We start from the raw sequence: 143792 nt of genomic DNA on the forward strand, positions 1-143792 counted from the left end.
GAATAAATTAAATATTTTAGCATAGTTGGTATCTGGGTGCAGCGCTCAGATTAGAGATGCATTCTCGCATTCTTCACTGTAGACAGCTTTTGGTGAAGCCACATTTAAGTAAAGCTGTGAAGATACACAAGTGGAGAATGGGTGCCCCACCTTGTGCTTGGTGAGCATGGAACCCAAGATCAACTTCCTTTGTTTGCATATGTCTCATCATTAGTTCACAGTCACAGGGAAGTTCATCATCCCTGGGTACAGGTGGGCCAGTGAGAGAGTCCTTAGCTGCTCATTTGTCCTTGGAATAACATTTAAGACCTGATGGCTCAGACCTATAAGCTCAGCTAGGCGGCAAGGTAGAAGAATCGAAAGTTCACTGTCTTTGTGGTCATAGGCTACAGAGTGAATTTAAGACCATTCTGGACTGGACAACTTATTGATACATTGTCTGAAAGTGAAAAAATAGTCTGGGGCCGTAGCTCAATAGTGAAGTAACTGATTAACATGCATCAGGCTTTAGAGCGGGGTGGGGTGGGGTGGGGGGTGGGGGTAAGCAGGAGTTGGGGAGATAAAGGAAAAGATACTCAGTCGGGGCATGGTGACATATATCTGCCATTCCACATTTCAAAGACAGGATGGAGGCCAGCTGAAGCTATACAGACAGATCCTTTCTTTAAAATAAAAAGTTACTGGATAGCAGGCTCCCAAGAAGAGACTTGATACCCTCCCTCAGTCACAGTCCTAGGGGAGGGGAAAGTGAGAGGAAGGGAGGAATGGGAGGATACAAGGGATGGGATAACAATTGAGATGTAATACGAATAAATTAATAAAATATTTAAAAAAATAAAAAGTAACTGTAATAAAATAAAGGTACTTTATTCAAGTACTTGGTGCCAGCAGCCATGGATTCATAGTTGAGACGCCACCTCAAAAACATAAACAAAAAACTAAAAACAAATAGGAGTCCATTCTCGACCTTTACTTCAGGTGTATGTTTTGTGCTGTCATACAGCATGTTCTCTCATCATCTTATGCAGATCCACTCTCCAAACGAGCATGCTGATTTCACAGAGCATTTTTATCTGTGCCTGCAGACCTTTAGGCATCGCCACAAAGTTATCAGAATGCTACTGTCTTATTTAGGGTTTTGTTGCTGTAGAGAGACACTATGACCATGGCAACTCTTATAAAGGAAAGCATTTAATTGGGCAGGCTTACAGTTCAGAGGTTTAGTCCATTATTATCATGGCGGGGAGCATGTGGCACACAGGCAGACACGGTGCTGGAGAAGGAGCTGGGAGCTCTACATCTTGATCCACAGGCAGCAGGAGAGAAGACTGAGACACACAGGCCAGACTTGAGTTTCTGAGTTCTCAAAGCTCACCCCAAGTGACCCACTGCCACCAACAAGGCCACACCTACTCCAGCAGGGCCACACCTCCTTCCAATAATGCCCCTCCCTATGGGCCTATAGGGGCCATTTTCATTCAAATCATCATGCTTACTGTGCTGCTAACCTGTGTGTTGAGGTGAGTCCTGAATCCTGTTTTCTTTGCCTCAGTTTCCCTTCTAGCAGTGCTTCTGTTAAAATGAGTGACAACCTAACATGTGAGCAGTACATAAATGATCATATATGTGGTTAGATCATGTGGCCTTCATTCCAGAGTGCAGTGACAAAACACAAACACTAAGCCAGCTGTGTCTGTACACACTGCAGTCCTAGCACTTGGCTGAGGGAGGAGGCAGACCAGCTCCAGGCTAGCGTGGGTTACAAAGTGAGACCCTGCTTCAAAAAAGAAAAAAATAAATTTATCCATATACTTTACCACTTTAAGAAACTAACCACCAATCATTTATTGATATGCTTAAATTGTGTCTTTAAAAAGATAGTTGTCATAGGGGAGCGGAGTAAGGGGAAAATGGGAGGGAGGGAGGAATGGGAGGATACAAGGGATAGGATAACAATTGAGATGTAATATGAATAAATTAATAAAATATGTTAAAAAAGAAAACAAAAACAACAACAACAACAACAAAACCCCAAAACCCCCCCCAAAAAAGATAGTTATCTTAGGTAGGGTTTCCACTGCTATGATAACACATCAAAAGCAGCTTGGGGAGGAGAGGGTTTATTTTATCCCATACTTCCAGTAACATTATCAGTGAAAGAATTCAGGGAGGAAACTCAAGCAGGGCAGGAACCTGGAGGCAGGTATTAACACAGAGGCCATGGAGGAGTGCTGCTTACTGGCTTGCTCATAGGTCAAGCTGGTGGGGGCATTTTCTCAACAGGCTCCCCCTTCCAGAATGACTCTAGCAACTGCCAGGTCTCCATAAAACTAGCCAATCGTATTCAGTTCCAACTTTAAACAACTGTTTATTGTTTACTTTATGTATTTTGTATGTGTGTGAATGCTTGCCTGCACATTATGTATGTAAATGCCTGGTGCCCTTAGTGGCCAGAAGTGAGCATTGGATGTCCAGCAACCGTAGTTACAGATGTTTGTGAGCCACCTTGTGACTGCTAGGAACTGAACCCAAGCCTTCTGCAAGAGCTGCAAACGCTTTTAACCCCTGAGTCTCCTCTCCAAACCCTTTAATCCTGAATTTTAAAAACGTATCTGTAACTGGGCATAGTGGCACACCTTTAATCCCAGCACTCAAGAGGCAGAGACAGTAGGAACTCTGAGTTTGAAGCCAGCCTGGTCTACAGAGCTAGTTCCAGGGCAGCAGGGCTACCCAGATAAACCCTGTCATGAAAAACCTACCTACCTACCTGCCTGCCTGCCTATAATGGGTCTACAGCTTTACTTCCTTAACGTGATAAAACTATCACACACACACACACACACACACACACACACACACACACACACACACGGACACTTTCACACTGCAGTAGCTGTATCATATATCATGCTTTGAAGTAAGACCTTAGTAAAAAGTGTTTCTACTAAAATGAATAGTAAGTTAAGGCTTCTCCTTATCAGTGATACTGTTCAAACTTGATTCAGAAGAAGTAATTAAAAAGAATTCACAGAACAAACTGAGGGGCATCATTAGCGGGGAGGCAAAGATAATATTTTTAATACCTGCAGATATAAGGATTACATAGAAGAAAAAAAAAACCCACAGAAAACATTAAACAAAGCTTTAGAGAAAATCAAAGCAGTGATTAAATAACAATGGTTTTTTCCCAGCAAACACCAGGACAGGAGTCAAGGGGAGGCTGCAGCCCAGTCACTTACTCTACATTTTCAGAAGTGTGTCTCTGTGATGAGCAGTGGGAATGCACTTGAAGCAGGATGGAGTCATTTGCAATAACTTGATTTGCAATAGAAGACATGAACGATACATAAACAGCAAATGACAAATTAGGCAAGGCTTCGTGTAGCGAGAAATGCTGGGAAGGGATTCAGGAGAGTGCTGTGCTGGGGTAAGGGGATTAGGAAGGGCAGGGCAGGCTGGTGGGAGCTCTGATCTAGAGAGCCTGGAATGGCCTCCCTTAGGAGATAGAATTAGTAGAGACTTGAAAAGAAGCCTGTCAAGGAAGAGCCAAGGGCAGGAAGTGAAGATGAAGGGAAGGGAGGGAGGGGTGGGGAGCTGTGTGTGCAAGAGCCTGTGTCCCCAACAGAGCTACGGACTAAGCAGTTTGTCTTTGGGAAGCTGGATTTTATTTTGATGCTCTAGAACATCACTGAGGGACTTTGAAGGAAAATCTAGTATGATATCACAGGCTGTAAGAAAGCTGCTTCTGGCAAGAGATGTGGACAACGGACATTGGGAAGTGGGTGGAAACCAGTCTGTGCCCAAAGTAAAGGAGAGAGCCTAGGGTGACTTAAGGGAAACAGGCATAGGTTCTCTCTGCATTTAGATGCACAATGAAACCAGCAGTTCTTGCTAAGAGAGTGATGTGAGGGATGAGTAGGAGGAGAAATGGGGGTGTAACTCAAAGATCCCATTCACAATAGAAAAACAAACAAAAACCACAAAGTGTCTAAGGATAAATCACACAAGAAATATCCAAAACCTATGTGACAAAAACTCAAAATATTTTCTGAGGGGTTTAAAGAAAAGAAAGAGGGAAAAACAAAAAAGATGTGTTGTGATAGAGACAGACAAATATGGACAGGTCGAAGAAATCCAACCTTGTGGTTTAATTATAACAGAACTTAAAAATGACAAAAAATGTTACCAAAGTTCCTTTCTTTGGGATTAATTTAGGATAATTCTGGCTAAAATGAAGAGAGTCATAGCAGAAAGTAGTCTCTAACAGGTCCTCAAATGTCAATCAAAGCCACAAGAAAGAAAGGTGCAGAAAGTCACTAGTAGGAAGAGATAAACTGAGTAGTCAACAGATCAAGCAGCCAGCCCAGGGAAAGACCCAAACAAAAAATCAAGAGGCAAAATTGTGTTACTATACACATGTTGTGAGACGTGATTGGTTCTTTAACATGTAACCCAGGCTAGAGGAGTGGCTCCAGCAGTTAGGAGTGTTGGCCTCTCTTCCAGAGAGCCGGGGTTCAGCCCCACTGTCAGGCTGCTCACAGCCTCCTGGAGTCCAGGGGATCTGGCACCTTTTTTTTGGCCTCCATAAACATCTGCATAGCACACAAGTGTCATACACACACACACACACACACACACACACACACACACACAAAATAAAAATAAAATAAGTCTTTAAAATAATAATAATAAAATATAACACTACTACCTTAATTTAGAATAAACTCAAATGTATCAAAGGCAAAAGTAAATGAATAGCTTTTTAATCTCAGAGTGAGATGCATAATATAAAAATTAAAAACCATGTGAGAAACTCACATGCAAACTCAAACTATGTAAATATAGAAACCTGTGTGTCCGCCAAGAACAAACGAAGCAAACAAAAACCTCAACATTACAATGTAACTGAATTCATCAGATTCTGGGGTTTTAAATCCCATCTATTTGTTCAAAGTTTCCCAAGGATAACTGCAGCCAAATATCTGAGTGGTTGGATTGCTTCCTTTCAGAAGTTTTGTTTATATCCTGCCCAGCCCCTGAGAATGTGATCATATATGGAAGAGGGTCTTCAAAGATGTGATCAAGTTGAGATTCGGCTGTATTAGATTCAGATGGGCACCAATCCGACAATAAACAGTGTCTTTATCAGAGAAATATTTGGGCAGGGACACACACACACACACATACACACACACACACACACACACACACACACACACACACACATGCATGCACACATGCAAGCACACACACAGAAGGGAGAAGACCATGTATAGAGGATTGTAGAAATCAAAGCAGTGAAGACACAAGGTAAGAAACATCACCAACTACTGGAAGGCAACAAAATAGTAAGAGAATTGAGGAATGAATTCTTCCTTAGAACCTCAAAGGCATGGTTCTACCAGTACCTTGATTTCACATTTCTGTTCTCCAGAACACAAAAAGATGTACTTTTGTTTTTCTGAGCCATCTAATTGGTGGTGATTTCTTATAACAGCATCAAGGAAGCATGCACTGTAATGTCTAATAGGCATGCTGAATTTTATTATGACAAAACTCCTCTTCAGTTACGCACACGTAAGCAAAATTCAACACAACATACATGAGACATTACTATTTGAGTTGGAAATGTCCCACACAAGCTTATATTTTGAGCTCTTATTTCCTGAAACTATTTCAGGATGCTGAAGTAGCCTGGCCTCTTGTTCAACCTTAATCTTGGCTTCCTGGTCCACAGTGCTATAAATAGCCTCTGACACACAATCTTACTACAATGGACAAGAGCCCTCAGTCACGCCTTGCACATCATGTTACTCTGAAAACCTCCAAAGCCATGAGCCCAGAGAAACCATTCCTCCCTTAAGCTGTCATGTCAATAATTTTGTTTACAATGTTACAATAGCAACAACCACAAACAGTTACGGTAGCAAATTCTGGAGAGCGAGAATAGATGGGCTGGTACTTTATCCATGTCTGCATGATGTAACTATTTCACAAACTGCCTATATTATAATAATTATAATAGAAGGAAATTTCCTCCCTCATTTCTCTCTCTCTCTCTCTCTCTCTCTCTCTCCCTCCCTCCCTCTCTCTCCCTCTTTCTCTCTCCCCCTCTCTCTTTGAGATAGGGTTTCTCTGAGTACCCCTGAATATCCTGGAGCTTAGTCTGTAGACCAAGATGTCCTTGAACTCCCAGAGATCTACCTGCCTCTGCCTCCCAAATTCTGGGATAAAAGGCATTTGCTGTCACTGCCAGGATAATAGAGTGCAATTTCAAAGAAACTAATTACATAGAAAGGTCTGGTGTCTGTAATGAGCAGAACTCACACAGTTATTTGTGTAACATGCAGACTTGTTATCATGGGATGAATAAAAAATAACTGGCCAGCTCAAGGCTCCAAGGTCTAGATGACCATTTTCAGATCTGTTCCAGCCACAGTTGGGCCTTGTCTCTGTGATGGTCAATGTTGGTTAAGTATTCTTGGAATTGATTCTAGGTTTTCATATATACACACACACACACACATATATATATATATATATATATATAAAATAAACATGTATGTATGTATGTATGTATGTATGTATGTATGTATGTATGTTAAAGGCATGACTTACAGGCTTTGGTTGGGATGGTTGAACAATGGTTCTCTCCCTTTAGAAAGGTCAAGAACCTGGTAGTTCAGTTCACAAGGCTGGATGTTTTAGCTGTTCTCCAGTCTATGCTGGAATCCCAAAGAAGTAGGTTCTAACACCAGCAAAGTGATGTCTCAGCAGCAGGGTAGATGAACTTGCCATGGAGAGTGAAGGCAAGCAGGCAAAAAGCGAAAGCTTCCTTCTTCTGTGTCCTTTTATGTGGGATGCCCTTAGAAGATGTGGTCAAGATTTAGGGTAGGTAGGTCTTCTAATCTCAAGTGATTTATATTTAGGGTGGATTTTGCCACCTCAAATGATCAAAATCAAGAAAATCCTTTCCAGGTATACCCAGATGCCTGCATCTTAGTTGATTTCAGATGCAGTTAAGTTGAAAAGTAAGGCTAGCCATCGCAATCACACTAACTACTGAGATTAGCACACAATTTAAAGCTTATTAATTGTTTATTTCTATAATTTACCAATTAATACTTTTGGATAATAACCAGAACTATGAAAAGGGAAACCTCCTTAAAAAACTGACCAAAGTATCAAGTAGTAAAACTCAACATAATATCCATAAAGCAACATTATTGTTTAAATCTCGTGTCCTTGTAGGATCCTAGAGTAATGGCTCCACTCTTGACAATTTTCCAGTTAGTTAACACCTGTGTCATGAGCTCAACTGGGAAGGCTGGCCTGAGGACTTCATCACAATCAGGGACTCAGCCTCCCTCCTTCCAGCCTGACTGCCAATCCCCTCTGCATCTCTTCTCTAAACCACAGCATCATAGTCTTCAGAGCTCCAGTTCCTCTCTTATGAGATCTTGGGATGCATAAAGAACAAGTACCAATAGGTCTCACTGCACATTCTACTCTGCCTTTATACTAGGCTTGCTAAGGACATGTGTGCCACATTGCATATCACACCCTGACCTGAATAGGCAGGATCACAAAAGAATAAAAAATGTTTTGTAGTAGCACATGATTCAAAGCCTCAGTCCCACAATTTCAGTATCTGTTGTATATTCCCGTTTTAGAATTACTTCATGTAGATCAATTGGTTATCAGTTGAAGCAGTTCCGTTATATCACCAGTTTTTGTGTAGTGGTTCTTACTATCCATGGTTTTGATTTATTATTGTATAAATGTATTAAGGGGCAAATTCCAGAAATTATTGTTAAGTTTTAACTTGTGCACTGATCTGAAGAGTAGTGCAATGAAACCTTGCGCTTACCCCATCTCACTCAGCCACAAATTATCCTTTTGGTCAGAGTGCTACCCACTACTTAGTTATTTAGTAGCTAACTGGGTTATTAAATCAGCTGTTGAGGTACTGCAGGGTTTGTGTTCTAGGGACCCTACTATGTCACAAGGGAAGTTGTGGAAGGCTATGTCATAATGTCCATCCCATTCACCTTACTGCATCTCATCACCTAGGTATTGTGTCGTCTTACATCATCATCATCATCATCATGATGAAAAAGAATTTGTTGTAGTAAGATATTAGGAGTGGAGTAATGTGTCACTGTTTCCTTTGGATTGAAACTTTTTGTTTGTTTGTTTGTTTTTTTGAGACAGAGTTTCTCTGTGTAGCCTTGGGTGTCCTGGATTCCTTTTGTCAACCAGGCTGGCCTTGAACTCACAGAGATCCTCCTGCCTCTGCCTCTGCCTCCCAGAATTCTGGGATTAAAGGCATATGCTATCATGCCCAGCTGCATTGAAGCGTTCCATCTTGAGGAAAAGAAAAGCTTGTGAGGCTCTTGACTCACAAGAAACTGTCTCTGTCATTTTTAGGTTGTTGTTGTTTTGGAAGCTGCTAACCTGCACTTCTGGTTCACTCAGGTTATTAAGTTTTATTCCTTCTCAAGTCTCTGCTGGGGTTGAAGACCAGATAGTTTAGTCTTACAATTAAGCTTAGTTGTTTAGAGGGTAAGACGTTTTTAGATCTAGATTGATGTTGTAAGTTGATAGAGATGAGATATAATAGATATTGATTTACACTGAGAATTTTAGACTCACCAAGGTAGGAAAGATGTTTTCTTCAGGATTGCCAAATACAAATAGCCAAAAGCACTATAAATGTAACATTTATATAATTCTTGATTGTGTCACCGTTCTTCTTGCTGTATATAGTTTATTTTATTTATGTGTAATAATATAAATATATTTGTGGAAAAAGAAATATAATAAAAAAATAAAAAGAAAAAAAAAACAACGAAAGAAACATGGAAGACTCAGGAAGCACATAAAACAAAGCCCACAAGGTCTCTCCCTAAGGCTGTATATGAAGTAAACAATTGCTCACGTCTATTCAGTGATGTAGCTGTCTGCAAGTCGTACGGCAGAGTCCAGGGATGCAGCTTCACACGTGTCACCCATCCCGGGGTGGTTTTATTTTGTTGGTAATGGAGCTTCTTGCTCACCTATGCTCATGTAAGTAACTATAAAAACACACTGGATCTCTGAACTGGATTTAAATGGAATAGTTTTCTTTGATCTTTTTTCCCTTTCTGTCTGAGATGAATAGAAACAATCTACCTAGGGAGAGCATCAACACATAAAGGGAGGGAAGGGAGGGACGCTCGCCTACGTTTGATTACAGTATGTTGATATATGTGTTCCTTTGTATTGTTAATCATTGTTACTAATCTCTTCCTGAGCCTAGTGTATAGTTAGTTTCATCACAGGTATGTTTATATAGAAAAATAGAACATATTTAGGGTCCAGTGTTATCTTCAGTTTCAGGCATCCATTGTCCTGAGGATAAGGAGCATGTACTATATGTAAAAACAAACCACCATGTCAAGGATCCATAGGGTTTCTATCGCTGTGGTGAAACATCAGCCCAGAAAGCAAATTGGGGAGGAAAGGGTTTATTTGGCTTACACTTCCATCACTAGAGAAAGTCGGGGCAGGAGCTCAAGCAAAGCAGGATCCTGGAGGCAGGAGCTGATGCGGAAGCCATGGAAGGGTGCCGCATATTGGCTTGTTTCCTATGGCTTGCTCAGCCTGTGTGCTTGTTTTTTATTTTTTCTTTTCTTTTCTTTTCTTTTTTGGTTTTCCAAATCAGATTTCTCTGTGTAGGCCTGGTTGTCCTGGACTCACCTTGTAGACCAGGCTGGCCTTGAACTCACAGAGATCTGCCTGCCTCTGCCTCTCCCAAGTTGGGATTACAGGCTAGCACCACCACACATGGCTCAGCCCGCTTTCTTTTAGAACCCAGTACTATCAGCCCAGGAATGTCCCCACTCCCCATGGCCTGAGCCCTCCCCTATTGATTACTAGTTGAGAAAATACCTTACAGCTGGATTTCATGGAGACATTTTCTCAACTGAAAGTCTTTTCTCTCTGATGACTCTAACTTGTGTCAAGTGGACACACAAAATCAGCCAGTACACATGGCTTCTAGAGATTTTTCTTTTTACCTTTTAAAATCTCACACTACACATGGGTTGCCAGTGGTCCTGACAAGAGATGTCTGATTACTACACTTTATAGGTCTGAATGAACTAATGTTGTCTAACTAGATCACCTAACAGGGCCTTTCCTGTACATTCTTAGAGGACTAGGCCAGAGTAACTGACCCTCAACAGCAGTGGGGGAAGGTCAGTCCTTATATGTGCCACTTGGGGCCACCAAAAATATTGATAGTTCAAATTGTTAACAACTTAATGTCCTGAAAGTGGCAGCTTAGTAAAGCATTATAAATGTTACTCTCGGTATTGCTGAGCTCGTTTCTGGAAGCGCATCTGCTTGTCTCCAGCGAGATGGCTTCAAGGTTACTTTGGGGAGTTGGTGCTCTGGTGGCACAGGCCCTGAGGGCCCACGGGCCCCGTGGCACAGCCACGACTCGCTCCATGGCTTCGGGAGGTGGTGTTCTTACAGATGAGGAGCAGGCCACCGGGTTGGAGAGAGAGATCATGATAGCGTCACAGAAGGGACTGGATTCATACAATATGCTACCTCCAAAGGCAGCTTCGGGCACCAAAGAAGACCCGAATCTAGTCCCATCCATCACCAACAAGCGAATAGTGGGCTACATCTGTGAAGAGGACAACTGTACTGTCATCTGGTTTTGGGTGCACAAAGGCGAGAGTCAGCAATGCCCAAACTGTGGAACCCATTACAAGCTGGTACCTCACCAGCTGGCCCACTGAGCCCTGTGTTAACCTTTCAGAATGTCATGGAAAGTTTCTCTCTATAATAAAGACTAGCCATTGCATTGGCTCCTCCCATGAATAAATAAATAAATAAATAAATAAATAAATAAATAAATAAGTGTTACTCTTCCCTGTGGCACCCCACCAGGCCTTATTCTATATATGGTAAAGACTTCTGGAATGTTCCTGACTGTTACAGAAAGCTGAGGCTATACCTGGCTTTAAAGTTGACTCCTTCCTTCGACTTTCAGTCACTCAAACACATCATAGTCTTTCCCTGGGCAAGATGGACCCAGAAACACTGTGAGCATCAGAGCAAAGTCAAAATGCTTGCATCAGCCAGAGCCGGGAAGCTGCCCCCCTTTCCCCCCACCCCCCCACACTCCACAAACAGTTTTCTAGCAGAAAGGTTAAAGGAAGGAGAGGCTGAATGTATTAACTGTCTCCTTGGCCCCGCTGCTGCCTGGCTTCCTTTGGGCTCAGCAGACGATATTAGGCGCCAGACACATATGCATGGTGCCATTTGCGTGTCTGTGTTAAAGTTGACTTAATTAGGAGGGTTTACCTCAAATACACGCTTAAACGGATTCTCCTAGTGGTGTAACATTCTCTCTCGTCTACTGCCTATTGCTTTGCTGAAAAAGAGAAGGCAAATGCAGAAGTGGGCAGCGGGCTCCGAAGCTGTGTTTACACGCATTGATGTGCAGCAGAGAAAGAAAATGGGGCTGGGGTCGAGTGAACTCCTGTAGGATAAATAGAGATAAATAATTCAGATTCTCATTATCATAGAGGCATATAGCTTCAGTGCATGGGAGCATCCTGCACTGTGAGAATTGGTATGCAGAAGGTATTCAGCGTGTAATCTAGCATTAATATTAACATAAATCCAAGGCAGGAATTAGCAATATTTCTAAAGTCTTATAGGATAACTGAATTCACACTATATTGTTTGGCCCTCCTGGGCATTTTAGTAATCGGATAATAGAAATGTTGAAGTAGTTGAGATGTTCTTTATATTGCTCTCTGAAAAGATCTTAACATAATGTCTTTAGTAGACAGTTTTGATAGAATGTGTTGAACAAAAAGAAATACGACTATTTTGGTTATATGGGTATGTTTCATTAGCTCAGCCTGCAGAGATATGACATTACATTCTAAAAAGAATACAATTAATAACAATGAGATTTTTTTTTCTTGAAGAGTGTAGCGGGAGTGGTTGAGCACGATGTCAGGGCAATTAAGCCGAGGCGCTGCATTACCTTTGTCTGAATACCGGCAACATCACCCTGTCTCAATGTGTTGAATGGTTATTTCTTTAGCAGAGAATTTGTAATTTATTTTGATGTTTCCTATAATTCAGACCACTATAATAAAAATAATTTTTTTCAGGTAAGAAAAAAATCTTTAAAAATAACTAGTCAGTAGAAATTAACATTTCTTTCCATTGGCATGGCTTATACTTTTTTTTTTTTTTTAACCCTAGTAGGGAATAGCTGACTGCAAGGAAAATGCACAAATTAACTTCGGGGTATTAAACTGAGTTGAATGATCCTATTGGTAAAGCAAGGAAGTATAGAACAGTCAGGTGTCTGTGGAGCCTGTGCCCTGTGGAAGAGCAATCCAGGGGAAAAGTTATACTTTGAGACGATTAAAACAATCGCCCAGGGTATTATTTTATTCAGTATTAACCTTTATGTTTTATGTTAAATGACAGTGAAGGTTCTGGAACATGGTGACTCCCCAGAGTCTCAGTCGCTGAGATTTAAAAAAAAAAAAAATCTCCGAAGAGGTTTTATTCCATTGTGCAATGCTGAAACTGCTCTTGCATCCCTTTACTGGTCAGTTTTAATAGGCGTAACAAAAGATAAAATGTGTTGAAACATGAAAATTCTGCTTTTTAAAAACAGATGATGAAGAGGATTGTTTAAAATCCCATCTCTACATGCCCAGTCTGTTTTAAGCTTCCAGAGCCATGGTTGTTTGGGCAAGGGGAGACTGTGGGTGATAGGAGTGTGGGTAGAGGAGAGAAAAGGAAACAAACCCATCAGTCATTTCTGCTCACCTAAGTCTACCCTGATGGGCTTTCCATGGTGGACATACAGAGCTGTAAGCAGGTGTCTGGAAATGCCACTATAAATCTAGGCCTTGGGGTATTAATACCCAACTCCATTTCCACTCATGAGTGATGTATTAAAGCGTTGTAGGTAGTAAATTGCTAATCTGAGAGGCTCTAGGTGGTTTCTTACTCACACAGAGACTTAGTTAATGTAATACCTTGATCATCGCTCTGCCCGCCTGTTACTTTCCGTGTTGCTTTCCCTAGCCATCCAAAGGCAATCAGCTCGACTGCCAACTCCCTCTGACTGTAACTGCTGCTTAGTTCTTGCATATATGCAGACGCACACACCTCTTCAGACAATTAAATCACACCAACCTGCTAGGGGACAGGAGGCCTCTGTGTGTTATGTGAGCAGCAACCCTCCCCTGCTAAGTACTATTGACAAATCCATCAAGGGCAGTGATGCATTGGCTTCCACCTTACCTAGAAGGACACTAGGGCACCGGTGACATGCTGTCACCGTGGTAACTGCGGCTGAAGTGAACAGCCTGTTAGGATAGGTGACCTCTGTTGGCAGTGCGCCTAGAGATGTAGCACTCACCGGCTGCCATGTCATGGGGACCCCAAGGAACAGCCCAGTGCCCTCAAATTGATTCATTAGGCCCCAAACGTATCGATCGCTCTAATTTGCAGGAATTTATTATATTGATATTGGACTGATTAACATTTTGTGCCAGACTGGTTCGATATGTGCTTGTAACAGCTTTTAATGATTAATTGACTTTTATGATTCCATCTCAGGGCTGTCAGTGAGCTGTGAACTGTGGGCAGGCTTGTTCCTTGACGGTCTCTCCAGTGGCACAGGGCAGTGATTGAATACCTAGGAAATTAGTGTCCTTGCTGTCTCATTTTATGAAAGATAAATGCTATGACATTTAATGCAGACCTTAATTTAGAACAGAACTAAGCAGATCACTTTGCAATTTAATCATAAACAGGTAAATATCAAAACTTGTTTAGCATTTTACAAGTTAAGCACACGGAAAACGGAGGCAACGCAGAGAAGGCGACAAGGGAGCCGGCAAGAGGTAAAATAAAATAATGTGGGTGGGAACTGCACAGCAATTTAATAATCACGTAATTTATTAAGGGCAACATCGGAGCCCATTTTTCAGCCCAGAATATACTGCTCTCATTCACTTGGTGGCAAGCCCCGGGCGTGCCGCTTGGCACAGGCTGAAAAGTTAGCATTTACCTTCAGGGCTGCAAGCAAATCTGCAATATTGCCTGGTGAATCGAGGAAAATACATTGACTGAATTGCCACAAAAGTAAATAGCAGAAAAAGGGACAGGCTCTAGTTTAATATGTGCCCCTGACATGTAATAAGGGGAATATCACATTCAGCAAGGTTTATGTGTTACCTAAAACAACCATAAACATTATGAAAAGACGGCAGGAGAAATGAGATTTTATTGTGCTCGCTCACAACAGAGAGAGAGGAGGAGGAAGGCTGAGGGGTGCCAACTCGCACCTCTTGCATTCATATTTAAAGCATATTTTCTGCCTTTCATTTTAATTAAAAGACTTAAGTTAGGGGAAAACTGTCTAAACATCATGTCAAATTATTCATGTTTGTACATATAAGGAATGAGATGAAATGGTCCCGTGCAGGCTTCTTCCTTTACTGTTGAATGTTTTTCTTCCTTGCTGTGTGGATCCACCTTTATCTGATGTGAGGAAGTCAGGTGATGCATAATAAGACCATTTGCAGTGTACATAGTCTGTGGTCCTCAGCTAAGCTCTGCTCAGTCTACCGCAGTTTTCTTTGCCCTAGCTCTACCATATGGAAATGGACTGCAAAGTCACCCTGCTCTGCTCCACAGAACACCCCAAACATCTTGTGGCTTCCCCCACTTCCAGGTCTAGGCTGTCTCCCCACCTCACTCACATCCTGGGCTTTTGACCTCCCATCACTTCATATGTTTGGAATGACTACCCCTCCGTGATTCTTTGGCCCAATAGTAAGAAAGAATTAAATGGGCTCCTGGCTGTCTCTGATCCCACACATGCTCCTGCTAATGCAGGTGCATACACACATCAGTCTTTATATATGTATACCTTGAGGTAAGGCATCCCTGTCTGGCCTAGGTTACAGCCCTTGCCTATGGCTGACACCATGGTGCCCTGTTCAGTGCCTGAGACCCAGCTAGGGTGTCTTCTGTGTTGGAACCAGAAAGCAGCAATGCCCCAGTTTAGGTGACTCACAACCCAAACGGCAGAAGGCACTTTCAGCGTGCCTTTCCTTTGACTGGCTTCAGGTCTTCTTCCGTTGGGGCTATTCTTTGCTGAGAGGTCTTCAACAGGCTGAGATGACTTCTTTACGCTGAGTGCACTCTGGCTGTAGAGCATTCATCTGATCCAGCCCGACACAAACTGCCAGTAGACTGTGGAATGACCGCATGGACAGTTTCGAGGGAGCTGCGCTTCCTGAGGAAGGACCTCTTCTCTCCAATGTACCAGCACACTCCATGCCCATGTGCAGAGGGAAGGCATGGGTTGCTTTCCAATTGTTCTTTTAACTGGTGGAAAAGGCCATATTCTTTTGCACCTACCCCTAACAGCCTCGTCATCTGTTCTTCCCCTTTCTTGTTGTGCTCCCAAGAGGTCCTTGTTTCCCACAGGCTGAGTGAACTGGGAGTTTTTGTGTGTGTGTGTGTGTGTGTGTGTGTGTGTGTGTGTGTGTGTGTGTGTGTGTGTATGTGAGATTCCTGTTTATGTCACCAGTGGTTTAAGAGGTGGGACTATCTGGAAGAAGCATGCCACAACCCACGCCATGAGGGAAGGGGTACACAAGAATCCTGAATGGCAGCAAATGAAGGTGGTTCTGGATACAATTTGCATGACTCCTCATGGTGCCAGAAGCACATGGAGTGCGTAGGGAGAGTAAGCAAATGTGTTCTTCATTCTTGGGAAACAGTCTTACTGTACGCTGTGATTCTGGTCCTCCCTCAAGGCAGCTTTTCCTACAGATTCAGGCTGACCTGAGGCTGTGCTGATTCTGTTATGTAGCAGATGTGTGATACACACTCACACAGAGACCTCACAAGTGACCCTGAAGACCTACTGTGTGCCGGTTCTGACAGTTTTCCCCCTTGGGAAGGGCTCATAGTTTTGAGCATCTCATGGCACCACACACTCATCCTCTTCCTCGTGTGGGAACCCAGATCTCTTCACATCATGAGAAATGTATCAGTTTCAGTCCCCAGCATTAGCTTCCCAAGGAGGGTTCCAAGACTTACAGAATACACTCCTGCCTTCCTCTTTCCAATCACTACTCGGATAGCTTTTTATATTTCTTATCTTCTGGTTCTGCAGTCAGTTGTGAGTCATATTATTATCAGGAATTCCATGATAAATTTAATAGTGTGAAAATGTATGGAATCCCCCAAGTAGACAGATGAATTACATTATCTCCTGTTCTGGACCTATTAATCTCCAAAATGCTTATCTTTCAGTAAATATTTCAATTCAGGTAAAGAAAGGTGCAGGAGTAGGAGATGTCTTACTCCAAATTTAGCATCTATGGGAAACAGTCAAAAGCAAAACCAAACAAAATTCAGAGTTTTAAGATTTATCTGTAGGGGCTGGAGAGATGGCTCAGCAGCTAAGAGTATTTGCTGCTCTTTGTAGAGGACCCGGGTTTAATTCCCAGCACCCACATGGTGGCTCACACCACCCATAATGTGATTTCCAGGAAATTTAATACCCTCTTCTCACCAGCTGAGGAAACAAGTATGCATGATGTGGTACACATATATACACCCAGGCAAAACACTCACACATAAAGTAGAAATAAAATGAGGAAATCTAATTTTAGAAAGATTTTTTAAAAACAAGATTTATTTGTGGTCAGGCAGTGGTGGTGGATCTGAGTTCAAGAGCAGCCTAATCTATAGAGTGAATTCTAGGACAGCCAGAGCTACACAGAGAAAGCCTATCTCAAAAACCAAACAAACACAGATTTACTTGTGTGTATGTGAATGTAGCCATATGCATGTATGTGCAGTACCTGAAGAGACCAGAAGAGGGCATCATGTTCCCTGAAGCTGGAGTTACAGGCAGTTGTGAGCCACCTGACATGGGAGATGGGAACTGATCTTGCATCATCTGAAAGAGCATTAAGAGCTCTCAACCACTGAGTGCTGGAAAATAAGTTTTACAATATATATTTATAAAAGTTTATTTTATGTGTACATGTATTTCGCTTTTTGTGCACTATGCGCATGCTTGGTACCTGCGAAGAAGGTGTCAGATCCCTGGAAACTGGAGTTACAGAGGGTTGTGAGGCACCCTGAGGGTGCTGGGAATCAGACTGGGGTCCTCTGCAACAACAAGTGTTCTTAACCACTAAGCTGTCTCTACATCCCCATAAAAATCTTTTTCTCCATAGATTTTATTCATATGATCTAGGTAGGACTACCACGGTATATTTTACTTGTCAATCACAACATACCCAAAAGACATATAATATGTTGCATATACTAGGAATGCTAGCACCAAGTATTTTACATTTCTATATTAACATTGCTGTTAAATGTTGTAATAGTACTTGACAATAACTGCCTTTTATATTGATGGCATAAAGGTTAAAGAAAACCATGATGCTAGTACTCAGAAGCCTGAGGAAGAAGGCTCCAAATGAAAGCCTAGTCTGTACTACATAGTTAGACTATAAAAATGTTTTTGATCACACAAGCCATCATTGATTTGAAGGCTTATTTTGTTTTATTCTATAGTCCTATTGGTATTTCCCTGATCTAAACAGGAAAATACAAGTTGATTCCATGTCTATGCCAGTTACTTTTCATCACTGTGACTTGACAGAACTAACTGAGGGGAGGAGACACTTCTGTTGGCCCAAGGTTACAGAGGGGTTTGGTCCTGGAGGAATGTCTCTGTTCATGGCAGCTAGACTGTATCATGGTGAGCTAGGAAACAGAGAACAGAGAGAGGCCAGGGGGTAATACCTTCAAACACTGTCCCCAGTGACTCTCTGTCCAGATTGGCCCCTCCTCCTGGAGGTTCCATGCCTTCTAGAAATAGCACCACCTGCTGGAAGACGGGTGCTGGAGACGTGAATCTGGTGAGGACATTTCCATTTAAGAAGTGACAGAATTAGTCTTCTTGGGTGACTACCGCAAAGGACCACAGGACCAGGTGGCCTCTGCATAAAAGAATTCATCACACACAGTTCTAGAGGCTGGGAATCTAGCTCAGAGTGTAACACAGGAGCTCTGGGGAGTGCCCTTTGCAGGGCTGCAGCTCTCTTGCCTTTTTGTTTGATTGGATGAGATTCTCCCTGGTTCTCTGGCCTCTTAGGACCACATTAATTCCATCCCTGAAAGGGCACTTAGTCATCTCTCCCAAGCCACACCTCCGAAACTCATCACGCTGGTCTTTAGATCCCAACATATGACGAATCTGGAGGAGGGGTGGACATGAGTAGTCAGTCTATACCATTTAGGGCAATATTTTTTTTCTTGGCTATTTTGGTAGCCACATATGCAGTAGTTTTAAACTTAGCCAAGTTTATCTGTTCTTCTGTCTTCACAAGGCCTCAGAATTGAAGCCTTTATTGGCTTCCATGTTGTGGCCTTTGGGGAAAAAAAATGCTGAGATGTCAGTGCACATTTCCAAATATCTCAGCTTGGTGGGAACACATAGAAAATGTCTCATTTGGAATTACATCTCAGTTCTAACTAAACATTTCAACGGGATGCAGACTAAACAGCAACCTTTGGGGTCATCACTGATGCTCCATTGCTTTCCAGCCCAGGGATTCCTTTGCATGAGACTGAAGGACACCTACCTTACCTGCAATATGTTGTGGCCCAGGCCAGTCCTGCCTGGCTCTGGGTCAGTCCTGTGCCCCGCTGGGAATAAGCAGTGTGCTCTCCAGCCTCTGGAACTGACAGGCACTGGTTCCAGGAACAGCATAGCAGGCTGTGTGGTAGCTACTTCTGCTTGTAGTTCTTCTCCTCCTGATTTAAGTGGGACAGTAAAATGAGGAGCAAAGAGAAGCTCCATCTTGACTCTCTCCCAAGAGCAGCTTTACTAAGATGCATAATTCCTATGTGCCTGTTAGGTTTGGGATACAGTGCTGGGTGGAAGAACTCCTAGGAGTTCCTAGTAGGAATAAAGACTTAGCATGAGCTAGGAGATTGGAGTTTTGCTTCCAACCCTGATTAGCATGCAACCGTGGGGAGTTCGCGCCCAGACATGCGCATTCCCACTATGGCCCCCAGTCCGGTTTACTTCTGTTGCTGGGTTATTGGGTGTCATCAACACTCTGGTGTGATTTTGGATGTGTGAGAGAGAGGGAGGAGAGGGAGAGGGAGGGGAGGAAGAGAGGAAGAATGTCATGCTGCTGTACCTGTGGAGGTCAGAGGACAATCTCAGGGATCATTCCTTACTTGAGACAGGGTCTCTTGTTCACTGCCGTATGTACCCTACATTATTAGCTGGTCCTACAAGCATCTAAAGATTCTCCTGTTGCCATCTCCCAACTTTCCATGGGAAAGCAAGGATTACAGACATGTAGACTACTAAATCCAGCTTTTGTATGGGTCTGGGGATCCAAACTCAGCTTGTCAGGCCTATACCATAAGTGCTCACCCCTGACCATCTCCTAAGTCCCACGCTTGTGTTCTAACAGCAAGATTATATGTAAAAAAGAAATACACAGGGATATTTAGGGAAGTACACTAGCTACTTGTTACTGTGACAAAATTAACTTATGAAATGAAGGGCTTGTTTTGGCTCACAGTACCAGGGTGGTGTCAGTCACAGCAGGAAGTCATGGTACCAGAAGCTGGAGGCAGTGGGTCACTTCATATCTGTCCGGTCAGGAAGCAGAGTCCGATGAATGCTGTGGGTTTCCCTACCTTAAGTTAATCTCATCTATACATGCCCTAACAGATGTGCCTGGAGACTTGTGATTCGAGATCCCACAAAGGTGACAGGCAGCATCAACATTCAAAGGCTCAAAGCTGCCATGATGTGTGAAGTAAGAAAGAGTCCAGGGGAGCCAGTCTGTATGGTGTCCTCACCTCAGGCCTGGCCTAAGGCATCCAGAGAACATTACATTCTACAGAACCCCATGTTAGACTGGGCCACCCGAGAGACACTGAGCACAGAGCCCAACATGAGGCTTCATCCAGGTCCAAGGAGTTAGATATGTAGAGCAACAGGGCATGGGGAGCCATGAGTAATTAAAAAGGGAAGGTAGCCTAGCATCATAATTCAGGCTCTGAGACAGGTGATTTGATGATGGAGTGTTCTGTGTACGATGGCTGACTGGAGGTGATTAAACAAACTGAGAAAAACAGAGTGAATTTTAAGGTATTGGATGTTTTGTCACAGACTGGCTTTGGATAGACAGGGCATTATTTCCAATAATCTCCATCCAAAGTTGCTGGATTCTGGGGGTTGTTGCTCCCACTTCTTTGCACTGTGCCTGCATGTGGAGGTGTATAGTTAAGTAGGGCTAGCGTGACCACTGAACATGGGGCTGAGGGTGGTCAAAAAAACACAGGGACCTTTCCTGCCAGGTTGGATCTAATAGCAAGAATTTGTAAGAGTCATGAGGATAAGAAACATGAGCTGGAAAATGCTGAATCATTGTGGCTGTCTCGGGATGAAGAAGAAGTCCAAGCACAGCATCCCCCCCTATTACTTATTTCTGCTTTTCCCTCAGATGCTACTCTCTGGTCCCCAGTGCCAAGCTCTACTTTATGCTGAGTAGATTCCCAGGGCTAACCACTATCTGTGATGCCTGTGTGTGTGTGTGTGTGTGTGTGTGTGTGTGTGTGTATGTGTGTGTGTGGGTGTGTGTGTTTGTCTCTCTCTCTCTCTCTTCCAGTTATCTGTCTCTATCTTTTTCTGCGTCTGTCTCTGTCTCTCTCACACATGCATGCCCACATGCACATATGCATGCACACACTGTCTACTGTCTTAGTTAGTTTTTATTGTTAACTTGACACAAACTAGGGAGAGGTAGCTGAGAATTCTTTAACTAGATCTGCAGGCAGCAGGAAGAGAGTGTCAAGGAGCCTAGCCAGAGCTTCTGAAACCCCAAAGCCCATCTCCAGTGATAAACTTCCTCCAGCAAGGCCACACCTACTCCAACAAGGCCACGCCTCCTAATAGTGACAGTCCCTAAGTGCCTATAGTGGCCAGTTTTATTTAAAGCACCACACCTAGGAAGAGGGAAGTGCAATTGAAAAATTGCCTTCATAAGGCTGGTCTGTGGCCATGTCTGTGAAGAATTGTTTTGATTGATGACTGATGTTGGTGAGCCCAGCCAACTGTGGATGATACCATCCCTTGGCAGATGGGCCCTAGGCTGGATAAAAAGGCTAAGCATAATTCTTCCATGGTCTCTACTTCAGTTCCTACCTTTAGGTTTCTCTCCTGATTTCCCTCAACAATGGACTCTTTCTTCCCCAGGTTCCTTCTGGATACCTTAGGACATTGCAGATGGCAGGAGTATGGATTACCCATCAAGGACAGCAGGAAGTGTGGATGGAGCCTGTCTGAGTCTACAAGACAAGCTGTGTGCACTACCCATGGCAGAACTGGAGCCCTTTGCAACCTAGGGGTTCATGAATGAATCCTGGCCACTGAACTCTGAGTTACAGGATCTGATTAACTTTGTGGGACTTGGGATGTTGCTTTGATCTTATTGTTTTTATGTCTTGGCTCTTCTCTTTTAAAATAAGAAAATCTCGCACAGACATGGCTGCAGGACAACCTGTCCAAGGCAATGCTTCAACTGAAGTTTCCTGCCCCGCCCCCTGCCCCCCCCTGGTGTCTCTACTTTGCATGAAGTTGACAATAATAAAGGCTAAGCAGGACACACACACACACACACACACACACACACACACACACACACACACACACACGCACATGCACACGCGCACACACACACATGAAATAAAATCACACTAGATCTTTAGATTTAAGCATGGTATCCGTATGGTGGATGCAAAGAAGGACAGATCTGCAGTTATTTATTCAACGCCGGTCATGCCTAACATTTAGTGGCCCACTTTCTGTGTGCCAGATATCATTTTTGTACTATATGTGTTTGGTCTTGCTTAATCATTACAAAGACTTTCACAAAAATTGCTGGGTATTACAAGGACACTGAGGCACAGAGAGGCAGAAGGCCACATAGTTGGTAGACAAATCCCAGATCTCTACTGGTACAGCCAAATGCTGAAGCATACCAGCTGGCCTGCCATCATTCACAGCAAACAACTGACATCGTTAATGTGATAATACCTGAATCTATAGAATTTCACATAATTTAGTGGATACATAGCTGTACCTAGGTAGTTGCTATTACTTAAGCGCTCGCTACATATATTTCCTTTCACACACACTGCATCTTAGCCCTTACCAATCTCAATTATGTCAGTGCAACAACTGTCTTCATTAGAAAACACTTGAGGTCTAGGTGGATAGTTCTAACCCTAGATATTTCTTTTCCTTGGTAGAAGGCCAGCTTTTCCCTCTGCAGAGGACTCAGAGACTGCTCCCTTTCCTCTGTGTGGCTCTGTCACATTACACATGGCTCGACTTTTCTCTTCCATGTAAAGGGCTAATAGGAACAGCTCCCTTCTTGGTGCACTGGAACAGGGATTTTCAAAATAAAATCTAGCTCCCAGGTGAGCAACAGAAGGCATTCGCTGAGGGTGGAGGCATGGGTGGGGCCATTCACAACTGTAGGAGTGCCTTGATCTCTCCTGCGCCAACTGTGCTTATCTTCCTTTTTTAAACAGTATGCAAGGTCCCAAGTACCTCCACTAATTAACTGATGCACCTGAAACTTAAGCTTTATACTCCCTCTATTTTTATGCCATAGATATAAAGATACAGATATATATTCATATATGAATATATATCTATATTCTAGATTCATCATGTGGGAAGAAATGAAATATTTATAATTTTTCTAGTTCCATACATTTTCCTATAGATAGTATCTATCCTTCCTTACTTCCTCTCTTTCTTTCTTTCTTTCTTTCTTTCTTTCTTTCTTTCTTTCTTTTCTTTTCTTTCTTGTTGTTTTTATTTTGTTTGTTTGTTTGTTTTGAGACAGATTTTCTACATATAGCCCTGGCTGAAACTCACTATGTAGACCAGACTGGCTTACAGAGCTCCACCTTCCAAGTGCTGAGATTAAAGGCATGCCACAATGCCTGGCCTTATTTCTTTCTTTTTTATGATTGAATCAAACTTTCTTGAGTATGTGTTCCACACTGTCATTATTCATTCAAATGATGATGTCCTAGCTGATTTGATAACCCATGCCACTTGCATTTAAGAAATGACATTAATGGTGATGGCCAACATCCATATTTTATTTGTATATTCTTCAAGGCAAATAAACCTCTCACAGAAAGCTGTCTTCTCCAGTCTGAATCACTTATTGTTCATCTTCTCAACTTGTTACAGTTTGGACCTCAAATGTCTCCAAAAGCCTCATAGGCTAAAGGCTTACTTGTCAGCTTGTTGTGGTGCTGGGAGATGGTGGAACCTTTGAGAGGTAGAGGCATGTGGGGGGAAGTTAGATCATTGGGGGTGTGCTCTTAAATGGAATATTGAGACATATTTTAGTTTTCTTTCTGTTGATGTTATAAAAGAATAACAACAACAACAACAAAAAATCACGACCCAAAACAACCTGGGAGAGACCACAGAGGAACGCTGCTCACTGGCTTGCTTCCCCTGGCTTGCTCAGTTACATTGTCATACAGTCCATCTGCTCAGGAGTGACAGAGTCCGCAATGGGCTGGGTCCTCCAGCATCAATAGGACATCAAGAAAATTTCCTGCAGACATGTCTACAGGCCAATCAAATAAAAGCAACTCCTCAGTTAAAATAATTTCTTCCGGGCACGTTTGGTTTAAGGGGAGTTGACAAAAGCTAGCTTTCACAGGATTTAGAACACTCTTCTCTCCCTCCGTCTGGCCTTGGTGAGGTAAGAAGCTTGGCTCTGCCATGTGCTCCCTGCCACAGTGTTCTGTCTCAGGACAGAGCCAAGACAGACACGGACGGAATGGAAGCAAGCGGCCATGAGCTGTATAAATCTTTCCTCTGTTAAGTTGCCTGTCTCAAATATTTTGTCACAGTGACAGAAAGCTGATGAACACATAACCTGAAGCATAAATCTCTGAGGTGGAAAGCTTTACAACTGAGATCATTAAAATGACTCGAATTGCTCAGGAGCCACAGCTAATTCGCCACTAAGTAAATGAGTAAGCCTGAGGAAGTCACCTTGAGTCACGGCACAGTTGGATTTTCTTGTTTTGTGTTGAGAAGTCAGGTCTCTTCCTTAGTCTCCCCTCACCCCCAGCTGTGGACTGTCTCCATTATAGAAAACATGACAAAATGCATCACTCTGTCATATGACAAGTGAGGAGTCCGGAGTCCAGTGAAGCCCCTGGCATGGTGGGGCGTCACACCCAGCTTCTCTATCTCAGCTTCTGGGTCAGGGTCACAGTACCGGAGGGTTTGGTGTGAGCACAGGTGTGCCCTTGAGTTGTCTAGTGGAAGAATTTTGCTGTTAATGGTTTTCCTGATGAGTACAGTGAGATTTAGGCTCTGTCAAAATGATGTGTTTCTTCAACCAAAGGCTGGAAACGCAGACGGTTCGTACTGTGTTTTTGTATATTTAGAAACAGCTGTTTGATTGACTGGATTTTTAAAGTTTTCCTGGGAAGGTTTAATGTCAGGAACGCTCAGTGTCAGAATCCTCTGATGGGAGAAAAGATGTATATAAAAGTTGTCCCCCACAACTATTTTGTATTTCATGAAATGACCAAACAGAAAGTATCCAGAAGTCCTGGCTGCTGTCCCCATTCTTGTTCCTGTCCATCTGAACTTCAGAACTCACTTGCCTGTCTTAAGCCCTTCTGTCTGTCACATTTCAGAACCAGCCATCCAGTTTGAGACTTGTTGTTATATATATTTTGAATAAACAAGCCAAGATATTTGGTCAACCTGCTTAAGTCTCTGAGACGCAAAAGACCTTGGAGCTTTGAACATAGTAGATGCCCATTACATGTTTGTTAGATAGATAGCCAATAAGTATTAAATGGTCATCAATGTTTAACAGACTAAAATATTAACATATTATTTATGTTATGTAGTAATAAAGTATTGATATAAATTAATATATAATTGCTAATATAAAGTGTATTAAACTGAACTGAATGCTATCCCTCACAGTAATACATGTGGGCAAGAGAAATGGCTCAAATGCTTTATGAAACCCTGTCTGGAGAGGAGCCAATATTTATTGACTCTGTCATAGATGTTAGGAACAGAGCTGGACGCTGCATAAGTGGTCTCACAGGTTCTACAGCGTGTAGGTGGGGGAAATTAAGGCTGTTGAAGGAACTCCCTCAAGAATGCACCATCAGTAGCCAGAGAGGCTGAAAGTTAACCTGGGCTGCTTTTATTTTAAAGGCCATTCTGCTACCGTGTCTCCTTTTCTGAGCTAGCTCTTCCATGGGTCTCCCCAAAGCATTGCTACCTGCTTGGAAAATTCTACCACTAGACTGATGTGGTTGGAAGAAAACGTGAAAGTGGATGAAGGCTTACCTCTGTGAAGCACCAATGAGTGGTATGAGGACATCTATGACTATTCCATGGCTGTATTTTATCTGTGTGTTGTCTGTCCTCCCAACACAGTGCCAGGGCTCCCGGCTCCCTGCCCACCCCACTGAGTGTCCAAACACAAGCACAAGCGAGAGAGGAAATACTGAAGGAAGGCTTACCTGCTGCGGGCAAGCAGTGTGCCGGAGATGGTGGTCCAAACAGCGCCTCACCACGAGGCAAGCAGTAAGCTTTCACTGTGGAATGCATACCTGCTCAGATAGGAAGGACTATTCCATGCATGGAGAACAGTTAAATTCCCATGCATGCTAGATTTGAGGTCATCTACCACATGGCCAAAAAACAGGACCACAGCACCATTAGGTAGAGAATTTAGTATTAAAATAAGGAAAGTTTATCCTAGGTCATCCCCGAAAAAAGGAGTCAGTGGTTTGAGCTGGATACTGGGAAGACTTCACAGGGCAGGTGGTGGAGGAACTTTATTTGAATCAGACGAGCAAGCACACAAACAGCAAGAACAACAAAACCCAGAAGTTAACACTCATTCACAGCGCAGTAGCTTTTCCCCATGCAAGCGCAAGTCATTGTACCTCAAATGCCTGCCTGCCCAGCAGCTAACATCCTGGAGGCATGGCAAGGCTCAGTTGTGGCATGAGGAGATCCTCATCTCTCAACATAACTGGGCCAAGCACTGAATTACAGCACAGGAGACTCAGGCTACCAAGAAGAGACTTGATACCCTATGAGCATATACAGGGGGAGGAGGTCCCCCTCAGGCACAGTCATAAGTGAGGGGAGTAAGGGGAAAATGGGAGGGAGGGAGGAATGGGAGGGTACAAGGGATAGGATAGCCATTGAGATTGTAATATGAATAAATTAATAAAATTTAAAAAAAGAAGAGAGAAGGACAAGTTAGCAAGCTTGTGCTGGCGCCCAACACATGTGCATTCAGCAACATTCGGGGGGGGGGTGGGCAATGGGACAGCAAATGTTAACTTCCTAAGGATGCTTGTGCTTAACTTTCCTTTGTCATCAGATTCAGGTGTTCCTCAGACAGGGAGCTTTGCCATCAGGGTCTTCAGTCTTGGATATTTTATTGGGGCCATTGAGGGATAGGGATGTTTTGCATGCATGTACGTCCTTGTACCTGCCTGGAGCCAGAAGAGGGTGTTATAGCCCCAGGAACTGAAGTTACAGGTTGTTGTAGCTTAGGAGGGCCCTTTAGGGCCACTCATCAGCACAATACCTTCAGAGCCCTTCACACAATAGGGCAGACACCCAACAGAAGAAGAGGAGGAAAAGCACCTAGGTCAGCTGTCCTCCTCATATCTGCAAAGACCATCAAGGTCCAGTGACTTGCCCTTAGGATTCAGACAAACCACTGAACAGAACTGAGAAATGTTCAAGGAAAGACCGCGAATAACATATTTGCTATATGTTCAACACATGTCAGACCTCTTCCTTAAACCTGATTCAGCAGTATCTGTAACAATCATAGAAATCATTCTGTCTTACAGGCATTAGTCTGGCACTTTCCAGGAGCCTTTCCTCACAGAGCCAGCAGATATGCAATGCTGAAGACTGGTTACTCAGGGGACAACTGAGCTGCAAGGTGCCTCTTTTAGTATGGTTTCCAGGTGGAGAATTCTATACTGTCCTAAAATCATGGCCCTTACCAAAGGTAGAAATCTTTGGGAAAGAGTCCCCCAGACTGCCTACAGAATGTTGGCCAAGGCCTGTGATTTCTCCAGCCTGCAATAGTCTCTTTTAAATACATATAATGTTGACTCTTTGCATGTAAACACGTGAGGGGCAGATTAGATTATGAAAACCATTCGGTAGCTTAGTGTCTGCCTCCTAATGGGCATCCTTGCTACTACCTTAACATCTTTTAATTGTACATATTTTTTATATATGTTGCATTTCAACACATGTATACAATGTGTGATGATTAAATCAGAGTAAATGGCATATTTGTTACCAAAATTTTCTTTACTTATTCTCAGCCAGAGTACCCTACTGGACTATGCAGACTACGAAAAGTTATCTCCCTGTCTGGTTGCACTGCCCTGGTGTTTGTTATTACAGCAGAGGTGAGACTCTCTTTTATTTTTAATCCAGAAAGAGAATCCTTCTTATTTTATGAGAATGGGTATTTTACCTGCATGTATATCTGTGTATAACATACATGCCTGGAGCGCTTGGAGGCCACAAGAGGGTGTTAGGTCCCTTGGAATTGGATTTACAGGTTGTTGTGAGGCACCATGTAGGTGTTGGGAATGGAACCCAGTTGTCTGGAAGAGCAGCCAGTGAGCATTCTTAACTTCTGAGCCATCTCTCCAGCACCCACCCCCACCCCCAGGCTAGACTCTCTGTGACATGTTCCACACTCATCAAATGAAGTAGGGCGGCTGCTGCCGGCTTGTGAGAAAGTGCCTTCAACTTACTTTACAGAAGCCTGATCACATTTGACTGGAGGTGACCGGTGAGAGAAACTGAAAGTGAAGATGTCAGGACTTGGTAGCAGCCGGGATAGTTCCCTCTTTTCCGTGTTTGACTTAGAGGCACTGACTCAATGTGTTTATATGGCGAGAGGGAGGGTGGCACGGTGCAGGAGAACGAAACGGAGAGGAGAGCTCTTAGCCAAGCTCTGCGGGTGTTAAATATAAACCCCGAATCAGTGATTGCCTCTCCTGAGACTGGGAAGGAAATGGGTGGGTGGGTGGGTGGGTGGAGGGTGGGCTAGGAGCTGGTAAAATCAAGCCGGAAACCCGAGCCTTCAGATGACACATCCTGGCAGTTACTCCCTCAAAGCTCCTTCCTTCTCCTGAGGGTGGGACCCGTGTGTATTTTCTCTAGGCCAGATATCAAAACCAAAGCCTGGAAAGCCTTTTTGTTTTTCCTTTCCCATAATCCAGGCCTGTACCTTCCACAATGCAGACATCCTTGACCAACAGTAGGATGTACTTACTGGCTGTGAGGACGCTGCCTTCCAAATCACGCAGAAGAAGGAAAAGGGGATGGCAGAGCTAACCACCAACGGCACATCAGCACATCGCAGCTGCCCTGACCATGGCTGTTGTTAGTCTCTCCTCACAGACAGATTTTACTGATCAAACCTGCAGCAGTTTCTGGATTTCTCCTACCACAGAATTGAATCTACTGGACCTTCTTAACCACCTTAACCCTTCCCAAAATAGTTCAGGCTTATAGGTGTGGCTCTGGGTGGAAAGTTTCCCTCGCGTTCTCAGAGCCTGTGGGCTCCTCCTCTGCAGTACCCATCCATCCCCCAAGTATTTATTATTTGCTTCCTAGCAATCGATATAAAAAAATACTCATTTTTTTTTTCAAACACAAAGGCAGCCTGCAGGAAGAGCAGGGCTTGTGCTTTTTTCAGATAGTGTCTTGGTTAAGTGCAGTTGCCAGGGTGGGTTATATCTGGAGCGGGTGTACTTTGGGATGACAAAAGGTGATAACGCTTCAGAGATGTCCTAGCCCCCTTCCCGCCCTTCTGCAAGTGCCGGCTGTACTCCATTTGCAGCAAGCCTACAAAAGAAAAATTTGTAGATGTTTTTAAATACCTAACTGTTCCTAATTGCTGTTCAGAATAAAGGCTGAACTTCTTAAGTGTTCCTCAAAACCTCCTTTGAACCCTGTTTTTAGTATCTCCATTTAAAACCTGAAAATAAAACACGTTTGCATGTGAATGGGTTGCTGTAAACTTGTGGGGCGTCCTTCCCCCGTGGGGGCTGCACTCTGGGACTCCCAGAATCATGCTGTTTGGCTTCTGCACACTTAGCAGGGACCCAGCACATGCTGGTAATGTCTGAAGCTCTGTTTGGATTATGAACAAATGAGATTTTTCTGGCCCAAACCTCAGGAAGCAAACTGTAAGGTCTGTCTTAAGTTGTAAGCAAAGCAGCACTCGCACCATAACAATATTTGTTAGATATTTGGCTCTGTTGTTCAGCTGAGAACAATCTGCCGTGCAGGTCATTGGACAGACACTTCAATAATGGGGTTTAAGACGAGTCCCTTATGCCAACTTCTCCTTCCTGTTCTAATTAAGGACAGGAAGTCTGCTTTTTCCTGCACCAGCCTGGGATGTGACTCCTATATTTGCCAACCCACGGCACCTGGCAGTTCCATTTTCAATGATACCTACCTACCTTGTTTCCCACTAAAGAATCTACTCTGCCTTTGTCCTTTGCTGGAATTGTATTTTGGAACACTTTCCCCATAGGAGGGAAATCACCAGACTTCTGTGCAATTCATTTGACCTTCCCAGACCCCACTGAGCTGAAAGGCCCCCTTTCAGTGGTACTGAAGTAGAGAGACCTCCTTTTTCCCCCTTTCTCTTCCTCTTCTTTGAGACAGGGTTTCTCTGTACAGCTCTCGATGTCCTGGAACTCGCTTTGTAGACTAGGCTGCCTTGAATTCAGAGAGAACTACCTGATTCTGCCACCTGAGTGCACCAAGGTGCCTGGTGATAGGAGCCCTCTTAAGCTTGGGTCAGACATCACACACTCTGTGGGTTTCTACAGCAGAGCAGACTTTGCCTGACTCAGCTAAGGGATCTGTGTGGAAACTGAGGCTGTGTGTGGCTTCCTGAGAAAACTGCCTTCCCGTAAAGCGCATGAATGACTTTCCTTGAGCTGACTCACAGTCCTTAGCTGCATATAGGAGGGGCTGCAAGTGGTTCCCTGGAGGGACATGTAAGACACGTCACCTTTGAGAACAGAACCAAAGTGGCCTATTTCCTCTTCTGGCAGGTTCTAGGTTTATAAGGCATTCTGGAAGTTTTCATGCCCTCTTCACTGCTGTTGGGTGGGTCCCTCCTCCATCATCCTGTGTTTGGGTCCAGGGGGTTTCTGTCTATAACACCAGGTACTGTGCTTTGATTGCCACCGTTCTACTGTAGCTCTGCTTCTGGTATTCTACCCAGTGGACCCACTCACACCTTTTCTGTTCCCATTCCACATTCCTGATAGATTGTCGTCATCAGCTAAAAGCAACTCCTTGTCATCTGCAGCAATTTCAGAGTTACCTGGGATGAGGGGAGGCTGCAGGGAATGCTCTTCCTACTCCTCCTGTTTCCTGCCCATTCCCAGTTCTCTCCATAAGCTGAACCGTGCTGAGAATGCTTTTTCCCACTACCAGGCTACCAGCTTTACAGAGGACAGGCATCCCTTGTTATCTGCAGGGAGTGTCCTCCAAGACCACTGATGGTAACACGTGTGAGCCCCTTATATAATGTAGTATTTGAAAGGATGGTAGGCGATACTCCTCCATATTTTCATTCTTTTCTAAATTACTTGTAATTGATAACACAATGGGAATGTGTTATCAGTTGTTTGCAGGTCTATGACAAGAGGGAAAAAGTGTGTACATCCGGTACAGGCGTAATTTTTTCAGACATACTCAACAGTTGGTTAAATCTACAAATGGAGAACTCAGAGATATAGAGGGCCAACTATATCTGCTGACTTGTAGCAGAGGTGCTTCCTGAAAACACTCCCTCCTCTCCTGCTCCTCTGTACTCCCAATAGTCAGAGCCACAGTGATAGTCACTCCTGCACGTGTGTGTAATGTGGAGACTGTCTGCTGACGTGATGAGAAGGTTCTGGAAACCCACCACCCAGGATGGAATCACATGTGGTAGCATCTCCAGATGCCAAGAGCAGAGAAACGGACTGAGGATAGGGAGTTGGACACAGCCCAGCTCTGGCGTATAATCCCCTGACCCTCCTTTGCTGGAACCTCACATGGCAGGTCTGCTGGCTTAGTGGGCCTAATGATAGACCAGTGTGAGATCTTGCCCAATTAGATGAAGAAGAAAAAACATAACCATCAGTGTGCAGCTTCTGTTACCCAAAACTAATCCAAAAACAATTTAAACAGTTTCAAAAACCTCCAAGGCAGCTACAGGCCTGAGGAGGGGAGCTGCCAGACAGGAGGTGGGGGTGCTCCCATGATACTGTTTCTGGTGAAGCAATCTTGCTCTTCCAATGGTCCTGAGCACTCGGCGAGAGCCTCTCACTGAGCATAGATCAGCAAATGGGGAGTCTTTTTCTCTAATACTTCTCCTTAATTTATTTCAGGGGTAAAGCCTGCAATTCTCCCCAGGAAAGACCTGTTTTCCCTCAAGGAAGCCGAAGCTCTCAGCTCTCTTTCCTGCCCAGGGCTTGCCTTGCACCTGATGTGAGGACCGCCTTCTCCTAGAACCTAGGTACAGAATTACTCTCAGCTGGGCTATTACCCTCCATAGCAATCGTACAACCTCCCTGTCATTTTCCCTTGCTCTTCTCGCGTACACTTTCTAGTCTTACATGGTCGGGGAAAGTGTCCAGCTTATTCTGTGACATTTTTTCCCTTGAGAAAGTTACATTGAAATCAAAGGAGAAGAAAGGGGTTACATAGGAATGTGCACACACTGTCAGGAGCCCTTGGAACGTGCGTGTTTCTGAACTGAGATTTCAAGCATCATGGTCGCCTGCTGTCAGATGACTGAAGTCATGTTTTACTTCAACCACCACTGGCTGGGGTATTAAACGACATTTTGTTCCAAGGTGTACTTGGTGGAAAGACAGTGTGAGGCTGACGGAAACACGGTGAGAACTTCTAATCAGGAACAACAGTGATTAAGTTAGGTCAGTATTTGAAATGTTAAACTCAGACAAGGCCTGGAAAGCATGCAGAGAAACAGCCTTTCATTTGGAAACAGCAGATTTCTTAGAAACGTATTTTTCTCCCCGGCATACTTAATATGTTCTTTTAGTTTGAAACTGTCAATTAGCCAATAAACAGGACCTCAGCTTGTCCACTGTTTTTCTAATGTGTGTGGACTTTTCTTCCTCTTCAGTTTCCAAAGAAAGAAAGAAGGAAGAGCATTGGGAGATCAAGGGTTGCAGTGACGGACACACTGAGTGTAGGCAGGATCATCCTCCCAAGTGATGTCAGGCCAAACCAAGAGTGACAGGAAAGCACAGAAACTCTTGGGTATCACCTTTATCTTTCCCAACAAATCACCAGGCTTAAAACATTCAGGATTATTTTACTAAATTCAAGAAAACCTTTTTAAAAAATTTTTTTATGAACACACATGATGTTACACCTGAAGAAGGCCAAGGCAGCCAGCTGAAATGCCAGTTTTAAAAGAAAGAAATGTGTATGTGTGCATGTGCAACTATTTTACAAAGAAGATACAGCATAGGTAAGAGAAGGGTGTGTTTGAAATAAACTGTTTCCCTCATTTGAAAATAATCTGAAATCTACGAGAGGTGATGTTTCCACCCTATTAATGAAATGAGTTGCTTTTTGATATACACCTTTGCTTCATTGACCCTTTAGAGAAATTGGGTGACAAACCAAGTCTAATTCAGAGACCTCTGCCTCAGGGGAAAGGGTCGCAGTGCATGAGTTTATATAACAGAATTTTATCCAAACCCTGGCCAGATTAAGCACATCTTAACCCTGTCTGTTAACCTCAGGAGAGGTGACAGGTGCTGACAGGTGCTGCTAGGGGAATGCAGCCAGGAAATCCACGAAGAACTAGGCCAGCAGCACACACAGAGTTTCTCTAAGGGTCAGCACAGGGAATAGAACAAGAGGATTGCTCTCTTTTGTGCTCTGACTCTTATGCCTTGGTACAAAGAAGCAAATAGATCAGAATGATTTTGATGACACAGCCTAAAAAAAAAAAAAAGACTAGATACATGGGACCACTTCCAGGGACACAGACCCCAGCAATGAGTGCAAGTGTCTCAGCCTATCAGTCTGTTGGAAACAGACAGATAGGTGGGTACCAGGCAACAAATCTGGACAGCTGAGGCTTCGAGGATGCCCCTGAAATATAGGGTCTCTCACGGCCACCACCCAACCCAGCCTGGCCAAGTGAGTGTTTGTACAGCGGCCTTCCATGCACAGATCCTGGACACGAAGCCCAAAAGAACTTTCTCCTGCAGTATTGGAGAGGGTGCTTGACGATGGCAGGATGGAGGGGAGTCTGGCACGAGGCATCTTTTCAATTCTCCTGGCTCTGAAGAGAACAGGTGGCCCTAAATCTGTCTTTCTGGGGAGGGGATGAAGGCAAGGGGGAGGATGAATCTGAAAATATAATGTCCTGAAACATAAATCTGAACCACAGAAAGGGGGAGGAATAAACTAGAAGGTAACATTCCCAAAATTCTCCACGGAAATATCACTAAAGTGAGAAGAAACGGCATGTGCTTGGATGAGAAGGGACAGGTATTGGCCTGGAGCCACCCAGAACAGTCACGAAGCACACTCAGAACTGTGTATGTGTGTGTGTGTGGGGGGGTTATTGTTTTGTTTTGTTTTTTTAATTGTGTGATGATTTTGTATTCCATTATATAATAGACCTGTAATTGTTTCCATGCAAATGCAGAGCCTAGTATTCTCAGCCGAGTTCCGTAATGTCCTCCCCAGGAAATCCTGAAGGGAATGAAGCTCAGGGAAGATGCACCAACTTGCTCATGAAACATAGTTTCTTTGCTTTCTTCCTGCCTGACTTCCTTACATACTGGAGCTGAGTGCAACTTTGAACATCATCGTCTTGGTGGCAAAAGAGAAGGGCAGCTGCTTTGAGTCCTGTGTTTCTCAGGTGCTCGCATGGAGGCTGCTCACAACTCCACTTGCAGAAGGTAAAGAAGCCTTAAATATGGGAAAATCTAGCTTCTAGTGATTTCTGTTTGCTTAGCTGAAATATATATATATATATATATATATATATATATCCCAAAACTACTAGAAAAGAAAAATAAAGAGGTGGGCTTGGTGGCACACATCTTTAATCCCAGCACCCAAGAGGTACAGGCAGGTGGGTCTCTGAGTTTGAGGCAAACTTGGTCTACAAAGTGAGTTCCATGACAGCCAGGGCTACACAGGGAAATTCTGTCTCAAAAAAGCCAAAAACAAACAAACAAAAGAAACAAACACCCCCAAACAAACAAACAACAACAAAAGAAAAATAAAATAAAGACAACAAATAGGATACTAAATACAGGAAATATGAAAAGCAAATTTTCTGTCCTCTTCCACAAGCTCTCACCAGAGGTCACTACACTTGATCTGAAGACTGGTGATGTTTGGCAGCCATGACTTTTTGCCTTTTACAGGCTCTGGTCTCTTGGATACCTCAATGGGGCTGGGGCACACACAATGACACACAACTGGTCAGAGGACACGGCTCTGGTCAGAGCCCAGGGTACCTGATGCATTGGCCCCTTTCCACATTCCTGTCTCTCCTCTACACACATCTCTGTTTGTATGTTATATGTATTGTATGCATGTTAGGTGTGTGCATATAGTGTGTAACTGTTCTGTGTATTGTGAGCTGTGTTGAGTGGACTGTGTGCTATATGGGTGCTTCATGCTTTAGCTGTATGTATTTTGGCTATGTATCATGTATTATATATGTTACATGTGTGCCAGCATTGTTAAGGGTGGCTTCTATGTAATTTGTATGCTATTTGTTATGTGTCGGCCATGTGTGTGCTGTATCATTTGAGTATATTTTATTCTGTGTTTTTCTTATGTTATACATGTGTTGTGTGAGTATATAGTATATGTTGTATTATATGTACATAGTATGTGTTATCTGTGTGTTGTATGCATGCCATAGTATGGTGTACCATGTGTGTCATGTGGGCCAGAGGTGTATGTGTCAAGTGTGGTATGTATGATGAGTATAATATTGTGTTTGTACTCATATAATTTTCAAGATATTATATAGTGAATCTTGGGATAGTTCAGGAATTCTCTATTTTTTATGAGAAGATAGTAAAGTCGGGGTGACTGACACATTAAATAATTCCAACTCTTTGTCAAGCTTGCAACATCTATAAACATGGGTTTTCCCAGCCCTGTATTCTACCAAGGCTGAGAGAATATTAAACTCATATAATAAACAGGTATTCTAAGTGTCTGATATCCAGGCTCATTATGAAAACACAATACAGAGTCAAAGTACTGAGCTCCCTTTGTGGATATGCAGGAGGTGGGATTGATTGAGCCCTGCCATTTACCTATGATATATGCAGACAGGCATTGTATCTAGCAACGTCAGTGGTGCACCTTAGGTGTTCCCTGTGTTGCAGTGAAGAAATTGGCAGCAAGGAGAAAAAAAGAAATCCACTTAGCTGGAAATACTCCATCCTCATTTCCAGACCAAGCCCTACAATTGAATTCAACCTCTGAGATTTGAGTAAATTGCATGATTTTGTTTCCACCATGACCTTTGAGGAGGGCTGACGGATGCTGGGTCTGCTAATTCAGCTGGCCTGTCTTCATACCAAGGTGTCCTAAAGTTAGTTCAGCCAGGTGACCAATGAGTAACCAGCCTGTACCTGGTGAATAGTTCCCATTTCCCTGTTCCCAGATGTTTTCCACTGCCTGCTGGGTGGGGACAGAACTGTCATTTTCCACCTGTCTCTCTAGGATGGAAATGTCAGTCTTTCATGGGTAGGACAAGTGTACAACTTGGAAAAGGTTCAGTGACAGCCATGGGCTTGAAGGCTGAGGCCTCCCGGACACTGTAGCTAGAATGGAACGTGGAGTGGAACCTGTAAACATAGGTGGCACTTGTTCCATCTACTGTCAATGCTGTCAATGGACATTTTCACTGCTGGCCGTGCAAACAAGACACCAAAAGGAAGTGTACCGTCCTGGCTGTGGTCCCTGGGTTTATGAGGAAGACATTTTGCAGGGTAACTGTGTGTTAAGGATCCACTTTGGCTGTCTCCTCTGGCAGGGTCAGTTGGAGGGAGACCTAATCACTCAGTGAACAGAGAGATGCTTAGACTTAATAAGCCATTGCAAATGGAAAAAAGTGAGCTCCCACCGACATGACTCTCTCTAGAAACAAATGGCTTGGATCCAAGCACTGCAAAGGGATTTTAGAATGCCGAGAGGTCTCTGGGTCCCAGGGCCTCTAGAAGCGGCTCTTTCTCCTGGAAGCAGCTTTAATACAGGAGCGGAAATGACTCCTGTGAGCTGCCCCAGCCAAGGCTTCCTCTTTTGTTTTGAGTTACAGAGCTCCTGAGGCGAAGCATCATCCTTCTCTGGAGAGCAGACACAGCAATTAAAGAGGAGGGCCAGACAAACGCTCAGAACTGACGTGCTGGGAGCTGCTTCCCCCACCTCCTGTCCCAAGGGTGCTCCCAACCCCCTTCCTTCACCCTGCCACAGAAGCCTCGCCAGCCAGCAAGTGGTGCCCTTGAGCCTGGTGGCAGAAAGAAGCTACTGCCAAGGCTTGCTGCTCTGGATCCTTTCATCTCTGCCCTGTGCCAACCACCCCATGAGGTACAAGAACAGTGTAGTTCCGGAGACCGAGCTGCAACGCAGTCTGGGCGCCCCAGCCGTGACCCTGTCGTCGCAACTGTTTCCACTTCTTACTCTGTTCCCACTCCTGAGTGCTTTTCCTTACATGTGGCAAACAACAACACTAACCTGCCTCCCCAGGCTGTAAAAAGGAATGACTAACATAAAAAAAGGGGAAATAAAAGAATAATAGGGCACTTTGTTGGTATACCTCACAAAAATACTTAAGAGGGCTGGCAAGAGCTTACTACAAGCACAGTCCTGAGGACTGCAGTAAAGGGCTAAAGGGCTCAGAACAGGGAGCCTACCACATAATCCTGCATCGCCTGAATACATAGTTGCCATCTTGCCATTTCTCAGCTCTTTTTTTTTTTTTAAAGGAAAATAGACTTTAAAGATTTCCACCAGGCACCCATATAGCCAAAGTCTGGGCCACTAGCAGCCTCTCTCGTTTTCAATTCGAATACATCAAAGAATCCTGGAAGACAAGGAAGGCCTCTCCCCTAGCTCTCTCTGCCTCTCTACCCAATTCTCTCTACAGAGAGGTCTCATTCTAGGAGCCAAGAAATGAACGGGGCTTACTAATAATAACCCCCACAATCCTCTGGCTTCTGATTGGAACGATGGATCAAAATGTGATCATCAAAAAATATTCATTCTGTTTTCTCCTCCATCTTAATCGATTCTCTTCTTCCTGTTTCTAGACCTGAATTTAAAAGGGTCAGAGACTGGGAATCCTTATCATTATTGAGATATTTCCACTGTTATAACCTATGGATACTTAACATTGCTGGACAGGCTTTTGGTACAGACCTGTAATCCCAGACACTTGAGAGGCTGTGGTAAGATTTGAGGCCAGTCTGAGCAATATAGTAAGAGCCTGCCTTGTGGATAAAGCTCAAGGGTAGTGTTTGCCTAGCATGCATGAGGTCTTGTGTCCATTCCCTTGTACTGGCATATAACTGCCTTGTTGGTGTTATCTTATTTTGTCTCCGGTTTCTTTGTAGATTTGGTTTGGTTTTTATTTGGTTTTATTTTTTGTCATTGGTCCTTTATTTTATTTTACTTTATTTTATTTTTGATGCAGAGTCTCTCTTTATCCTTGGCTGGCTCAGAGTTACAGTGAATTTCCTGTCTCTGCTTCCTGAGTGCTAAGATTAGAGGCATTTGCCACCATGCACAGGATTCATTATACTTTTATATTTACATCCAAAACTGTTTCAAGATGAGCATCGCAGAACTTGGGAGATAAAGATAGGAGGGATGAAAGCTTGACGTCAGAAAAGAAAAGAAAAGTGAGGAAAGGTTTCAGAACTGTTCACAGCTGTTACTTTGTACTAGTTACAGTGGCTACTGTTTGAAAGGGACAGAAACTGGCAAGTGTTGAGGCTATGGAGAGACAGGAATCTCTGTGGACTGTGGGTAAGAATGTAAAATGGCACTGTAGTTGTGGAACAAAGTTCTGAAGAAGGTTACCATAGTACCCAGCAATTCTGAATATAGACCCAAGAGTTAAAAGCAGGAACTGGAGGTATCTGCATACCTATGAGCATAGAATCACCATTCACAGGAGCCGGAAAGTGGAAGGTAAACCAAGATTTCATCAGTAGATGAATAAATACATGAAATGGGTTTTTTCAAGGGAGGAAATTCTGAGACATGCTATATCGTGGGCCAAACCGGGAGACATTACACAAAGTCAAATATTGTATGTTTCTGCTAACAAGAAGGTGGATCTGTAGACCTTGCAGGGGCTGAGTGAAAGGGAATGACAGCGGAATGGGCGTAGACTTTCAAGGTGAGCACTTCTGGAAGTGGGTATTGGTGATGTTGCTCAGCAATGTTAATGTGCAGACTCCAGCTGAACTGCCACACGTACACTTAAAACAACCAAGATGGCAAATGATTACATCACATACATTTTACTACCATGATAGCATTGACCGCCTTTATAACATGCACCAAGGAGAGGAAGCAGATTTTTAAATGACCTTTGTACTTCAGAAAGTGGGAAGAAAGCGTCAGTCCTGCCTATCTCTGCAGCTCAGACCCCAGCTCAAAACCAGCCACACTATCTGTGGCTGCCCACAAGCCCTTTCTTTCTTTCTTTCTTTCTTTCTTTCTTTCTTTCTTTCTTTTTTCCTTTTTGCTAGAGGTGTGGAGATAGGTCCCTATGCAGTTAAACCTCAGGGGTCACAAGTAGCTACTGAGGCTGGAGGGAGGGTTTTGGACCTAACAGTCATGTCTTCTCTCTTTTCTTCCTGACTTTTCAGCTGGCCAAGCCTTTCTCCCATCCGCCTACACAATCTTCAGGATGCTTCCCAGGGTACTCTGTCCTGATGAGGAGGGACCCAGTTTGGACATCCCATGGCTCCCAACATTCATATTGGCTAGGAACCCTCAGGGAGGGATGACTAGGAGACCTGCTCCCTCCAAATAGAAACCTTTACTCCCAGAGGGAAGGCAAGGCCTCCCAAATATCAGGAGGTGAACAAAAGGTCACCTACAAGGGAGAACAAAAACATGGAAGACTCTTGAGGTTCCTACTAACACTAAAAGGGGGTGAGGTGGGTAGAGACTCTGACCAGCCAAACTTAGGAGGAGAAAGAGAAATCCCACTGTGGAGCTGCCCAGGAGCGGCAGAGAGAACTCTGCTCCGATGTTGTGCTTTCAGATGTCGGGCTTGCTGTGCTGTCTGCTTTTTAGTTACCCTTGCTCCTTGTAAACAACACCTAACCTACACTCCTATTAGTAACCATTGGTTCACCAGACTGGACATCGGTCCGGGCAATCCTTACTTTGGTCTGTCCTGAGTACATAGAAGCCTGTTGTATCTCCCCAGAAAGAGCCTGTCACTACACTACCTGGCTGGGGGCAGTGCCCCTTGCCCAGACACTCAAAGGATCTTTCTGACTTGCATCACTTGTGAGACTCCACCAGATGGGCCCCTCTCAAGCCCCAGGGCAGCTCTTCAGGATCCACCGTTCGCCCCAGAGACAGACATCAGCTCTTCTAGACCCTCTGCAAGGTTAAAGCTCTCCGTTGCACACTTTCCTCAATTGCTTGCTATTATCTTTATTCAACCTGCCTCTTCTAACTCCGTCTGCAGAAGCTTAGGCTCGTGGCTTTCCTCTCAGAAAACCAGTGCACCTCATCCGAATTCATGGGACTTTCCATGCCAGGCCAAAAAGAAAGTTCTGAAGACCTCAAATGATACCAGAGTCCTATTTAAGCCAGTGTGTCCCCAGGGAACCCGGTAGGCAATCCAACCAGACAGGAGTGGAGGAGAAGGCCCTAAGCAAGCAGCTCACATCTGTCCCCAGTACTCTAGGACAGTGAGCTTGGGGCCGGGGGTCCAGTCTGGAGTTAGAGAGTGCTAAAGTGTTACGGTGTGGGATTAAGAGAAGGGATGCCAAGGTCTCAGAGTTCGGGTAGAGTTGGGGAAAGGACTCTCTCAAGCCCAGCCTGGGCACCTCACGGGTCCTAACCTCCACCCACTTTCAACTTTTTGCTGCTCCCATTAGATGGCGCTCAAGACTTTCTAACCATTTGTGAAAGTGCTCCTGGCCCGGAACAAAAAGAACCTTAGCAAGTGTGAGCGTGTGGAGTAGGCGTGGGGTGGGGGTGGGGGTGGGGACACCAAGGCGCGGGCGTCGCCTGGCACCACGAGGAGCGAGGAGCGGTCACGGGTCGGCTGGCCCCGGGCCGGGTTGCATCCTAGGCTGGGCCTCTGCAGCAGGCCCAGAACTTTCGCTGCTTCCTCTCCTTTTCCCACCCCTGTTTTCTCCTGGGCTTTGCTGAGGAGTCCGGCAGATGGATTTAGGCCTCTGGAAGGCCGGGGGCAGCTCATCTACGTAAGCTCTCTGTGCTCTGGAAAAAAGAGGCCAGGAATTGAGCAGTGGAGTTGGGGTTCATACCTCACGCGGACCCAGACCAGGTTCTGAGCTCTGCAGCCCCAGCTCTGCACAGCAGCCCAGGCTGTCTATTTCAGAGCTTGGGGCAGGTGCAGGTTTTGTTTTAGCCTCTCCAGTGAAATGGTTTCTCAATGTGAGGTTTCTACGTTTGATGTTAGCCTGTTTCCAGCAATACAGGGCAAACTTTCTCGTCCTCAGGCCGATGACATCCTGGTGAAGTCAAACCACTGTCCTTTAAAAAAATGAAATAGAAGAAAATAATGAAAGCCCCCGGAAACCACTTATTTTCAAATAATTACGTGACGAGTGATCCGAGGGTTAGCTTTCCAAGTTCATCTCTTCACTCACATTCTACAAGAAATGTCTTGACGGTATTCGAGCGGGTGCTCTGGTCTTTCCCTCCCCTGTCTGTCGGAGCGCCCAGGAGCTGTGCAACCGGCCACCCCTAGGACTAGCGGGAGCAGACACCTTCCTTTGTGAGTCTCCTTAGCTGGGAACTTTCCCGCGCGGTGGGTTCCCTTTAAGATAGTAGCGATTGCTATGAATATTTAATGCAGAGCTAAAGCCCGTCGGGCCGAGGGGGAGACCGTCCCGGTGCTCTGCCGCCGGGCGTGCACTGCTAGCTCGTCCCTCCAATGCTGGATGACGAAGATGAGAGTTTGCTGGAGGAAAAGCTCAGCAGAGAAAAAGCCTGGGAGTAAGGGACCCGCTAGAGTCCAGCAGGCTGGTCCGGGTCATTTCCATAAGAAAGCTGCAACCCAGCTGGAGGCTGCGATTCTCTGGGGCCTCCCTGCCCCCACGGCCGGTGCCTGCTCGACGAGGGTTCCTCAAGGAGCATAGATCTAGGCGAGCGCTGAGGTGTAGGCTGGTGTTGGTGAGATGTGGCTTTCAAGACCTGTTTCCAGCTGGATGGAGTGGACCGACCGTGCGGGGTGAGTCCAGGGCGCGGTGGAGCCAGCAAGGGACGAGGAGAGCGTGGGGAAGCTAGCCCGCACTGGACACCCTGGATTAAGGGAGTCCTGCGAAATACTCTGAAGTGCGGTGTAGGAGAGAGTACTGGGGAAAAGCCCTGGAACCCAAGTTGCCTGCCCGGTCCTTTTTTTTTTTTAATCCCCAGAGCTTTCTCTTCCAGAGGATGACCCTCTTCCAGCGAAGCGGTGGAAAGTGAACTTGGTCAGACACTTGATCTCACTAGCGAGGCTGTTCTTTCTCTGTTTACACTGAGTTTCTTCTCTGCTTTCAGCGCGCACGATAGCCACGCGCCTTCAGTTCTATCAACACACACACACACACACACACACACACACACACACACACGCATTTTATGACCTCATCTAGAGAAATTAAAAGCTAGATCTGTAATGTTTATTCTTGGTGTACAAAAAAGCAGAGGAGTTAATGTGTGAGACAGATGTCTACCCTTTGCCTTCTGCTGGAAAAAGTTGCCTGAAAATGACAAGCTTCCCTTTACCAGTTCTGAACCACCTGTATTTTGCCACAAAACTAAATTGGGTCACAATAAAACACCAGCTACTTGGAACAATGAAATACCAATTCTTATAGTCACTTATGACTGTAGTTGAGAACTTCAACCTTAGTCAATATAATCAAGTTACTTTTGAAATCTGCTGCCTACGATTTTTACAACATCCCTGCCAACACACCCACCCCTATCCCCAGGAAGTAGGAAGACTAGAGATGTTGTTTCAAGGAGTTTTGTCTGTATTCCTGGTCAATGTTGAATTTGTTTCTTGATTTCTGATTCTGTCAAGGTTTGCAGAGGGTAACTGATACAGGCCCGACTTGGTCTGGAAGTGGAGTTGAGACAAGGTGAGGGGACACCCTTTTCCAGTATTCTGGTAATGGTTAAAAATCCAAGAATATTTAAAAGAACACGTTGTTTTGACTTCTACTGCAGGTGGAGTGTTGGCTACTGGGGAGAACGTGAGGAGAACAAAGAGTGAGAGGGGCTGAAACTAAACAACGGCAAAAGAAAAAAAGAAAAAAAGAATTGGCGCTATGTTTTAAGTGTTCTTTTTGCTCGTGGGTTGAAATGCATTGGTGAGTCATACATAAGCAGTGTGACTGTCTGAAGGGGAAAAGAATCAGAGGAGTTTATCAGTTTCAAGGCTAAGCTGGGCCTGCTTCCTCCAGGAGGCCATCTGCCACATTTCTCTGTCTCTTTGCCAGCCTCTTCTCATCCCCAAGTGGAAATCCATGTTTGTTGTGGGTGTGGGGAGGCAAGGAGCAAAGGAGCAAATTAAGTAGCTGCTCAAGTCCACAATAAGCAAAAGGGGAGCAACTTACAAGGTCTCTTCTACCTCTAGGAAGGAGGCAAACTGAACAGTCCAGCAGTTGGACGGGGGTAATTTGTTATGTCACCGCTATTCATAGTCTCCCTGTCCTGGTTTTCTAGAGCACCTGAGAGTTCAAGGCAATGAGACTGAAATCTGTCTTGCTGGAGACATCTGCCCAACACCTCAGCTCATGCATCTGCTTTTGATGTACCTGCCAGGCTTGTAGGGACATAGATGTCTAGGCCGTGTGGTCCACACTTGACCAGCTTGGGATTAGCAGGTCCTCTGCTCAGCATCACTAAAGCTTTTGATTATTTCAGAGCACTGGGTGGCCTCTTCCCTTATGAGAAGCCCAGGGACCTCCTCCCCTCTTCTATTATGTCAGAGTTAATTGCCCTGCAGTGGGGTGTCTCTCATGGTGGGATGTCACATCAGGAAAAGACAGTGTCCTCCCCAGGCAAGAGGATGACATGGACTTTTCTTTCTCTTTGATATCCAAAGGGCCCTGAAACCGAAACTTCCTTTTAATGGGATGGTGCTCAGGCAATTTCTTGTCGCTGTTTCCGTAGGAACAACCCCTCCCCTCCCCCCCTAGCCTAGGCTGTTGGTAGGTGTGAGGACCTGAAAGTAAAACTTACGTTGCTTGCAGTGGGCAGTGGGCAGCTCACCCCTGTGGCATATCTTAATCGGAGAGCTTCCAGGTCAGCAACAAATGTTCTCTGTTCTAAGTACCCCGAGAACAAATTCCCCGTTGATGCCATGAAAGGGTGAACTAGAAGCCAAGGCAGGACTCCTCGCAGCTCTTGAGCTCCCCTATCAAGCCCATGGTGGGGTAGGGAAGGGCTTGGGAACAGATAGGAAAAAACCAATCACTTGCTCTCTCGGAAACAGGGTAGCTTCAGACAAACCAGAAACCAGGAGTATCCTGAGGACTGGAAGAGGGAGTGATGGTCTGATGGTCCTGAAGTGTAATCCACTTGTTCTGAGAGTTCTAGGATTCCACAGTAAAAGATGACTAGAGATCTCCCAATATGACCAGGAAAATGGCCCCTATCCCAAAGAGGTTCACAGCATTGGCGTCTGAAAGGGTCTGCCTCTCATGACACCTGGTGTGAGAACCTGGGTTTTTTTTTTTTCAATTTCTAATTTGATTTGTAAATAGACAGTAAGGAGGAAGCATCTGTCTTTCTGATTAGGTCTCTTTACGGATAGAAAACTTACCCACTGCTAGGGCATCCTTGCCATCCTCGCAGGTGGTCCTTAAGCTAGGGGGCAGACTGACCTGACCCAGCAACCTAAATATATGGAAATGAGTGTTTTCTAAGAAAACTTTCTACAGCTTTAAAGATTTCCCTAGCTAGAGCCCATCTATTTCTTATCAGGGTGTCCTGTAGACAACAAAAGTCAACTTCACCTTTTCTTTTTCTGGCATGAGGTTGCATTTGGGGGAGGGGGTCATATTTGATGTTGGTTGCAGCTAGTTCCTCTGACCCTGTACCTGGCTCTTTGCATGGAACTGCTGTTGGAAACTATGCATGCAAGATCTATACATTTCCCCCTGCTATCCTTTTTGACTAGAAAAATTGACAAGACATGGAGGTATTAAGTTGTATAAACTACATTGCACTGATCATCCAAAATGCATCTCATTTGCATTTGGATAGAGCCAAGGGTGGGATGCTATGTCACTCACTGCCTCCTAAAATCTCACCAAGCCTGTCTGACTGGCAGAAATTTCTAGAAGATTCTGCTGAGGCCATTCCTGAAGTAGCCTAGAGCAATCCAAGCCTGTGAGGAGAAGAGAAAGAGAGTGAGAAGTCTGGAGGGCTACTGTTGGGAATGGGGGCGAGTCCTCTCTGCACCTTAGAGGAGCTGGGAGAGTCAGCTGGACAAGAGGTCTGTGGCAGTCTACCTGGGCTTCTGTTTGGGTTGAATTAGGAAACAGAACACCTTGTAGTGGTGCAGGGTGATACCTAAGGAGTGATATCTGTGGAGTTTTTGTGCCTGCCCCTGGCCTTGAACTTTTGCTCTGAGCTTTGTATTATCTGCTTGCTGTTCACTGAGCTTCCCTCTGTAATTCCCAAAGGAATGCTTTTTACCACTGACTTGGAGGGGAGTATGGGAGCTGTGCCTGGAACTTACCCTGCCCTGTGGAGATGTACAGCTATAGTCTTCAGGGTGGTTTGTTCTTACTGTTTCTCTCTCCTTGTCTCTCACCTGCCCCTTGTAGATTTCAACCCTGCCAGTCTCTCAATGCTAAAGCAATGGGCAAGTAATGAGACTAATGGCTTGGAAATGCCTACTTAGTCTCCGTGGGTTTTACAGAGGGGTATCTTTTCCACAGCAGCCTGCTCTTTCCTTACAAAGGCCATGCTGACTCGGACACCCATCTGACCTAAGGCACCTTCTCCATCTGTGAGCCCTTCTTCCTCTTCCTCATCAGGAAGGCCTGCTTCTCCAAGTCAGACTGCAACGCTCAACTTCATGGAGCCAAACAAGGACAAGTCATGTTTCTCAGCAGGGCCTAGGCCTTGCTGAGCTACTGGGAGATCAGCTAGAAGTTAAGTCCCTAAGGACCCAGGCACAATCATGCACCCAAGCCCCTAGAGGCTGGTGGGATAGCAGGGCACTAGGCTAAGGCCCTGGGCAGCCAGCCACAAACGATTTACATCTTTCCCTCTTAGAGCAATCAATCTCTTTTATATCCTGGGAATTGGAGACACATCTACTAGGTGTGTGGATTTTTGTTTGCTTGCTTGTTTTCTGTTTTTTAAAGAGTCTTGATATAGGTTTGCAGGAAGCCTTTATTAGAGCAAACATTCAGCCTTCCCTCTTCACTGCCTTTCCCCACTCTTGGAGAGGAGAAACTGCCTGGGGCCCACTGCTCTACTACATATATCTTCCTCCCAAATGCTTGCTCTGTACTTTAAACTCTCTCCCCCAGGTCTGGCCACACGAACACATTTCACATGGCCTTTAGGGTCAGGCAGTCCATGCCTATCCCTAAAAGTAGGCATTCTGAAAGTGATCTCCTGAAGCTGCTGCACATTATGGCATAGTAGCCTGGTCAAGGAGCAAGCTTTGCTAGCATGGCAGGGGCAACTGAGATGGACTCACAGGGTACAAAAGGGAGGAAGATACTTGACCTCCCCTGGTAAGGATCATGACAGAAAACTGGCTGAAGATGCCAAGCTTGGTACTTCCTGGCTTGCACTTTCCACATGACAGCTAGGTTGTGGGGTTTGTAGGTACAATCGCTTTTCATTCAGTCCCCATGTTAAGTGCAAATTCTTAGCAAAGGGACAGCTTTGAGCAGGATCCTGAAGGCTGCTCTGGCACACAGAGTATAGAAAAACATACATACTGGCTTGCATGCACAGTGTTTTATATAGCCACCCTATGCTTCAACCCCTTCCTGGTTCACTTGTCTTCCTGTCTATTTCCAGGCCTTTCTACCTGCACCCATAGCCACTTGGAGAAAACCAAGTGTGTGTTCCTCTTCTTTCATATGGTCTATCTGTAAGGTAAGACATTTGCATTGGGATCTCTCAAGTTCCTATTTATTTATTTTTGTCCCCGGTCAGCTATCTTAGTTTTCTGGCAAGAGTCTAGAGAAACAAATAGAGTGGAGGCTTCAGTTCTCTAGGGACTTTTGTTTCCCTCTGATGCCCCAGCTCACACTTAGAACAAAGGGTTGAGGTAAGTGACTTCTATTTGGTCTCCTGGCCCCATACAACTCCCCCCTCTCCCCTGCAGGCTTCCACTTTGAGACCCTGAGGAAAGCCTGGTTTGGAGTTGGGGTCGCGGCCACGTGTAACTACTGCTGACCTTGCCAGCCCCTCCTCCTTGAGAAGCAGAAATCCCATTTCAGATACTAGCTGCTCCCGTGTCTTTGGGTTACCGGCACGTACATACCCCCAACACTGCATGGCTGAGGCTGATAGCTTCACGCACCTCTGTTAAAAAGCAGCGAGGACAAGGTCTGGTGATTCCTCTCAGAGGTAAAGCACTTAAAGGAAACCGCCCGCACCTCAAAGCTGGCTCCTGTGCTTGCCGCAGAAAACAAAAAAATACACGGGGCAGCTATTAAATAGCTCCTGCAAGAGGTTAAAAGATCTTACTCTTGGGGTTAAGAAATTTTAAAAGCCCTTTCGGGTAGAAATCTTCAGGGGATACAACATAGAAATTAGACTTACTGGTGCAATTTTAAATTTTGAAAGATCTCTCACATTAAAACTATTCACTGAAAATGGTCTTTAGATGCTATTTTGTTTGCCTTTCACCAATGTAAGACTGGAGACTCTCAAGAGCAAGCCATTATGATTTTTATTTTCCTTGTGCTGGTTTTGGGGTGCTGGTCCACTTTCTGATTAGATCTATTGAATTTGTCTTTAACTCTGCAGGTCGGTTTTTAGACTTGAAAATGTAAATGAAAAGTTAACTCCTTCCCTGCCAGCACGTAACAGCAGTTTTTTAAGTAACAGCAGTTTTTTAAAGAGCCTGTCAGCACACAGAGGTGGGCACTGTGTCTGACCTGGGCAGAAAGAGGAGACTTGACACTTTTCATTTCAGTGCTGCCATGGGACCCTTTGGAAGCCAGTATCTATTTTGGTTCAGTGTGCAAAGTTTGAGCTAATGTATGGGCAGGGTGGGGTTGGGGTGGGGGGATTGGGGGTAGGGTGGGGGCTCCTTCTGAAAGTCAGTCCTGGAGGACACAATTCATTCTTTAGCTATTGGAACTGCTTCAGCAAAACGTCTCATCATCATCATCATCATCATCATCATCATCATCATCATCATCATAATAAAGCATGTTTATACTTCCTTCATGTAGTGTCTGATCTGTCCCATCACTTTGTAGCTATGCTATTTGTAACTTGTCTAGTTTTAGGGATGTCAAGAGCCACAGCCACAGTTCTGGTGTGTTCTGTGTCTTATGTCCTAGTCACATGAAGAATTTACACTCTATTCGACTCCCCCACTCAACCATTCTCTCCAGAGGGTGGGGGTCACTGAGAAGAAACTCCAATTCAACAACAACAACAACAACAACAACAATAACAAATTAGTCTGGTGCCTGAAGTAAGTGATACACTCACACCTGCTTTCTGGTCCTTGTAGGAAGGAGGCAGCCCAAGTGGCACATTCCTCAGACAGTGCCCCAAACTCTTGACAACAGTTTTACAGAGGCTACTCCTGCCCTACTCTTGGCTAATTCCAGTTATTTACATTTTCGTTGTATTCCCACGCAAAAGCACATGTACAGAGGGTCATGTTTCCTCACAGTCCCCTCTGGGCCACTCCACTGAAAGCCAACATACAGCCATAGAGTCAATGAAAAGAAAGGCCTCTTTCCACGTATTTTAGGAGGCTATTTCATAGTGTTTAATGTGTCCACAGAAAGAAACTGATCAGGTACTTGCTACTTTTACAAGAAACCGGTAACTGGCCCCTGCTTTTCAAAAAGCCAACAATGTTTCCAAGCAGAGGTAAAAATCAACAAGGTCAGTTAGAGACTTACAGAAAGAATGCAGCTTGTCTGGGGAAAGTGTACCTGCAAATAAATAGCTCCCTGTTATATATATTATTGAAAAGGGGAAAGAGGGGCCCTGTATTGCTCCTGAACCCATGCTAGGAGAGAAGGCATCTCACTTCCCTTTTAGTTCTCTTAAACCGGCTGCATCCAGTCAGTTGTGAGGTTCCCTATTCCTACATATTAGAATGACCTGGGGACATGCCCCGTGTCAAGTTTCCAGTTTGCAAAATTTTAAGGGCTGCGGGGGTAGGGGTGCTGGTGGTGGAGGGCTGGTTCTCTGGTAATGTTACCAGAACCTTTGTATGGTGTGTGTGTGTGTGTGTGTGTGTGTGTGTGTGTGTGTGTGTGTGTAGGGATGTGTCAAATTTACCACTTTAAAAAAACTAAAGCTAAGCTCCTCCACATTTTGTGAGCTTTAGAAGCCAGCATTGGGGCTTCCCTGGTGGGTACACACTAGCCGATTGACATTCTTATCTGCTAAGCGCCTGAGCCAGGAGACTAATGGCATCTGTAAGACTCTGCAAGTCTGGGGCTCCTCAGTGTTGGAGCTGACACCAGGCACTGCAGGTGATTACAGGGGACCTGGCAACAGACTGGCCACTGGGTCCTTGTAGCCCAAGAGAACTCAAGAACACCAAGCTAAGAAAAGCCTGCACCGAGGGACCAGGACAGTCCAAAACTCCCACAAAGCCAGCTCTGACCCCCAGCTGCTCCACAGCCCTAGCTGCCAAGACTTCCATACACTCCCAAACAGTACCACCCGCCTGCACAAGGTCACTCTGCCCCCACTGCTTCACCCTCTGCTTTTGGACTGTTGCGAAAGAAGTCATCTGGAACCGTGGTCTGAACCAAAACATCTCTCTTCATCGTTTGGGAGAGGCACGAAGTTTGCCCCTTAAAAACAATAAATCTCGATGTCTCTCTCACCTCTTTCCCTCCTTCTCTCTTCCTCTCTTCCTCTGTCTCTGTCTCTCTTTCTGGGGTACTCCTTTCCCCTTTCTTCTCTCCCCATGCTCATTTAATAAACATCCACATAATAATAATAAAAAATAACAATAAATCTCAGGCTCTAGTCCAGGCCTGGGCCACAGTCTTTGAAGACCCAGGGGGTCAAGAGTCTTGCTCTGTCTTTACTTTGTTCTAGGGTCCTGACTCCTGGGCTCCTGAGCAGCAGGGAAGAGAATTTCTGGGGGGAAAAAAGCCCTGGTCAGCGAGGTTCTGAATTCAACCTTCTATTTATTCTGTGGTCAGTCCAGTGGAGGCAGATCCCAGAGCAGAAAATTCAAGAACAACAGACATTTCTATTTTACTCTCTACATGCCTGACAAAAAGTGATAGCCAGACCTCCAAACTTAGGTCATCTGAGCCTTCAACAACTCCTCCAATCTCTCAAGGAAACTTCCAGAACTTCTCTCCGGTGCACTCTGTTTCTCATGCTTCCTCCAGCCAGTGGGCTTGTTGATTACTTCCTCAACTGCCACAGTCTCTAAGGTGCCCAAGGCGTGAAGATCTCCACAATAGAAATAATAATAATACCGAATTGGGAAGAACTAGGGAAAAGAGCAGAAATGTTGATGAAAGGGGGGCATTTCAAAAGGCTTCAGTTGACAATTATCAGTAACCCGACAGACAACTCCATTCAAAAGAAAAAGAAAAAGAAAATTTACTACTGTTCTTGAAAGCCGTTATTTTTTACATCGTTTTTTGGAAGATAGATGAACAAAACATCACGTTTCAAGCCATTTTGATCTGTAATTAAATGGCAGGACCGGTTTGTATTCTCCTACGGCTTTTTACAGAAGTTGCAGTGATCCAAAGTCGGGTTGCTGTGTCAGAGTGGCATTTTTATTAATGAGAATACAAAAAAGCTTGCATATTCTTAGCCCGGCTTGAATTTAGTTGCTAAGCAACCGGTGTATGGTAATTCATCCGCGAAATTTAAATCTTTGAGAAAGGATCCTGCGTTTTGCTGAATGGTCTCCACGAGAAAAACAACTTGTGGGACCCGCAGCAGCTGCCACCGCTCAGCTCAGCTACTGGGGCCTTGCTGGGCCAAGCCTGGACCGGGAGGCTGGCAGCCACTGTCATCACCCCACCTCGTGCTCAGCGCCGCTCTCCCTCGGGAAGAGAGGCTGGCATTTGTCTGTTAGCTGCTTTGGCCCCTCCCGCTCACGTCCCGTTCCCTGGAGGTGCTTTTCACCTGAGGCAAGCCCTCACCTTACCAAGTCGCCAGTGTCCCTAGGGCTTTCCAGGCCTGACAAGACTATGATTTTCCCCGTCCCTTACTCTCATGTACACACACACAGACACACACACATACACACACACACACACACACACACACAGAGAGAGAGAGAGAGAGAGAGAGAGAGAGAGAGAGAGAGAGACAGAGAGAGAGAGAGAGACAGAGACAGAGACACAGAGAGAGACAGAGTGAGACAGAGACAGAGAGAGACAGAGACACAAAGGGGAGAGAGAGAGAGAGAGAGAGAGAGAGAGAGAGAGAGAGAGAGAGAGAGAGAGAGGAGAGAAAGGGACTTGACCAGGAGAATGCCTGGTGCCCTCTTCCCAGACCCCTCTGAGGTCACTTCCAGAGCCCACCCTTCCTCGAGGAAAAGCAAAGCGGCTCATCAAGAACGCAGGCCACAGCCCACCAGAAGGCCAGGCCGCCACCACTGGCCGGCAGTGACATCATAGGCTGCTGCTCGCCAAACTCGCGCCCACATTTTAGGATACAGGAACAAACACGGATGTGAAATCAAGAATGAAAGAGGGAGTAATCTAATTAATAGGCCATGAGCCAGGCTAACAAAATCAAAGAATCTGATTACACAAGTACCCCTCTTGCTATCTCCGCCTCCCCCACTCCCTGCTCTTCCAGACTCCTCGCTATTTCCTTTCCTAGGCTGGAAAGTTCAGGAGGTAAACACAGAGCCCTCTGATTTCCTTATTGAAATCAAGATCAAGCCTATCCTGGGGCTCTCGCAGCCCGGAGGTCACATGGGTGACCTTCAGGCCTGGGACGAGGAGCCAGGAGGAATTGAAATGGCCATCCAAGCAAAGCAACTGAAAGCAAAGAGCACTGACTGGTCCAGGGAAGCAGGGGCCCTCAGCTCTCTCACGCACCACTGCTAACAACAACACCTGCACTGATTACTTCTGTCCTCTGCTGCAGCGGGCGGCGGGGCCAGAGAAGGGCTTTCCACTTTCAGTCCTTCTAAAGGGGCCTAAACACTTTTGTCGTTACTGTTAAATCTAGCACTCCCCCTTTCACTCTACCAGTGCTCTAGGTCTCTGAAAGCCTCAAACTCTCAGGGGTCTTCACTTCTTCGCCAGCACAGAACGGCAAGCACACTCATGTATTGGGTTTTGCACTGAAGCGGAGCATCTGCTCTGAGATCCCTACAGCTAGCCTCGTGCATTTCAGGAAAGAACGATATTCTTTAACATCTTTGCATCTTAAGGCGGGGTGGGGTAGGGGGGGTGGGGGGAAGCAGACCCACATCCTGAATGGCTACTTTCAAGCCTGTATCTAGTGCCAACACCTGTTGCGTTTATTTTAGAGTTGATTAATTACCCTGGAAGTTGGGCAAACTAAACTCCATGTGGAGAGAATGTTTCTTCCTTCAATTTAGTTCTGAAAGCTACATATTATTGATGGCTCTTACTCTATTTACATACAAATTGGTGCAAATATGCCCATCTCTTTAAATGCATTTTGTATAGATATATAAAAGTGTCATTTTTGATTTAGCTTGAAGAGGTTGATCATTTATTACAAAAATAAACGAATAAATACAACAATATATTGTTGCTTCCAACAGGATAAATACTTTACAAATATATAATTTAAAAACAAATTTAATTGTTAAAATTATTTAAAATATTACACTTATTGATAAAACTATGAATAGTATATACTGCATTTGATATAAGAACCAATTATTCTCTGAATGTTGAAAACCATACAAAACAGATCATGAGCATGGTAAGGAGCAAACACTGGAGCCACGAGGAAGCAGAGGGAATCTCTGAGATCAATAATGGACAGATCTATTTGAAAAGAGAGAGAAATAATGCTTTGCTAGTGCTAAGGAGGAAAAAATGCAGAGCAGTAACATCAAAGTGACTAATATTTTAAATACACCTTGAATTATTTATTGTACAGACTTGTCAGGGGAAGGTGATTGGGTGAATGAGGTGATCAAGGCTTTGGAGAGTGGCGCAAGAGCCACAGTCTACTGTAAACTATAAACGGACTTAGTTTGAAACTAGCCAAGCTGATGGAACAGAACTTAGTCACTTTCCTTTGGGTTGGAAGGGGAGGTGGGGGTGGACTGAAATGAAGGCGACAAATGGCCAGTTTACAAAGCACAAGATATTTGTGCTGCAAAAGAACACAATGACCAAATTCATTTTAAAACACCTGGTGATATATAACAATATTTTCATTATTTACATGTGTAACAATATGAGCCTTAGCACAAAACCTCTCACTTATATTTTCTCTGTTGTCTTTCAACCATGAATTTCATTTTGTAAATACATTCAAAGGGTTGAGTTTTTTCTTTTTAAAGTGCAAGCATTAGCTTACTTTACAAAACACAAAATGACAAACAAAACTGCCTCGTTTGCTCAGCTTCTTCAATCAAAAGTTACTCTGCTGCCCCCAAATCAGGGCTTCTTCCAAGATAATCAGTAAGGTTTGTTTTTTAAGTAGAAAACAGTGTAAAATCTAATGTTAGCTCTTTTGTCCTCCACTAAATCATGTAACCATATATGCCGGAAATTTTAACTAGACCCATTCCCCGGTTAGTCAAGCACCACTATTCCAGCATAAACAAAACAAAACAAAACAAAACAAAACAAAACAAAACAACCTTCTCTTCTAAAAAAAACCCCAAGAGTCCTCTCACATGCAAGTAGTTTGCATCACTTACAAGCAACCTGCTCCACTCTGAGCTCCAGCCAGGCCTTCTTGGTTTACCCTCAGAGTCTCTCCAACAATGACAACAACAACAAACAACAACAAAGAGGCGATGATGAAGATGATCCTCACTCCACCCTAACTTCAGGCAGTGTGATAACAATCGTAGGAGAAACAGAAAACAGGTACTCGTAGAAAAGTAAAATGTAGTTTCTTATCTTAACCCCCTACTTCTCTGTTTAATAAATATGGCCTTCTTCAGATTTTATAATGCAGACTGATAGTGATTTTTTTTTTAACTACAATTTAGTGTCCAAAATAATGCAACCCAAATACATGACCATCTGGCTGCGCTTTATTTGTGCTATATGGTCTGTCTGGGAGAAATAGTTGTTTCTTCTTTTCCCAGTTTCCCAGGATTTTTTAACCCTTGAATCTATATTATGAGGGAGCTGGTGAAGGTCACTAAATTGAGTAAAAAGTGTGAGATTGGGAGGAAACTCCTTTGTAAAATCATTGCGTTTTTTTCACCTAAGTACTAAAGCAAGCAAGCAAACAAACAAACAAAAACCAACCAACCAAACAAACAAAAATAATCCAATACATAGGGACTCAACCAATCAGAACCTTTCTCCTCTTTAGCACTCACAACCTGAGACATTGCATTTTATTTTTTTGTCATAAATATCGATGCATTAACTTGATAAATGTGAGCACCCTGCAGGGTCTTATCTAAAAAGTGACATAAAAAGCTAAAGTCCTGGGCATAGATAAAGAAGAAGAAGAATCGGGCTTCTAGAGGACCAAAGCACAGAACCAGCAGCCTTGAGTGTGAGCTGGTAACAACAGCACTACAGAGCAAAGCAGGGCTCTGTACCAGCTATTTTTCTTTCATGAAAGGAATAAGAAAGAAATGTAACTATAAGCTTAATAACTGAAATTTAATCACATAGGTATCAATGGAGAACAATTGATATAAAAATACTTCATAGACTTATAAGATATATTTTGCAACTATTGATCTTCACAAAAAAAAGAAAGAAAGAAAGAAAGAAAGAAGGAAAGAAAAGGAAAAAGGAAAAAAGCAAAGCAAAGCAAAGAAACAGGATATACTGGAATACAGAAGACAAAAAGAGAGGCTGACCAAGAGGGGCTGTATTTACCATGACTGACTGGTGGGCATATTTTCACTTATACAATTCAAAACACAGGTACTTTCAACAAATGGCTAGTATTTATAGATCACTCAGTAAAAACACTAGAGACACCCACTGAAGTTGAGGGTAAGGAAAATATTATGAAATTTATGAACCAACAAAGAGTGAATAACCACTATTGCTAAAGCAGGGATCTTTTCAGCAATCTTAGCCTGTTCTGGAGGTTTCAAACATACCTTTGTCTGGGGAAGCTCTGCTCCCTCAATGCTATGACTTAAGGACCTGCATCAGTTAAAAAAATATTTTCTAGAGAACTCTTTTCCTCCCACACAGTGTTTATGCATCAGACACAGACTATTTCATTCTAAGAAATTTATTTTCTCAATCAGCTCTTACGGAATCACTACTCAAATTAAATTACAATCAAATGATCACATCAAAAGATACCCTTATTACCTAACAACTGTCCATATTTTCATTTCATTTTGATTTGTGCTCGTCTGAAAAAAACACGTAATACAAGATCTGGGGAAAAATAAATTACCGTTTTGCAGCAGTTCATAAGTATTCTGAATAAAATATTAAAAGAAGTCATTTAATGAAAATATAAAGCAAATATTTTTAGATCAACAACGGATCTAACGATTCTATATTGCCGTCATTTGAAAAGTCTGTTTATTAAAACCTACCAAAAACACTGCTTGGAAATGGCAGTATTACATAATCATATCCGCAGCACCCATTCAATCAAAGTTGGCAACGGATTGAGGGCAGAAGTCAAGGGAAGTGCGCGGCTGATGCTGTCTTTCCACACCCTTTTATCGGAGTCAGTCCAGAAATAAAAAATAAAAAATGTTAATAAAAAAAATATTAGCGGTGAAATCTTTAGGCATGGTCCACTCCGAGGGAGCGGGAGTTGGCAAAGCACGGGTTCTGTGGCAGTGGCCTGGCCTCTCTGGGCGGTCTCAAAGGCTGGGCCCTAGCCTTCTGGCTGTGCCCTCTCCATTGGCGGGTTGCAGCTGGACCTGCCCTTCACCCTCGCCCAGCCTTGGCTCTTCCGTGATGCTTTTATTTCCCAGGTTACTGTGAGGACGCTTTCTTTTGGCTTTCCTGTTCAGTCTGTGAACTTCAGTACCTGCGAATCTTTCCGCCCAGGCTCTGTTTCTCCTTCCTTCCCATTTCTTAGTTGATTTATTTGTTCCCCAAAGACTTTAATATGGCCAAGAAAAACATTGTCCTGATGCAGTCAGACCTGCACACAACCTGGTGCGTCTTTTTTTTTTTTTCAGGTTGCTCCCAATATGAAAGTTTCCATGGATCTTTTAGGCAGCCCTTTTGGAAGAAGCGGAAGAAAGGGGATGGGGGGGGGGGTTGTCTCTCTCTTGTCTCAAAGGAGAGGACAAGGCAGGTGTTCTCCACCTTTGCCGCGCACGACATCTCGACATCTCGAGGTGGACAGTACCTCAAGTGTGCAGTTAGGTGTGTTAGGCATCTTCACCTTTCTTTCAAAATAGAAACAAACCACCACCACAGTATAAACGAGATGTCCCGGTTGCCCCCTTTTCCTCTTCCGGTTTTGTTTGTTATATATGCATATAAAACAGTCTTGGTATTTATTATGCTTTAATTTTTTTTTTTTGGTCCCTCCTTCCTTGGACTTCAAAAAGAGTCTCATCGGTCGGAGTCTCCCCAGTGGTTCTCCCGCCACCTACGGCCACGGCGCGCCTGTCTTTGGGCGGAGGGGAGGCGGGTCAGACGCCCTGGCCCGAGCCAGGTGCTAGGTCTGGGCGGCGGCAGCGACGGCGGCGGCGACGGCGGCGGGCGGCGGCGGCAGCGGCGGCAGGAGCGGTTTTTGGCGGCGGCTCGGAGACGGCTGCGGCGGCGACCGTGGCGGTGCTGACAGTGGCTGCGGAGGTGGCGGCGGCGGCCCTCTTCGCGCTGCACCCCCTGCATTCACTGCACGCTGGTCTGTAGCCCGTGGTGCGGTGGCGGTGTGTCAGCGCTCACGGTACCCACCTGCGAGTAGACATCGTCCGGCGTCTGCTGCTGGATGCCAGGGGGCGTCATGCGTTTTTCCTTTTGGCGCCGGTTGCAGAACCAGACCCGCACGACCTCCTTTTCCAGCTGCAGGCTGTCGGCCAAGTTAGTGATTTCCTGCGCCGAAGGTTTAGGACACTTGAGGAAGTGGCTCTCGAGCGCTCCTTTGACGCTCACCTCGATGGAGGTCCGCTTCTTGCGCTTGCGGCCCTGTGCAGCGATCTTGTCAATGCTCGTGGGGCTGCCGGTGCTCGAGTCCGCCTCCTCTAGCCACTTGTTCAACAGAGGCTTGAGCTTGCACATGTTCTTGAAACTGAGCTGCAGGGCCTCGAAGCGGCAGATGGTGGTCTGCGAGAACACGTTGCCATAGAGCGTGCCCAGAGCCAGCCCCACGTCGGCCTGGGTGAAGCCCAGCTTGATGCGCCGCTGCTTGAACTGCTTGGCGAACTGCTCTAAGTCGTCAGACGTTGGCGTGTCTTCGTCCGAGTGCGGATCGTGGCTGTTGAGTCCTGGCCCCGCGCCGCCGCCGCCGTGATGAGGGGGTCCCTGTGCGTGGTGCGGGTGCGGCGGGTGCGGGTGCGCGTGGTGGTGATGATGGTGGTGATGCTCCGCCAGCTCGGGCGTGTCCCCGCGCACTAGCCCCGGGTGAACCAGGCTCTGGGCTCCACCGCCTGTACCACCGCCGCCGCCGCCAGGCCCCGGGGGCGCGCTCAGCATGCCGTTCACCGTGAAGCCTCCGGGCTGCGAGTACAGTAGACTCTGCGGCGGCGGCTGTTGGCCGCCCGCCATGGACGGGAGGTGAGCGGCGGCAGCGGCGGCGGCGGCGGCGGCGGCGGCAGCGGCAGCGGCCCCCCAGCCCCCAGGGTGGCCCTGATGCGGGGGCGGCGGCGGTGGCCCGAGGTGCGGCGGTCCGCGGTGGTGCAGCGCGGTGCCGGCGTGCAAGTCTTCTCGTCCAGCGCCTGCCTTCACGTCGGGGCCCTGCGGCGGCGGCGGCGGCGGCTGTGGCGGCTGCTGTGGGCTGCCGGCCATTCCCACCGCGCTGCCCGACCACGGTGAACTGGCTTCTACCGCGGCGGCGGCGGCAGCGGCGGCAGCAGCGGCAGCGTGGGGCAGGGCGGTGACCCACTGGTGCGCGTGGCTCAGCATATGGCCGCCGTTGCTGGCGGCCATGGCCCCCTGCATGAAGTCGCTCTGGACCATCTTGACCGAGGACGGGTCCCCCCTGTAGGCGCCCGAGGTCACGGCGGCGCTCCCGGGCTGCATGCCGCCGCCGCCGCCCCCCGCCCCCCCGCCGCCGCCGCCGCCCCCTCCACCGCCGCCCGCCCCGGCAGCGTCCGAGTGCACAATGGAGCCGGCCGTGAGCAGGCTGTTCCCCGGCAGGTAGGGGTTAGAAGCCGCCGTGGCCATGCCGCTCCGCTCCCGCCACCCCACCGCCGCCACCACCGCCGCCGCCGCAGCAGCAGCCGCGGCCGCCGCCGCCGCCGCCGCCGCCGCGCCCCCCCGCCTCCCGCCTCCTCCCCCCGCTCCTCCTCCCCCGCCCCGGGTGCCCGCCGGCCCCGCCGCCTTCGCCGCCGCCTCCTCCTCCGCCGCCTCCGCCCCCGCCGCCGCCGCCGCCGCCGCCGCCCCGGCCCGGGGCTGCAGCTGCAAGGCCGCTCGGCAGGGCGCGGGGGTCTCTGGCTGGCCTCGGTCAGCAGCAGCAGTCGCCGCAGCAGGAGCAGCGCTCTGGGGAGGGGGGATAGCTTCTCTGGGTGAGCTCCGTGGCCAGCCCCTTCAGGGGGGGTCGTGGTCTCCCTCCTGGCCCGGAGCAATCGGCTGGCTCCTGCAAGGCTCGCCCACTGGGGCGGGGACCAGTACTTCAGGCGCTCTCTTGGGGCGCCGGGGCTCCGCTGTTCCTCCTGTCCTAAGTCGGGTGAAGACTCTGTCCCAGCACAGGGCTCTGTCCACCTGCTAAGAGAAGGTTTCACCAGAGACAACAAAGGATGAAGCGGTTCCTTTCTTCCTTGGCCAAACTGTGTGTGGCCAGCACTCTGGCCGCTCCTTGTTGGTCGGCTCTCTTCTCTTCAGCAACACATTTCACTGTTTCCACTTAGCATAGTAAAACTTTTTCAGGTCCTTACAGGCGTGGTGGTGCTGGCGGCTCGCGTAGGCTGCTGTTCCTCCCCTCCGGTCCTCTCCTTTAAGTTTGGTTCTGTCCTAGGAAAACTTCTTGCGATGGTGCATTTCTCTGAAGTTGCTATTGCTGGAGCTCTTGGGTGTCTCTGAAACAAGAGTCCCTTTTCATTTTTCTCGCAACACTCACAGTCTGGTGCGACATCTTTCCTTTTGGGTAGAAATTAGGAAACAAATATAACAAGGCAAAAATTGAACAAGAAAAAAAATCTCGAATTGCTCTGTTACCTTGTTGCTGACGGTTGGGATTGATGTTTTATTTTTCCCCCGCAGTTGTCTGGAGAAGGAGGAAGAAGAGTGCATTGGTGGAGGTGGAGACGTGTGTGGGCATACAGGGGATCCTTGATACACTACCAACTCCGGTGGGCACGGTGTACCACTCCTGGAGTGCCCGATGGCGGGCGCGGGCGCGGGCACGGGCGCAGGCGTGCCGGGGCAGAGTTGCAGCCGGAGCTAGCTCTGCGCCCCGGTTCTCTTTCTCCCAGTCTCACTTTCCTTCTCTCTCCCTCTCTTGAGCGCCCGCTCTCGCTCTCGCTAGGATCTGACAGTTCGCTCTCCGTCCCTCCCTCTCAGAGCAGGGACTGTCGAATGTTTACCCTCCGCCGCAAGCGCGCACCCACCACCACACTTTCCCAAATACAAGGAAGTCGAGCACCAGAGCCCCCGCTGATTGGCTACCCGCTGGGTGATTGGCAGGCCTGGAATGACTGGCTTAGGACGTACGGCCCCCCTTCCGGCCGTTCCGATTGGTTGCTTTTTAATTTAGGCAGAGCGTCGTAGAAGCTGGAAATCTGTCGTCCCCCCCCATCTCCCTCCCCCGCGCCACTTTCCCCTCCACGCCCCTCCCCCGCATACCCCCCTCGCCTCCCTCCCCTCCACCACATCTTAACTCTTAGTGTCCGGCCCAAATGTCTGCGTTCCCTTGGCGGCTCCCCGCGTTAGCGATTGGTCTGGGGGGTTGGGAGAGAAATGGAAGAGAAAAGGAGGGGGCGGGGGAGAAAGAGGATCAGAAGGAAAATGAAATGGGGAAAAAAATCGTGAAAAATAGCAGTCTACCCAACCCACCTAGACTGCGTTGTGTCGCATCTCCACCCCACGCCAGAGATTTGTAAAGCGCGCGCCACGAACGTACAGTTCAAGCTAATACCTATAGCCAGATGTGTCCCCACTGGTTTCAAAGTTTCCTCTTCCCTTCACGCGCGGTACCCCATCTCCTTCTTGCGAGAGGTGGGGAAGGGAGACTTGCCTCGCCTAGAGCTGCTGTGGCCAAGCTTCTTGGAAATCCGCCACGGCAACTTTGAGCAGCCGCCGCGCGCCGGCGGCGACCCTCTTTGTTTAAGTTCTCGGATGCCATCATCTGGGAAACCTGCAGCCCTGTACCAGCGCAGGGCCCGCGCGTGCGAGACGGACCGCTCGCTGCGACAGCTCGCTCTCCCCCCCCCCCGCCCCCTCCGCTTCTCCCTCCTTTCCTCCCTCCCTCCACCCTCCTCTGGGATTCTTGCAAGTAGCATGCGTGCCCTTGTGAGTTTGGAGGGTGCCGGTCAACGAAGCCACGCGAGGTATTTGAAAGGCAATCAGCCCGACCTTCCCCCTAGATACTTCGTAAGTGTATTCGACCCCAAGGCCTTTAGAATGCTGTGGCAGAGGCAGCTCGCCCGAAGGCCTGGGGTCCGCTAGCCACATTCTCCCCAGGCTCCACTGCTGACTCTCTCTCTCTCTCTCTCTCTCTCTCTCTCTCTCTCTCTCTCTCTCTCTCTCTCTCTCTCTCGTCGGTTTTTTACTTGCTTGCTATTCTTGGGCATGGGGGCGCTTTATTTTCCTCTTTCTTTGGGTCTTAGGTTTGCGAGGTGGATGTGACCGCTGGCGACAAGTGCTTGCTTTCTCAGCCGCAACCCAGCTGAAAGAGTTAAGAGGCCAGGAGGAGGAGTGCGCCTGGTAGGCGGGAGAAGAGGAGGTGGGGTGGTGTGTGTGTGTGTGTGTGTGTGTGTGTGTGTGTTGGGGGGGGGGACGCGGCCAAGCGGAAACGCCGCACAGAGGAACCTCAGCGAACCAAGAAAAAAGAGAAAGTGGCAACGAAAACAAGGGCAAATTAAATCCTCCTTGGGGATTTCCAATGGACTAACCCAATCCGGACATTCAATAAATACACGACTCTTAATAAGTGTGCGTGTGCTTGCACCCCGCACCTCCAGCTGCAGAGCCAGCAGTCCCCAGCCAGAGCAGCAACCGAGAACCTAACTCGGAGCTGGCGCCGGTGTGCTCCGAATATAAAGAACTGGCCTGCCTTCTCCTCCGATGCTTAATTCCTCTAGCGAGCTCACTTAGGTGAACTCGGTTACAGCCTGAGCTCTCCAGCTCAGCAGCAGCCACGCAGCCTCTGCGTGATCTCGAGATTAACTGTAGACACGAAGCATTTATGTAGGATCAGGTCCAGCTCCTGCTTGCTGGGGTGAAAAGATACCATCGTAGGGACAGACCTAAAAGCAGCAGTAACCAAAGCCCCAAACAGAACGGATTCCCCACCCCTTCCAAAAGGTTCCTTTTTATATTTATGTATGCGTATATGTATATATAAAAAATGGAACACAGATTTCATTGAATAAATCTAAGATCTCCAGGTGCAGACGTTTGAATAGTCGGTGCCAGCACCCCGTGTTTTCCTTTCCTGCCGATTTTGCTTGGATCCGGCTCAAAAACCGAAAGAGTCTCGTGGTTTTGTTTACACTGAATGGGGAGGATAGGAACAGAGCCATGGGGCCGCCTTTCATTAATATACAGTGAGGATTTTGTCTAAATTACTGCTATGAGTTTCACAGTACAGGCTTTCAAAAGCCGTCTCAGGTGGCCTGATGAAACAGGATAGCGCCTCTGCAAACAGATCCACTTTCTCTCTTTGCATGGAGGGTGTGCGCGTTCGGGAAGCCCCCCAAACACTGTGCTCCTCAATAACAGAAACGCACTTCTGTTCTCAGGTCTGTCCCCTTCTTCCTCTCCCCCCCCCCTTTCCAAGTACTTAGTTCTCAAACCGCTCCCCAGCTTCCCCACACTCCCGCCCCACCCCGTCCGCCCCCTCCCTCTGCGGAGTGTGATTGTTTTGTCTGGAAAAAAAAATCCAAAGTATATAACAAGGGGAGAACAGTTAGTGCTGATTTTCATTTGCATACATTTTCATATATTTTGGTGAAAATAATAGACTAGTGAGAACTGGGCTTAGAGGAGTCAGTGTAAAGGGAAGGGTAAGGATGCTTCGGCTCTGGAGAGTAGAGAACATGCCTTCTCCTCTACTCCTCCAGGCACCATATTAAAAAACAACAACAACAATCAAAAACCAAAAAAAAAAAAAAAAAAAAAAAAAAAACCAACAACCTTTGATTTAAAAGTCTAACCTTGGGAATTTGCTGGGTAAGTGTTTTTTGTTTTGTTTTGTTTTTTCATTTTCTTTCTCTCTCCTTTTCCTTTCTTCCTGGTGTATTTATTTATTATGTTCTTGTAGGTTTAGAAGCTTTATTTCACTGCTTGGGAGGAGAGGGGAAGGGAAAGTGTGTCGGAGGGAGTGAGTAGAAGAAATCTGACGTTGCTAAAATAATACATAAAAAGGTGGACTGATTCCAAAAGCCCTGAGAGAAAGAGAGAGAGAGAGAGAGAGAGAGAGAGAGAGAGAGAGAGAGAGAGAGAGAGAGAGAATATGAATGAAAAAGCTATTAATTTTAATTGTTGATCACGGGAGGGATAAACCCTAGAAAAGAGGTGCCTACTAAACATGTAGTATATAACTATTTCTTGTTTGGAATTTCCCCCAAAGAATCAAGGCTGAAGAGGGAGAAGCCTGTCACTGGTGGGGGTGACTGAATTGTGAGTCTGCCCAGATTAGGTTGGGGAGCTCTAGGATCTGCGAGAAGTCTGGGGAGGCTGGCAACTGAAGACAGAGGGCTAGAGGTGAGGAGGCAGTGAAGGAGAGGAGGCAGGAAGTGAACATGCCCCTGGTTAAAGCTACAACTGGGGAGCAGGCGGCTTGCTGCAGCTCCTGGCTCAGTAGTGAAAACCCATCAGAAAGGGGGTGATCAATCACAGCTAACCAGGACATCCCTGTTTTCCACTCCCCAAGGACGCTGGAGATTCAGCATTTTCCATGTTTTCTATTTTTGACATTCAGACCTATCTCTCCTAATCATTATCCCGTTTTTGCTTTTTTTAAAAAAAATAAATAATTCTAGGGTGTACTTACTTAAATAAATATGGCCGAAAGAAATAGCTATGCCAAGTCCAGGCCAGTGTGATTATCTTACTTTAGAGAAATAGTCTGGGGGATGATTTTAAAAGCTTCTTTGATTTGATCTTTTGAAGGAAGCCACATTGAGGCGGCGGGTGGGGGGGTGTCAAATGTCTGGAATTATACTGCACTTTTGTATACAGAACACCTTGCAATTTAGAATTGCTAATTTATTTGGAAACAGTTGATGCTAAATCAATGCAGTGGTTTGTAATGAGGGAGGAAGAGGTGTCAGTTAGGGAGGGGCTCAGAATTACCAGGCTTCCTCCCCTTGTTTACAGCCTTGCATCTGACTGGGGTTAACTCCGTGTGCTCCATTGGACCAGATGCCATATAGAGCTGCTCCCTGAAGATCATTTGTTTCCTTGATGGGGAACATTTCTGAGCAGAGCATATTGGTTGCCATAGAGAAAGAAATAAAAGGAAGAACACTAGTCACATTAAGCTATATGTTTGTGCACTGGGCTTTAGATAAAAGGACCTTGATTCAGCCAAAGAGGAGAAGCCAAACTAGAGATTTCTAGGACCACTAAAACTACCTTTATTTTGTTTTGGACTTTTACAGTTGAAACATATAAGCTAATTTTATTGGTTGTTGTTAATTTTATAGGACATGGTTTACTGAACAAAATAAACTTTGCTTAGCAGTTCACTACTGACTAGTCAGTAGGGGGCGCACTGACCCGCTGTAGCAGGAGCTGAGAAAAATGTAGCCAGTTCAAAGGCAAATCCGTCTTTGCAAACTTGCTAGAACTACCACTCTCACCTTTTTGTGCGTGTTCTAGGAAAGGAGGAAAATGATTGCACAACACAGGATTAAAAAACACTAGGACAATGATCTTTCCCCACACTAGGCATGTCTGTAAATGACCAAGGAGGCCAGAGAAGGCCATTCCTCTCTAGGGAAGTGTGGCAAGTTTGCTTTATAAAACAGGGGGTGGGTGGTGGGTGGGGGTAGGGTGGAGAGAGGGAGGGAGGGAGAGAGGGAGGGAGGGAGGGAGGGAGAGAGGGAGGGAGAGAGAGAATCCAGAACAGTTAGAGACTTAACTGTTATGGTTACAGCATAGGTCACTTAAGAAACTATCTTTCAAACTGCTGCTGGTATGACCAGAAATAAAAATGAATTCTGAGGAAATATATGTAAAAATGGTTCCTTCAGCAGGACATAGTCTCAATTTGGGTGTAATTCAGGGTCTTGAGGATGCAGCAGTGGCCTTGTGATCTTTTACTCCCTTTGATATGTAGTAGCTACTTTCATTTTTACTAGCTTTCGAAAGATTTAACAGTTAGCCTTTGCAGAGAAAAAGAAAATACAAGATAGATAGAGGGTGGGGGTATCTGTGGACTTGAACCTTTTTACCAGAGTTACAATAAAGAGTCTTTATTGTTGCACACAGTTTCTGCCTCTAAGGGGTTTGTGTGTATGCCCTGGAGTGCCCTTGTGTGCACGGGCAAACACATACTCGTGCTGCCAATGAAAACTGGCAAAAAATTCAAAAGTTTTGTAGCAAAGTAGAAAACTTCCTAAAACAGTGACAAACAGAGCAGATCCGAAAACAGAACAAATCCTAGCTGTTTTTGAGGACTTAGTCAGTTTCTCTCAAACAATTTTCCCAAGGAGATTTAGAGAGCTACTAAGAAAGACAAGGCATGAGTGACTGAGAGTGTGAAGCTGGCTTCCATGGTGCATCTGAAGGCACCTGTGAATGAACAAGTCACAAAGCCTGACCTTTCCGATAGCTTTGCAACTCCTCTAGAGGTGGGGGTTGTTGCCACTGGCTTCTTTTCAATACTGATCCAAGCCAACTAGGCTATAGCCAGTAAGATTTTCTTTGAAACTAATTTTAGCAGGTCAGTGTTAGATTGAAGTGTGAGTTCATCCAGGTTTGAAAGATTATAGGAATCATATGCACAAGAGAGAAGCCTTCAGATACACTTAAATCATGTGATTTTTTTTTCACGCTGGACCTTTCGCATTTGGAGTCAGGAAATGCACTGTCAGGTTTTTGCTAATAAAACCAAGTGGAGAATTGAGGAAATTGTAATTTGAGCATAAACACTGCTTTCTTTCTCAGCTCTGCATTTTGGACAAAAGATTTCTAGGAGGGACCCACAGACCGGGACAAATCCCAAAGCTTAGCTTGCTTTGCATGCTCAGGGTATTCAGTGTGTATTGATAGGAAAGGGAACTTTTAAAAATTAATCCATATTGCAAAACACTGGTGAAGCCCTTCCTATGCTTTTAGAGCACATTCTACTGGGTTATAGTTTCTTGGGCGCTGTGATTGTCTAAACAGCTGCCTCCTCTTTCTCACAAATGTATTTGAAAGGACAGGGAAGTGGAGGGAACCATCAGGGTTCTTACAGATTTAGATAAGTTGCAGTAAAAGAAACGGAAAATAAGAGTTGTGGGTAAAGCAACAAGTTAATTTGAGGTGAGCTTCCACTTTTCAGGGACCATGTTGGAATTCTGTAACAACTTGGGGGTGGGAATAACCAAGGTGGGTATGGATTTAGATCCAAAATTCTGGGCAAAAGCTACAGACTTAATTGTTGGGGTGGTGAAATTGCGTTTGCCAAATGAGAGAATGTAAAATATTACTTGGATTAAATGTGCACAACACGAAGTGGATATTTTCTCACTTGCTTCCATTGGATAATGATAAGGTGGCCCAGGAAAGCAAGGACATGAAAGCCATTTCTCTTAGCACTTACACATTAAGCCCGTCCGCTTACCCATAGTCTATATTGTGTGGCCTACGTAAATGCAGAGGGCTCTGGCGCAGTAGTGGCTTTTGGTTAGAAAGGAGAGTTCATTGAGTGGACAGTTGTTTCTTGGTATTACTAAGGCTTTGGAGTATGCACCCCATGCTCTTTTGTATCTCTTTGATACTGATTTATCTGATCTGGAGGACGAGAGAAGAACTTAGATTTCTTCAGACTGGTTTGAAGAAGTAACTATGAACTCAAAGAAACTATGATTCTTTACTCTAAAGTAAGTTCCTTTCCCCTTAAACTACAGGGTATTTTTAATTGTGGAAAATGAATCGAGAAGGCACAGTAACTTAGTTGATAATCCTGTGTGTGCTTGTGGAGCGACCCATTTCCAATTGTTTGCTTACTCTAGCTGTGTGCAGGAGCCTGTCAAGTCTGGCAATGCTCTCTTCCAATTGCTGGGGAAACTGCAACTAATGGATTGCTCTTGCCTGCCCTTCACCATCCTTTCCCGTGCTCTGGGTCATCATGGCCTTTTTCAAATTTCACCTCCTAGGACGAGTAACACAGAGCTCAGGTAGACTAGAGGTGGTGGCGAAAATATTCATTGGCAACAAATGTGGATATGTCCTAGCTAGAAAAATATTACAAGGTAAATTTGGTGTGTGTGTGTTATATATATAAAAAACCCAAAGCCCAGAAATATGAACTCAGCTTTACCAGAGGAGTGTCTGGAGTTTGTATTCTTCGCAATGGTCCTAAGAGATTTGAACTGCTCTTTCCTTTAGGTCCTCCCCCACCAATCATTGCCTCTAAGTTTTACAGCATCTTCTCTGGTACAGAACCAATAGTGCTACGGTGAAAAAGAGAGCTGGTGTGGCATCCTGGAGAGCAATTCTTGTACTTTGGTGCCTCTTTTTTTTTCCCTTGACATTTGACCTTAGCTACTGTTGGAGGAGCTGGGTGTAGATCAGGGTATTTCAGGCTGAAGGCTGTTGCTCTTTTCACATCTCTGCCAAATGGTGCTTCTGTGGCTTTTTCCCTCCTGTGATGCTGCGGCTTTTTCCCTGGGGTCCGACCCAACTCAGTGCCTACCAGGGACATCCCTCCTTTATTGGTATTTTCAGGAAACTGTGGCAAGTGTATTCACTGAGAGTTGGTGCTTCTAATATTCCAGTTTGCAGGAGTATAATTTCAGCTACTAAACTACTTGAAGTTTCAGTGATACAATGAAGTGCCCTTGCTCACGCTGGCTTCCTGCATTTCCGACTTATTTCCAAGTTAAAAGTTTTGTGACCACTATTGCATTTAACATTCACTTTTCTGCCTAAATTTCCTGCAAGGCCCCTGGTTAATAAAGCCCGAGGGGAGCATCACCAGCTCACAGTGACACTAAATAAACACTAAGCATTAATTTAGTATTAAACTAGGGCACAAAAATTACCCAGAAGTCAGGGTATGTGCTGTCAAATGTCAAGGACTGTGTCTCCTTTACTTTTGCCGCCCCCAAACCGATCAAGTAAAACTTCGCTTGGAATAAACATCATTACAATCATCCTAAATTTAAAAAGAAGTACGATTTTATTGGTAGGGTCTTGGAAACAATTCCATCCAGTGTTAGAATGCAAGATTAGACCCCCGCCCCCAGAAGGGTCTGCCTCAGAGACCTGGAGCTTCCATTCTCATGTGGAATGGGGCTCCTATTCCACAGGGAAGGGGTCTTCTCTCCTCCCCCGACCCTACCATTTATGTGATTTGTGGGAGCCGACAGGCACATTTGCCGAATTTAGCAGGAATCTGTTCGGCCTCAGGGCTAAGTCTGTCTTTCTTAGAACGCATTCTAAAGGCATTTTATTTTATTTAGAGTGCAGTTTGCATAATAAAATTAAAAGGCTCCCATTACTTCTCCCTTTCCGCCAGCCGAATGCCCAGAAAGGTCTTTTAGAATGTTATTTGAACATAGAGCGTTGTGCAGAAGTCCGGTTAACATTGCGTTTCCATGGAAAAGAGAAGGGGCGAAAGCTAACCCTCAAAGCGAGAAGGGGCCAAGGTAAAAGGAATAAGGTGGAGAATAAAACCTGGGCGACGTGGAGGGCGTGCGCGAGAGAAGAACAAGGCTACTTGAGGTTGCAGGACCAGATAGATAAACGCTGAGTCACCCAACAGGTCTTTGGGTACACAGGAGAGAAACACAGAAGCCCAGAAAAATCTGGGTGCAAACTGCACCCATCGTTGGGGCCTCCTTCCCGCTTGGCCAGAGGAGCACTGCCTTGGAGCTTGGCACAGCCTGCCTGCCTTTGTCACCCGTTCTGAGTGCGGCCGCGAGCTCCCGCGGAGGGCTTTGTTCCCGCGGAGCGGGGCAAGACCCCTTGCACCACTGCCTCCTTGCCTGCCCCTGAGCTGGGGACCGTGGGGGTGGGGAAGGTGCTACAGAAAGGGGACCCGAGAAGCTCCGGTGGGCAGGGCGTTTGAGCCCGGGATTTCGTTTCTTTGCACCTTTCATAATTGAGCTGTTCTCCCCTCGCAGAGGGGGTCTTGGTTGAGCAGGAGGCGAAAGATCAGCAAAGGGGGCGCCCGTTCTCAGCCCAAAGCTGGGCAAAGAACTCTCCGCGCTTCTGTCCACCGATTTGTATGGTATGCATGCATGCATGCATGCAAGGGTGGATGGTTGCATGGTTGGATGAATGAGGAAAACCACTGAATTGGGTCCTTCGGTTGGTTCGTGCTTTTTACTACTGCAGGGCGTCTCAGATTGGTGTAGCTCGTTAGCCTCTAAGACCAGCTCTCCAGATGCTTTGGGGCCGTGGGTAGGCGTCGTGGATATACCCTGGGGTCAAAAAGCTGCATAACCACAGCGCGCGAATCTTTGCTATGGAGGCCTGTGGCGAGGGACAAAAGAAGTAGACGGTGGGAGAGAGCAGAGGACAGGCGTGCACTAGCGTTCTCGCCCTCATTCACACACTGAGGCTCAGGCCCTTCCCCGTGAGCCCTCCCTTCCCCCTCCCGCCTGTGCACCTATGGCTCAACGTTTTGAAAGTTCGCCTTCGCAAAACCCCCCTTTCCTTCCCTCCTTTCTACACCGCTTTTAGCTAGCTGGGTGTGAACGAGTGTCACCCTCTCCCCAGCCATCCCCAAAGGTGTGGGCAGATTGCAAGAGTTGCGCCTCTGTTATTGTTTGTCAAACAGGCCCTTTCTCTTGGGAGAGGGTCGTGGGGCATGAGGCGGATCCTGGGCCAGGATTACATTAATCAAAGCATTATTTCCCCAGAGAAGCCCAGCACAAATGAGAATAAATCCTAATAAAATTGGATCGCAGAAAAACGGAACGCTTTGAGTAATCTGTGCTGCCTGATCAAATTCTCACTTTTATAAAATGGGGCTTCTCTAAAAAATTTCTACACACCTCTGACTTTGGCTTGGATGCTAAGTTTGGGAAAGAGGATGCCAGTTGAACTTCTTCAGTGAGGAGGGGATAGGACCACTCGTGTTTGGAGTATCACAAAACCTGGTCTCAGTTTCTACCGAGAAGACACTTTTCGCCAAGTCGGCTAAGCTCTTACTTGGAGAAGCCCAGGGTCCGATCAAGTCTTAAACGATGTCCTTGTATGGTCCTGAACTTGTTCCTTGGGCAACGCGATCCCCACTTTTCTATGAGATCAAAGTTGCAGGGTGAGCAACACCCCGTGACTGGGGGCACGACGTCTACAGGGCGCCTCCTCTCGCTAGCCTAAAGCCCAGCTTGTTTGTGAGCTTCCCAAGGGAGCCATGAGTCACTTCTCAAGGCCAGTGAAGAGCATGTGCACTATTCAGTGACAGGCAGCGAAGCCACGGGCACAGCTCCTTCACGAGATGTCTAGTACTTTCAGGCCATCCCTAGGAAGCAAGGCTCATACTTCATTCTGTTGTGTTCCCCAAGTGGTAGAAAACTTTTTGGTGCCCTGCATGGCTCTTTGACACAGAAAAGAATCAACTCCCAACCCCAGCAGGCTATCTCCCCTGGCATGCTGCACTCGGACTTCTTCGAGCTAGGGGGTATAGAAAAAAAATAATTGCGGACTGGGATGTCTTATGGCCCTAGACGGTGACTAGTGTGACCATACCATCCCGACCCCACCGGAAAGACCCAGCTATAGATCTCTGGGGATGGCGACCTGACCTGGCGAGCGGCACCGTGAGGGCGCCCTCTGCAGGCGGGCTAAGAGAGGGCCCACGCTTGTGCCCAGCTGCGTGGAGTCCCTCAGGGCCCGCGTGCCAGCCGAGCTTTCCCCATGCACCCGCGCGCACAGGCTCAACCCAGGTGATGCGACCCGGCACTCAATGCCCTCTCCAAGGCGAGTTCCCCGCGGCTGCGGGAAAGAGCTACTAAGGACTTACCAGCCCCTCCCCAGACCCTTGCTCCCTCCCCACCCCCCATGCCGCTGCACGCCCTCCGCTGGGAAGCCCCTGCCGCCACCTGCCGCCGTGCGTCTTCGGCCGCAGCCCACGCGCTCCAGAGCCCTTGTGACTGTCTGTTCCCTTGCAGGGGACTCTGCCGTGCGGGGCAGGGCCATCGCTCCTCGGAGGGGGCACGTCGTCCCAAGGTCTGGCGAGGGACGCTTCTGGGAGCAGTGCGTGCGTGTGAGTGAGGCGCGCGCGCAGGGCAGCTCGGGGCAGGGCAGGGCAGAGCCAGGAAAGGCAAGGCAGGAGGCGCAGCAGGACGCTCCGTGCTAGTCGTTTTCTGCCTGCGTGGGTACCTACAGAGCTGAGCCTAGAGTCCTTGGTCTGCACCAAGCTTGTTCTCTACAGTGCATCTCCCTCTTTCCGTTAGGTCTTCGCTGCAGATCCCCAGAGATTTCTCTTGTGGTTCCGGGCTGTTCTGGACAGCCGGCCTCACGTGAACCAAGGTAACAATACTAGCTGGGGACGTAACAGACAGCATCATAAAGCTTGTTCTTGCTTTATCCTAGGGCCCGCGCACCCAGAAGCTAGCTTTAGGGCTTTTTGGTCTTAAGGATTGTGAAGTTCTGATTTTTGTTTTGTTTTTTGTTTTGTTTTTGTTTTGTCTCCCTCCCCCAGAGGAATAGGGAGGAGGAAGGACCTGGGTTTCAGCCCATAATCGTGGTCTGTTGTGCACCATTTCGACTTCCTGGTTCCTTTCATGGGAAATTTTAGGAGGAAGTACAGACACCTACCTCTTTTCAGTTCTGAAATGATGACTCCCCATTCTTCTAGTCTGTGGTTTCCATAATTTCATACAAAACAAGGCCTGTCAATTATCTCTCCATGGGAAAAAGTGGACGAGATGAAGGAAAGTTAGGACAAAATAAATTCCTCTCTCTTATATCATTAACTAGGAACTCTTTCCCCCTCACTCCTGTGTCCCATTCAGTTTGTTCATTTTGAGAAGGGAGAAGGGAGGCAGAATAGGGACTTTAATAATCACACACTAAAGGGTTTTTCTTCTTCTCTGGGCTGTGCATATAAATGCATTTTTATAACACTAGATTTCTGAAAGAAACTTCATGATCCTTGCTTGCACTTGCCCTCTTCTGCACATTTGCATTCAAGGATTGCTAATTATTAAGAAACACCTTTAGTGTTTTTCACTATGAATAAGATCCCCATTCTCCGTTTTGAGCTGCTGCTGTTAACCATAGAAGTTTGGTCAATTGCATATGGACATGCTCTATGCAAATGCATTCAACTGGGACGTGTATAGACCTCGCTATGTACATAAACATGTATGCTTGTGCATATGTATATTTACATCAATGTAAATATGGTATACATCTATTTCTTGGATCAACTAATATTAAATGATTTTTACATAGTTCTTCCAGACCTCTTGTCCTGGAGAAAGCTTCTGAGTAACTGTGACAGACACTAGCTTACCCCAAGAGGCCATCCTAAGCCAGCATCTTGATACAGTATCAGTCAGTCCTTTTCATGAGATAATTTAGAGACAGACACATTTTAACAAAGCATGTTAATGGTGGGATGTTAGTGTTTCAGTGGATGAGCTTTTGTTTGTGGAATCAAAGTTAAGTTTTTCTTTGAATTATTTATCAGGATCTTTGCCCACAGGCTTTCCTAGGAGAAGGTAGATGTAAAGGGGATGGTTCCACTTTTAATTATTTAAAGCAGATGTTAACATAATATTTTAAAACTGGCCTTTTGGAAAACAGGAAATAATCATGTCTGTCAACACCCACCTTTGGGACTGTGAAAAACAAAACCTAAAATATAACTTAATGACTTTCCTTAAAAAAAAAAAAAGTACTCAGTTAACAGTTAACTAAAATATTGCCTGGCACTCCTTTGAAGCTCCTCCTCCTCCTCCTCTTAAGTATAGTACAGTTTGGTAATATACCCCACATATTTACACATGATGTAAATATACATATGCACAAGGGTAGATGTTTATGTACAGAACATAACAAAATATATACATACCCCAACTGAATATATTTGCATAGAACATGCCCATGTGCAGTATACTGAAGTTCTATGATTAACAATGCATTAAATAGCAGCAACTCCAAACAAGAGGAACTGAATACATGATACTGAAACAATTCAAAATTTCTTTTCAAATGTGAATTGGGCTTCTGGTAGCTGACTCTCCAGAAAAGAATAGACTCATAGTACTATTTTAAGCACAGCCCATTTAAAAGTACTATGTGCTTAAATAATGTGTTTCATGCAAAATAAAAATGGCAGCACACTTTAAAAATGCACATTTAAAATATAAACATTTCCATCTAAAGTGAGATAATTTTTTCTTGTCTTTTCTCATACATTAAATCCTATTGTCTTAGATCAGAAGTTAAATCCTGAAACAATGAAAGAAAGAGCAACAATTTAATTTTATTCTCCTTCTTGGAAAGAAATAATTTTTAAGGTAGCTATTTTTATGGTCCTCACAATCTGTAGGAGAACACTGTTAAAGAAGCAAATCTGAAGCATGTATGTATTTGCCCTTTAGGTAGTTTGCATGGATACGGCTGACATATTACGTACTTGCTTCTTTTAAGTGGTATTTTGAGTCTTCAGATTTTTTGGAAGCTTTTTTTTGTTGTTGTTGTTAAAGATTACCGTCAAAATGGATATATTGACATTCATTGGCAGGAGTCCAAATGCTCATTTGGGTTAAACAAATGTAAAGAAGTGTCGGACCTGAATTTTCTCTTTCCAGGGTATTTGTCCTAGTTGAACAAATTAAAATGATAAAGTTTTGAAGTTTCCTGAAGACTCTGACCAGGAACTTTTTAAATGAATGATTTATTTACATTGCTATTATAAAACAATCTTAAGTTTTCATGTTTATATAAAAGTACATTTGCCTTGCAAGATATATATGTTTGGGATGACATTGATTTCCTAGTTCAATTTATCGCTGCTTATTTGGAAGAGCACTTAAAAGGCTCATGACTCACCAGTGATCTCCAAACACTAGTAACAAACATGTGGAAATAAAATTGATTTAGTCCAGTAATTTTTGAATTATATTTCTTAATGTGTTTCAAAGTTCAGAATTAAAATGGTGGCCATAACACAAGTTAAAATAAAAAAAAAAGGAAAAACAAACATTAAGAAGAAGTAAAAACATTTTCTCTAGTTAGAAGTTTAAGATGGGTTGACTTTTTTTGTTTTTTGAGAAAGTTTTCTATGTGCTGCTGTGGTGTGATCTAAGGACAGGGGGACATGTACTAACTTAAGACAGTGAAATGTTCATTCAAAAATTCATCTGAAGAGTCATTCACCACAACATGGGAAAATAACCTTTTCTGTCAATTTAATTAATGAAATGGGTAAAGAACTAGTTAGGGAAGCTCAAATTACACATGTAGAGAGATTTGTAAGAATAAAGACTTTGGCATTCATGGTCTAAAAGCAGACAGAACCATAATATAGCAAATGAAAAAAAAAACCCAGAATGTAGGCATCCAAGATTCCATTTCATTAAAAAATTTGGCAGTTATAGAAAAGGAGGAAAAATGCTTATTAAATCAGGGTAACTATAAAATGTTGACAGATCTCAAGTTTCATCTCCAACTAGGCTCCTAGAAAACTGCAGGGTGTTGGTGGAATATAAGTTATTATGTCAAACAATTTTTTCATAGAGAATTATCGTCTCAATGCCCTCAAATTTAAGCTCAAATTCATAGACTAATCTCTCTTTCTCTCTCTCCTCCCTCTTGCCCCCTCCCTATCTTCCCTTCCATAGCTCTCTGCTCTGCTTTGCATACCCTGTCTGTAAGCAGTTGGGAGGGAGCCTTAAAACCCGGGGAGGCCTTCAGTCTCCATTCTTCCAGGCCAGTGCAAAGCACTCAGTTATCCTGAGATAGAGCATGGCCTCTCAGAGCTTCTTTTTTCCCTCATCCAAGCGACAGCATCTTTTAAAGTCACAATCAGGCAATGTCTGAAGAAGGCAAAATAATTTGGAGAAATGAGTTACTTATTCACGTAATTCAGGTATTTCTGCCTTCCCTTCATCCCTGCTTCTAGAAGACAGTGAAAATTGTACAATCAAAATTTGGTATTATAGGTAAATTTGGAAGATTTGGACTAAGTCTGTCAGCCATTTTGTGATGCTTCCTTCTAGCAGTGTCAACAGAGGTGGACATACCCCATGCCCAGAGTTGAGATAATTTTGTCTGTGGACATTTACCTCATATTTAAATAAAAGGAATTGAGGGGCCCAATTCACCAAGCTTTACTACAGACACTGGTTGAATTGTTAGTAACTGTTCACTTTCCTACTTTGACTCTAGAGAGCACCAATGCACGAATCACAGCATGTTTTGATAGCAAAGGGCCGAACTGGGACCACTAAAGTTGTTTATCTTAAGCTGTGAGTTGTGCTAGCATTTTACGTGGACCTAGTAAGGCTCTTAGTCTCCTTGGATCATGTGACACATTTGTTGAACAAGGCTTCCAGGCTTTTCTGGGGCAGGGGACAGTGTTCTTTGGCGTATTTAAAGGTGTAGCCCTCTTACTTTATGTAGAGGACAAAGTTGAGAGCAGAAGAAAGGACAGGTTAATTATTGTGGGTGGCAATGGGGCTGGAGACAGTTTGATGTAGTCAGTAGGATAGCATGGCATTGAACAGATATGGGTTTAGCTAAAGAACCTTAGGAGAAATTAATTATGGGCAGTTTTAAAAGTGGTGTCTAGTCACAAATATTGTTAAAGGAAAGGGAGCCTGGGCTTTCTGTTGATAAACTTTGCCTTAGTTCTGAGAAACTGCTGGAGAATCCTGTCCCTTCACTCTAATTAAACAGGCTGAACACTGTTCAGCCACACACCGCACGAACACTGCAAGTGTAAATAAAAATGTGTGCAAGGGAGAAGGAAAACCCGTAGATTTCATTTTTGTTACACTTTTAGGAGAGTGGCGTTGGGAGGACTATGAACTGGTAATACTGTCTATTTATTTATAAAGTTGTTTTTTTTTATTATACTAGCAGACATTGTGTTAACCTGGAAAAAACGGCGACCCTCCTTAGAAAATGTTCATGGTTATTTTAAGTTACATATAAACACAGGGGAAAATGTACTAGATTACGTAACGCCTGTACAGAAATGAAATGTATAGAAAGAGATTAGTAAGTAAGTGTACAGAGGCTCCTGTAATAAGTAGATTTTTCTTAGTCACCTTAGTTTTCATTGAGTTTTCAAAAATGTATGCACTGTGAAGTTGTGATGGGATCAGAGGCTGTTCCTCATCCTAGACCCTTTTCAATAAAGTGATCCACCCACAGAAGACTTAAGTCAAAATAAAATGGCACACGTGCTCTCAGGAATGTCTCTCAGTCTAAGTATTAACAAGGTTTTCTAAAAAACAAAATAAACTGCCCCCCCCAAACCAAAGGGATTTTTGCTTTGCTTTCTCTCATTTCTCATTTGAGAGGTAAGGCTGAGTTCTGCCCATTGGCCGTTGATCTCTGTGGAGAGGTAGCCGTGTAATTTCTTTATCTTTCACCTGCAAATTACACACATTATTTTTCAGCTCAAAATAAGCATTCCCAATGAGTTGCATTCAGTAAATGTCTTTCACAGCATTAGTACAGAACTGAGGTACAAAAGAATATTAATCTAATACATTCCAAAATTCAAATACTTGTGATTAATAAGCATTATTATCTATAAATAAGGCCCTAATGATACTTTGGCAGTGTTGTAAACACAAGAATCAGAGGCAATTATTGTCATTATTGCTCGGCAAGCACTTCCCATGAATACCAAATGGGTATTGCTGTCCAGCTACTTGGCAAGTAAGGTCCCTGTAAAGAAACAGATGTTAGCCAATCAGGACTGGCCACTATCAGCTGCCTTTAGCCTCAGCCTTAAAGAAAGAAATGAAAGGAGAAAGAAAGAGAAAGAAAGAAAGAGAAAGAAGGAAAGAAGGAAGGAAGAAAACCTCAAACTCAGATGTTAAAAACGGTTGTGCTGTGATTTTTTTCAAAACCTCCTTCTATTATAAACAAAAAGGCATCTTGAAGTAATGCTGCTGCTTGTTCTTGACACTGGGGAGCTGAAGACAGCAGCGGCCATTGTGCTAAGTGGCAGCAAAAGTCTCATTTGTGAAGCTCTCAGGCCCTATGTAATGAGGGTTCTTTGAGCAAAATCAATTGTGAACAGGAAGTAAGTTACATCAACTAAAAAATGCATCCAAGAGTATGGCTGGGACCAGGGCTGCACCTTTTCTCCTTCCCCAGGCTACTCAAAGCTGCCTTCTACCAAATACTGTTGAGTAGCTGCAGTTTAACTTAAGTCTCATAGACCTCTCTTCACAGGGTCCTGCCTGTGTATCCACTCTATACCCCAGGCCTTAGACATCAACCAAGGATCAAGGGTATCCATGATCTAATTTTTGCTTCGGTTCAATGACAAAAATAAAATTGACATTTTTTTGTGGACATTAAAGTAAGTTTTGTATACATTTCCCCCATAAAGGATCAGTGCATTAACCATGAGGTATGGCTTATTTGTATTGCTAAATTTTTATCTGAGCCTTATGCTTTAAAAGTGTTATAGTTCTGAGTAGTAGGCCTTGGGAAAGCACTGGATTGATGTCTGAGCATTGCCTTTGGGGTAATTCAGAGAGAGGAAGGACTGGCTGTCCTGGGAGCGGAAAGGTAATGCTGTGAAGAGCAACTTCTTTGCTAACTACTGTTGTTGGCTATCAATTTTAGCATGAGTGTGTTCTTAGGGGAAGGCATATCAACCAGCTGGGTGTGAGATTGTTTAAACTCTTATTCCCAATAGATATCTCTTTAGCATCACTTTAAATTGGGTAGGATTTTCCCTTGCCCTCTGGGAATCAAAAACATGCTAAGGTGATTGTTTTCACAATGAACAGAGAGGGGAGCCGTAGGATCTGTCGACATAGGGGATGCTCATTTGGCTCTGTCTAGAACTGTCCGTGTTGCCCTCAGCCTGTGTTTTGCCAAAGGAGTCAGGTGACTGTGCCCACGAATACATGCTAAAGCAATGTGACAGAGGGCATCTGTGTGGGTCTTCACCTGGGTCCTGTCCCCTTTCCTCTCCCTTCTCTTGCATGTTGAATTCTGCATGGATGGAGGACACATTAACCTGCCAGGATTCAGTATTATGTGCACAAGTTCTTTTAGAGGAGATGAGGAAAGGTGAATTATTCTGAATAAAACCCTCTCATTTCTGAGCAGGGTGACTCCAAGAATTTTTATCACCATAAAGCCAATACCGATGGTGGCATATTATTAAATATTAGGAGATTGTGCTAAGAACTTACAATGAGCCAGATACTGATGCTTGAACCTTATCTGTTCTCCTCATCAGACGCTCTCCAAGGTAGATGTTGTGTTGGGGATCAACAGACTGACAGATGCACCATCTGAGGAACACAGGGCTACACCATCTGGAGGGGGCACGTTATAAAGACATTAGGTTTTGAAATAGTGTCTCGTCTGCTAAAGACAATGTCTTTCAATGCAATGGTTTGCTATTTTCAAAATTCTTGTGTATGTGAGGGTGTATGCAATGTATCTCTGCTTTCTGTTCATCTTGGCATCTTGGAGTTCTCCAGACATTGCCCCTTCAGGACGCTTCTGTGTTAGTTTACAAAAACAGTTGTGTGACATTTGGTGGGTTCAGCTTCCTCACCCCATATCAGAACAAAGGTGACAAATGTTCCTAAGGCCTCGTGACCCTTCATAACTACAATCTCCCTGTATCCCAGTCCTTTGTGATAACGAGAACAGAAGAAGGCTCCCATATTAACTTGGCACAACTCTGCTGTGGATGCTGCATTTACATGGAAGAATGACAATTTAAGCTAAGCATCTTGGCAAGTGCCTGGATGCATCTCGACTCTCTCTTGTGCTCCATGTCTGGACAGAAAAGTATTGGCTTCTGTGTATCCCAGAGCCCTAGGAAAGAAGACCACTTTCTGATGGAAAGCAACATCCTTGACCATGACATTGACTGTTGGTACAGGAGCTTTGACTGTCCTGTGAGGGTTGCCTGGGCAGTGCTGATGGAATACATGGAATACCAGTTTGAGTAGTGAGTGCACACTCCACTTAGGAAGGAGCACTGTCCAACCATTCTAGGAGTAATGGCGTTGCTTGGGAAAGAGTGACAGTGTTTCAGAGCCACCTGGTATCACCCACGGAGGGCAGATTCTGAGCAGGTCTTGCGTGCATTCCCTGTCTGGAGGGCCTCAGGACTGTAAGTTGCTGGCTCAGGCATTGACGTAGAGTGAAAAATTGGTTCCTGGTTTGAGAAAGAAAACAGGTACTTTCATCTGGAGCCAATAGGACATAAGCTCAGTCATGGACCTCTGTGAAGCAAGGGTCCTCTACTCATGGTAACAGGGATATGCCATCTGCAGAAACCTCAATTATAACTTTGTTTTACATGAGATTCTCACTGCTATCACCAGGCCCAGAAGGGCAGGATATTATTTGTGAAGCCCAAACTGAAAAGTTGCTTTGCTTTCAGAGAATGACTCTTAACCTAGTTGGGTCATCATTATTATTTTTTTTTGGTTCATTATTTAATATTCTGTCTCATACCAAGAAAGAATTTGAGGCCATACATGGTGATGAAGAACTGAAGTAGGTGAGAGTTTGTAGCTGTTAATGTGTGGCAATGTGTGAGCTGTTCTTAGAGATGTTTGAGCCATATCATTTTTACTCCCCTCTGCCTCCCTCAAAGGCATGATCATCTGTGATCAGACAGGTGGCCTGAGAGAGAAAAAGGCAGAAATGGCTGTGGATGATGGAGACCTCAGGTGTCTGGTGAGCTTGGTGAGAAACAGACTTCGTGGGAGGGAGGCTTCACTGAGCAGCTCATTTAATGGAGAAGGAGATCAAAGGCTATTTAAACCTTTGGGGAGTGCATAGAGGCTGTCAAGGTGAGTGTACATCATTGGCTGGGGACAAGATGCTTGGAATGCCTTATTTGCATGAAGAATTCCAGGACTTGCTTTCTGGACTTGACCTTCTTAGGAGAGGGGAAGTTTAACCTGGCTGCAACTACATGACCTCCTCCAGTGTAGGCAAAGATGTGGCATGCAGGACTACCTCGGCAGGGACATACAGGCCAGGGGCAGGGAAAATAGTGTTCCTCATATCTGTCACTCTTCAGATGAGATTTCCAGGCCCGGGCATAGCTCTGCCTCACTTCTGCTTCTGCCTGGCTTCTTCAGCTTCTGCAGGACCTGGCCTCACAGAGCTGCAGAGAATGCCCGGAGAACAGGACTTGCTATTTTCTTAACAAAAGGGAAAAAAATTACAATGAGGTACCATTCTTGGTAATTGTCATTTATAAACGGACAAACAGAAACCCAGAACATTTTCAGGATGGTTGCTGTGGGACTTGAAAACATTTAACACACATGCACATGCGTGTGTGCTCTCACACAGGCACACGTGAGCATAACACACAGATATATATTAAAAAATGTCTAGAGGAGAATTTACTGGGTGCCTTTCATAGTCTCAATGAAAAGGCTCATCTCCATTCAGATAAATCTTATATCAGAGAAAGCATTAAAATAGTCTTTGAAAATCATTAATGCCAACCACTGACATTTTAGTTGCTGCACTTACTTCCCATAAGATATTTCAACAGTTTGGAAAACATAGATCGCATTTGTTCCAGAAAAATTGATACGTGATGTGATATAGGCTTTACATCTGTTTTGTTTGTTTCCTTGTGCAGGCTAGAGGCAGGTATAGTGAAGAGCACAGAGATGTTCCTTCCATTCAGGGACTATCGGTCCCTGTGTCCTCTCCCACAGTGCTGTGGGCCCAGCTTTTCTCATCTGGTAAATCTGGGTGTGGGATTGAACTGATTCTGTGTTTGGGATTTTTCTGTCATCTAGAGAATCTATTAATGCAGGCATGACTTTTTATATGTGGTTAGATTTTAACTGATAAAGAACTCATGGATAAAGAATACAGGACATTCGGCTGTGTAGCATAAATCAATAAGTGGAAATGTATCCATCGACAACATTTGTATTTCTCCCTATTACAAAGCGGTGCCATCTCTTTGAATACAATACACTTTTATGCCCCATTAAAGCATGCTTGACATAGCTTTCAACTACTTGCAAATGCTGAGAACTTGAAAAACATAACATTTACAAAAGATACATCTGGTGCATATTTATATGACTTGGAATAAGGAGTCATTTAAATACTGCTGAGCCATCTCCATATTAGGAGAAAAGATATTCCAGGTCCATATGTGAAATCGCTAGTGAAATATGTATAGGTTTCAATTTCTCCTGAACATTTTCTTTTTCTTGACACATGTTAAAAATATGAAAATATTGATTAGGGATTAAATCATCTTTTTGAGTTGTTGGAATTGCTTTCCATCAGAACTTTATAGATCACACCATTAGGATGAGAGTATACACTGCAGAGTTGGTAAGTTTTTAAAAAGAAAGATGCTTCCTCTGGGGCAGAACTTCTTAACTTGGGGGGTTATGAATCTGTAAGTCATTAAGAGATGAGAAACCCCTGAGTTGAAAAAAAAATGTGTGCATGTGTGCTTGTGTGTGCGCGCACATGTGTGGTGTGTGATTTATTCTTTTGCAGAGAATGCCTAACTCCAATCAGTAGCTAGAAGAGGTTCGTGATCCTTTTCTTTTGGAAAAAACTTTGAATGAGGAAAACCCCAGTAATTGGCTTTCCTAAAGTGTAGGTAAGCCCTCTTTGCTTTCTGTGGGCCTCCTTTGTATAAAAAATGGTAGCTTAAGGACCTCAGATGTTCTGTCCAACTTGGAATTCAGTGTTGGAAGGAAGTTTACTCTTTCCTTCCTAAATCCTCTATTGGACACCATCCACTTTTGCTCTGTATGGCTGCATTACTTCCTAGGCTGTACCTGGGAAGCTTCTGTGTGGAACATAGGTGACATGGGTCGGCTGAATAGTGTACAAATAGTACAGAGAGATGTAATTGGGAGAAAGCACACCTGAGACTGTATAGCTCTTCTAGAATCATGTGATACAACGTGTGAGACAGACCACTCCCTTCCAGCTCACACACACACTTTAATTCATGTTACGGGTTTTGTTTTTAGCTGAGAGAAAATCAAACTTAAGGATACTGTGTTCTCTGTCACATAGAACAAATAACAGTGATGTAAATGGAAGATTTCAGATCTCCTTGTCAATTTTCTATCTGTTGTCAGTTTGAATGATTTCTAAACCAGAAGAACGCAGAGGATATGCTTTCCCATCAGTTGTGAGCCTAAGGAATTTGGAGCTGGAGTTCTGAGCCAGGAAATGGTCCTGTTTTGAATTCAGAGGCTCTGAGAGGCTGCGCACAGATGCCAGGCTTTTGATAGATTCTGAAAGATTCCACATGGTATTTCAGCCTCAGAGGTCAGACAGAATTCCTTGGAGGAGACTTGGAGAACAGCAGGAGTGGTCTGGGAGTTTTGTTATTCCTCTGAGAGAGCTTCGGATGCCTCCACAGGCTTTGATGACGTGGTTAGCCAGATGCACTCTTCTCATGAAGAATATTCTTCCAGTGGGCATGGGCAGCCTTAGTCTAGAGGCTATTTCTGCATTTCCACATACTTGGCATGATGCAACTCCAACTTCTACAAGGTTCTGGAAGTTTCTCGTTGTACATTTAGTTATTGTGCTATTATATAGACCAAAATTTTACAGCTAGTGGAACTCCCATTGCGTGTCAGTTCTTGAAAGGTTCCTTTAGATTGTTTTAGAGCACTTATGATGTGTCAAGTCCATGTTTAGGTGTGTGTGTGGACCAGGCCTACATGTGTGCTGTACCCCAGATTCCAACCTCAAAGGCCTGGAGCCTTAACCTTTCCTTTTCTTTTTCCTCTCCCACCCACTTCTGTTTCATATTCCAGACAAATAAAAACTCAGTGTAACAAGGGGTGATGGGTTCCGGGTTTAGACTGTTGGGAAGATGGTTTATCAGGTAGGATAATGTTTCAAAGTGTCTTATAGAGCCAGATATCTAAGATTATGGACTTAATATGAATTCTGGCTTATATGAAAGCCATTGTGATACATATTAACAATCCTTAGAGACCAGACAACCTTGACACTCATTAGCAGTCTATTTATTTATTATAAACTCACATCTCTAATATTTGACAACTTCTCATGACGAATTAAAACACACACACACACACACACACACACACACACACACACACACACACATGGTGCGGGGGGAGAGAATGACTTCAGGATTTAAATATAGAGTAGGGGTATATATAGGTCAATGGTGTTGTCCTTACCTCGTGTATATGAGGTCCTGAGCTGCAGCCCTAGCACCCTCATTCCCCTGAAATTATAAACTAAGTTTTAGCAATCACAGAAACAAAACATCTATCTCGATCTCTCTATCTCCATCTATCTCTATCTATATATTCTATATATATCCATAACCTCAAAGGCTATGATTTTCTTGCCCCTTGAAGCATTGTCAAAGCCAGAAATATACTCTTCCTTCGGCACTTTACTAATCAGCACCTTGCACCGTCTTATCTGGTAGAGTGGTACACCCGACTCTGAGTCTACAGCTGGGCGAGAAGGGCAGAAGTTTCAATTTGGACAATTCTCATGTGATATGACTCAGGGCCTCGAACTTACTATGGAGACCAAGCTGGCCTGAAATTCACAGACATCTCTACATTCCTCTGCCTCCAGAAATCTTGGCCATGATCCACCACGCCCTGCAAAGATCTGTTTTGATTGTTTTCTGTGTGTGTGTGTGTGTGTGTGTGTGTGTGTGTGTGTGTGTGTGTGTGTATGTGTGTGTATGTGTGTATGTGTTTGTGTGTGTGTGTATGTGTTTGTGTGTATGTATGTGTGTGTGTATGTGTGTATGTGTTTGTGTGTGTATGTGTGTGTGTATGTGTGTATGTGTTTGTGTGTGTGTGTATGTGTTTGTGTGTGTGTGTATGTGTGTGTGTGTGTGTGTGTGTGTGTGTGTGTGTGTGTGTGTGTGTGTGTTGGTGGGTGTGAGGGCCATATGCATGTAGATGTTGGGAGACCAGAAAGTGGGCACTGGATTCCCTGGAACTAGAGTTACAAGTAGTTGTGAGCACCAGAATTTGGTTGCTGGGAGCTGGGTGCTAGTCCTCTGGAAGAGATGCTCTAGCTGCTCAGCCACCTCTCCAGCCTGTAGTTAGTCACTTTCAAAGGAGTGGATATTATTCTGCCCATTTTCGATGCTGATTTGTCTCCATTTATGGATTTCTAAACCGTCTGCCCACACTTAGAAGATCTGATTCCTTTTGTTTCTCTGGAGCCTGCTAGGATATAGCTCCATTCCTGGCTAGCCTGCAGACCCCACTGTGGTTTGGGGGTTTGTATTCAGTTTTCTACCTAGGAATATCCATATTTAAAAATCTCTGGGTCTGTCTATTGTTGATAAAATCATCAAAGAAGGCAGAGTGGTATCCGTTTTTGCTAGCTGGTACAGGTTTGTGCTGGCTCCTGCAGAGTCCTGCATCTGTCTCTGCATCCATCTCTGCATCCATTTCTGCATCCATCTCTGCATCTGTCTCTGCATCCGTGCATATGTATAGTTAATACCACTTCAGTATCATAAAGACTTTGGGAGAAGTAACATAAGGGCTGTGAGAAGCTCCTTTGAAAAGCTGCTTTGTAAGTCAAAAGTAGGCACCATTTGCAGTGACAGCATTGCTCGGCAGCTGGAAATCCTGATGCATCTGACAATACGGAAGGTGGTGTGGAGAGAAACCGGAAAGGATGGCCAGTGCACTCTTGTGATGCTTTGGGAAACGCTTCCTGGCCCTTCAGCTGTGTTCCCCACTGCAAATTCCCATTGTTTGATTTTGAAACACCATTCTTTCATCATGTCATGTCCTTCAGATTGGATATTTTTATTATTATTTTTCAGAACTTGGCTGTGGTGCACCAGTTCAGAGAAGCTATATATTTGTGTAAGAGGAAGCAGATCTTTCAATTTTGACATCTAGCCTGGAAAATATTCATGCAGTATTTTCTTATGTCTTATGAAAGATGGGTATTTGATGGATATTTCATTATTTATGTGAATTCCTGAGCAGTTTTGCAAAGTAAATAGGAAACAATTCATCTACAGATGCTGTACCACTGTGTTCGTCAATGAAAATCTGAGTGGAGAGTGGGATATTACTTTCTCACATACTCTGGTGCCTCACCTTTGACCATGTCCCCTGGAGGGGGAGACCTGGTGGCACTCAGAGGAAGGACAGCAGGTTACCAAGAAGAGACTTGATACCCTATGAACATCTACAGGGGAAGGTAATCCCCCTCAGGAACAGTCATAGGGGAGGGGAATAAGGGGAAAATGGGAGGGAGGGAAGAATGGGAGGATACAAGGGATGGGATAACCATTGAGATGTAATAAGAATAAATTAATAAAGGAGGGGAAAAAAAAAAGAAAATCTGAAGACCAGAATTCTAGATGCTTCTTTAGATGATATTTAGAAAGTATTTCTAGGATAATTTCTAACCCAGGATAGTTTCAATATTTTTATTTTTGTGCCTATAAAACATTATTATTGTAACTATAAAGATCTTTCCTTTAAAAAAAACCTACTTATTCTCTCAATATTATTTAAGGTGTGAATTTTCTCTTTGGTGTGCCTTGAACAATCAAGAGTTTGTTGGTGACAATGGTTGCTAAAGGAGACAGGGACATGTTCATTTTTTTTAGAGGTGCAATTCACTACAAGAAAAGGTGTGGACCATGAAATTATCCCTCACGCTTTAGGATTTATGGGTTGGCGAGTATAGGAGTGAATGTTTCTATTGTGGATACAAGTCTGAAGAACAGCCATGCTGCCAATCACTCCCATGAGGAAGGAACGGAAACTCATTAATCCTGAGAAAGGTGCATCGTGCACCACATGCATAAATGGCTGGCCCCCATTGGTTTGAAAAGAGTGATACGGGCTGGAGAGATGGCTCAGAGGTTAAGAGCACCATCTGCTCTTCTGAAGGTCCTGAGTTCAATTCCCAGCAATGACATGGTGGCTTACAACCACTTGTAATGAGATCTGGTGCCTTCTTGTGGTGGGCAGGCACATGTTGGGGCAGAATACTGTATAAATAATAAATAAATCTTTAAAAAAAAAAAAAGAAAGAAAAGAGTGATACATTCAGCCAAAAATCATAGTGAGATGGGGAACCAGTTCATTCAGGAAACAGATTCAGTAGGGCTAAATTTTGACACGAGTCCAGGTTAAGCAGCTGTGTCAAAATTGAAGACTAGTATGAAGAAATTATGGGCACAGCCTCCGTGCCTTTTGCAAAGTCGTGGAGCAGATTGGAGACATCTTTTTTAAGGACCTGAGATGAAATCGAGCTTTAGGGGTAGAAAAAAAATGGAAAGACTTTAATCGAAATCTAGAGGTATACAAAAATATTCCTATTTATTTATTTTGAAATATGATGTTTTGAATAATAAATGCTTTCCTTTCTTTGGATTTTTCTGGGCTTTGAGTACAGCTGACGTGTCTGTCAGCACTATCTCAAATGGTGCAGCCTGTACTGTTCTCCTCTTGCCTCTGAAGCCCATGTCAGGGTGTTTTTCAAGCAGCCAGTACTCCTTTACCTTATGCAGGATTCTTTCTGACTGGTAAAGACCTCTATTCCCCTCCTCCATGGGGTGGGCGGTGGTCTGAATGCAATGTCCTCCACAGTCCGCACATTTGAACATTTGGTCCCCAGTTGGTGGATGTTTGAGGAGGCTTAGGATGTGTATCATTGCTGGAGGAAATGTGTAACTGGAGGGTGGTGGGCTTTGACTTTTACAAGACTTGTGCTCTTTCGAGTTGGCGCTTTCCTTTCTGGTTGTAGTTCATGATATGAACTCTTAGCTCTTCCTGCTGTCACACCTGGTGCCTGATATGTTGATCCATCCTGAACTGCAAACCCTAAACCAACAATCCTTCCTTTTATAGGTTGGTTTTAGCCACGATTTTTAACATAGCAGTAGAAACATAGCTTATACACTTAAAAGCAATCTACTTTTGTCCCTCTTATTACCCTGTTTCTTTTCTTCTCAGTGACTTTGCTGGAATTTCTTCTCTGCCTCATTACTCTATTTCCTTCTCCATATTCCTTAAGCATCTTTTGACTATCCTTCCGCCATGGCCCTCTTGTCTCTTTGTTCTCTTTGCTTTTGTGGATGTAGTATGTTGTTTTCCTTCATAGTGGTTTATTTTAAAAATTCTAATATACTGATAAATTCAATTCTACACACACTGATGGAAAACTACCTTCCATACAGTTTTCATTAACATTCCAATTAGATTCAGCTATAAATGTCTTTCCTGTAGTTGCCTACATGGCCTTCTCTTCTTCATGGTCATAAATAGTCTTTTTCTTCTCCCTTTGCTTATTCAAATTCTACTTTATTTGGCAGACTTTGAGCTCATGCTAAGGGGCTCTAGGATGAAATTTCTGCTCAGCTGATAATGATAGAATGTTTAGTACCTTCTTTGAACAGTATGTTAATGGATGTAGAGGTTTGCATGTAAAGTGTACCTCAGCATCCTTCTGCGTTGAAGACTTAGTCCCAAGCTGATGTTCCTGAAAGGTCACTGAACCATGAGGGGTTTGATCTTATTATGCCGAATGTTATACCAATGGGTGTGGCCTGGTAGGAGGTCACAGAGAAGCATACTTGAAGGATATATCTTGTCTTTGGCAACACACTCTTCTTCCTCTTCCTTATATTCTTCTTGTCTCCAGCCTTGTCCCTGCATCCTGTCTACAAGAGCTAAACAGCTCTGTGGTCTGTTCTGTTCTTTCCTTCCACTGTGATGTTTCTTCCTTGATACAGGCAAAAACAATGGGGCCAACTGAGTATGGACTGAGACCTCTGAAACTGTGATCCAATCAACTGACTGTGGCCTGACACCTCTGGAGCTGTGAATGAAACAACTGACTGTGGACTGAGACTCCTAAAACTGTGAGCCAAACAAATGTTCACGCCATTGTTTACTTTTGGTATTCTGTCATAATGATGAAACTTAAACAAATGACATATCCATGACCATTAAAAAAATCAAGCTTTTCTGGAAGCAGATAGATAGATACTAGTTGCTGCTGTGTGTATGTCTCACCTACAGTTCAGTTTATACAGACTGCTGTATAAATGGTCTGAGTAAACCACTGAATTCCCTGCCTCATTCTGAATTCTCGAACATAATAGAACCCAATCCAAAGGGTTTTTTTCTTCAGGATTTTGTACTGGGAATACATTTTTAAGTGTATATTTCTTCTGTTCTTGCTTAAGTAGAGACTGTACAAGCTAGACACAGCAGAGGCTGGGAATGAAAGAAATAATACCACTTGTAGTGTGTCAAAGCACACACATATCATTCACTTTACTGTGTTTTGACAATGTCCCTGAACACTGCACAGACCTGATGCCTTTTTGTAGGAAGCCAGGACATCTATTTTGGCCATGGCAGCCATGTGATTCATTTGGAAAGGAAAATGATGACCATTAAGAAGCAACTTGGATCTGATAAAAGCAATGGCCACTGAGAGGCCAGTTCCATTGTGGAGAATCAGAGCCAGTTAGCCTTGTAAAGAAGAGGAGGTTTATGCTTATTTCCTGAGTTCAGAGGGAAAAAAACCATTCCCTTTCTCCCCTCCCTGTTGTTTTTGGCAAGACCCAGTAAGTCTCCAACTCACAAATAAGGCCAGGGCCAGGTCTTCAAAGAGCCTCTGTGCTTTGCATGCATTAGGGTTTTCAAACCCAGCTACAGCTCTGGTGAGGTGGAGCTTGTGTGGAGGGGGAGTGGGAGGGCAGGCACAGATGGGCTTTTTTCATTTTTTCTTCTACTGCTCCAGTTCAGATACTGCAAGGTACTAACTTTGATGAGATCTAGTTTTCTGAAAAACAATCTGTTAAAGGTGGCTGACACTTTGAGCAGTGCACGTTTAAGTGAGCAGCTCTGAAAGTGACTGGGAGGGCTGAGCCTGTCTTTTTGCTTTATAGCTTAAAGTCAAGCACAGCTAGAAGAGATTCCTGAATTCAGATAGAATTACTGTGGGGCAGAATGGTTTTTACGTCCCTTACTGGTTGTGATACCAACCACTCACCTTTGTAGGAACATTCGCTCTGAAACAGACCTGCTCTGGAAAGAAATTAAACCCTCAGTAGGATTTGTTTCTTGTGGGGTGGACTGTAGATGTTTTCCTTTCTTTGTGACCACAAGTGACTTTAAACATTCATATATGGGCCACTGGTGTCTGTTTGGATGTGGAAAGCTACCCAAACCCAGTGGTTTAAGATACTAGGGGTTATTTCTCACTCAATCTGTAAGTCTATCATGGATCAGAAAGGTCTGCTTGTTGTCATTTAAGTTTCTGGAGTGCTGGGGACTCCTTCTTCACCTGTTGGTGCTTGCCCCACAGGGAGGAGGATCCTGGTGACTATTGTCCTTGCTCCTGCTGCTGCTGCCCATTGAGGACACCTGCCCCTCCTGCTTGTATTTCCTGAGTCAACATGACCCTCCTAACTTTGAAGCGAATGTAGACATTCTGTAATACAGTGAGCCTAGAAGAAAGAAGAGACACGTAAGTGGACTGTGCCATGACTCTCCCACCCTCCACTAAATATCACTGTCTGTAAGGAGTTTTGTTTATTACCATGATGAATGTGGTAAGTCTGAACTTCAACTCCCCAGACAGTCCTGACGTAGCTAGAAGAGTGTGGTCACATTGTGTACATGAGTCTCCATGAACTGAACTTTTCTCTTTGCAAGCTTACAGTGTAACATCTTCAAGGACTCCTGGTACTTTGAAATTCCTTCAGTAATAATGATTATGATGAAGGCAATAGCTATGAAAAAAAAAAAGAAATAACGCATGAAGAAAGATATGTCTCTGAAGTAGTGGCTTGATTTCTGTTTTGTTTTTATATTCTTTTAAGGATGTCCTTCAAATCATAACCAATCACAACATTATTAGGATTGGAAAGATGGCTCAGAGGTTAAGATCACAAAGTCTTCAGAGGATCCAACCTTGGTTCCCAGCACTCGCACTGAGAGGCTCTCAACTGTCTGTAACACCAACTCTCTTTTCTGGCCTCCCTGGGCATCTATGTTCATATGCAAAGACTCACACAGACATATACACAGACAGACACAGACATACACACAGACACAGACAGATACAGGCACAGACACAGACACAGACATACACACAGATACAGACACAGACACACAGACACAGGCATAGGCACAGACATAGACATAGACACATACACGGACACAGGCACGGACATGGACACGGACACTAACACAGACACAGACATAGATATAGACACACACAGACACAGACATGGACACAGACAAAGATAGACATACACATACACAAACACAAACACGGGCACAGGCACAGGCACAGACACAGGCACAGACAGACACAGGCACAAACACAGACATAAACACAGACATAGGTGCAGACACAGACACAGGCAAAGACACAGACAGACACAGACTTAGACACAGACACAGGCACAGGCACAGACATAAACACAGACACAGACACAGACACAGACATAGGCACAGACACAGACACAGACATAGGCACAGACATAGACATAAACACAGACATAGAGACGCAGACAGACACAGACACAGACATAAACACAGACACAGACATAGAGACGCAGACAGACACAGACATAAACACAGACACAGACATAGAGACGCAGACAGACACAGACACAGACATAAACACAGACATAGACACAGACACAGGCAGAGACACAGGCACAGACATAGACATAGACTCAGACACAGACACAGACAGATACAGAAAGACAGATATAAACTCAGGTAAAGGCACAGGCACAGGCACAGACACAGGCACAGACAGAGAAATACAGACATAGACAAACACAGACACAGACACATTCATGTATCTAAAAGTAAAAAGAAAAACAAACAAAAAACAAAAAAACAAAACAAAACAAAAAAAACCTTAAAACGAAAACAACATAGCTGTGATTACCTTAATATCTGATGGATAAGAATTAAGCCTGAGAAAGCATAGAAGTCCTTAGTTTATCTTTTGGGATTTGAAGGTCATGAATATGTTCACTCCACTAGTGATAAAGTGCTGTTGCCATGACTGCAAACACTACCATACTCACCATGGCCCTTGCCACATATTTACTATCTTCAGTACTGTTACCATCTCCGCCGCCATCACCACCACAAACAACAACACCAGCGCTTCCAACACAATTACCATCACCAACATCACTATTATCCTCACTGCCAGCAGCATCATTACCACAGATTCCAATACAATTACCATAATCAACATTACTACCATCTTCATAACTACCACCACTACCACAATTTTCAGTATTATTACTACCATTACCACCATCACCACCATCACCACCACCACTAATTCCAATACATATAACCATCACCACCATCTCTTCTAACTTGGAGAAAGAAGTCAAGGCTCAAAATGATTCTTTTTTTTTTTAAAGATTTATTTATTTTATTTATTGCGTATGAGTGCTTTATCTGCAGAAGAGGGTATCTGATTACATTATAGATGGTTGTGAGCCACCATGTGGTTGCTGGGAATTGAACTCAGGACCTCTGGAAGAGCAGGCAGCGCTCTGAATCACTGAGCCATCTCTCCAGCCTATCAAAATGATTCTTGATTACTGAAATATGCAGAAAGGAGATGAGTATCTTTGCGACAGTGTGCCACCCTGGCTGCCTTGAACTCTTGGGCTTGTGATTATAGGCATGCACCACCACATTCAATTTCAGTGTAGCACTTCATCTTTCTTGCTCCTATTTCAGTGATGTTGTAGGTCTCCTGTACTGCTGAAGGTGGGTGATTCCCACCTCCCAGTTAGCCCCAGAGATCCAGCTGAGGTAAGGACAGTGACACCTCAACTTTTGCCTGTGGCCCCTGTGGTTTTAACAGCCCATTGCAAGACTCTCAGGCTTTGGTGCCTATAAACATCTTGGCTCACTTGGGGGATGGTAGCAAGTAGATAGATTCTGGCTGAGGGCTAATGCCTAAGAGCTGTCTCCTTCCTCCTTCAAATATAAATAAAATAAATAACTGTTATTAAATTTCCAATCATGTTGAATATTTGCGAACAATCCCATGTATCCACCTTACGTGACACATCTCTTGGGGATTTGACCTCTGAATGTTTTATTTCTTCATGGTCTGATAATCACTAAGTAGAATCCCTCCATCTCTCATCCTTCATCATACAGTATCATCCTTTTTATGAGAAGAAACAAGTATCATAAAGCGAAAGGCAATATGTAGGAACACTACCATGCAGATACATGACAATGGGACACCATTAGGACTCCGCCAAGTTCTTGCCTCCATTTTATCGTGAAATAAAAATAAAACATTGTCTTCTAAGCAAGATGGGGAGCATGCTTACCAAGCCCTTAGAGGGAGCAACAGACAGTGCATTGGTTTGGTATGAAGAAATACAGAGAGGAAATAAAAACTATTTTACTGAACCAGTCACGTCCCTGAAGATTGCAGTGGCTGTGCCCAGGACTGTGAGATGGGTACCACCCAGCAGGTCAGCTTCTGTTTATTTAGCTTCTGACTGTCAGCTTGAACTCAAGTCTTTTAGAATTGTAGCTCACTGAATATGTTAAGAGAGTTTCTTGACTATAAAATGAGGCTGTCTCAGATTGTATTTTCAGATAAAAATGTACTTAGCTTGATTATTTGAATAGGCAGATAATATTTTTATACATTCTTTGGAAATTCCTTCAATCCTTTATGTTGGTTAAGAATTGGGTACGTTATAGAGAGAAAGATCATCTATTTTGGTCATGCTAATTTGGAAAGTTCCACTGTGCTGTTTTAGAATGTATTTCATAAGGAAACATTTTTGTAGGCATTAATTTGGAAATCAGGGCTAGTTATTTTCATTTTAGGTTTCTGCCTCTCAGCTCTGTAAATCAGAGCATTCTATTTAAGCTGGGTTGTGCTCAGTTTAATCGCTAGTATTTTCCTTGTGGATGTAGAACTGTAGTACATATTTAACTTTTGTTGTGGCATTATAAAGCCTGGGATATTTGAAATGCAATGTATTACACACAAATGGGGATGCTTTGCTCAAGACAGGCAGATAGTAGCTGTGATGTTACAGTTTGCTGGAGATCAAACACAGGCTCTTAGACAAACCAGATGAATGCTCTACTCTAGCTACACCTGCAGCAGCCCTAACTCTTACGTTTGAATGAGTTCCTCAGTACTATGTTCGAACCTTGAGCTAAATAATTTTATGTGCATTTCCGGTGTATAGCAGCAGTCCTATTTTGTAGTAATTAAAATTGCCACCATTTTACAGATGACAAAATTGATAGTTGACACAGAAGACTTAACTTTCCTATGATCCTCTAATGGGCAAGGCAAGACCCAGAATGCTCCCTCAATGCCAGGCTTGGAGTTAACAAATGTGGGTGGCATCTTTTACAACCTAGGTGTGTATTGGTAGGCATGGATTTGTATGTGGACACTTGAACTCAGGGCTTGCTCTACCGCTGAACTACATACCCAGCCAGATCAGGGTATTAAATCATTGCTTTAAGTTCCTAGGACATAAGATTTAATTAATGTGCAAGTGTGAGGCTTCGGTTTCTCCATGGTAAAAATTGCTCCAGAGAACAGCTGCGTTTCCAGCAAGCTTCCCATAGAAAAGCTAGTGTGTAGTCACTCCCATTGCTATTCCCAAGATGCCCTCACAGCGGTCCCTCCACAAAATTACAAAGTCTAGGATGAAGCCCATCTTTATTAATATTTTTAAACAGTTGCTTTGGTTTCTTCCTAAACCATATCAAGTTCAAAGTCACAGTAAGGGTTGGAGCAGAAAAAATTGAAACGGCTTGAATGTTTAAAGGAGACTCGGAGCGGAAATTATCCTCAGAGTTGGGAAGCAGGCAGAATATTCATAGGAATTTGAGTACAGGATACCAAGTCAGCGTCAAAGCAGTATTCCATACCCATTACCTACTGCTGGCTTTTCAAGGCTGGGCAAGAGAAAAGGAAGAGAGGAGATTAAGCTTCCCTGTCTTGAGACAGGTCTATAACACTGGTCTTCCTTTTTTTGTCGGGGGGGGGGGGGGAAGGGAGGGAGGATTTTGGTGTGTAGTGGTGGTGATGGGGTGCAGTTCTTTAGCTTTTGGTAAACCGTCTTCAGCTCAGCATGGAACCCGTTCCTTTAGTGTTGTGCTGGAGGCAGAGAGGAATCTGTAGCAAGCACTTGAGTAGCATTTTGCAGCCGTGGGAGTCATACCATTTGCTTTGCTCTTTTGATGTAGGCAGCGACTGAAGGACTCACAAAGGTGTAGATTGTGGCAGGCATCATTTCAGATCATAGAATTTTATTTTAAAATGAAAGGGCTCAAAACCCGATGACCTAAATCTTTTTCCAAGGATTAACAAATCTCTCATTTCCCTCCCCCTCTCCCCCAGGAATGCTCCTCATCTGTAGTTAACCTTAGAATTAACATGTAGCAAATTACTGCTATGGTGCCTTTAGTAAGAAATGTGCCTGGTGGTTCAGTTGATTAGAACCCGGTGCTAATGAGTTCGCAGGTTCAGGCCCAAGAGGAGACAAAGCCACCTCCTCTGGTCTCCAAGTGGACAGTGGCCTTCTGGGGAGGATTCAGCACCTTTTTTTTGTAGGTTGTAGGAAAAATAACTAGAAGCAGGTGCATTAAATTAATTTGGAATATGCCAGTGATCCTTTAGGGTACCAAAATGGTACCTGGAGGGCCGCAAAGACTTCTTGCAGGTTGTGTCAGGTATCTTATTTCTTGGGTGTCTGTTGGGGAAACTGACTCACGTGTATTGGAGGGGAGAGCCATCTAGAGGAAGGAGGTTGGGGGGTTATTTCAGCTGCATGCTCAGAAAGATATTTAGGGGAATGAGCTGAACCTCTTAAGCAGAAGGTGGCTCACCAGCTCTCTCATTTAATATAAGCACTCTGGCAACCCATGGGACAGTCTCCCTCCCAGCCAGGCGTCCCTCACAATTTATGTCTAGCCTGCCAGGAGTACGTGGCTCTCATTTATGCATTCTTTCCATTTTTCACTTCTAGCCCCATCTTGGGTATCATCTTTCAGGTCCTGTTCCAGGGCTAAGCCTCACCCAACTGTGGCTGGATGCACTGCTGTCCTCTGAGGCCGTTTGCTGGACCCTCCAGACTCCTGCCCTCACTGATACTTACAAGACGCTTTTTATTGAGTGATCTTCCTTAAGTCTGTCTTTGTTTTGAGATGAGGAGTCACTGAACTATGGAGTGCCTCCTCCTCCTGTTCTCAAGGGATTCTCCCACCTCAGCCTCCACTTCCCTAGATGCTGATACCCTAAGTGTACAGCACCACCCCTGGTTTAAAAAAAATGTTTAGCACTAGTTCCCTCCCACCTAGCAGAGCATATTGCATACAGTTAAGTGTATATAGGCCCCACTTTATGTGCTGTTGTAAGGGTTAGTTTTATTTGAAACCTACAAAACAAGTGCAAGTATGTGGCTCAAGTGTATGACCTGGTAGGGTGAGAATCAGGACAAATAGAGGGCACTGACTGAGGACCAAGGGCAGACAAGGGGTGGGAGAAGACCCCAGAGCAGAAATGCCCACGGTGGAAAGGTTGATGACTTTGGGATCATCAAGGGAAAGGTAAGGTAAGAGACAACACTGGGGCTAGCAACTAGACAGTAGAGAGAATAAGAAGGGAAGGGAGTAAGACCAGAAGTTGAGAAACTGTGAGGTGTACAGGCAGGCTGCCCTCAGAACCAAGTGAGAAAGAAAAACAAACAGCCAGGACAATAGTATTCATTACACAGATAAGGCACGACTCATTCCCAGGTAATTTCTGTGATGCCAAGGCCTCGAGACCCTGAGTTAGGAGATGGATTGTTCACAAAGGACCAACAAAGAGAGAGTCTTCATTCATGGCAATGACAGCCCCAAGAAAATCCCTTGGGTGGAGCTTGGGAAAAATCCACATCTACAAACCACTGCAGGTTTTTCTGAGTCAGGATTGGAGAAGAGGGGCAAGCAGGACACAGGAAGGTCCAGGAAAGGGGTGGGGTGGGCATTGGCTCTGGAAGTCACCATGGTTTCTGCTGAGGAGTTTGAGTTTAACCCAGGGAGCAAAGGTGTGCTTTGAAGTCCACTTGTATTTTACTTTATTATTAAACTTTAACTTGGACATCTGTTAACAGACAGATGACTGCATTTTGGTTCATTTTCATGAGAAGATGCAGACACAGTGGTGAGAACAGCTCAGTGCTTAGCCACGTAGCTGAAGGTGGGAAGTGAAGAGCCATGGAAAGGTTTCCCCAAATGGCTCTTAATGAAGTATTTTCCACAAGTGGGACCTATCTCATGCCCTTATCACCACCCCACATACTAGTCTAGATAGGAATTCATATTTCTTCAGGATATTTATTGAATTACGAAAGACACAGCTGGGCCACATCATCATAAGGTCTCCAGGAATATGTCTCAGTTCTGGCAAGCTATCTCAGAGCTGAGTCCTGGGGAAAGGCTTACAGTGGTCACACTAGGAAGTGTTTGGGTTCCTTCCATTGGCTTCAGAGGGCCTGGCTATGAGAGTCTAGTGAAAAGGAAAGCATTTATGAAGAGCTATGACTTGTCTAATTACTACTTGGAGGCAGCCAGCTTGGGGTAGTATATGATCACTGGACAGACAGGAGATCATTTTTTAAAAATCATTCTTTTTATTTTAAACTTTCATTGATTTTTTTTGTAAATTTCACATCATATGCTCCAATCCTACTTATCTCTCCCTCCCTTCTACTCACCCTCCATACTTGCAATCTTTCCTCAACAGAGGAAAAAAAACTCACTGTGGAAGCTGTAATGTACCAAGGTGTATCAGACAGTATACCCTTTTGCCCACACTTGTTTTGCAAATGTTCAGTGCAATGAGTTGTTGGGCTGGAGCAGAGGTCCCTTGTTTCTGCTACTCTGTCAATTCTGGACCTCACTGGGACTCCTCCCAGATAGCTTGTTGTTGCCTGTGTCCTATAGTTTTAGATCTGTAGGGCCAGCCCTTCTTGTTTTCCAGCAGTTCACTGATGGGGTAGATGTTAGGGTGGGCCAATTCAAAGCTCTCGATCTGCTCCTGAGACATATCAGAGATGGTCAGCCTGCTGGTTCCCATACTCTCAGGGTCAACTCACCTGCAACCACCAAAATCAGGGCCAGATTTACCTTGCTGCCCAGATGAGGTGCAGGGCTCTCTCTTTGGGGTGTTGCAGCTGGTGAGGGACATGGCCAGTGCTCCCACTCTTATGACCCCAGGGCCAGCTCTCCTGCCTGCCATAGATGGTGACAGAAGAGAGAGGGGAGGAAGAAGTTTCTCTGTTATCCTCCCCACCTCCCAGCAGACAAGAGGCTGGGCCAGCTTTCCTGCACTCAGGTCATGGGGGCTAGCTCACTTGTAACCCCCACATCTAGGGCCAGCTCTACTGTCCTTCTCAGGCCAAGTGCAGGGCTAGCTCTCCCAAGGCTAATGCAAATGAGGGGCAGGGACAGCTCTCCTGCTCTCATGACCCCAGGGCCAGGTAAGGCGCAAGGGTAAGGGAGGGCATCTCTCCCTTGCCCATGATGCTGCATGGCAGACAAGTTACAGGGCCAGCTCCCTCCTGTTCATACCCTTGGGCCAACTCACCTGATCCCCACCCCATCAGGTCCAGCTCTACTGTGCTGCCCAAGTGAGGTTCAGGACTTACTCTTCTGAAGGGTAAGACAAGCTTTCCTGTTCTCATGACTCTAGGGCCAGCAGGAGATCACTTTGTAGTCTTTCTCCATGACCTGAATATCCGTAGCCGACTTTATCAGGGCTCAAAAGTTCTGATGTTGGGGCCAAGGGCATCCATGGGAGTTTCACCCTACTCCCATTCCAATACAAATTTGAAGTCGTGATGATTTTTGTATTGAGCTGCCTGTTGACAGATAAGCATCATCTTGGGACCTTTGACCCTGCCTTGTACTTTTTTTTTTGTCTAAACAACTGCTGTGGTCCAAGGATCACTACTTATTTTCTGAAGCGTGTCAGCCTTTTGTGACACACACATGCCATTTAGACTAGCTAGTTTAGCTGTCCAGCTATGTTTGTCTTTCCTGGCAAGGTCCCATTGAGAAGCCTCTGGGCAACCAATTTTTTGCAGTTTAATCAACCAAGTGTAGAATATAGTCTGAGCTCAATAGAGGACCGCAGTCCGAAGGTCTGCTTCTCTCTGTCAGAATGCTAGGCTATGCACTTGGCATTTGTGATCACCCATGACAGACAAATGTTGGCTGGGAACTAGGTGGATTGGGTTCTGTGGTTTTGGAGTAGAAGTCTCTTAAGGCCACATTAGCATCTTTTACATAGGAATGATTTAATCTACCTTGTGATATAGTGGAGAATTGAAAAGAGCAATCATTATGCCCAGGATTCAAAGATGCCCAGGTATTCCTCTCAAGGCTCCATTTCTCTTGATAACAGGACTGCCCCTTCTCCAAATAGAACACCCTTTCACAGTGTCCTACCTACCTGCTGCTCACAGGACATGCAGAGGGATATGAAATGCCTCTGTTTAATTTGTGCTAAGTCGACCTCTCGCTTTAAAATGGAAAGAACGAAATCTCCTGGATCTTGAAACACTGAGCTTTTAAAAAGTCTTCATTGGGCAACAAATGCAGAGAATATTCTTATTAACATATGCTTTTATAAATGAAGTATTATTCATCAAATATTTATATGTAGCAGCCAGAGAAGCCAGCACAGTGATTACCAGGCCTGGGGACATTTCCCAACGTGTACCACGGGATGGTACGCATAGGCAGGGGAGACCCCTCAGTTTTGTGTCATGGTTTTGGGCTCCCACATCAGCAGTGCTTGGTGTAGTTCCTGCTCTGGAACCCACCAGGACTCTCACATAGCTGTAGCTGCTCCTTGTAAGAGACTCCCCTTGAAGCCCACAGGGGGTTCTTTGAATGGAAAACATGCAAATAAGACTCAGGCCTGATGTCATCTTGGAATGAGGAACTGCTCACCCAAATATTAGCTTTTTAGCCCAGAAACTAGGTTTTGATCATGAGATAAAAGATTTCTTCCTTCCCCTTCGAAAGGCACAGTACACCAACAACCAAGGCATCACCAAGCATGCACCCAGGAGAGGATAACCCTGCTAATTGCTGAAGGGACCTAATTAAGCATGAGATGGGCAATGTTGGGCTTCATTTTTTTACCTTAAACAACCAATAGGGTAAACAATTCCAATTCCAGGACGAGTTGCTAAATGAAAAACAAAATAAAACAAAAATCTACCTCCACCCCAAACAATGTTACCCTCTGGAAATATCACTCATCCAGTCTGGTAATTTAGAAAAATATATCTATTAGAGATAGTTAGAGAGGTAGGTATACTTTCTTCCTTCCTTCCTTCCTTTTTTTTTTTGGTTGGAAAAGAAGTCACTCATGAAGCATGAAGCATAAAGCTGCAAACTGTAAGCAGGTTAAGTAAATTAAGTCATGCACTGTCTCTCCCCTCCCCCTTTCTCCAATGGCTTTAAAAGTTAGAGGTAATTTGCAAGGAAAATGCTCAGTTTGAATTGGTTTGTAATATCTGTTAATGATCTTGAAAAAAAAAATCCACGTACTCAGAGTTCTCTCCCCGAGGGAACTCCAGTGTGCTATCGGGAAAATTTCTAAAGTCTGAGGTGTCATTAACTAGTAATTTTCTTGAAGGTAAAAGCCCCAAAAAATTATATAAGGTATACAAGTGCACAGGACAATCACTCTGATGAATAATGTGTGTTTTTCATAATGTTTCATATCTTAAAAGCACAGCAATTGAAAGCCAAGCTTCTAAACTCCAGAGCTGTTTCTGAGTTAGTGTGGTGTAGTCAGACCTTCTGTTTATTTCACACGTATATTGAGTTCTTCTGTATATTTATAGATTGTTGTTGTAAAAACAGTAGTGTTAGCAACAATTTTGATTATATTCCTTGCATTTACCTTTTGGAAACACAAGGTGTAGCCTAAATACAGGCCTACAGGCGCTGCCTCCCAAGGTTAAAACAATAGCCAGCTTCAGAGCAGCATCCTGCATCCATCCAGGAGCCTGGAGTGGAGGTGCGAACACCATACAGGCTGCAGAGCTGTTCAGTATCAGGTACTGGTACTGTGAAACACTATATTATGGAGGAAATTTCCCTTTGACCCTTGGCTGGGGGTGCACAGGAGGCTTTGTAATGGCATGGCAGGGTTGGTCTTGGCTGCTGGAGCCAGGCTTTGGAGGAGGACCTGCATTTTTACTAACTGTTGTATTGTTCCCCACACTTTGACTTGGTGACATATTTGTTGTACACACTGCATAAGAAAGTGCTTTGCATATGGTCTATATTTATTGCTGTTAAAACCCATACTGCATACCAAGGCTAGAAACACAGGAGCCTCTAGTAAGCCCTGCATACTCGTGCTTAGTTTTTGTTTACGTATAACACTTTTACTAATTCTTTGAGAATTTTATATATACTTAAAATATATTTTGTTCCATTCTCTTCCCCCAATTCCTCCCATATCTGCCCACTGATCCCAATTTCAAATCCTTTTTAATAATTAAAAAAATTTTTTTAAATAACCATTGTATTCCAATGCTCTGTTTATATACTCATGAGTGTGGTGCCATCACTGGAGCATGGACCTATCTGGGATCACCCCCTTAAAGAAAACGGACTCCTCTCCCCTCAGTGGCTTCCAACAGCCAATAGCTCCAGGTTAGAATGTGAACTGGCCTGATCTTGTGCAGGCAACCACAGTTGCTGGAACCGTGGTCCTGGCCATGTCCTGTCCACAAGCATATTTTTGCTCTGCTCCCTTTTGACCTCTAGCTCTAAGTTAAAACCTTCCCCTCTCCCTTTCATGATAGTCTCACAGATATTCCATTTATGGTTGACTGCACCATGGACTCTGACGAATTTTGAGCTCATTGCAAGGCATTCTGTCCCTCTGAGTCTAGCTGGACTGAATCTATTTTTCCTGTTTTCTAACTATTTCACACATGCATTTAGTGACATCATGAAGCAAAAAGAACACTTGGATGTTTAAATTAGAGCTTCATTGGAGCTCCACATATGGAGGATGTGAAGAGCCTGCACGTGGGACTCAGTGCTCTGATCTGGCCCTAGCATATAGCATAACCATGGCCACTCATAATAGGGTAAGAAGGAGCAAATGGCTGATATTCTCCATTGCTCCTGGGATGCAATCCTATCTTCTTTCCCAAAGGTATCCTCATGCTGATATTTGACACCGCAGCTTTGTTTTGCTACTGCTTTTTAAGTTCATATAAATGGAACCACAAGGGAGACACTCATGTTTAAAATGTTTTATTTATTAATCACATTATAGCCTGATCCCAGCCTCTCCCCCCTCTCCTCCCAGTCTCTCCTTCATGCTCCATCCCTCCCATTCTTTACAGAGAAAGGTAGGCCCCTAAGGGCTACCAACTCACCCTGGCACCTCAAGTCACGGCTGGACAAAGTGCATCTTCTCCCACCGAGGCCAGACAAGGCATCCCTGCTAGGGGAAAGGGATCCAAAGTCAGGTAACAGAGTCAGAGACATCCCCTACTCCCTTTGTTAGGGGACACACATGATGACAATGCTGCACATCTGCTACATATGTGTAGGGGGTCTAGGTCCAGCCCATGTGGCTCAGTGTCTGTGAGCCCCATGGGCCCAGGTTAGTTGACTCTATAGGTCTTGTTGTGAATTTTTTGATCCCTCCCCCACCGCCCTACACTCCCTTAATCCTTCCTTCTAGTCTTCCTTGAAACTTCCCAATCTCAACCCACTGTTTAGTTGTGGGTCTCCTGCATCTGTTTCCATCAGCAGCTAGGTGGAGCCTCTCAGAAGAAAGCTATGCTAGGCTCCTATCTGCAAGCATAACAGAGTATCATTAATAGTGTCAGGGGTTGGCTCTCTCCCATGGGGCGGGTCTCAAGTTGGGCTAGTTATTGGCTTGCCATCTCCTCAATCTCTGCTCCATCCTTTCCCCTACATCTCTTGTAGACAAGACTAATTTTGGGTGGAAGGTTTTACTTTGGTACATGGGATCAGTATTCATCTGTGTTTGGCTTTCCTTTCTCAATATTATGTTGGTTATAATTGTAGTGTACTTCTTCCGATTTTCTCCAGAACATACCGCATACTGCACAGTGTATCCCTCTTACCCTTTATAAATGTTTCATTTGCTTTGAGTTCTAGACAATTTCAGAGAGCTCTGCTGTAAAGTTTTCCTGAGCGCATCTTGCTGAGTGTGCGCATGCATTATGTTTAGTCTATATTTACATGGAATGAGAAATTGCTAAATTGTAGGGCAGAGCTGTTCCATGTTAATACACGGTGCCGAGTCTGAGTACCTTTCCAAGGAGACCGTGTTAGTCTGGAGTGGAGAATGGGGTGGCTGCACAGCCTTGCTCGCGCTCACTAGTTATGCTGGTGGCCTGCAGTGGAAGGACGCCGTGATCTTAGTTCAATTTCTTGGATTCTTAAAAAAAAAAAGGCCTATTTTTCAGGTCTATTGGGTATTTAGGGTGTTCCCTTTTATAAACATTCTTCCCTCGTTGCCTGCTTGGTGTCTGCCTGCCTGTCTGTGTATGTCCATGTGGCCAGGCACATATATGTGATAACCAGAGGAGAAGATCTGGTTACCCTTTCTGTACATCTCTCCCTCATTCTTCTGAGACAAGGTGTCTCACTTAACCTCAACCTCACTGTTTTGGCTGGTTGTCTTGTCAGCATCTCTTAGAATCAACCTGACTTTGCCTCTTCTATATTGGGGCATAGGAGGCCATGTTTAGCTCTTAGGTGGATGCTGGGAATTCCAATTCAGGTTTCCATGTTTATGGGCAAAAGGGCTATTATCTACTGAGCCACTGCTCCAGCCCAGAGTGCTTATTTAAATAGAAATTTTCATCTTTTCTTGCTGATTTGTAGGACATATGAATATATTTTTATATATGTATGGTTTCAAATGTTGAGAATGGTACAAGCCTTCTGAACTTGACTTTTCACTTTCTATATTTTCTGTGGATGGTTAATTTCTTTATTGTTGGTACTTCTGTTATCTGGAGAGAGTTTTTCTTATCCCAAGGCCATGAAAACATTCTAATGATATTTTCTAGTAAGTTTGCTGTTTCATTCTTTACGTTCAAATCCCATCAGCACGGCCTCCACTTTGCTCTTCTTCCTTTATTCTTTTCTGTCTCATCGTTCTACATTTTTCCTCCCTTGTCTTTCTTTTTCATGACCAAGACTGAACCCAAGAATTCTGTGAATGCTGAATGTTCTACACCCTGGAACTGTATTCCTGGCCTACGGCACTGATCAAATTAGCTCTCCTGCTGTGAGTTTCTGCTTCTGCAGCACTCAGGCAGAGGACCATCCTTCCCTAGTAATCTGGGTGGCATTTTTACTCTAAATTTAATACTCCACTCATGCACAATAACGATGTGCCCTTTTCTCTTTACTCCACAATTTCAAACACAAATACAATGCCCTTTTAGCCATTTTCATGCCTCATTCTCATCCTTTACCCCTGGAACTTTTCTTCTATGCAGCACATCCTGTACCTACATTCATATCTTTTTTCAAAGGGGTTTTTGAATGTTAACTAGTCTTGTGTTTTGGATTAAACCCAACTTGGGTATGAGGGTTTTATTTTACATACTGTTGCATGTGTTTTCTTCATTTTTATAATATTTTCTCAATGGTGCTTGTGAACTAAGTGTAACTACAATTTTTCGTAATGTCTTCGTCCATCATGTCACCAAGTTCTGCTTGTAACGTGAGAGAAAAGATATATTTTCTTTATATTTCAGTCAGAGTGAACACACCGGAAGTCTAATCTATCAGAGTCCTGAGCACTTCCCACAGCTCTCTCTCCTTTCAGTCTTCTGTGTATTTTTAACTTCGACTCGAAGTTGGGAGCTGCTTTTGTATGAATTTTGCATACTGGACTGTTTGCTAAGTTTCTGAACGGCACTCAACAGTATTTTTTTGTGTGTGTGAGGCTGGAATTATAAGTAATTCCAACTGCATTTTGATTTTGGAAGCTATGAGCAATGGCCATGAACGTTTAAAATAAAACCTGTGACAGAAGAAATCTCCTGGGACAAGTGATAATCAGTCGGCTAAAACCCATGGTCCTACAGTGAATCTTCAAAGCTAGTTTTATTTCTGACTTTTGACCCCTCAGGCACTGCTCCTAAGAACTATTTTTTATTTTTAAAACACGATCCATTTCTATGTCATGTAGCTCTCCTTTCTTACCAGCTGTCATCCCAGTGCAGAGGCAACCTGTGGTCAACAATAGCCTGGACTTGGTACTGGACAGCTGACCAGATTAACCCCTTGTTGAAAACTGAGGTGCATTTGTATTGCTTTGAGATGTGAATGTAAGATTTGCACAAGTTAACCCATGACCTCTTATTTCAGTCTGTATAGGCTTCTTCTTCTCCTTCTCCTCCTTGCTTTCTTTTGACACAGGATTTCTCCGTGTAGCCTTGGCTGTACTGGACTTGCTTTGTAGACCAGGCTGGCCTCGAACTCACAGACGTCATTCTGCCTCTGCTTCCCAGACAGCTGGGAGTAAAGGTATGCACCATCACGCCCTGCTCTATGTAGGCTTCTTAACCGCATCTTCTAGACTAGATAAATTATTTTTGTGCTGCTGGGGAGTAAATCCAGGACCTTCTGCCTGTCAGGAAAGTACTCTGCCTCTAAGCTACACTATTAGCCTTGAACTGGATAGTTCATAAACACAAGAAATGTATTGCTCACAGTTTTGGAAGAGGGGGAAGTCCAAGATTAAGATGCCAACAGATACAGTGTCTGGTTTGGGCCTTATGAATGGTGTCTGGTTGCTGCATTCTTGCATGGTGGAAGACAAAGAGAGCCAGTTTATGTCCCCCTTTTTAAAAATGAGGGCATTATTTTCATTCACAAAGGGGGAGAGTCCATGATTTTATTATTACCCCAAACCCCTACCTCTTAACAACATCACACTCTGTATGGACAAAATCACTATGCTAATTGGTTTTTATTGTCAATGTCACACAACTAGGAGTAGGTTGAGAAGAGGGAACTTTTTTTTTTTAAGATTTATTTATTATTTGTACAGTGTTCTGCCCATATGTTGCCTGCACACCAGAAGAGGGCACCAGATCTCATTATAGATGGTTGTGAGCCATCATGTGATTGCTGGGAATTGAACTCAGGACCTTTGAAAGAACAGGCAGTGTGCTTAACTTCTGAGCCATCTTTCCAGCCCCTGGGAAGAGGGAACTTTAACTGAAGTATGGCTGCAATCATTTTGGCCAATGGCTTTATCTGTGAGAGATTATCTTAGTTGATTGCTGTGGGAAGGTCCAGCCAACTGTGACTTGTCCCATCCCCAGGAAGCTGGGCCTTGGCTGAATATGAAAGCTAGCTAAATACGAGTCTGAGAACAAGCCCAGGAAGCAGCGTTCCTCCATGGTTGCTGCTTCAGTTTCTGCCCCAGTTTCCCTTAGTGATGGACTGTGACCTGTATGTGTAAGGTAAAACAAACTCTTTCCTCCCCTAAGTTGCTTTTGGTTGTGGTGTTTTTGACAGCAACAGAAGACAAACTTCCACAGCCATTACATGGCTTCCAGCAAGAGGTGAAGATGGTCTTTTCAGAGTGAGCTGTTGAATGACTGACAAAGGACGGATTAGCACATAGACATCCCACTCATAGCCCAGACTATGAGTGACAATAGACTGGCTGTGCACTAGGATAAAACAGAAACTAGAGAAAACACCAGTATTCAGACTACAGCACCTGGCTGTGACTTGTCTCCCCAGCTTGTTTTCTTGATGACTCTAGTCCTTGGTTGTTCACTCTCTTATTCTAGTGTGGCTGTGTCTGTGTGCCAGGATTCTAAGTGTCTTGGTTTTTGTTCATGATGGTCTTTCTTCCTACAACAAACCATCTATGTATTTCTCTTGGATAATCCAGTCTTAAATAATAAATGTAGGCTGTACAGCTTTGCCTCTGTCCAGGTGGGGCTGTTGGCTCTTGTTTCTGCCCATGTATTTGTGCTTGTGGCAGAGCACTGGCCTCCGTGATCGGTGTGGATTTGAAACTTTCTGTGTACTTGTGTGTAAGGGGATAGGTGCTCAGCTAACAGCACATATGATAGCAACCAGCAGCCGCCAGCTCTGAGTTTCGTTTTGTTTCTTTTTATGAGACTGAGATGGAAGTGAGAGGTCAAAGTGGCACAATCAACGCAGAGGTAGGAGGCCAAGACTGGGGCGATTCTGTAGCTCAGTGCTCTCCCTGTGTAACGGAACACAGTACAGCCATTAAAATCCTCTTATGATGGATGCCACCTTTTATTGAACAGATTAGCAACAGGGATCCTCTGTGAAGGTAGATTTCTCTAGAGCAATTTAAAAATTCAAACAAAAAAAAAAGCATCCTGCTTAAAAGGCAAATTGAACAAGATGCGGCCCCTGTCTCTTATTAATAAGAGAGTTTACACAGAAACTCTTTAAGAGGGTGCGTGAGGGATTCACAAGGATCATTAAAGTCTACTAGACATTCACTTTCACTGTGTAAAATTGGCTGTGTCCTCAAGATGGTATCACATAAAAATGGGCTTTCTGAGGCTCTTCTCTGTGAATGGGTCCTGGCTGCACAGTGGGGCCATTCATTTTATTTGGCCCATTTATTGCAAGTACATTCTAAATTTGGCCTTAATTATTTTTCCTTTCACAAAAATATTTTGTGGGATCTTTTTGAACCTTGACTACTTCCTTCTTGCCCCTTAAAACAGAAGCCAGGAGTGTTATTTTTGTTCTCTTCTAATTAAAATAATTGCTTGGTTCCTTTTAACTAGCTTCATGCAGTTATTAGCCTAATACATGGATGGGTGCCATGGGGTGCTTGAGGAACGAAATGAAAAGTGATCATGCAGCTTCACACGAGAAAGAGTCCGTGGTGCCAGTGAGAATGATTTTCTTTCAGCTGGCATTTCAGAAGGGTCTTTCGTAAACCTGCCCTCCCACACCCACATTGAAGACTATTAAATGAAAGAATAGTTCTGTCTCTTTCTGAAGGTGTACAGCCAACACAGTCCGATCTGAAGAGGACCACTTGAAATGCTGAGCACAGCACAAAGACCTGGGCTGGCTTTAATCTCTCCTCCTTCTTTGTCTTTCAGAATAACTGCCATAGAAGGACGCTCCTCCTGCCAATTGGCACTTACCAAAGGACACTGAGGGAGAGGGACAGAGTGCCTAGATACGAGCAATCATCGATGTTAAGAGCACAGTACTCCAACAAGAAGTGCTCAGATGAAGAAATGGTGCCTTGGATGGGACTTTCCTCCAAGCTGGTGCTGTCTAAGGGTTAATAGAATCCCTGGCATGCATCTTCCCTGTTGCCTATTCCTATAGTTAAAGGAATTCCTATTCCTATAAATAAAGTTCTATTGGACACAGACTTGCTCACTCTTTTCTGCACTGTTTATGGCATTAGTGTGTTTGCACAGCCCCAAGGGGCTGCAGCAGAGACTGTATGGTCTAAGAAGCCTAGTGGCTCAGTATAGAAAAAGTTTTGGCTCCTATTCTCTGTCATTTAGTTCAGTCTGTATCTATTAAACACTGCTGAAGAGAGAGATGTGTAGGGATTTTTGTTTGTTTGCTTTTTCTGGATATGGCATCTTGTGCTTAACACATGCTAAAAAATGTTCTGTAACTGTGATACCTGCCTCTTGTATATGTTTTTATAATGGTATTCATTTAACAAAACTGCTCATGACCCTCAGCGAGTAGAAGTAGCATGTAAAAGGAAGGAAGGAAGGAAGGATTTAGGGCAGGAAGTCAGGATTAGTGATAAGGTTCTACCATGGTTAGTTAGCTCATTGGCAGACATGTCAGGCACTTCCTCTGTCTGCAACCCAAGGAGAGCTAGACAGGGCAAGAATTTGTAGACAGATGACATCTTTGTTAATGATGTCTGTACTTTAAGGATGATCTGAAACTCTAGTATTCTAAATGCTGCAGTCCAAAGATGCCATGGTTTTGGCTAGCTTAACCTACATGGTGGGATGCTACCTTAAGATATGGACACACTTTGCCCCCAGCTAGTTGAGAGGACCAAGCGAATCCATGCAACGAAACCATGTATTTTTTTAAAGTCATAAGGTAGTGGTTAATATTATCTATAAAAATAGAAGCATTTTATCATGTCTGTAGGGCATGTGAGGAATAAGGTAGCATGTCCAAGACAAGATGGTAGGTGGCTGATGTGAAGGCTGAAAGGCAGGCAAGTCTCAGCAGCAGGCAAGTCTCAGACTCTGTGTTGCTGTTCTTTCCAATATGCTGTGTGTTTATGTACAGCTTGTGTCTTTTAGAATGCTCTGTCCTGAGCTTGCGTGCTCAGTGGTAGAATTCTTGTCTAGCATTGATTCCTAGCACTGAGAAGAAACCCTCACAACTCCCCAACAGCTCTTTTAGCTCCTTAATTTGTTCATGCATGCTTTCATTGTTTATCATCATTTAAGAGCTGTCAAACAACAGGAAAATACTGAGGTTTTCAGGCTTGTGGATGCTATGTAAAGAAGAGCTGGAGGACTCCGCAAACCATCGTGCTCTTGTACTCATGTCTAGAATCTTCTAGAGATGCAGATGTTCTCCTGTGGATTTTCTCTGTGTGATGGAGCAGGGTGGGGGGTGGATTACTGAAGCTTAAAGAGAGTTGTTCTTTCAGCTGGAAGTTGGCTTGGACTGTGCTCCCAAAGCCTAGAAGAAGAGTCTGGGCCCCAAATATAGCAGGAGGTAGTGAAAACTTTTCAGCACTTGAGGCTAACATTGAGTGTATGCTACTGAGGGGGAATTTGAGGCCATAGGATTCTCCTCGTATCACTGCAGCTATGAGACAAAGAATTGTGTGTTGTCCTGAAGCCTTCATCAGAGTGTGCTGCCCCATAACAAGGCCAAAATAGCAGGCCTGGCCACCATAGACTGAAAGACCTCCAAAGCACTGAAATTCAGGGGGCAGGTCACTCTAGCTATTAGTGGATGGAGATAACATAGGCTTGGGAGATGGAAAGTACGCTATCCTAGGGAATCCCTCAGAGAGAAATGATCCAATACAAACTGTCTAGCTAATCATCACCTGTTAAACATGGCTGTGCCAGAGGTAGGTGCTATCAGCTGGGCTCCCGAACATGGCCAATTATTCTCATTTGATCTTACAATCTTGGAGTCGGTGGTGGCATAGTCAGAAGATGCCTCCACTGACGCATGTGCGTTCCTTATAGAAGACGTGTGTGAGTGACAGTTTCTGTGTTGATATTTGTTCTTTAAATGACACAAGTTTCACATTGTTTTCCTCATGTTTGGTATGACTGGTTGCCTGTCTGTTCTGTCTCTGAAACAAAGGAACAAACAAAATTGCCTGATGGGAAAAAAATCAGAATTCCAGAATCTTTGATTGCACAAGCATCACCTCTGAGGGGTATAGGAGAAAGTTCTACCCTTCACCCCCATTTTCCCTTATCCCTACCTATAAGGCAGGCACAACTTCACAGCCTGAGTATTCTGAGATTTGTCTATGTTGTTTCCCAGCCATGCTCAGGACCCAAGACACTGCTCGTTGGAGACTGGAGAAGTGCAGGTTGCTACCGCACACCAAAGCATATTCAGTCACAGTTAGCAACTCTTCCTTCTTTACCCATCCTCTGCAGTAAGCCTGAACATGTTCATCAGTCTATGTAAGTTTCTCATAGCAGAGTGACTTTCCTTTGGTCTTGGTTACTTTCTTATTGCTGTTGTAAGACATCATGACCATGGCAACTTATAAAAGAAAGCATTTAATTTGGGCCTAAGGTTCCAGAGGGTGGTAGAGTTTATGAGCACTGTGCTAGGGAGCATGGCAGCAGGCAGGTAGGCATGGTGCCGGAGCAGTAGCTGAGAGCTTGCGTCTGATCTACAAGCATGAGGCAGAGAGTTCACTGGGAAGGGCATGGGCTTCTGAAACCTCAACTGTTACCTCAAAGTGACACACCTCCAGCGAGGCCACAACTCCCAATTCTTCTAAACAATTCTACTAACTGGGAGCAAGTATTCAAACTTATGAACCTTTAGGGGCATTCTTATTCAACAGGCCATACTTTCTGTTTATTTCCTAACTTTATCCACTGCACAGGTAGTCTACACCGAAATTCACACTTTTGGACATGTTTTTCAGAGTGGAAGTAAACTTTTTAATGCAGAGTAAATTCCACTGCAAAAGATGTGTGCTTTCTAAAAAAAAAAAACAAATCAAAATACATTCTGTTGGTGTGTCGTCCTCTTTTTTCTTTTTCCTTTTCTTTCTTTCTTTCTTTCTTTCTTTTCTTTTCTTTTTACAATTAAGCAAACCAGAGAAGAGTAAAACTTCTTTGAAAACTCTAGGAATTCTTGTAGTATGGCTTCTATCATCACCCATTCCCACTAATAGCATGTAAATTGGTCTTCCTGGTCTACAAACATTACTTTGTGTTTACCAGCAAAGCAGAGTTTGAGGAAAACCTCATGTGCTGCCTCTCTCATAAAGAAGTCGATCTCAGAGTAGGAAGAATTTGGGGCACAGGGATTGTGGCTAAAAGAAAAAGAAGAAACCTAAGGGTATGCTATCGATGTGCCCAATATCTGGCATGGTACATAACTGCCTTAGTTTTCTGTTACTGTAATAAGCATGTGTGCTAGTCAACTTAAAAAGAGAAAAATACTTATTTTGGGTTATGAGTTTGTTCTGGAGCCTCTGGATCTGTCTGTGGAGAAGCAGCATGGCATGGTGGGAGTTTGTATCAGGGTAGAGCCATCGCCTCATAGCCAGGATGCAAAGGGGAGGAAAGGGAGGGTCCTGGAGCCTCATAACTCACAATCCCTTTCTTTTTTTTTTAAATACATTTTTATTAATTTATACGTATTACATCTCAGTTGTTAGCCCATCCCATGTATCCTCCCATTCCTCCCTTCCTCCCACTTCCCCCCTACTCCCCTCCCCTCCCCTAAGTCTGTGTCTGAGGGGGACCTCCTCCCCCTGAATATGCTCATACGGTATCAAGTCTCTCCTTGGTGACCTCTTATCTTTCCTCTGAGTGCCACCAGGCATCTCCGTCCAAGGGACATGTTCAAATATGGGGCACCAGAGTTTGTGTGAAAGTTAGATCTCCTTCTCCACTCAACAGTGGAGAATGTCCATCGGCTGTCCGGGTAGGGGTTCAAGGTTTTTACTGCCTATTTTTTCCTTGGCTGTTGCCACAGTTTGCGGAGGGCCCCAGGGCCCAGACTCGCCTGTAGTTTTCCAGGACCCACTGGGTCCTTCCATTTCCTCTTTCTCCCTGCTATTCCACTCCTTGGAATATACCCAGAGGATGTACTACTACACAACAGGGACATATGCTCAACCATGTTCATAGCTGCCTTATTCATAATAGCCAGAACTTGGAAACAACCTACGTGTCCCTCTATAGAAGAATGGATAAAGAAACTGTGGTACATTTACACTATGGAATACTACTCAGCTATTAAAAACAAGGAATTTCCAAAATTTGTGGACAAATGGATTGAACTAGAAATTGTCATAATGAGTGAGTTCACACAGAAGCAAAAAGAGCTAAATGGTATATACTCACAATCCCTTTCAAGGGAACATCCACGACAACCTAAAGATTTCCCACTAGACTTCATCTCCTAAATTTTCAATAGTGCCACTCTAAAAGTCAAGCCTACAGCACACAAAACTTTGGGCAACCATTAAGCTCTAGCCTTAGCAGTGACTGGCTGCTGGATCATTTGGCACTGAACCTTGGTACCAAAGGAGCAGATGTCACAGGGCATAGACTTTAGAGATAAGATGGAGAGAGTCTGAGATTGTTCTGCACTTCCGAAATGAGTGCTAAATACCAGCCCCAGTGTCCTTCTAGGAGGAGGGTGGGGCTTGTGGGACACACAGGGGAGGACAGGATGGCCAAAGGAACAGGAGAATGATGTGATCCTCGGCCAATATCCGATGCAGCCATCAGGAGCTGTGATTTCCCAGAAGCTTCTGGGAGAGTCACAGCTGACACCCTGCTTGGAGAGGAAGGACATGGATTTCAGACCCTAGCACTCCAAGAGGCCAAGAGGCCACATTTCACTTGTGTCTTATTTTTTATTTTCTTTTTAGATGTGTCTATAAACTTGGCTGGCATGGAACTCACAATGTGACTATGTGCCCCAGGGTAGCCTCAAACACCTGGGAATCCTTCTGCTTCAGCTTCTTGGGTCATGGGAATATTAGCCAACCACACTGGCTTGCCTTAGTAACAGTGTTAAGAGGATACTCTTCCAGAGCGTACATTGATTTAAGCTAGACTGATGGAGTTGGGAGACGGGGGACTTATCTGTCAGTTCCAACCAACAGTTCTCATAATGTCAGGGAACATGCCTTCTCTTCTTCCTATGGGTTGAGTGGAACTGGACATGGACTTTGATGGTGATGGGGTCTCATATCCTGGAACCAGAGTAGGAGAAGAGGGACCAGACATAGGGCCCAAGGAAAGGGTCTCTGTGTATATTCTGTAAGATACAGTGCAGTGCAGAAAGTGACCAATTATTCTAAGCAGTGTGATGAACGTGGCACTGGACAGGCTGTCCATATGGGAGTCTTAACTCTGCACAGTGACTTTGGTCTTCACGATAACAGTGTGCGCAGATGTTCTGTGCCATCTTCACTGCCGAATTTAGGTGCAGTCCTCTCTGATTAGCTTTTCTTTTGGTTCATTTAAAAAAAATATTTAAGTAATTTTTTCAGATTATATCTCATTTGTTGTCCCCTCCTTTGCTATATTCCCATTCCCCCTCCCTCCCTTGTTCATTCTATTCCCCTCTCCTAGGGGACCCTTGTCCCCTACTACAAAATCACACCCTATCAGGTCTCTTCCTGCTTACTCTTGCTCGGAGTGTCACCAGGCCACCCCACCAAGGGGAGGTGGTCAAATAGGGGGCACCAGAGCTCATGTCTGAGTCAGTCCCCGCTCCCCACACAATTGTGGAGAATGTGCTGTCCATTGGCTAGATCTGGATAGCGGTTCTAGGTTTACAGCATGCATTGTCCTTGGTTGTTACAGTAGTTTGAGCTGACACCCCTGGGTCCAGATCTGCTAGCCTTAATGGTCTTCTTGTAGGTTTCTAGGACCCTCTGGATCCTTCTATTTCCTCATTCTTCCTTACATCTCTCATTTAGAGTCCCAATAGGAAGTCCCAGTATCTATCCCAATCTCTGGCTAAGAGAAGATTTTCAGGGGACATCACTATTGGGCTAGTGTCCTATTATAAGTGAGCATATGCCATGTGTATCTTTCTGGGTCTGGGTAACTCACTCAGGATGATCGTTTTTAGTTTAATATTTTGGTTCTTGCTGAATATAAAACAAGTTTCATTCATTCCCATGAAAGCTGCCTACATATAGTTGAGGATTATTTAAAATAATAATAGTATTATTATTATAGAGATATATAATATATTATTAATAATTATTATTATTACTGTTACTTTTTCCATTTAGTTTTGTGGGGGAGGCTTTGGGGATAAGAGCTATACCAGCCCCCTCGTCTGATTAAGCTGTAGTTATCTTTTAAAACTCAGGATCATAGAATGTACCAGGAATTCAGGAATGGTTTGCTCAAGCAGGAATGATTGCCATTTCACTAATGCAACTAGACACTGGCTTAACTTTGCTTTGTTTTTTGAGCAGCTGGTAGGGTTTTTTTTTTTTTTTTGCCTTATGCTGATTGTTAGCTAAAATAATTGCTCACACTCAAGTATGAGTGGGTATACAGAAGCACACAGTCCTCACCACCAAAGGAACCCATCAGATTGAGTCTGAAGATAGTGCCACTGTCAATGAGAAAGCAATGTTACTACGTTGGCACATTTGAATACCTAAAGTGTTATGTAGCACTGAAGTCTATGGTCAGGTCTCACAGGCTGATCTGTGGTCAGCTGTGCCAGGTGTGTCCTGAGCCTGGCTCTCCACTTCTACCACCTTTCACCTTAAAAGTCAATATGTCTGGGTGTCGTGGCACATGCCTTTAATCCCAACGCCCAGGAAGCAGAGACAGGTGGATCTTCATGAACTTGAGGCCAGCCTGGTCTACAAAGTGAGGCCAGGACAGCCAAGGTTACACAGAGAAACCCTGTCTAGAAAAACCACCTCCACCCCCAAAAGCAAGCTAATATGGAAGAGCCCTGTGGAACGGTCTTGCACTGGTTTGGATTTGATTCCTGGTTCATGAAGCCTCAGAATTTTCTATGAGAAGGACCATCATGACACCAGAAAGGGCCTATGTGGATAGGCACTGCATACTAACTGTATTGCTTTTTAGCAAGCCTGTGAAGTGTGCATCACTGTCTTCATTTACAGAGAGGAAAACACAGTATGGACTCAAAGTGTCATTCCTGGGACATCAAAAAGCATTTAGATTCTTAAACTTTTTCTACATGTGACTTCTGTTTACAAAATAAAAATTTACGTGTCCCTGGGTAACCACCTCACAATCTATCATCTATCTTTCCATCTGTATATCTATATTTATACAAATCAAATATTTACTGTTAGTAAATAATAAAGAAACATAATTTACCGTTTATTACATGTGAAAACAAATTGATGTTCTAGTAAATTGGAAGAGTTAAATTTCATTAGGAATTACATTTGACTCTGCAGGACAGTAGAACAGTGTCAGTGTGTCTCAATGTTGACTGATATTCTTATTTTGTAATTGTTAAGAATGCCACAGAGCAGAAACAAATACATGGAACAAAATGAATGAAGCAACGTCAGAAATTGTTGTAGATTCTGTCCCTACCATTCATGTTAGTGATTTTAATGAAACTCTAAGATCTTGCAATCCAAAGACACACTAGTTTGTTGGTGCTGAAGAGCAACAGTAGGAGAGTGCCACAAGCTTCTGTTTCGCGCATGCTTCTAGAAGAACAGAAAACTTGGCATACCCAGTCAAACGGTCAGCTCATCACATTCAAATCACCACAGCGAGTCACAGTGAGGCCTTAGGAAAGTCACTGTATGTCTTCCCACAATCTGTGAAAGGCTGGGAAAACAGGATCCATGGTGTGTGTGAGGGTCAAAGCCTTTCTAACAGGACTAACATCTGAGCAGACAACAAAGGGGAGAACAGGAAGGCGCTCAGAATCCCCATGACAGAGCTACAAGACCAGGAGTGATGTGAAGGCATGCCGCCAGGAGCAGCTCGCCTGGTGTGCCTCACTGGTGCGGCCTTGAAACTGAGTGCATTGATCTTTTGCATTTGTTTTTCAGGAGGATCTCAGTTCTAATTCTTTCTCCACATACTTCTTTGAAAGGTTACTTGTCACCCCCTTTCTTCTCCCATAGAACAGGTCTCCCACACTTTGGTGAACATATGGCATGGCTGAATTCCTCATTGGGGGAGCTGAGTAAATTTGGAATAGAGTTTTCAAGACAAAAGCCAGTTTTCCTCATTTGTTTCTTTCCCTGACTTTAAAGGTTTACCTATCCAGGAAGATGGAGCCTGAGGTGGGTCTCACTTTATTCTCTCCACTGCCTCTCTGGGCTGGCTAGTTTTATGTTAGCTTGACACAAGTTAGGATCATTCTGGAAGGAAAAAAACCTCCCTCAATTTAGGAAAATGCCCACCAAGGGGATAAGCCTGTTTTTCACTTTTTGATTGATGATTACTGTGGGAGGGTCCCATCCCATTGTGGGTGGCGCCAATCCTGGACAGGTGGTCTTAGAGGTACTATACGAAAGCAGGCAAAGTGAGACATTGTGAAGAGGCCAGTAAGCAGTACCCCTCATGGCCTCTGTATCTATTCATGCTTCCGGGCCCCTGCCTTGACTTCACGTCCTGATTTCCCTAGTACAGCTTACTAGGAGCTGTAAGGTAAAATAAAGCCTTTCCCTCACAAGTTGATTTTGGTCATGGTGTTTCGTTATAGCAATAGAAGTCCTACCTAAGACATTCCCTAGGGAAAGGCCTCTGATGACAGCCTGCTTCACTTAGTCAGAGATGTGCCGCAAAGAACTCTTTCCCTTCATTCATTATCCCACAATCCTATTGCTGGGGACAGAGATGAATGCTGTGTACTTATCTGATTAAACTGCCTGTTATTTTAAATCTATTTCATAGAGACTTCTTCCTCTGGTAGACATCTCGTGACATAACACATTAAATATTATATCCATATCAGAGACTTCCTCTGTGCTGTTGTGGTGTGTGTGTGTGTGTGTGTGTGTGTGTGTGTGTGTGTGTGTACGCATGCACATGCATGCTAATCATACATGCCTGATAATTATTCCACAATTATGAAACAATTGTAGGGCTTAGAAAAACAAGTTTGGCTATATATATATATTATTTACCAGTATTCCAAAAGAACCCAGTTATGTTAAAACACCAAAAATTCAAAGTGCCTGGAGATGAAAAAGCTCAGCTACAAAAGGCTGTGTAAAGCAGCTTTTCCAACAGTGGGGAGAGGGAGGCAGGATGATCTTAAATTTGAGGCTACTATTGGCTACATTTGTAAGATCCCGTCTCAAAAAGCAAAACACCAAACCAAACCAAACCAAACCACGACCCCTCCCCTCAAAAAAAATCAAGGACACACTTTACTTTTTAAAGTCATTCTGTCTGAATGACTGGGGGCAGTTGCTGGGGGCAGTTCAAGGCCTCACTTCCAATCCTATTCCCTCCCGGTTTTGCCTTTAGCAGGGTCGGGGGAACAGGACTGCAAATGTCTCGGCACTGGCTGGATGCCGTCATTGGAACCTCCATTAATCGCTGAGTTCTTTGGCCCCATTTTGCCAAAAGAATAACGCCTCCCCAGAATTACACAAAAATCAATGGCAAAGTTAATTGAAACCCGGGCCTCTGAATGGTTCTCTTTTTCTTAAGTGATGCGTTGGTTGCTGAACAGTGAGGGTGAACTCATAGAGCAGCTTTAACTGGGGGCATGAGTGCATTGATGAGGGGGAAAGTAGAGAGAGATTGTTTTCCAGAGGACAGGGGCAGTGCTTACATTAGGATTTCATTTCCATGTACGTCTTACATTGGGGTGTAGGGAGGGACAGCAGATGAGAAGAACAACCAGGGCATTTTCACAGCACAGCTCGTTGCTCTTTTCTCCTTAAAGACTGACAAGCTCTGAAAGCAGTAGGCCTGGCCTCTTCCTCCCAGAGGGTTCAGAAGGAAAAAGAAGATGGCCAGGGTGTGGGGCATTAGCCACTGGAAAGTACCAGCTTCTTATTCTAACGATGTGTCTGATTCCCTGTCTTTCTAGCCACAGTGATATTGATATGGCACACACCTGGGTTCTTAATTTGGGCTCATGCAATATGCTTTATATTGACAACTGTTTATAACATCACCGAAACACTACTTCGCTGTATTCTCCCATCAATGTGCCAAGACAAATGGGATAGACATGTTTGCCTCTTCAGGAATTGTGCAGGAATTAAAGGGGGGCGCACCTGTGCATTGTAGATTATCCAGTATAGCTATGCCAGAGGTGGAGGGGGGGTTACGGGTCTTCAGAGGCTTAGAGGAGGAAACAGGGGTTGTAAAGTCACAAGCTCACCTTGATGGGACTCCTGACAGGAGGAAGGCAAAGTATACTTTCAGCCAGTTGGGACTCAGTAAGAAGGCTCTGTAGGGTGGTTGTGTTGCTAAGCACATGTTCAGACGCTGGGTGCTGCTGTTCACAGGGGTTCTAACTCTCCTTTGTATTTGTAGCTTCTAAAAATCCAGACAAAGGGCCCCGAAGGGCATCTGGTCAAGCTTTGTGAGAGGAGAAAACTTATCCTCCAATTCCCGAAGCCCTGAAGTCAGGGATTTGATTATGCTTATCATGAGCTCAGCTTCCACTGCTCCAAATGTGATTAGTTTTCTAATTAGTTAATGTCATTACCTGTCATCAAATCCAGACAACACTGGTCTCAAAAAAGCTCCCATGGTACAAAGGCCCACATCTTTCCACTGTTGCTGTCTTTCCATGGTTGAGCACAGTTTGTTGGACAACCCTGGCAACTGTTGCCTCGCTCTTGGTCCTGGGGCCTGGGAAGTTTGGAGGAAACCATGCTCACTGTAATCTTGCATTAAAGGCAGTTTAAAATGCTGCAGCCCCCAGCCTCTCTTCATTCCAACTGAAGCATACATAGATTTTCACTGCAGAGTTTTTAGCCTACTCTATTTTCTTTTGTATGTATGTTGGCTATATTGCCTTAGGCAGAATGGACAAATTAGGGATCAGTTTACTATAGGGAAACACCCTGTTAAGGAATAGTTTTACACTGTGAAAATGCTGCTTGTCTTTTATTCCATAGGCTCTCTTGAATACTGGGCAAGCAGTTCCTTCATTGTCTCAATTCAATCTTTTTATAAAGCTGTTTTTGAATACTTTCAGTATACAAGGATTTGGGATTTTTCTGTACCTACGGCTAAGCTTGACTTAACTGGGGCCTTCCAGTTAAGTCATGCTTAGGTAGAGAAAAGAATGCTTGGATGAAAGTGTGGAGTCTGTGCACTGGACACTTTCCATTTGCCTTTCCTACCCTCTCCCATTTTCCTGCTTTGTGGACAACCCTGGGGCAGAGGGCCATGAATGATGGCATCAATGGTGTTCTTGTTTTCAGGCTCCAGCTGGGTTAGGAGATTAAGGAGCAGGAGAGTAAGCTCAGGGTAATGATGGCCAGAGGGTGACACAATTGCTTTGGGTTTCGTTTTGTGAGGTAGTTTCAGAGCCCAGCCAGAGGAGTAGTCCACTGTCTTCACTGAAGGGGGTGCGTCCAATGGTGGTGGATGTCAGTCCCAGTGGTGGGAGTCAGCTCTTCTAATGCTGGGGACAGTTGTTTCTTCTCAGTGGTGGGAACTGGCCTTTTGGTGGGAAAAGGTTGCCATCATTAGGGAAGAGTCAGCTGGAGGAAACCATCTCCAGGAAACTCAGAGCTCTCTAGTCCTGCCTTGGGGTTGGCAACCAATCAGCACCTTTTTCACTTTACTACACCTGACTTTATTTCTGTAAATAGGTCCTCTGCTTCTCCCTAGTGACATTTTTGAGTGGGTCTCCGAGTGTCCCCCTACGGCCCTGACTGCAGTAGTTGGTTGGAAGGAGTTACATGCTATGAAAAGAAGCATCAATCCTTCTTGCATCTTGCAAGTCACTGCAAGTGATGGTTATTGTCACCTGTTCACTAACTTTCGTATGCCATCAAGCCATAGTGCTCTTCAATTACTTGCTTTGTTTGATTTTGGAGACAGAGTTTCGTGTATCATAGGCTTACTTGAACTCATGACCTTCCTGCCTCAGCTTCCCTTGTACAAGAGATTACCGGTGTGCACCACATGCAGGGATCCACTACAAAAATTGATGGTCCACCATCCTTATATATAAGGTAAGGGAGCCATCTCCATACACTGTGTGAAAGGGACAGCTATGGTTTGTTCAGCTTGTCTATTCTTCAGTTCCATGGTAGGACCTAAAGAATTAAAAAATAATGACCTCCCTGTGCACAGCCTAGGTCAGCATGCTCCCTGCAGCCTGTAGCTGCTGCTTCAGCCACAGAGTGTTCCGAGCCCCCTGCCACCAGCACTGCTTCCACTCGAATGCTCCTCGCTCACCACGAACCCCTATTCCTTTGTGAATAGAGGCCAAGTTATCCTTTCCTCAAACCTGTCAGCTTCATCACTTTGAAAAATATGAGCCTTTCCTTTGCTTTGGAGAAGCTATATTTACATATGTGTTGAGATTGTTTGTGTCGACCAGTTTTTGTTTTCTAAGAGACTTTTTACAGAACTCCTTTGTGGCCAATTGTCTCTGGCCCGAGTCTTCCAGGTGAGCCAAACAAAGTATTTTTCTTCTCTGCATTTAACTTTATTGCGTAGTTCAGGGGAGCAGATCTTAGACCAGAGGTTTGTAGTTCATGACATCTTCTATTTTGAAAATCGGTTTCAAGGACCCAGGCAGTCTGGAGCACGCCCCAGGCTTGCGGGCAGTGTATATACTTACTATTTTCCCTCTGGAAGCCCCAGATGGATGCCATCCGGCCAAGGAGCTTTGTTCTGCTGCTCAAGTTTTCCAGGTCATTCCATGACTTCCCCTCTGGAGAATTCAGGCCGTGTGAAGGCATATGAGAGTTTCCTGTGCAAAGAGCCCCTGAAATGTGAAAGCCTCCACTCCACTTGATGATAAGAGTGATGCAGAAACAACAGCTCAGTTGCCTGGCGATGCTTATTAGTGAGCTCGGTTCCAGAGATGGTGCCGAGAGATTCTGTGTGGACTGGAGTCCGACTGTGGGGAGCTGGCCAGCAGAAGCTCCTTAGTGGACCACATTCACCTCTATGGTATTTTTCTCTGTAACAGATGAAATGAGGTTAATGGTCTTCATTTCATAACAGACTCAGGATTCATTTGATTTAAGTCTAATATTCTCAACTTAGTGCAGCATACTTGAAAAAAAATGAGAGAGAGAGAGAAAGAGAAAGAGAGAGAGAGAGAGAGAGAGAGAGAGAGAGAGAGAGAGAGAGAGAGAGAGAGAGGAGAGAGAGAACATGCCAGCCTAGAGAAGAAATACCCTCAGGAAACCAGCCTGGAGGAAGAGAGTCGAAAGCATGAATGAGCCATTTAGCTTTTCTTGGAAAATGGCATAATTCTCAGATGAAGGAAAGGCCAAGCATTCCCCACATTTTTTTTGTCAGGCATGTTTGCCAATCCACAAGGTACTAGAACCCCAACCAGGGAACCTGGACTGACTTCAGTTTCAGTAATTCAGGTGTTTGTGGCATAGAATAAACACCACCCAGAAGGGAATATCCTGAGTTACCAGAAGTTCCAGGGTGTTATATAATTTTAGCCACATTTCAGCTTTTTCTACAGAAAGAGGTAAGTTAGCCATGAATGACTAACATATAAGCAGAACATTTTACTAGTGAAAAAAAAACACATGGAATCCACCAGTTTGAAATTAATCTTCTGAATTAATTTGTTTTTCTAAAGTCATGTAGAGCCAACTTTAATCCATTCCAATAAATCAAAGAGTGCTTGTTGAGTGGATTTAGTGAAGTCAATTGTGTGAGATCTTAGCCACTGCCAGGGCTATCTGCTATGGGAGGAGGTCGTAGTGAAACGAGTAAGAGAAATGACCATGAAGTGGGGACAACCATACAACATCATAAAAAAAGACAAATGAGTAAGCGAAGGAACAAGGAGAGGTCATGGGTTGCTTGGAAGAAGACATTAGGCAACAGTGGAATGTAAGATAGCCCAAAGAACTCTAACTCCGCAGGAGGAGGGGATGGGTGATTTACTAGGCACACATAGAACACTGAGTGAAACAAAAATAATTTAAATAATTTTGTCAAGCATTTCCTCATAACAAACAAACAAACAACAGACAAACAAAGATCCCTTAGAACTTCACATGAACTTGTGAATTTAACTTGAATAGTATATAATTCAGATATGGTACCATGCTCTGATTTGGGAGGTGATCAGATGGGGTCTTAGGGATGTTAAGTACTTTGGTCAAGAACGCATGGAATAATGCCTCTGAGCTGGGGTTCTCTTGGGAACATGGAAGAAGTTTGCCCACCTGTAATCCCTCATGTTCCCATGTTCTGAAACATGTGCCCAAGTGTGTGAACAACTCTGCATGGCTTCAATGGATAAGGTTCCTCTCAGACCTGGATTTCCCCTCCAATGGGCTGGCACCTACTTGTGTGGCATCCTCATTGGACCAAGCAATGTCTTGTAGCTTCAAGAGCTACCCCAGAGAAAGCCTGGATCTCTTCATTACCACCGCATAATACCATAGTGCTGTATAAAAGGAAAATTGATTTGGCCCTATGAGCTCATGAGTTTCAAGGCCTGGTCAATATATGACCTTAGATTTAACCTTGAAAGATCTAGAACATTCTCAGACTTTCAAGTTAGTATTGTTTTCAGTTACTTGTATTGGATATGTGTAGTACGAGTGCTACTCGATTATTACTGACTTCAGGTTAATATTTTATCTTATTTAATTCTTCTTTCCCCACCATCATTCCACAGACACAAAGAATAGATTCTGTCCTTGCTACATGCCTAGAAACATGCCCTTGTCTTCTAATGGCATGTTCAGATAATGAGTTGGTATTTTAGCTGAGGCCAATGTAAAGAGAAGAAAGGAAGCATGCAAGGGGTGGCATGCCATTCCAAGCACAGAGACAAATACAAGTGCATGCAGAATCCCTGGGGCAAGGAATGGAAAACAAGAAGGAGGAAGGCAAAAAGACCCTGTGTAGGAGACAGGATTTATTCTCCACCAGATGTGAACCTGCAGAATCATTTTAAGCCAGACACGGGTTAAGTCATTTAAGGAATGTTTTATGATAATATTTATTGTTTTGCGGGCAAAGCTCCACGACAGGGTACATTTCTACAGTAGCCCCTGGCCATGGTGCATTGGCCTTTGTGGTTTGAATGTGAGTGTACTCCACAAGGACTGTGATCGAATAACTGGGTCCTCACCTGGTGGTGTCATTTGGGAAGGTTAGAACCTGTAGGAAGTAGAAACTTGTGGGAGGAAGTATGTCACTTTGAGAGTTTAAAGTTTATCTCCACTTCCTCTTTGCTTTCTGTTGATGGGCTGATGAAGCAATGTGAAGAAACGTCCTTGAGCTCCTGTCACCAGGCCTTCCTTGCCTTGATGGACTAGTGTCTCCCCTGGAACTGTATAGCACAATAAACGTTTTCTCTCTTAAGTTACCTCTGTCAGCACATTTTGTCACAGCAAAAGAAATAAAACTTAGTTCGGTAGGTTGAAAAGTTTGCAAACAAAATCATGCAAGAATTTCTGAAACTATATGGCTAAGCTTGTATATAGTTTAATTAAAAATAAACAGAAGCTGGTTCTCTTAAGGCTTAAATTGGAAAAAAGGTTTCTTGAGCAACATGCCGTTCCAATTCCAAAGGGCTGGGGTTGCTGCTTGGGAGCTTGCTCAGTGGTGATGTCAACTTGTCAGTGAGCCTACTTCAGTGGTGTGGGTGAGGCTGATGAAAAGACTTCCCCAGAGGTGCTGACTGCTGCTGCGGCTGAAGGATGTGAGAGTCGTTGCCATGGGGATGGGAAAGCTTTTAAGGGGCCTGGACTTTGGAAGTTCTACTAGTTTAGAGCCAGTAAAGAAGTGGAAATACTGTAATTTAAAATCAAATACTTAAGCATATCGCAACATGTACTTAATGATAACATATATTTAAATTAAACATAATCAAAACAAATGCTTTAAATTACAAATTAAACCTTCCCAGATCGTTAAAGCTACCTATTTTTACAAGCAACTGATACCTGTATTTAAGAGCTGCCATTAATTGAATTTTTCTTTAAATGCTATGGATGGAACCCAGGGTCTCACTTATTGTAGTCAAGAACTTTGCCACTGAGCTTTAATCCCCAAGTATTAATTTCAAGGTGAATTTGCTTGTTACAAGGGCAATATTGCTGCTGGAAAGATGGGTTAGAAGTTAAGAGCATGTGGTGCCCAATTGTGAGGCCCAGAGCTCAGATCCCTGCACCCATGTCAGGTTGCTTACAAACGTGTATAACCACAGCTCTGAGAGGTCCAATAAACGCTTCTGTGGGTACCTCCACACACATGTATATCTACACTCACCTAGATGCATGTACACATATAAAATAACTCATTTGACATGAGCATTAACAAGGAAGGAAACAGCTTGGTTTTCAGGTTCTTAGTGTGATGCAGTCAGTACTGGAGCTCTTTCTCAGGTTGTTAACATCCTCCAAAATAGAAAATTGATTTTTTTTTAAACCACAGAAGTGATGTCAGGGCTTGAATCCATCCAAATTAAGTCTATTTAGAGCAGTGGTTCTCAACCTTCCTAATGGCGTGACCCTTCAATACAGTTCCTCATATTGTGGTTACCCCCAACCATAAAATTATTTTTGTTGCTACTTTATAACAGTAATCTTGCTACTGTTACGAATCATACTGCAAATGTCTGTGTTTTCAGTGGTCTTAGAGTTTTAGGTGATGCTTGTGAAAGGGTCTCGACCATGGGTTGAGAACCACTGATTTAGCGACTTTTCCCTGCCTAAGAAACCTTTCAGAGGTCACTGCCATCATTTGCACAGGAAGAAGTGTTTAGAAGTGCCCTTCCCCGCCTGACTGGCCTTATAGATATGCTGGCGAGAAAGGCCTTCTGCTCCCCTGCCCCCACCCTTCCTCTTGCCTTTTCTTGCCTAAAGGCTGCTTGGGGGACTCTACCCAAGGTGCTGCATGCTTGACCGACCCCAGAGAAAAGCAGGCATCATCAGCTCAGCTGCCTGCTCCCTCTGCCTTAAGGTCTGGGGACTGGGGAGCATTCTGGCAAGCAAAGGGAGGGGGCATAGCCTGGTGTCACACATGGCTGCCTTTCGTATGGCAAAGCTCCCTTGTTTGTGCTTTCTTCCTATGGAAAAAAAAAAGGCCCCTGGAAGGGGCCTGGGGAGCCAGATCAAATGTTCAAATGTACTGGCAGGGAGCCAAAGCTCGGCTTCTCTGCCAGGAACTCCACGTTCTCAAGTCTTCACTGCCGTTGAAACTGATAGGGAAGGTTAATGAGATTAATATGGCCAAACACAGTGGGCGTCTGGGAAGCAAACAGCCAGGTAGGGAGGCCCGGTGTTGGATGAAGGCTCAGTCCACGGTGGCTGGGAACATTGAATAGAGCCCATTCCTAGTAAAGCAAGATTGTTTTTTACTGGACAATTCCTGTGCCTAGGGCCGGTGAAGGGAGTCCTAGAAACCTCTATGTCATTTGAATGTCCTGGTCAGTTTGCGTCTCACCAGCTCTGCCTAGGTTTTGCCACGTGTGCAGTTCTGCAACTGATTTTCAAGGTCTTTTTTTATTTGGAAACGAATTTGAGTGTTTGATGGAAAATGGTAAAATAACATAAGAATGAAAAAAATATCCAACAGGGCATGGGATAGAAAGATGAAATGTCTCTATTGCTGGACATGTCTTGAATAGAAGATTTTTGAGCAAAGAGGAAAAGATGGTTCTCTCTCTCTCTCTCTCTCTCTCTCTCTCTCTCTCTCTCTCTCTCTCTCTCTCACTCTCTCTCTCTTTCTCTGTCTCTCTCTGTGTATATGTGTATGTGTGTATGTATTTATTTATAAGAGTTTTTAAAAATGATATATAAGTGGAAGGACATGAAGGAAGAAGAAGTTTTGGTAAATCTATAAAATCACCACAATTTATGAGAGTTTAAAAGGCAATTTCTTTTAAAGGGGCAAATTCCTAATTTCCCACATAAAAGTATGGGAATTGAATGGTAAATCCTTCTCCGCAGACAAGGCCCCTGAAAGAGGCATGAAAAAGAGTTACTGTTCCCGTCCATTCATGCCTCCTGAAAGCCATGGATGCGACACTGCCCTGGAGCACACAGCCCACGGTTTCAAAGCTGCCGGATGACTTTTCAGAAATGATCTATTGTGGCGCTTTGTTTCGTCCGGGTCACCCTTGTTTTGTTCCGCCTGGGCCGTGTTACTCTTCTGCCTCTGCCATTAATCCACCCTGTCTTCTCCTCTCCATTCAGGGGCACATTTCACTCCTCATCCCGCACAGAGCAGGGATGAAGTGGCTGAGAAAGGCATAGCATCACTGCATGGCTGCTGAGAGTGACAGAGGAAGAAGGAGCGAAGGCGGAGCAGGGAGGCGGGTGGTGCCTTGGGGATACAGGCTGCAAGGGCTCACCTGGCGGTGAGGATGCTTAGCAGAAAAAAGAGGGCCAGCCGCTCCTGATGGGAGCCAGGCAGTGTTGAGTGGTGGCTTGAGCCACTTACGTTTGAGCTACCCAGCTGGGCAGCCTTTGGGAAGGCGGAGCATCCTGGTTCAGGCCTCATGGGAGATAGCCCTGAGTGTTCAGTTTTGGCTTAATCGACCCACTCACAGTTTGGGCCACTATGTGTGGCTCAAGGATTGGCAGGCTGGAACAAAGTGCAAAAGATAATTATTTTAAAGGAAAAAGATTAAGATAAATTAAATCTCAAGCTTACCATTTGGTTAGTAACTCAGATTATGTATGTACCCTCCCGTCCCTTTGGAAAACCTCACCTTATCTGATTTTATCCTACAAGTTGTTTCTCTTTCACCTGTCTCCTGGGCTACTTACTTTTCATATAGTTGGAAAGGACTATCCAGAGGTGTCAGAGGATCCCATGATGACTGGGTTACAGAGTGGTCACAAACATCCCCCAGTATCAGTGGATCTGGAGTGCACCCTTCACACTCCATGCCCAGGAGTTGCAGGTATTCTGTCCATCCTACAGGGACTCCAGACAATGGTGCACGCGCACTAAAAGAGGGGCCTCTGAAGACTCTCCCGTTAGTCACTTGATTTCCTTTAGAGTTGGTCCTGTGACTCCCCCAATTTACCTGGGCCTAAGATACTCAGCTCCGATGTCCTGGAGACAAGAGGCAGCTTCCATCAGCACAGATCCTGTGCCTTGTCTGCTTGCCAGCGAAAAGCAGTAGGCAGAATGACAAATGGGGAAATGACAGGGTCTCAAAAGGGAGCAGAATAATGTCTCAGTTTGCATAGCTGGGTGAATGTTCACTGAAGTGCGCATCCAAGATTAACATTTAAGGTTTTAAGTGGCAGGGTCTAGGGCCATAGCTCAAGGAAGAAGAGAACTTGCCTGGCAAGCACGAGTCCTGAGTTTGAATCCCTTAAAAAGGAGCACCCACTTAAAAAGCCAGGTATAGGAAGCTTCTGATTCAGAGAGGCATTGAAGTCAGAGATCCACAGAGGTGATGCTCTGGCCTCAGCATGTGTGTATATGGGCACACACAGTGGTGCACTCCCATGCATGCATCACACACACACACACACACACACACACACACACACACACACACTCACGCACACTTAAAGAAAACATATTAAAAAATGAACCATCAACCTCAGTGTCCACTCTCATTTGAGCTTTGTGACCGCAGTTAGGCAAATCGCCTACTGTTTTGGTCCCCAGTCTCCTAAGAGAGAAGGAGGATCTGTGGGATTACTTCTGTGGCTGCTAAACATGGATAGGTTTCAGTGTCATGGTAGGTGCTTGCCTAGCATCACTCAGGCTCTTAGCTCAGAGCTGCTGATGCGGGAGCAGGGGTCTAAGACACTGCATGCCTAGCCCGAGCTGCTGATGGCTCAGGATTACACTGTGGGATGCTTTCTCCGAGAACTCTAGAGCCCCATCTGGCCAGACGACTCAATCTTGCCTAGAGTGGATGAGACAGAACAAGGTCGGCCAGCACAGACAGCGAAGTCCTCCTGTGAAATTTGAAGAGGACACACTGTGTCGCCAGCCCTTGACCTTTCCCGAGAGTGCACAGGCACACTGGGCTGACTCATATAGTTTAGAGACACATCTCAATTACAAGATGTGGTGTAGACAGCTGCCCTTATGGGGACAGAGCCTGCCACTAAACTCTGAGCAATTACTTAAAATTAGACTTGTCAAATTTGTTTAGGGCGGCCAGGCAAGTACCTACATTGACCCAATGTCACTCTTCCTGGAGAGACATTGTAATGATTTTGTATATCAGTCAGACTCTTTAAATACTAATGCTGCCTTCATGCCACAATCAACATTCTAGTCAGATGTCATTTTTAGAAGCCTTTGGGGAATTTGCATGCCTTAATTATTCTTCAATATCCAAGCCAAGCATTCTTTAATTGGTGTAAATTGAACAGTGTTCTAATGCAAACAAGAAGAGGACACAGTGATCAATGATTCTGGGCATGTCTATTGGAAAGTCGTTGCTGTCAGATAAGCTAACACAGCTTTAGCGGAAACACTAGTTCACAGAGCCGAGGGACAGTTCTGCTTAAGTCACTGCAGCTGGTATGCACGGAATGAGGTGGCATGCTAAAATTTCAGCATTTGAGAAAAGGTTAAAGAAAATGGAAAAGATGCTCTGTTTTCACACCAGAAATTTCATAGGGTCCTTTTATGAGAATTTAGCCAGAAACAAAATGTTTTTGCCTTTGGCTATCTCCTCTCTCAACTGGAAACAATGTACCATCTTTGTTAGATTGTCAGGCAGTTTTTTCCTATCCATGCTTTGGGAGGGGGGGCTGTAATAATGAGCAACCTTTCTGACCACACACCTGAGGGTGGTGGCATTCTCTGCCACTTTTAACATGATTGGAAAAAGACCAATCAAGCACAATCCTTAAGAACCCCCGGAAAATCCTCATGCACGTGTCATGCTTGCATTTCACTCTTTCTATCGGTTCTCTCTAACTGATTATTTATTACTGATGTGAGAAGAAAAGGAAATAACTGGCCCATCATACATTCCTGGCCCAGATCTGCCAGCCTGGGCTCTGAAAACTGTATTCTGATATTACTTGCGGTACAGTGGGTACAAAGAAAAATAATTGTTTTAATGTCTCTGGTTTGTGATAAAATGTGCTGGTTTGGGGGGGGGCAGAAAGCTTTCAAGTTGATCTGAGTTTGAATTTTAAAGCAGACCAGAGCAGAATTCTTAAAATGGGAGAAGTGGAAGAGAAGGAGCTGTCAGCTTCCTTGACAATCTTTGTTGAATGGCTTAGACTTATAGGCGTTCTTGCTCCTTTGGGTGGCCTGTCTCCACTATCTATGCTGTCACTCATGTGTGTGCCACAGACAGCTCACTGCTTAACATGTGATCTAGCCAGGGGCAAACCTTATCATAAGGCCTTTCTATCTTTAGGGGTTCTCTTATGGAACATATGTGGAGGGACACAGGAAGAATGACATCCTAGATTACCTTCTTGTGCTGTTTTGAGTCTCAGATAACCCAGACTGAGCCGAATTTTCTAATTCTTCCACTTCTGGCATAGATTCAGGTGTGTAAAACCACACACATTTAAGATGGGCAGTTAAAGGACAGACACACACAGACACAGACACACAAAGACATAGACACACACAGACACAGATACAGACACACACACAGACACAGATACAGACACACACACACACACAGACACATACACACACAGGCACACACACAGACACACACACAAGCACACAGATTCAATTTTGAACCAGTTTTAGAAATGACTAGCCCCTGTCATTTGAGTCTGTAGAGGTGTGGGATGAACTAACAGTCTCCTCTTTCTAGTCATCTTTCTGTTACAGATGCTCCTACCTGCCTTCCTCAGCCTTCTGAAGCCTTTTAAGGTCTGCAGGAATATTTGCACGAGACAGGCTGAATGGCAATGGTTCTGGTCTTTAGCACCATAATGTCTCTCTCGGCTTTGAGTTCATTACGGGAAGAATGAGAGAGACAAATAGAATGACTCTAAGGTACCCAAGAGGTCTAATAGTCAAAGTAATGTCCTCTTTCACCAATGGTCATTGAGAAAGTGAGGTAGGCAGCACGCTACTACACCTTATCTGTGGAGTTTTTGTTCATACTCACTCACAAAATGATCAGGTGAATCCTGTGTGTCCGAGCAGCCTGGATCCCTCTGTGTGGGCAGAGCCACAGATCTCAGGTCATGGTGCCAGGCTTGCAAGAAAGTGAGAATGGAGCACAGCTGGGTTCACAGAACAAAGCTCAGTTGTGCATGAAGGAGTCAAGGCTACTCGCAGAGAAGAAAGCGGTAATCACATATGCGGTGGTCAGCTCCCTCCCTCATCCTTTCTCATTAGGACACTCACTAGGAAGCTTCTGGAAGCACCTGGCCCTTGTGCCATGTCACTGTGCTCTGCATCATGTGGAATATTAACTTAGCCACAGGTTGAGCAATTTGTCTTGCTGCCTGTGGCTTGGGTGCTGGCTCCTGTCCCCTCTCTGGAGTCCAGTCTGAGCTCCTCTGTGCCCACCCTTTACTCTAAGCCTTTTATTGAGGTCAATTTCAACTGACAAAATATTCTGGACAAATGCCAGTTTGTGTCCCCACCATGTGACTGCGGCTCAAGACCTGGAAGCATGGTGGAAGAGCTTGGTGCAGGGCCCTTAGCTGGAGTGGACTTGAGGAGTGGATGCTAGTGAGGCAAATGCTCTGAGATCTCATTCTGTAGCTAGGAATGCTAGCCACTGGGATAGGGAGAGGCATTTTAATTTAGTAGTATACCCCGGCAAATCAACCACTCTCCAGCGGAAAGCCACACATCCAAGAATATTTGGGCAGCACAAATTGATCTTGAAGGATTAAAAACAAACAATAAAATAAGACAAAACAATAGGGAGGCCTGGAAGGGGAGGGGAATCAGGGAGCAGCTAGAGGAGGGGCGACTACTATCAAACACAAAGTTTCAAAGAACTAATAAAATAATTTTAAAAAGGAAAATAAATATCCTTCCTGCTCATCTCAGGAGGATGTATCTTTGGCAAGTGCTCTGTGCAGTATGACCTTGAGGTCTGACCCTGCTGTACTGTGGAGCCCAGAGGCTGTACTTTAAGCATCCTTTCTAATACTCACTCTTGCCATATGAACAGAGTCCTTCTTGTTCTCTATGCCCTCCTCTTCCCTTCCTTCCTCTCAGAAATGCTTGTTTTGTGTGCTAAATGTTTTTTTTTTAATGTGGGGCTTCGCAGTCCTTACTAATAAGAATAACACGGGCCCCTGTAAGCTCCCAGTGCCCCACACGAAGCTGGAAGCTCGTATTTGGAGCTACAAACTCACAGTGTGGGACCTTTGTCCTTTTTGCTGAGTCAGCAGGCTTAGGCTGCGTTCCTGAACCGATTTCATCAAACCCTTCTATTTCTCTCTTTCACATCCTCTCTCTTAAAAGGCTCCAGATAATTCTGATTTCTGGCACTTTTGGGGGGAACAGTGTTTAGTTCGGGGTGCTTGCCTTGGAAGGTCTTAGGGCCACCTGGGAAGCTTTCCAAAGTCCTTGTGTCCAGACTGCAGCTGGGCGTGAGACAGCTACTGTAGTGCCTACTGAATACACCTTAAGACCCAAGTGTTCAGGCAGCTACTGTGGTGCCTACTGAATATGCCTTAAGACCCCTGTGTGCAGGGTAGCTACTGTAATGTGTACTGATGTGTACTAAATACACCTTAGGACCCCTGCATGCACGATAGTTAGTATAGTGCCTACTGAATACACCTTAAGACCCCTGTGTGCAGGGAAGCTATAGTAATGCCTACTAGATACACCTTAGGACCTTGTGTACAAGGCAGCTACTGTGTTTACTGAGTATACCTTAGGACCCCAGTATGAAGGGCAACTACTGTAGTGCCTACTAAATACACCTTAGGATCCTGTGTGAAGACAAGGGTAACCTGAGGATGCTTTCTAGAAGACTCCATAACCCACAGAAGAAGTCTCTAGCTGTGATTCCTTGCTTTGGCTGCACAATGATTGCTGTAGTTTGACTAAGTCTCTTCCTTTTTTTAAAAAATTTATTCAGGTTACATCTCAATTGTTATCCCTTCACTTGTATCCTCCCATTACTCCCTCCCTCCTGCTTTCACCCTATTCCCCTTCCCTAGGTCTATGACTGAGGGGGACCTCCTGCCCCACTATATGGTCATAAGCTATCAAGTCTCATCTTGGTAGCCTGCTTATTCTTTCATTGAGTGACACCAGGGCTTCCCACCAAGGGGAAATGGTCAAATATGGGGCACCAGAGTTCATGTCAGAGTCAGTCCTCATTCTCCACATAACTGTGGAGAATTTCTTGTCCATTGGCTAGATCAGAGTAGGGGTTCGATGTTTGCTACTTGTATTGTCTTTGGTTAGTGCAAAAGTTTGAGCAACCCCCCTGGGCCCCGATCCACCCATCATGATGTTCTTCTTGTAGGTTTCTAGGACCCTCTGTGTCCTTCTGTTTCCCTATCTCCTATATATTTGTCTAACCTAAACTCCCAGTAGGATGTCCTCACATCTATCCCAAACTCCTGGTAAATGAGGACTTTTATGGGACATGCCTTTTGAGCTAGTGCCAATTATAAGTGAGTATATATCATGTAAGTCTTTCTGCTTCTGGGTTAACTCACTCAGTATGATCATTTCCAGTTCTATCGATTTGTCCACAAATTTCAGGATTTCCTTGTTTTTAATAGCTGAATAGTATTCCATAGTGTAAAAGGACCACAGTTTCTTTATCCATTCTTCAACGAGGGACACTTAGGCTCTTTCCAGGTTTTGGCTATTATGAGTAAGGCTGCTATGAACATGATTGAGCATATGTCCTTGTTGTGTGGAGGAGCATCTTCCAGGTATATTCCATGGAGTGGAATAGCTGGGTCTTGAGGAAGCCCTATTCTCAGTTTTCTGATATAGCACCATATAGATTTCCAAAGTGGCTGTACTAGTTTGCATTCCCACCAGCAATGAAGGAGTGTTCCTCTCTCTCCACATCCTTGCCAACATGTGTCATTTGAATTTTTTATTTAGCCATTCTGATGGGTGTAAGATGGAATCTCAGAGTTATTTTGATTTGCATTTCTTTAAGTGTTTCTCAGCCATTCACTATTCCTTTATTGAGAATTCTCTGTTTAGTTCTGAGCCCCATTTCTCAATTGGGCTATTTGGTTTGGTGGTGTTTAATTTCTTGCATTCTTTATATATTTTGGATATTATACCTTTGTCAGATGAAGAGTTGGTGAAGATCTTTTCCCAGTCTGTAATCTGTCGCTTTGTTCTGTTGACAGTGTCTCTACCTTACAGAAGCTTCTCAGCCTCATGAGATCCCATTTGTTAATTGTTGATCTTAAGACCTGAGCTGTTGGTGTTCTGTTCAGGAAGTTGTCTCCTGTGCCAATGTGTTCCAGGATCTTCCCCATTTTTTCTTCTAACTGATTTAGTGTCTCTGGTTTTATGTTGAGGTCTTTAATTCACTTGGACATGAGTTTTGTGCATGGTGACAAATATGGGTCTAATTGCATTTTTCTACATGTAGACATTCAATTAGACCTGCACCATTTGTTAAAGATGCTATCCTTTTTCCATGGAATAGATTTGGGTTCTTTGTCAAAAATCAAGTGACTGTACATGCGTGGATTCATTTCGGGGGTCTTCTATTCGATTCCATTGATCAACCAGCCTATTGCTGTGCCAGTACTATGTTTTAATTAGTGTCGCTCTATAGTACAGCTTGAGATTGGGTATAGAGATTCCTTCTGAGCATCTTTTACTTATAGGATTGTTTTAGCTATGCTGGTTTTCCATATGAAGTTGAGAATTGATCTTTCAATGTCTTTAAAAAATATGTAGGTATTTTGACAGGGATTGCATTGAACCTGCAAATTGCTTTTAGTAAGATGGCCATTTTTACTATGTTAATTCTCCCAATCCATGATGAAGGGAGATCCTTCCATCTTCTGATGTCATCTTCAATCTCCTTCTTCAGGGATTTGAAGTTTTTTTCAAACAAGTCCTCCACTTGCTTGGTTAGAGTTACTCGTAGATATTTTATATTGCTTGTGGCTATCATGAAAGGTAGAGTCTTCCTAATTTCTTACTTTGCATAATTGTCATTTGTATATAGAAAGGCTACTGACTTTTTTGAGTTAATTTTTGTATCCAGCCAAAATGCTGAAGGTGTTTTTCGGCTGTAGGAGTTCTTTGGTGGAACTTTGGGGCTCACTTATGTACACTATCCTATCATCTGCAAATAGGGATAATTTGACTCCCTTTATGAGAAACTTTTATTCTGATTTTCATAATGGTTGTATCATCCCATCAGAGGTGAGAAAGGGATCCTCTTTGCCTACATCCTTAAAAACATTTGATGTTATCAATTCTCTTGATCATAGCCTTTCTACCTAAGAAGAGATAGAGTGTCAACGTCATTTTAATTTACATTTCCTTGATGGCTGAAAATGTTGGACACTTATAAAACTACTCCTGGCTCTTTATATTCGCTCCCATTCAAAACATGGTCTCTCTGTGCAGTGTTGGCTAGTATAGAAGTCACTATGTGATTCAGGCAGTCTCAGATTCACAAAGTTCCACTTGCCTCTGTTTCCTGAGTACTAGGGCTAAAGGCACACCCACCAAGTCCTCGTTTCTCATTTTGAGAACTATTTATTAATTTCAACATTTAAGTAAACCGTTTGATTTTTTTGGTCCTGATTTTCCTGGAATTTTATAAGTTATGGATATTTAAAATATTTTAAAATTCTGGATATTACCTGTCTGTCTGAAATATTGTTTGCAATTTCCCCCATTTTGTGGGCAGTTTGCATTTATGAGAGCACCTTTTGATGTTTATAAAGCTTTTCATTTTATGTCAACCCGTAGCTTATTTAAAAGATTTTATTTATTTGTCTTATTCATATGAGTACCCTATTTGCATGTATATCTGCAGGCCAGAAGAGGGCATCAGATCACATTATTGATGGTTGTGAGCCACCATGTGGTTGCCAGGAATTGAACACAGGACCTCTGGAAGAGCAGACAGTTGTCTTAACCACTGAGCCATCTCTCTAGCCCCCAACCCATTGTTAATGCTTCAGGCTTTATCCTGTGTTGTTAGTGTCTTGCCAGAAATTTCTTGCCATAACTATTTCTTGAAGTGTATTCTACAGGCTTTCCTTTAGATGCTCCAGATGTTTGGATTTTACACTGAAGTTTTTGATGCACTTTGGGTTGATTTCTGCACAGGGTGAGATATTCAGATCTATTTTCATTCTTTTACAGTCAGTTGTCCACTGTTGCCAGAACCATTTATTTGCTAGTCTTACCTTTTTCCTTTTTCTTTTCCAGTGTATGATTTTGACACCTTCGTCACACATAGCTAGGTGAAGCTTCTTTGTACATTACACAGCCTCGTGCATTTTGTTTTAGCCACAGAAAGTGGAATAGGACGAAGCCCTGGGCCCACGTCTTGAGTTCTAACAAAATAATTCCACTCTATCCAGATTTCTACTTCGCCTCTCCTAGTCACTAGCTACCCCTGTTGACTTCCTGTTTCTGAGTTTTATAATTTTAGGGTGGTTTGAACCACTTAGTGTTTGTTTGTTTGATTCACACTCTTTTTTCTCAAACCATAGTATCCTCAAGGTTAATCCATGTTGTATCATGTAAGATCTTTTGTTTAAAATGTATGCAGTATTCTATTACAGTTACCTGCCATTCTTGTTTATTAATTCATCTTATAACTGACACCAGGTGTTTCTATTGCTGGGATCTTGAAAATAATATTAAGTAACCATGAGAGTGAAACTGTCTGTTTAAGATCACACTTCTAGCTCTTGGATGTGAACCCAGAAGTGAGAAGCAGATCTTATGGTAGTTAATTGTGGAATCTTTTGAGTAGATACCATCTTTTTTAAAAGAGCTGTCATGCTCTTCCACAGTCCTACTGATAGTCTACAAGGCCCCAGTTTCTTCACATTCTTGTCAGCACTGCTTAGTTTCTGCTTTACTTTTTCTTTACAGGGCATCCTGGCTGTGGTTTTGATCTGCAGCTCTCTGGTGATTACTGATGTATTATCTTTTACCGCGTTCATTGGTCATCTTTATAGAGAGAACTATCAACTCAAGATCTTTGGCTGTTTCTCAATCAGATGATGAAGAAGAATTACTATTTTAGACATTATATTATTTGTTCTCATTTTAAAAATATAATTGGCGTCAAAATTATTATATAATTGAAGATGACCTTGAACCTCTGATTCCTTCACTGCTACCTCCCAAGAAGCATGTGCCACCACACTTGGATTTATGTCGTGTTGGAGACTGAACCCAGGGCTTCTGAAATTCCAGGCAAGCATGCTACTGTCTGAACTACACCCCTGGTCCTTGTAACTGTCATTGCGTTGTACTTTTCATGTTCTTCATGATAACTTCTTACAGAATATATATTTTGAAGGTCTTTTCCATCTAGTCTATGTACTGTCCCTTTGCTCTCTCGACCACTTTCTGTGCTGTGCAGGTTTTGCATGGTGTGGTCCCACTCACTCAGTTCTTTCTCTCATTGTCTGTGCTTTTGAGTTCATATCCTTTGAAACCATTGTTCAATTCCATGCCACAACTTTTCCTCTTGTGTTTTCTTCTAAGTGTTTTATCACATCTGAGTATTAATGTTTAGATCTTTTAGATCTTTTGGGTCAGTTTGTATGTATGCAGTGAGACAAAGGTCTGTATGTGGTTGGATGTGAACATCTGCTCTAGGAAGCCCATCTTTGGATGAAGCCATCCTTGCTCCCATTGTGTGTTCTCAACATCTTAGCTGATTGGGTTTCTTCTTGTTTGAATATAAATTTATTCTCTTTCATTGAGGGAAGATACTTACCTGGCCAGGGAGCATTAGACTGTTGGCTGGTATCCCCTGGGTTTCACCCACAGAAATCTTGAATCTATTTCTTTCCAGTTTCTTTCCTGGCACTCAGTTCCTATTTACTCATCTTTGGGTATTTACTTGAAAGTCTGTATGAAAATTTTTTACCTATGGATCAACCTGCCTTGCCTTATGTAAACCATATTTTCTTTATAAACAAGTCAAACAAAACAACAATATCTTCTAAGGCCCTTCATTTACTGTAAGATGTATCTTCACTGTGTAATTTTTATTTTATTTATTTTACATAGAAAAAGGTCTAATTTGCACTTCCTCAGGATCTCGTAACTCTGAAAAGGTCATATTTTGATAAGACATGCAAGTAACCCAGTTGTTTCACTGTTACCATTTAATGTGTATTCAGCCTTCTGTATACATGGGCTCTATGACCATCATCAACAGCCAAGCATTAAAAATATTTGAGAAAAACCATCTCAGTGTAAAACACATGCAGACTTTCCCATATTACTGTCCCCTAGGTAATAGACTTTCCCATATCCTCTTCCCTTAGGTAACATGTCACACCCACCATTTACATGGAGTTTACTTGCACTTAGCATCATAAGTCATTTAGATTTGAGCATTCAGGAAGATGTATGGAGGTTCTGTGCTATGCCATTCATGTAAGGTGCTTGCATATGTTTGTGTTTTATATCTATAGGAGGATGTGTAGTACTTTTGAAATCAGTTCCTCTTAGATGTTGAGAGGCAGGTGCATTTAAAATATGCATAGTAGAGATTTCTTTTTTTTATTTAATTGATTTATTCAGATTAGATCTCAATTGTTATCCCCTCACTTGTATCCTCCAATTACTCCCTCCCTCCCTCTTTCACTCTATTCCCCTCCTTAAGTCTGTGACAGAAGGGGATATCTTCCTCTACCATATGGTCACAGCCTATCAAGTCTCATCTTGGTAGCCTGTTTATCCTTTCTCTGAGTGCCACCTGGCCTCCCCACCAAGGGGGAAGTGATCAAATATGATTCACCAAAGTTCATGTCAGAGTCAGTCCCCACTTTCCACACAACTGTGGAGAATGTCCTGTCCATTGTCTAGATCTGAATAGAGGTTCAATACTTGACGCATGTAATATCCTTGGTTGGTACAGTAGTTTGGGCAGAACCCATGGGTCCAGATCTGCCTGTCATGATGTTCTTCTTGTAGGAACCTCTGAATCCTTTTGTTTCCCCATTCTCCCATACTTCTCTCACCTAGAGTCCCAATAGGAAGTCCCCGCATGTATCCCAATCTCCTGGTAAGTGAAACCTTTCATGGTACATCCCTTTTGAGCTAGTGTCCAATTATACGTGAGTATATACCATGTAAGTCTTTCTGGGCCTGGGTTAATTCACTCAGTATAATAATTTCTAGTTCAGTCTACTTGCCTGCAAATTTCAGGATTTCCTTGTTTTAATAGCTGAGTAGTATTCCATAATGTAAATGTACCACAGTTTCTTTATCCTTTCTTTAGCTGAGGGACATTTAGGTTGTTTCCAGGTTCTGGCTATTACAAATTAGGCTGCTATGAACATGGTTGAGCATATGTCCTTGTTGTGTGGTAAAGCATCTTTTGGGTATATTCCAAGGATTGGAATAGCTGGATCTTGAGGTAGCCCAATTTCCAGTTTTGTGAGAAAGCACCAGAATGATTTGCAAAGTGGTTGTACAAGTTTGCACTCCCATGAGTATTGAAAGAGTGTTCCCCTTTCTCCACATCCTCAGCAGCATGTACTGTCACTTGAGTTTTTTATCTAAGCCATTCTGATGGGTGTAAGATGGAATCTGAGAGTCATTTTGATTTGCATTTCTCTGATGACGAAGGATATTGAGCATTTCTTTAAGTGTTTCTCAGCTATTTGATATTCCTCTGTTGAGAATTCTCTGTTTAAGTCTGAGCCCCATTTCTTAACTGGATTATTTGGTTTGGTGGTGTTTAATTTCTTGAGATCTTTATATATTATGGATATTAAACCTTTGTCAGATGTAGGGTTGGTGAGGATATTTTCCTAGTCTATAGGCTGCCACTTTGATTTGTTGACATTGTCTTCTACCTGACAGAAGCTTTTTAGCTTCATGAGGTCACACTTATTAATTGTTGACTTTAGAGCCATGGTTGTTGGAGTTCTGTTCAGGAAGTTGTCTCCTGTGTCTTCCCCCACTTTTTCTTCTAACTGATTTAGTGTCTCTGGTTTTATGTTGAGGTCCTTGGTGCATTTGGACTTGAGTTTTGTGCAGCATGATAAATATAGATTTACTTGCATTTTTCTAATGTAGATATCCAATTAGACCAGCAGCATTTGTTGAAGATGATATCCTTTTTCCATTGAATAGATTTGGCTTCTTTGTCAAAAATCAAGTGACCATATGTATGTGGACTCATTTCTGGGTCTTTGATTCTATTCCATTGATCAACAATTCTATTGCTATACCAGTATCATGCTGTTTTAATTACTGTTGCTCTATAGTACAACTTGAGATCAGTTATGAAGATTTCTTTGAAGGATCTTTTATTATACAGGATTGTTTTTAGCTATTCTGTTTTTTTGTTTTTCTATATGAAGTTGAGAATTTATCATTCAAGGTCTTTAAAGAATTTTGTTGGTATTTTGATAGGAATTCCATTGAATCTGTAAATTGCCTTTAGTAAGATGGCCATTTTTACTGTTAATTCTCCCAATCCATGAACAAGGGAGATCGTTCCATCTTCTGTTGTCATCTTCAATCTCTTTCAGAGATTTGAAGTTTTTTTCAGTCTTTCACTTGCTTGGTTAGAGTTACTCCTAGATATGTTATATTGCTTGTGGCTATTGTGAATGATGTAGTTTCCCCTAATTTCTTCCTCTTCATCATTTTCATTTGTATATAGGAAGCTTCCTGACTTTTTGTTAATTTTGTATCCAGCCAAAATGCTGAAGATATTTTTCAGCTTTAGGAGTTCTCTGGTGGAATTTTGGGGGTCGTTTATGTAAACTATCATATCATCTGTGAATAGGGATAATTTGGCTTCCTCTTGTCCCTTTTGGGTCCCTGTAATCTCCTTTTGTTGTCTTATTGGTCTAGCTAGAACTTCAAGAACTATATTAAAGAGATATGGAGATTGTGGGCAGCCTTGTCTGGTTCCTGATTTTACAGAAATTTCCTTGAGTATCTCTCCATTTAATTTGATTTTGGCTACTGGCTTGCTGTATGTAGCCTTTATTATGTTTAGGTATGTGCCTTGTATCCCTGATCCAAAACTTTAATCATGAATGGGTATTGGATTTTGTTAGATGCTTTTTCTGCATCTAAGGAGATGATCATGTGTTTTTTCTTTCAGTTTGTTTATATGGTGGATTACATTGATAGACTTCTGTGTATTGAGCCATCCCTGAGTGCCTTGGATGAAGCTTACTTGGTCATGGTGAATGATATCTTTGACGTGTTCTTGGATTCTGTTGGCAAGTATTTTATTGAGGATTTTTCCAACAATATTCATAAGATATATTGGTCTGAAGTTCTCTTTTTTTGTTGTATCTTTGTGAGGTTTAGGTATCAAAGTGACTGTGGCCTCATAGAATGAGTTTGGTAATGTTCCATTCATTTCTATCTTTAGGAGGAATTTGAAGAGAATCTGTTTTAGCTCTTCTTTGAAGGCCTGGTAGAATTCTGCACTGAAACCATCTGTCTCTGGCCTTTTTTTGTTGTTGTTGTTGGGAGACTTTTAATGACTGCTTCTATTTCTGTTCAAGAAATATGACTATTTAATTTATTTATCTGATCTTGATCCAATTTTGGAAAATGGAATCGATGAAGAAAATTGTCCATTTCCTTTATATATTCAAATTTTTTGGCATATATGCCTTTGAAGTAGGATCTTAGGATTCTTTGTATTTCCTCAATGTCTGTTGTTATGTTTCCCTTTTTGTTTCTGATTTTGTTAATTTGGATAGTGTCTCTCTGCCTTCTAGTTACTTTGATTAATGTTTTGTCTATCTTGTTGATTTTCTCAATGAACCAACTCCTGGTTTTGTTGATTCTTTGAATTGGTCTCTTTGTCTCTAATTTACTGATTTCAGCCCTGAGTTTGATTATTTTCAGACATCTACTCCTCTTGGGTGTTTATGCTTCTTTTTTTAGGGCTTCCAGATGTGTCATTAAGTTGTCTATATGAGATATTTCCAATCTCTTTATGAATACACTCAGTGCTATGAACTTGCCTCTTAGTACTGCTTTCAATATGACCCATAGTTGGGTGTGTTGTTCCTTCATTTTCGTTGAATTTCAGGAAGTCCTTAATTTCTTTCTTTATTTCTTGACTGACCCAGTTATTAAATAGAGAGTTGTTTAGTTTAAACTGTGTGTAGGCTTTTTGTTATTTCTGTTGTTGTCGAAGTCCAGCTTTAGTCCTTGGTGATCGGATAGGATACAAGGTATTATTTCAATCTTCTTGTGTCTGTTGAGGCTTGCTTTGTGACCTACTATATGATCAATTTTGGAGAAGTTTCCATGAGGTGCTGAGAAGAAGGTATAATCTCTTGTGTTTGTGTGAAAAGTTCTGTAGATATCTGTTAGATCCATTTGATTCATCGCATCAGTTAGTGTTTTTATTTCTCAGTTTAGTTTCTGTTTCATTGACCTATGCTTCGGTGAAAGTGTGGTGTTGAAGTCTCTCCCTATTAATGGGAGATTGATGTGTGGTTTAACCTTAATTAATATTTCTTTTAAAAATGTGTGTGCCCTTGTATTGGTGGCAAAGATGTTCAGAATTGTGATGTCCACTTGGTGGAATTTTCCTTTGATGAGTATGAAATGTCCTTTCTGATCTCTTTTGATTAATTTTGGTTGAAATTCTATTTTATTAAATATTATAGTGGCTACACCACCTTGCTTCTTGTGTCCATTTGCTTGGGATACCTTTTTTTTCCAACCTCTTACCCTGTCGTAATGTTTATCCTTGTGTCTTAGATGTGTTTCTTGAATGCAGAATAATGTTGGGTCTTTTTATGCATCCATTTATGTAGTCTGCATGTTTTTATTGGAGAATTGAGACCATTGATGTTGAGAGATATTAGTGACCAGTGACTGTTAAATCCCTTGATTTTGATGTTGATTGTGGTAGAGTGTTTGTGTGCTTTTGTTTTTGCGATGGTGTAGTTATCTATTTCCCATGTGATTTTGGTTGTAGCTGGTCACTATGGGTTGGAGTTTTCCTTGTAATGACTTCTGTAAGGCTGCATTTATGGATAGGTACTTTTGTTGTTGTCATGCAATATGTTGTTTTCTCCATCAATGGTTTTTGATAGTTTTGCTGGGTATAGTAGTTTGGCCTGGCATGTGTCATCTCTTAGAGTTTGGAGGACCCCTGTCCAGGCCCTTCTGGCTTTTATTGTCTCTTCTGAGAAGTCAGATGTAATTCTGATTGTTTTGCCATTGTCTCTTACTTAACCTTTTTCTCTTGCTGCTTTTAATATTTTTTCTTTGTTCTGTATATTTTGTGGTTTGCTTATTATGTTGTGGGAAGATGTTTTTTCCTGGTCTATTCTATTTGGTGTTATGTAGGCGTCTTTTATGTTTATATTCATCTTCTTTATATTGGGGAAATTTTCTTCTATGATTTTGTTGAAAATATTTTCTGGGCCTTGGAGTTGGGCATCTTCCCTTTCCTCAATGCCTATTAACCTCAGCTTTCATCTTTTCATAGTGTCCTTGATTTCTTGGATATTTAGAGTCAGTAATTTTTCAGATTTAGCATTTTCTTTGATGGTTGCTTCATGTTCTATGATTGTATCTTCTAGTCCTGAGATTTGTTCCTCTATCTCTTGAGTTTTGTTAGAGAAGTTTACCTCTGTATTCCTTGCTTTCTTATCTAAGTTCTCTTGTTCCCATTTTTCCTCTGTAAGTGCCTTTATCATTGTTTCCATTTTCATCTTCAGATTTTGAACTGCTTTACTGATTTCCCTCATCTGATTGTATTTTCCTGATTTTTTTCCAGGGCCTCTCTATAGGCCTCTTTTATGTCTTCAGTCTTCCTACATTTGTTTACGGATTTTGTTCATTTCTTCAATTATCATCTTCATTATATGAATATGAGGTCATTTTTTTTGTATTTCAATTGTGTTGGAGTTCTCAGGGTTGCTTTCTTTGGGATGGCTTGGATCTGGATATGCCATATTGTTTCAATTTTTTTTGTTTGTGGTTTTACACTGGCCTTTAGTCATCTTGCTGTCTCTAATGTTGTGAGGTAGCTTCTGGTGTCCTTCACTAGTCATTGAGAGTGGATTGTTGGTGAGTGATTATAGGTCTAGGACCCTTATCTGTTGGGATCAGGGAACTCTTCCCTAGAATAGGTAGGTGAGTTGGTTTCAGCTCCTGGAGGTTTTGCTCCACAGCCTGGGCTCCCCACTGTGTCAGCAGAGGTAGGTGCTGGCGCTCTGCAGCCCCAGGATTAGTTTGAGGTAGAGTATGTGGAGCTGGTTGTCCTGTCTTTGCCTGGGCTTTGAATACTCTGTCCCTGGGCCTTGGTGCTTTGAGTCCCAGGCTCAGATCACCCTAGAGTGCCTGAGACCCTGCTGGCTTATAGCAGTTATTTATGTTTCTGCCGGATCCATCCAGGTAGTGGGGCCTAGGTTCTGCCCTCCAGGGAGAGAGCAGCTACTGCCTTCTGATGTTGGTTGCCTAGATTTCTGCCCTCTCCTCTCAGGCCTTCCCATGCTCTCCCAAGAGTGTGGGAGGCCCTGCTGGGCTTTGGAGTCTGGCTAGGCTGGCTCAGCTCTGCTGAATTGTGCAGGGACAATCTGCTGGGGCTGGTAGCTAGGTTCCTGTCTGGTTCTGTTCAGACTGCGCAGCTGTGGTTGTTCATTCCCGTCTGATCACCTAGGAACTCCTAATGTGTTTGGGCAGCTGTTTAGTTTTCTGCCCTCAGGCCTGCCCAGCTCTCCTGAGAGAGTGGGAGGTCCTTCTGTGCTGTGGAGCTTGGCTAAGCTAGGTCAATTCTGCCCAAATTGCAGAAGGTCCACTGGGGGCAGTTTGCTAGATTATGCCCCATCCTGTTCAGATGCACAACTGTGGTGGCTCAGTCCCGCTGCTTGAGGTGGCTGTTTAGTTTTCTGCCCTATCCACTCGATCCTGCCCATCCTCTCCTGAGACCATGGGATGTCCTGCTGGGCTGTGGAGCCTGGGTCAGTTCTGCCCAACTGTGTAGGAGCAGTCTGCCCAGGCAAATCACTAGGTTTCTGCCTAGGCCCATTTAGACCATGCAGCTGTGGCTAGATAATGTGTCCCAGATGTCCGGGCCCTGTGTGGCACCTGGGGCTTTCTGTGGACTGGCACAGGGGTGGGTGCGTGGGTAGGGTCTGAGGACAGATCCAACCATTTTCCTGACATTTCCACAGGCCAGGAGTTCTGGTGTTTCACTGCCCAGAGTTCAGTACTATATACCGAGTTTGTGCTATAGAACATGGCTGCAGTTTGCAGATGGGTTATGGTCCAAACTCTGGTGACTGGGACCTCATCCTCTGTGCACCATTGGATGACCTGAGGCCAGCCCCACCTGTGGTCTGCACTGTGAGGACCCCTCTCACCTAATGTTCTCCAGGTCTTGCAGTCTGTGGATCCCAGTTTGGTCCCTAGTTACCTTCCTGTAGACCAGATACAGTATGTGTTCATTACCACCATGTTTGAATTCCACTATTCTAGTAGAGATTTCTAACTGTGCACCCCAACCAGTTCTTCCTTACCATAGTGGAACAACATCAGCTTGCTGCTCAGCTTTTCTTGTTGGCCCATGAAGATGAGCAGAGGGAATATGGAAGGCAATGTCACTATCACAAGGCTGTGCCTCAATGAACAGCAACTACATCTGCTTTCATTCTTCTGTATCTGACAATTACCTCCTATCCAGCTGGTCACTGAGGAATAGTCCTCAGACCAGATCCACCAGTACAGGATTCTTCTTATTGGAGATGGACAGTCTCAGGTCCCA

At 44.1% G+C, this 143792-nt stretch overlaps 3 protein-coding genes and 5 long non-coding RNA genes across 9 annotated transcripts in view; 4 read left to right on the forward strand and 4 right to left on the reverse strand.

Annotated features, from left to right (window-relative positions):
* The window catches only part of LOC311581742, a 20102-nt gene extending 1065 nt beyond the window's left edge, over positions 1 to 19037 (reverse strand). Inside the window, exons 1-2 of the long non-coding RNA XR_014773879.1 lie at positions 18726 to 19037; positions 18188 to 18337 (exon numbers count right to left, since the gene is read on the reverse strand). This is a non-coding gene — a long non-coding RNA (uncharacterized lncRNA). The remainder of the gene's footprint in view (positions 1 to 18187; positions 18338 to 18725) is intronic.
* LOC311580661 (cytochrome c oxidase subunit 5B, mitochondrial-like) lies at positions 10367 to 10863 on the forward strand. Its single transcript, XM_084752334.1, has one exon. It carries the CDS (start codon positions 10404 to 10406, stop codon positions 10791 to 10793), a length of 390 nt encoding a protein of 129 aa, XP_084608460.1. The 5' UTR covers positions 10367 to 10403; the 3' UTR covers positions 10794 to 10863.
* An 8269-nt stretch (positions 19038 to 27306) lies between the features above and the next one.
* LOC311581743 lies at positions 27307 to 29186 on the forward strand. Its single transcript, XR_014773880.1, has 2 exons — positions 27307 to 28031; positions 28465 to 29186. It is a non-coding gene; the product is annotated as an uncharacterized lncRNA (long non-coding RNA).
* Positions 29187 to 41041: 11855 nt separating this feature from the next.
* On the forward strand, positions 41042 to 47736 carry LOC311581740. Of its 2 annotated transcripts, XR_014773877.1 has the most exons (5): positions 41042 to 41732; positions 42573 to 42630; positions 42719 to 42861; positions 46544 to 46621; positions 46854 to 47736. It is a non-coding gene; the product is annotated as an uncharacterized lncRNA (long non-coding RNA). The 2 variants fall into 2 exon arrangements; XR_014773876.1 differs by having other exon boundaries at positions 46544 to 47736.
* A 7338-nt stretch (positions 47737 to 55074) lies between these two features.
* Positions 55075 to 58243, reverse strand: POU3F3 (POU class 3 homeobox 3). Its single transcript, XM_084752932.1, has one exon. The coding sequence runs from the start codon at positions 58159 to 58161 to the stop codon at positions 56671 to 56673; it is 1491 nt and encodes a 496-aa protein (XP_084609058.1). The 5' UTR covers positions 58162 to 58243; the 3' UTR covers positions 55075 to 56670.
* Positions 58244 to 59028: 785 nt separating this feature from the next.
* On the reverse strand, positions 59029 to 59714 carry LOC311581739. Its single transcript, XR_014773875.1, has 2 exons — positions 59152 to 59714; positions 59029 to 59073 (listed from the first exon to the last, which is right to left on the reverse strand). It is a non-coding gene; the product is annotated as an uncharacterized lncRNA (long non-coding RNA).
* A 357-nt stretch (positions 59715 to 60071) lies between these two features.
* Positions 60072 to 106977, forward strand: LOC311581737 (uncharacterized protein). The gene is made up of 5 exons (XM_084754272.1): positions 60072 to 60525; positions 70716 to 70791; positions 87233 to 87361; positions 88819 to 88980; positions 106697 to 106977. Exons 1-3 carry the CDS (start codon positions 60271 to 60273, stop codon positions 87253 to 87255), a joined length of 354 nt encoding a protein of 117 aa, XP_084610398.1. The 5' UTR covers positions 60072 to 60270; the 3' UTR covers positions 87256 to 87361; positions 88819 to 88980; positions 106697 to 106977.
* LOC311581741 lies at positions 68635 to 70498 on the reverse strand. Its single transcript, XR_014773878.1, has 2 exons — positions 70362 to 70498; positions 68635 to 68787 (listed from the first exon to the last, which is right to left on the reverse strand). It is a non-coding gene; the product is annotated as an uncharacterized lncRNA (long non-coding RNA).
* Positions 106978 to 143792: the final 36815 nt, after the last annotated feature.

The sequence above is a fragment of the Acomys minous genome (genome assembly GCF_964271855.1).
Source record: "Acomys minous genome assembly, chromosome: 13".
Classification (NCBI taxonomy): Eukaryota; Metazoa; Chordata; class Mammalia; order Rodentia; family Muridae; genus Acomys; species Acomys minous.

Bases quoted from the DNA above. Each gene is read 5' to 3' on its own strand.
- LOC311580661 (XM_084752334.1), top strand. From the start codon at position 10,404: ATGGCTTCAAGGTTACTTTGGGGAGTTGGTGCTCTGGTGGCACAGGCC.
- POU3F3 (XM_084752932.1), bottom strand. From the start codon at position 58,161: ATGGCCACGGCGGCTTCTAACCCCTACCTGCCGGGGAACAGCCTGCTC.
- LOC311581737 (XM_084754272.1), top strand. From the start codon at position 60,271: ATGCCATCATCTGGGAAACCTGCAGCCCTGTACCAGCGCAGGGCCCGC. The intron at 60,526-70,715 runs GTAAGTGTATTC...TCTTTCCGTTAG, and splicing joins ACCTTCCCCCTAGATACTTC to GTCTTCGCTGCAGATCCCCA. The intron at 70,792-87,232 runs GTAACAATACTA...TCCTTGATACAG, and splicing joins CCGGCCTCACGTGAACCAAG to GCAAAAACAATGGGGCCAAC.